At 50.5% G+C, this 143,574-nt stretch overlaps 4 protein-coding genes across 10 annotated transcripts; 2 read left to right on the top strand and 2 right to left on the bottom strand.

Annotated features, from left to right (window-relative positions):
• The first annotated feature begins 1,512 nt into the window (after positions 1-1,512).
• LOC144731815 (peptidyl-tRNA hydrolase 2, mitochondrial-like) lies at positions 1,513-6,774 on the top strand. 3 transcript variants are annotated; one of them, XM_078613079.1, is made up of 2 exons: positions 1,513-1,746; positions 5,493-6,774. In XM_078613079.1, exon 2 carries the CDS (start codon positions 5,494-5,496, stop codon positions 6,031-6,033), a length of 540 nt encoding a protein of 179 aa, XP_078469205.1. In that variant the 5' UTR covers positions 1,513-1,746; position 5,493; the 3' UTR covers positions 6,034-6,774. The 3 variants fall into 3 exon arrangements, with proteins under 3 accessions (XP_078469205.1, XP_078469204.1, XP_078469206.1); XM_078613078.1 differs by lacking the exon at positions 1,513-1,746 and adding an exon at positions 1,753-2,211; XM_078613080.1 differs by lacking the exon at positions 1,513-1,746 and adding an exon at positions 2,224-2,629.
• An 892-nt stretch (positions 6,775-7,666) lies between these two features.
• LOC144731814 (membrane-associated guanylate kinase, WW and PDZ domain-containing protein 1-like) lies at positions 7,667-77,818 on the bottom strand. Of its 4 annotated transcripts, none has more exons than XR_013588011.1 (23): positions 76,974-77,818; positions 48,627-48,743; positions 46,483-46,602; positions 45,719-45,949; positions 44,765-45,053; positions 42,631-42,710; positions 39,998-40,055; positions 39,588-39,649; positions 36,945-37,130; positions 35,394-35,692; positions 32,613-32,886; positions 31,126-31,154; positions 28,729-28,915; positions 27,990-28,084; positions 26,045-26,237; positions 25,197-25,460; positions 24,794-24,985; positions 24,121-24,208; positions 23,703-23,754; positions 21,602-21,745; positions 21,173-21,311; positions 19,531-19,625; positions 15,536-15,624 (listed from the first exon to the last, which is right to left on the bottom strand). XR_013588011.1 is itself a non-coding variant. In XM_078613077.1 (23 exons), the coding sequence occupies exons 1-22, from the start codon at positions 77,317-77,319 to the stop codon at positions 19,585-19,587; spliced, it is 3,486 nt and encodes a 1,161-aa protein (XP_078469203.1). In that variant the 5' UTR covers positions 77,320-77,818; the 3' UTR covers positions 15,540-15,624; positions 19,580-19,584. The 4 variants fall into 4 exon arrangements, 3 of the variants coding, with proteins under 3 accessions (XP_078469201.1, XP_078469203.1, XP_078469202.1); XM_078613077.1 differs by having other exon boundaries at positions 15,540-15,624; positions 19,580-19,625; XM_078613075.1 differs by lacking the exon at positions 19,531-19,625 and having other exon boundaries at positions 7,667-15,624.
• A 21,242-nt stretch (positions 77,819-99,060) lies between these two features.
• LOC144731818 (uncharacterized) lies at positions 99,061-106,767 on the top strand. Its single transcript, XM_078613083.1, has 3 exons — positions 99,061-99,430; positions 101,805-101,981; positions 106,394-106,767. The coding sequence occupies exons 1-3, from the start codon at positions 99,149-99,151 to the stop codon at positions 106,589-106,591; spliced, it is 657 nt and encodes a 218-aa protein (XP_078469209.1). The 5' UTR covers positions 99,061-99,148; the 3' UTR covers positions 106,592-106,767.
• Positions 106,768-113,049: 6,282 nt separating this feature from the next.
• LOC144731816 (S-adenosylhomocysteine hydrolase-like protein 1) lies at positions 113,050-137,527 on the bottom strand. Of its 2 annotated transcripts, none has more exons than XM_078613082.1 (17): positions 137,409-137,527; positions 129,199-129,310; positions 127,654-127,794; positions 126,644-126,744; positions 125,778-125,880; positions 124,915-125,009; positions 122,695-122,801; positions 122,481-122,597; positions 120,389-120,452; positions 119,004-119,092; positions 118,698-118,768; positions 118,371-118,465; positions 118,139-118,237; positions 117,573-117,641; positions 116,820-116,898; positions 116,051-116,171; positions 113,050-113,873 (listed from the first exon to the last, which is right to left on the bottom strand). In XM_078613082.1, the coding sequence occupies exons 1-17, from the start codon at positions 137,478-137,480 to the stop codon at positions 113,867-113,869; spliced, it is 1,542 nt and encodes a 513-aa protein (XP_078469208.1). In that variant the 5' UTR covers positions 137,481-137,527; the 3' UTR covers positions 113,050-113,866. The 2 variants fall into 2 exon arrangements, with proteins under 2 accessions (XP_078469208.1, XP_078469207.1); XM_078613081.1 differs by having other exon boundaries at positions 127,654-127,797.
• Positions 137,528-143,574: the final 6,047 nt, after the last annotated feature.

The raw sequence follows: 143,574 nt of genomic DNA on the forward strand, positions 1-143,574 counted from the left end.
GACACATGGGGAGGCTCCCGTCCAGACACTGCTGCACCAGCCTATGGGGCATGGCAATGCGCCACTGTCAAAAGCCACTCGAGAGGGCCCAGTTTCCCTTTAAATATCGGAGGTGGAACATTCAACATTTTTGGACGACGTGCCATGGAATATCTTAACCACTGGCACATTGCTAACATGAGAATTTTTCTGTTTGCTCATAGTCACTTTAAGATGTTTTCTTGTTTTTGTTTGTTGTGTTTGCACCCGATTCAAGAGCCGAATGGCTCACAGGGCTCTTTCCTAATAAATGAAACCTGAAAAACTGAAACATGCAGTGCAGCTTCATCGTACACTGCTCATTTTATCGTCCTTGGCGGGGGGGGTGATGGTAAGCGATTGGTAATTGGCAATTATAATCTTGATTTTATGAAACGTCTTTAATAACAAAATCTCGAAGCGCTGTACAAACAAAACGATACTCCCGAATTTGAATTGGCTTTTTTGAAGATAATGATTGGGCTGCTTTAACCTCAGAGTTTGGACAACACAGACCATGAACACCGCCCAGACTGTTGGTTAAACGTATATTAACTCAGGGGGGAATAACTTAAGTAGAGGGAAAATGACTTTAGTGCAGTGTTGATGGTTGAGAATGTTTTTGTTACAATGAGTAACTGTTCACAGAAATTTGTACAATTCTTTTTGAGACATTCTTCACGTGAGCAGTAGTGGGAATGTGCCGGGACTCCACGCCGAGACTGCTCCCAACACTGACCACGCGCGCGTAACCAGCATGCCCCAGGCCGGTTGCTTTGGCCACTCTTGACTGTAGGGATCCATACTCTTTGGTTCTTTCGGTAAAGTCACGTAGGTATAAAATAAATTAAATCACGACGTTTCGATCGCAACACAAGCGGTCGTCCTCAGGCGTCACAAAAGAGGCAGACCCCCTCAAATATGACGTCACAAAGCTCTGCCCCCCCCCCCCAAATAAAACATGCTTCAAATCGCTTTAAACTATTGTCATTGTAGTGCGTATTTAATGTGGCGCTGCACTCTGATGTTGTAGGAGAAAACATTTATTAAAAAGTCTATTTAATTAAGTAGAACGTGTTGTCTATATTTATTTAAAGTTGCGCATTTTGATGTGACGTCACATTTCTCACCCCCCCCCCTCGTCACACATCGTCACACATCGTCACAAATGTCTGACCCCCCCAGGTGCGTGACGTCATTTATGGACGGCCCCATAGTGCTGTGTACACGCGTGTGCAGGTTCCTACAAACGAGCCGAGGCACGTGCTGTGTCCGCACCCGCTGCGTCGTCAAGGTGACGAGGCCCCCCCCCACCCGGCCCCCCACCCGGGGCCCCGGGAGCTGCACCGCTGCAAAATGCTACGAGGGGGGGGCCCATCCCCTGCCTGCCCTCGCGTCCAATCAGAGCTCAGCGCGTGCGCGCGCGGCCCCTTGCGAGACGTGACGTCATACAGCACAGTTTGGGATGACGTCTTACCGTTGCGTGACGTGACGTCATTACCGTGCGTGACGTGACGTCACACAGCACACTTTGGGATGACGTCGTTACCGCGCGTGACGTCGTTACCGCGCGTGACGTCGTTACCGCGCGTGACGTCGTTACCGCGCGTGACGTCGTTACCGCGCGTGACGTCGTTACCGCGCGTGACGTCGTTACCGCGCGTACTCGGAGAAGGGCTTGGCTGATGACGTCACCAGGGCGGGTACAGTGAGAGGGAGCGCTGTACAGTGAGTTTCACTGCGTTCCCGTGTTGTTGTTGCGCCGTTGTATAATGTTACACACGCATCTGGCCATTGTTTCAAGCAGGCTTGGCTCTGCCGCTGCTGATGAGACGCTGGATGTCGGTGCAGCCCGTGCTGTGTTCGCGTGGATGTCGAGCGACAGCTCAACTTGTAACGTCGAGGCGGTTTGATGGGCCCCGTGACTGCGTCTGGAGTGACGGGGCGAGTGCATGGCCACTGTGGTGGTGGTGGTGGTGATGATGCCTCCCTGCGTCTGCTTGTTCTGAACCAATGCTGCTGAAGTGATGCGCTCACAGGAGGAAGAGCCGCGTGGCTCATGGGATGTGTAACAATTGCGTGTGTGTATATATATACACGCTGCCAAGCCTGGTGGTGCCCATTCAGACGCTGTCTTTCCGACAGACCTGTTCTTCACCTGAGGACGGCTGCTTGCGTTGTGGCCGAAACGTCGTGAGAATTATTTTATTATGTTTTATTTTTATGATTTTATTATTTCCCTTCTGCGTGACTCTACCGAAAGAACCAATAAGATGAATCCCTGCAATCACGAAAGCTTTAAATCGAAATCTATATATATACTTGTGTTTTAGTCGTGGTTTAGTGGTAATTTATTGAAGGTGGAGGGGTTACCAGCCTTTCGCAGTTGGAGGCAGTCGCCCTCCAACAACAACGGAGGGCGGAGTAGCGACGCTCACAACAACGAGCTGAGCGCCGGGTGGCTAAAGCACAGCGAGTTGGCACAGTAGGGGGCACAGGTAGTGCATCAGCCAGTCATCTCGGTCATCTCAGTCAGTCGATCCGTGGCACCTGCTGGGTCTGCCCCATGACCTACTGCCAACGGGCGTTCGAGACTTCACGTGGCCTCAAGGTGCACATGGCCTGGCACAAGCGTCGTGGTGACGTCACCGCCACTTAGTGGCGAATCGCGGTTGTTGTTATAACCTTTGCGGAATGGCAGCTTGTAGTTACCATGAATTTAATACCCATACCCTATGACAGGCGTCCGGAACGATGAAATGGGAATTATTACTGAAAAACTACGTCGACCAAAGCCAGTTAGGTCACAAGCTGGTCTTTATTGGTTTAATACACAAGGAAAACAGGATAATTAGGCATACCATAGTGAGGTCAGGAACTACTTGAATATAATACACATTCGCATATACTTAGTCAATGATACATGTAATCCCATATATATCGTTAGTGATAGGTATATGTGAAGGTTACATTATTATCAAGCTCTGTGTGTACTTATATGGTGTTAACAAGGGTAACCAAGTCCAGAATCACCACACTGTATCAATGTATACTGCAACTACCACAGTAATACCATCAGAATCACCACACTGTGTCGCTCATCAAACTGCTCGTCTATCTCGTCATTTGACTCTCCGAGTTCAAAGTGAGGTTCTGGATCATCCTGCAGTTTTTGGTTACTGCATGTGTGTAACCTGCATAGATATAATACCTCATACAATGATAATGACAAAAGATATTTAAAAAATCCCTCTGAACATTTCAAGCTACTCCAAGTAGGAAGCAGTATGTAGAATGATGTGGCTTTACCTATTATGAAACGTGAGTTGTCAAACTCGGCATGCAAAATGCCATTTCTGGCATTGTGATGCTCGTAGCAATGAGATTTGAGAGTTCTACACTTGTGTTCCCCCTCTTATTGCCATGACAGCAAAGTCAATAGTCAACAAGACTAAGCGAGACATCTGCTCCAGAGAATAAGCTGGTCAATGATATGCAATTCAACTAGGTTATTTCTTAAAATGCGGAGATAAATTGCGATGAAATATGCAAAAAAACGCTCATTTAAGGTTTGAAGCTTTCGTGACTGTAAGGATTCATATTCTTAGGTTTTTTCGGTAAAGTCACGTAGGTAAAACATTAAAATTAATAAAAGTGAAATAAAATAAAAATGATTTTTATTTTATTTGACTTTTATTAATTTTAATGTTTTACCTACGTGACTTTACCGAAAAAACCTAAGAATATGCTAATTTAAGGCTTTGTTTACTTGGCGAAGTTTGTGTAAAATCGTAAAATATTTGTAAAATATAGTTAGTTTATGATTTTAATGAATTATTACCAATAAAGTTATTGGTAATAATTGTGCGCATGTGTGGTGGGTAATTGTCGGGCGTCATACGCCGGCCACCACTACGGTTAAACATGTACCTCCAGTCAGGGCCCAACAGGGGGCAATAGCGGGTCCGGTCTGTACTCAGTAGGACTTGTGGGTCAGGCAACCTGGGGGTCGGTTAGGAACCAGAGGGGGACACCCCAGGCCCCCGGTGGGGGCTGGGGGATTGCGCAACAATCTAGGTCCTTCCAGAAGGTTCCAGAGACTGGGCGTGGCCAGGGGCGGAGTGACCCTGGGAGCCCCATAAAAGCCGGACCCCAGAGCAGCTAGAGTCGGTCAAGATCATGTATTTATATTTTATTATTTATTTATTAGGTATAGCCCTGTGAGCCATTCGGCTTTTGAATCGGGTGCAACCGCAACAAACAAAAAACATGAACAAGAAAGCATCTTAAAGTGACTATGTGCAAACAGAAAATCCAAGAAAAGACAGCAAATTATTGGGTCAGCGTCAAGCCGAAGACCCAAGAGGTCGCCTGAAGACAGGACCCTATACCCCAAGCTCCGCCGTCCTTCTAAGGGCCGGAGCTCAGTGAGGCCAGTGGTCAGTAGGCTAGGACCCTGAAGAACCCCGGACCCGATGTCCTTCTCAGGGCCGGGTCTGAGTGGGCCAGCGGTCGGTACCGAGGACCTTGGCTGGGTCGGGTCAGCCTCCCCGAGGTCCCGTTAGCCGGAGGGCTGAGAGTGGTTGGTCCCAGTGGCTAGGGCACTTGACCCCGGAGGCCGTGGTACCTCCTTAGGTTGTTGGGTAGAAGGGGGACATTACCCCTTCGTGTTAGAGACCTTGTGTGTTATTGTTAAATACGTGTTGCCTCCTAAGAAGACTCCTTCTCCATACAACCCACTACACATGTTATTTATAGAAGCAAATTATAAAAAATATAAAAAAAATTGACAAACTGAACAAATCGTTTTTTATTTTTGTCTGTAGTACCTGGCCTTAACTAATACTCTTAACAGGTACATTAACAATACATTGATGGTAAAGTTAGCACTTGAGATATCTTGACTGAACAGAAATAATACAGAACCACCAGGATTTGCCTCACCTGCCAGTAAATGATGATGAGCAAACAAGCTGCTAGAAACAGAAGGAAAACAGATAGCACCAATCTATTCCAGACTTAACTAAGTCACTGAAATTGAAGAACAAGCATTAATAAATGCAATAAAATATATTAAATACATGCCTTGGGGACAAACATCCATTTTGGCAATTATTTATTGTCTTAATTAACAGCAGAGGTGTTGGAATGTTTTATTTGTAACGTCCGGGCAAATAGGTGTGATTGTGATAGGTGCAAAAACAGGTTTCCTGCGAGAAAAAATAAACAGCTGCTCATTTGGAAAGGTCATGTATGATTTTACTTCTGTTGGTGTAACAAATAAAATGGCACCATTGAAGTTTTGCCACCTTGGGTGGTACTGATATCTGGTCTGGCCCAAGGACTATTACCCGCTCACTCACTGTGTTCAACTTTATTGCAGTTTTGATAGATCGAGGTTGACCGAGGAGAAATGTGCCCGGGCTCGGTCTGTGGAAAGAGTGACGACCCCAGTGCGTGCTGCTGTTGCACAGGATGGACGTGCTCACATCCCCCGTGACGCTCTCTCTCCTCACCGGCCTCGGGTGCGGATACTGCCTCTGCCTGCTGTTGCGAGGCCGCGGCGCCCGTCCGGGTTCGGCTACGGGGGGCAGCAGCGGGCACCCTTCTGCGGAGGGAGCCCAGGGAGCAGGGGACTCGGCGGAGGTGATGAGCGAGGGCGGGGAGTGGAAGCTCGTGCTGGTCGTGCGCTCCGACCTCAAGATGGGCAAGGGCAAGGTGGCGGCGCAGTGCGCGCACGCGGCCGTCTCGGCGTTCCGCCAGGCGGGCGCGCGCCACGCTGACGCCCTGCGCCATTGGGAGCTGGGCGGTCAGGCCAAAGTGGTGACGCGCGTGCCGGACGAGGTCGGTCTGGCCGAGCTGCTGGCGCACGCGCGCGCCCTGGGCCTCCCCGTGTCGCTGGTGCGCGACGCCGGGCGCACGCAGGTAGCGCCAGGGACGTGCACGGTGCTGGGGGTCGGACCCGGACCCGCCGGCGCTGTCGACCGCGTCACGGGACACCTCAAGCTCTACTGAGCGTCGCCAGGATGGGGGGAGGGAGCAGCGTCTATGTGAATGCGATCGTGCGTGGAGCGGGAGTGTAGCGGTTAGCGCACTGCGTTAAGGACCTGGTGAACCGAGTTAGATTCCCGCTCATAGCCAACATCCGTGACAAATATCTGAACGGGTTTTGAATCTCTAGGTCGACTCGGCCATAAAGGAGTACCTGGTGCAGGTGTCCACACATTAGCACGAGTGCACTAGTCTGCTCGATAACGCTTCCCCATTAGTCAAGGTGATATGGGGGATCTTTTATATTTTGTGGTAGGGGAAAGACCTGCAACCCACGTGTACTTTTTCATGAATTCCTCGTGTGTTCAGGTCTTCTAAAGATAAATCACCGTTTTTGTTAATTGTTTGAATTTTGATTGCCAACTAACCAGGTGATGGCAGTGGCAATGCACATGGCCTGTAATCCAGCACTATGGAGGCAGCGAGGGTTGGTGGATTGCACGACATTTTGCAAAACTCTTCCTGTAGGCATCAAGGAATATGCGGTACAGCAAAATGTGAACAAATATATCTCATCTGTATCGGATGGAGTGTTACCCCCCTCGTGCAGTGCTCGAGTTTACTCTCAAACATTATCATTGACTGGCCAAAACACCTTAATCTATATGCACCTCCATGTTTGCGGATTACGCGGTGTTGTGATATGCAGCTTGGATGAATGACGCAATATTAAAACGCTCATTCTCAGTAATGAGTTTCAGTTAAGAGTGCTTCTCCATCACCAGTCATGGTAATTCGCTGATGAAGGCCTCAAAGCTGCCATCTCTCGTGATCCTGCCATCTAATAACCTGACACCTGCACAAGAACTGGTTTTACTGCTCTATCGCCATGGACCTCCCCTCAAATGCACTCCATTCCTCCATTGCCACTCCGTAAATTTTTGACCACCGGAAATTGCACCTTCTCGCGATGCGTCCTGCCCAAATCCACTTTTGCCAACGGTTTGGAGGATCGCTCCAATAACCTGTGAATGTTCCCCGAATCACGTGTTCCTCTTTTTGTCCCTCAATGTTATTCCAATCGTACATGGATCTTAGTTTTACATTTTTGTTTCATTGTGTTCATTATGTTTTTGATTGATGTCAGCGGGTAGTCTGGCCTCGTTAAAAGCAGCCTTTGTGCACATTGCTCTTATTTTCATTGTCAAGTTTGGATTTACAAAAGTGCAACAGCCTGCGCTGTCTTTTGCCTCATTAATTCATTGTTTTGATTCCGACCAGGTTCAGTCCGCTGTTCTCAGTGCACTCACAATGTTGACTTGAGATTCAAATCAATATTTGAGCGGTGTCCTGCAAAAAAAAAAACCTCTATCCCACATTTGATTTTACATCGTGGCTTCATCAGCGAGGGTGAAATCCACTCTTCGTAATTTTCTTGCATCTCTCCACACTTAGCCCTCCTTGGTATTTTCTGGACATTGGCGCTTTTGTGCATCGTCAAGTTTCTCCAGGATGCTTCCGTTTGCAACATCTGATTTACAAATCGGCGGACCTGCGTTGAGCTGACCCGCCGGCTTCAGCGCAGCACGGGCAGTGCTGGGCCTGTCACTTCCGCGCTGTAAAGCCGCGAAATTAATAAACGAGTGGGGAAATAGCGCGCTGTCCGAGAGTGAAGTTTAATCCGTATACACAAAACTAAACCAGAGCAGACGAGATTGCGCATTTCAAATAATTCATCACTCCGTAAGCTTGGGTCCATGTATACAGAATACACTCGGTAAATAACAGTAAAAATATATTAGGGTGCAAGGCTGTGACCTGTAAGCAGTTTGCAAAAGATGACACTCTACCAATGCAGTCTGCAGGTGGGTCTTGTAAACGGAAAATGTAACAATTGAAGAGAAACCATTTAAACTGTACACGTAATTTTGGTCGCTTTAAAGAAATGTGTCCATAATAACCTGCAATGCCCCCCTCCCCACGCATGTCCAGAGTGATTAGTGTGAATACAGGATGCAAGTTAAATACAAGTTGCGGATGACCCTGGGAAGCCTCGCAGGGCTAGGCAATTATTTATCCGTGTACCAATCGAGACGCGAGCGAATTTTCTTTTTACATGTTTGTGTCGCGAGCACACCAGAGTACCAGGAGAAAACATTTGCATAAAGCAGTGCGATCGTACAGTTCCATGAGACTAAAAGCTGTGCCTACACGAGGGCGCTTCGGAACACCGACTTGATCAGAACGTGCAATGGAATTGCAGGTTCAGTTCCCAACGTGGACTGGAGACAAACGCTTGGCAGCCCTAAAGCAGTTTCTGATGTGACGGGGGAGGACTTAGCGTTTCCAGGGAAGACAGGGAGGGAAGGTCGAAAGGCAGGCTTAGAAATTACCAGGGCTTCCTTACATCAGGGAGGTTCTCTGTCGGGTGGACATTTTGTAGGACTTTTGCTTTAAAAAAAACAAGATTCAACGGGAGATTACTACAAGTGGCATGTCCGAATTCGAGATTGTGGTCGTATAAACATAAAACCACGTGGGTATGGGCAGTGGTGGCGTAAGGGGATGGACTTTGACAGGGCTTTCTAAACCTAAACAAACCCCAGTTAGAATTGGTTTGGTTGAGAGCAATTCCGTTGTGGCCTGGCGCCCTCGTGTAAACACAGCTGCGCGGACCGTGGCACGCCTGTGCTGATTGCCAAAGGCACCTTCTGCTGCTGCTGCCGTTTGCTCGGCGAGGCAGGCGAGTAGGAGCCAGAAGGATGCAGACGCGGCGAGTAAATGCAAGTGAATACAAGTGCAGGTAGAGCCGGTCCCACACACTCCCCCGACCAGACCCCGCACTCGGTGACCTCTAAACGCAGTGGCTCACCGCCTGCCTGCTCAAGATGGGTTAGCAAATTTAAGTTGGAAAACGATGGCTTGGAATAAGAAATCAGTGGTTGTAGCGTTTGCATGGATCACAGCCCCGGTAACACCACTAAGTTGCATTTTGGGTATAACTTTTTAGCATAAAATATTCTTTGTTTATATATTTAGTCAAAATCATCAGAATTTCCATTGTTTCAAATATAAACTTACCAGCTGCCATACAAAACATTAAAAACACTCTTCATTAAACAAATAAACATAACATATTTGGTCTATTCACCTATGAATATAATGAGATTTTTCAAGGAATCCAGTCCTTTTGTAATATATACGTAATCAATATAAGAATTCAACAGTTAGCGTCCCACACCTTGTACCGTTATGGAATAAACTTCGCCAGAGCCTAACGCTGCCATCCTGCACAATAGGACGCCGGATTTCACCACCCCGGGCAGCAGCGCGCACGAGCATTAACCATTCATATAAAGTGTTTGCACATACGATTTTTACCAAAATCCACAATGCGCAGCGCATTCAAGGGCAAGCAGAACAACTTCCTCGTGTGCCTCCCCACAGCACAGGGCCCCCCACCCTATGCCTGGGGCACCACAAATCCACAGCGCCGGTGCCCATGCAGCCCAGAGGACCAGCAGGGTATGGTGGCCCCCACAAGGAGGGAAAATGTCCCGTTGGCCATTTCCCGACGGGGCGCGTGCCACGGTGCTGTGGGTGGTGACCCGCGGGGCCACACGGCGCCGCCCGGCATTGCACAGAAGACGCCCCACCCGCTCGATACAGCGCGCAATCACGTTAACGCCAACTCGTGGCCATGTAAAAATCTCAAGTTCCAAATGTTGTCGTTCACGCCGCACCTTCGTTACATGCATATGCAGTATACAGATAGTATAAACAACGAGTACCATGGTAGGAATAATATACAAGGGACACGAGGATGGAACCTACCTAGGTGTGGACGTGCGGTGGTGTTGGGCTACAGCTGCACGTCACTCGGTGTGCTCCCCTTTGCGTGAGCTGTGCTCAGGACTTCAGCATCACCACCCGCTCACCATACCCCAGTGTTGTCAAGAGAAGCAATCCCACGGTGTTTATGCAGAATATGAAAAAAACTCGAATGAGGAATTCCCTTTGTTGTCTAAATCCGTGTCCATTAAGGGAGCTTTCCGCTTAATACACGCGTCAGCCAGGCCTAGCACTAGGGTTACCACCTTTTTCAGACTGCGTTTCCATTTCCCAGAATGTCCAGGTCAAATCCTGACAGGTGACGACCATACCTAGCAACCCAGTGGCCGCTGCTTTTCCCATTCAGCGTGGAGAAACGATCGGAATGTTGGTGCGAGGGACGGGGTCGGGTAGACGAGTGGAGGTGCAGGAGCGGACCGCGTGGCAAGGAATAAGCGATGCCCTTCGGTTGACCCCATCCTCGTGGCCCTGGCAGCAGCAGCAGCAGAAGCGACACTCAAGGGTTCCGTTGCTTTAGAATCAATATGGTCAACGCAGCAAGTGAATCCACCGAGGTCGCGCATGCACGGGCCACGCATGGTCACGATGCCTGTGGGGGTGGGGAGGTGCGCCCAGGAATGTTCGTGATCTCAAAGCGCGACTTGTGAAATCGGCGTGGCCCGACGCGTGAACGCCACGGTGCCGAGCTCGGCTCTGTAGTTTGCCTCGGCTGGAATCGCACTCCCATACCAGACATTTCCAAGGCAGCACGTCACCTTGTAAAGTGCAATTTTAGTACTCGCCGCATACTGAATGCGCGTTAAGCAACGGGATAGACTCAATAACAAAACTATGCTCGTTGTCTCAAGAGCATGTCCAAGTGCTGCCGTCTCTGCATTTTGGAGCCAAACCACACTCGTGTGTGTGTGTTTACGTACACACACATGCGCGCATGCTTGCAGACATAAAACCGCGCTGGGAAAAAAACAATGCGTCGCAACCGCATCTGAGATCCGAGCCTCGCACTGTGCGGAGAAGACGCGGTCGCGTGGAACGGAGGCCACGGTGCTAGAGAACGGGGAATTGCGCGACCAGAAGGCTTTGCTGGAAAACAAAGGAGGAGGGGGGGGGAATGGCTCGAGTTTTTGAGATAAAGCTTTACACGTTGATTGTCGTCATCACCCCACAAGAGCGGTGCATTCACATCCTTCACAGTGCCACCTTTGGCCACGACTACGCCAATTGTCAAACCTCCAGAGAACTTTGAGAAGGCGCTCTTTCGTCGCCTTCGCCCTCCCTAGCTCGCCGCCCTCGCCCCACAATAGACAACACGTGGGAGCGAGGTGCGATTCCACGAAACGAGAGGCCTGGCGCTCCTATCAAAGCGAGAGGTGCATTTAGAGGACCACGACAACTGCTTGGAATGTGCAATCCCCAGAGCCGAGTCCGAGAGGAGAGCAAACTGCAGCGGACGCTGCGGGGAACCGCGCACGAGTTTGCGAGCGATCGAGCCGGCCAACACTCTGCCAGGGCAGCTCACACCGACCCCGGATCGTCTCACACGGCTCACACAACACTCGAGGAACTCGCCGGACAAAACCTCGCCACCTAAACAGGGGCCAAGTGCAGTGGCTTAACCTAGGATCCAGATGATATACTTTATACACTTTGGAAATAATACAATGAATTCACAAAACCCGGCATCCCTGATCATGTTTGGACATCATTGCTTCTCATCAGCAAGGCTTGGGCCTGAATTGTTAATAATTTTCTTTCCATTCCATACCTCGGTAAGTTATTCAGAAGACGTTGCCTCGTCATCTTTTGCCAAACAATAAATTAGTTGCACAGGTGGTCAAGGGGTGGCGCATTCGCCGCTTTTTGCACAGGTTCCGTTTTGCATCCAGTGGCCGCCCTGGTTATTACTGCTGGTGGAACAACCGTAATAATACGCGCATTCTGCTTATCGATCGACGTCAAAGATCCCGTGTCATCATTCGCAAAGAGTAGGCCATTGTGTGCTGGCGTCAGGGTGAAAAAAAGACACCGCAAATTACTCAATTTGGATCACATGCAGCAATCATGGCCTTACTGGGAGACTAATGCCCCGGGTTACTTGCAATTGAGACTCATCCTGGTCTCTTGGATTCTCAACTGGTTCAACAAAATTAACTTGAAACATGCAGCAGCAGCAACGGATTTCGATATGCGCAGGAGCCTCGCGAATGGCCGAGTGTTAGGGCTCATCACAAGTTCACAGGTGACACCTTGCTGATAAGGATCAGTTCTGTCAAAACTGCGCAAAGGGTTCTGTTTATACAGAGAACTGCTCGGCTAAAGGAATTCATGTTACTTGAGCTATTTAATAAATCCCTTTTAAAATTACTTAAACGTTCGGTGAGCGGCTGGGTGTCCCATTAAATGGGATTGAAAGTCCGGCATCTGCAGCTGACCCCGTGTTCTTGAATGGTTTTTCCAGTTGATGACAATTCTCAGTGGGTGGAGAAAACCTCGCCTGGTTCTTTAATCAGAATTAAGGAGATATCAATTCAAACGTTTAAATCCCCAGTGTGAGTGGGAGCGGATGTCCTCTAAACAGTTTGGTGGAAGGGTAGCAGAGTCCCAAATAAATTAGAAACCAGTCAACTGGTATGAACTTCTTTCGCACCATACGTAGCCAACTGTGCAAATCAGAAGTGCGGCAAACAATGCTATTTGACCGATAATTGTTTATGCCGTAACAATGACCCTCTCAAGGCCAAACGCTGAAATGCAAGGTGCAGTGGGACATTGTACGACGGAGTCCACACAGGAACACGTTTGAGCTCTGTGCAAACGATCGGATAAAATCACGCTGACGCCGTAAGTGAATGGACGCCGTTTGAACGGGCGTGCTGGCCAGAGCAAGCCCACTCCGAGTGCGAGCACCTGTGCCAGTGAACAGGCGATTGAGGTAGCGTGGAGCTGATCGTCGTAAACAGCTGCTGCTGTTGCTTGCACACGCGGACCCCGTGTGACCACGGTTGGCGTAGTGGACACGAGTCCCATTGGTGACCTCCCCAGGGGACACGCGCGTCCACACGTGACGCCGGGAGCGTTGACTGCCGTGCCCGCCACCTGCGTCGCTCGTTAAACCGAGGCCTCGGTCTAGTCAAGCGCCTCACGCGCACTCAGTGCAAATGCTACTATTGTTCATAACCACCGTCTCAGTGCGTGCATTATTTCATAAAAACCATCTCCATACAGAATAGAAACGAATGGGCCAGGCCAGTCCTTTAAAGGAGGCAGCACTTTCTGATAAAATGTCAGAAATGTGCACATGGGCTTGCCCGATGGGCACACGCATACACACGCACGGACATGCACATGCACTTAAGCATAGGATCGCCCGATCCGTCACAACCGCGGTGACGTAGCGTGCGTCGCACACGGAGCTACGCAGACTTCCTCTGGTCCACAATGGTGCCATCCTTCGGGAGTCCGATTGCTCTCACCGCCTCCTGCGTAGAGCGAGGCAAACAGCTCCACTGTACCAGGTGGCATTGCCCAAGGAGGGGGTGAGAGTCTCTTCCTGCCTTCTCTGAATCAGCCAATGACAGTGAGCCAATCCACACGCATCCTGGGCTGCAACTGCCGTACAGAGATTCACATCTGTAAATCAACTTACATCACTTCCCATTGCTTACTGCGTTATTAGTGTGAATCCCTTGAGTTTTAAATCAACTCTGTATTGAGTTAGTTTCCACAAAGCATAGAAAATGTCACGTGCATATTTGCTAAAATTTCTTAGCGACAGGTTTATATTTCCCATCTGCTTATGTGCATTATTAATGTAAAGTAGAACTACATCTCAGAGGAGCTGCTTCTGCTTACTATTATTTTTTATTTTAAGAAAAATTCTACATTTTCTGGGAAGCCCCCCCCCCACCCCTTCCGAAATCCCAGATGGAAGCGACAATCCTCGTCGCGGTCCGGCCGGTGCGCCACGGTTGTGAAGACGGCGACAGAGATCGGCGCCCTGCTGTGCCGACCTCACCGCGCATCGCGCAGGGAGACCATCCCTTGCCTAACTTGGCCACGGGCGTCGCGCACGGAGCACGACACCTCGACACCCGCCGCCGGACGCTGATGAAGAATTCGTGGCGATGACGAGCGGCGAGACGGCCGGGAGCCGTGATGGGGAAGACGCTCACGGACGCGGAGCGCATTTCACCTCCCCCGCGAAAGGCCATGGGACCCTGTGGAATGATTCGAGCGTTCGAGTAAAGGTTGTTGAGGTTGTGATAATTGTGTGACTTCGCCTTCTCATGCAGTATCTGTGAAAACCAGAAACGACTGCTCCCCCCATCACCGCAGATGGCGGGACGCGTGCCGAGTGGGCCACGTGACCGAGAAGACAGCGGAGTCTCGTTTGGGACTCTTGCCGTGTCCCTGAGCCTGCGGCGTCTTGCGACAGAGAGGGTGGACGCAGAGGGGAGCCGGTGGCGTCTTCAGGGGTCTGGGTGGGGAGATGGAGTCAAACTCTAGAGGGAGAGCAGGGATGGTGCAGTCCCCGTGGCAGTCATCAGCAGTGCTGTACCCACAATAAACCGCTTCACTCACACTACTTAGCCCTTGTAGCCACAGCTATCACTTCAACAGAGGCCATGGCGACACAACGCACGGTGACATTCCCCAGACTTGTACAAAAAAAGTTAAATTCTGGTCAGTGGCCACACGCCCTTGGGTCCTCCGTGTCAATGCACGGGCGGGCGGCTGTCGCTGTCTCTGGGCACCACCGCTGCCGAGCGGCGCCGATCGACCTGGCGCCTCACTTCCTGCTCGCTTTCCCACGTGACGATTTCAGCGGAGCCGGGTACTTGTCGGAGGCCGGCACCTTCCAGGGCCCCGGCGCCAGGGTCCTGCGGCCCGTGCCATCGTCGGTCCAGCCCGAGCTCGCGCTGTCCACGCGAGGCCTCGCGTCGCCTCGCTCCGCCGACCCCGGGCCCGGCGGCGACTCAGTCTCTGGGCCGCCCTCCGTCCTCCGTGGATGACGGCCGCCACCGTTGCTCGGCTCCACGCGTTGTGCGGCAGCGTCCAGCGCGTCCGCGGTCTTCTCCCTGGGGGGCCGGAGCTGCTGCTGCTGCTGCTTTCCAACATACTTCACCGACTGGTGGTCGACCTCATCCTGCACGCTCGACTTGCTGGCTACAACGCCGTCTTGCTCCTTGCCCCGAGCGAACCTCAGCCTCTCCTGCTCCCTCTCCATCAACTCTCTCTCCTGCCGCACACTCTCCCGTTCCCGCTCCCGTTCCCGCTCCCGTTCCCGCTCCTTCTCCCGTTCTCTCTCCCGTTCCTTCTCCCGTTCCCGCTCCTTCTCCCGTTCCCTCTCCCGTTCTCTCTCCCGTTCCTTCTCCCGTTCCCTCTCCCGTGCTCTTTCTTTTTCCCGTTCCCTCTCTCTTTCCTTCTCCTTTTCCCTGTCCCTATCCTCCCGTTCCCTCTCCCGCGCACTCTGCTTTTCTCGTTCCTTCTCCCTCTCCTTTTCCCGTTCCCTCTCCTTCTCTCTCTCCTGCTGCCATTCTCTCTCCTGCTGTCTCTCCTCCCACTGTCGCTCTCTCGCCTCGGCCTCCCTCTCCCTGTCTCTCACGCGCTCGCGCGCATGGAGCCGGGCCGCGTGGGGGTCGGCGCCGCGCTCCACGCGGGGGGGCAGCGTGGAGCCGCCGCCAGCGCCGGTGGGGACCGAGGCGGCCGGCGAGCCGAAGGTGGCGCGGCGAGGAGCCGTTGGGCTCCGCGAGGAGTTGGGATCTGCAACACAGAGAGCGGAGACCGTGAGTTCACGAGGCCAAAACTGGCGCCGAAGCGCCACGCAACACGGCCCTACAACCAGGCCCTACGACACGGCACTACCCTACGACACGGCCTACCCTACGACACGGCACTACCCTACAACACGGCACTACCCTACAACACAGCCCAACAATACGGCTCGACCCCACAACAACACAGCCCTAGAACGTGGCTCGACCCTACAACAAAACCCTACAATATGGCCCTACAACACCGTACGGCCCTGACACGGCTTTACGACACAACACTATGACACTACACAACACTACAACACGGCCCTACGAATCAACACAAACCTACGAAATAACCCAATGACACGATTTCACGACATGACTCCTAAACACAATACGAACCTACGACACGACCCTGTGACACAACCTTACAACTGTAATATCTCAACCCAAAACTTGAATCAACTCTATCCAACAATCCAGTGGTGTGATATCAAGGGCATTATTACGACAGACATGACCAACCCACGCTAGACGTGCAGTCATCGCTGGTGGACCGTGCAACGGACCGGTGCCCGGGTGGCACCAAACACTAAAACCGCTGAGTTACGAGAACGGATCGAATGGCGAGTGTGTGACCTACCTACACGCGTCATGTTACGCACACGTGGGACTGCAGCAACTGTGAGGCTCCGGGCCTTGCGCACCACTACGGCTGCACCCGGCAAGCGCAGCTGTAGCGAGGTGGCGCGACACGGAACCGTTTAATGGAGCCCTGGCCGTGCGGAGTCTGGGCGAGGGCGCGCCCTGTGCTGCAATCGTGGTGCCGCGGTGGGGCACACGGGGGTGGGAGCCGTGTGCTGCGATGTACCAAGCGGCACCGACGGCAGCGCTTGGTACAGGGGGTCATTACCCATCCTTCGAACAAAATGTGGTCCCCTGGTAAATAAACGTGGGATTTCCACCGTTGGTTCGGGCGATGAACTCAGGTGAGTTTCACCTGGTTCTCACAATGGTTCAGGAGCCATGATGTGTTTTGACCGATGGATGCCAACACGTTTTGTTGAGCACCCGATCTCGGTGAGATCCATGCCGTGCCACTATCACCGCCCGAATCCCTGTGGGAAACAATCGAACTGCAGCCAACTCTGCCAACAGCTGTCCTCACCGTATATGCCGCTGTGCCTACATAATCAGCACTGGCCATGGTGATGCACGCTTCTACTCCTATGTCGAAGAGGAGATGGAGTGGCGAGCAGTACAGCAAGTTGTGTGCGTGGGGATTTTTTAAGAATCGATGGCTAAATGTGATTCGCAGCACCATCGTGAAAACGAATTTTGAACCAATATCACGCCTTGGCGAGGCTCTACTGTACAGTTTGGATAGACCTGGGCGGACTGAAAACTATTTTCAATTTGCTCTGTGTGTGCACAGGGTATATCTGTGCAAGTGCGTGCTGTGTATGTGTGCTGTATGCGTACTGTGTATGTGTGCTGTATGCGTGCTGTGTATGTGTGCTGTATGCGTGCTGTGTATGCGTGCTGTGTATGCGTGCTGTGTATGCGTGCTGTGTATGTGTGCATGTGTGCTGTATGCGTGCTGTGTACGTGTGCTGTATGCGTGCTGTGTATGTGTGCTGTATGCGTGCTGTGTATGTGTGCTGTATACGTGCTGTGATTGACTGCTGTATGCGTGCTGTGTATGCGTGCTGTGTATGCGTGCTGTGTATGCGTGCTGTATGCGTGCTGTGTATGTGTGCTGTATGCGTACTGTGTATGTGTGCTGTGTATGTGTGCATGTGTGCTGTGTATGTGTGCTGTATGCGTGCTGTGTATGTGTGCTGTATGCGTGCTGTGTATGTGTGCTGTATGCGTGCTCTGTATGTGTGCTGTATGCGTGCTGTGTATGTGTGCTGTATGCGTGCTGTGTATGTGTGCTGTATGTGTGCTGTATGTGTGCTGTGTATGTGTGCTGTATGCGTGCTGTGTGTGTGCTGCATATGTGCGTGCTGTGTATGTGTGCTGTATGCGTGCTGTGTGTGTGCTGCATATGTGCGTACTGTGTGTTTGCATGCTGTGCATGCTGTGTATTCGCATGCTGTGCGTGCTGTGTGTTTGCATGCTGTGCGTGCTGTGTTTGCATGCTGTGCGTGCTGTGTGTTTGCATGCTGTGCGTGCTGTGTTTGCATGCTGTGCGTGCTGTGTGTTTGCATGCTGTGCGTGCTGTGTGTTTGCATGCTGTGCGTGCTGTGTGTTTGCATGCTGTGCGTGCTGTGTGTTTGCATGCTGTGCGTGCTGTGTGTTTGCATGCTGTGCGTGCTGTGTGTTTGCATGCTGTGCGTGCTGTGTGTTTGCATGCTGTGCGTGCTGTGTGTGTGCATGCTGTGCGTGCTGTGCGTGCTGTGTGTTTGCATGCTGTGCGTGCTGTGTGTTTGCATGCTGTGCGTGCTGTGTGTTTGCATGCTGTGCGTGCTGTGTGTTTGCATGCTGTGCGTGCTGTGTGTTTGCATGATGTGCGTGCTGTGTGTTTGCATGCTGTGCGTGCTGTGTGTGTGCATGCTGTGCGTGCTGTGTGTTTGCATGCTGTGCGTGCTGTGTGTTTGCATGCTGTACGTGCTGTGTGTTTGCATGCTGTGCGTGCTGTGTGTTTGCATGCTGTGCGTACTGTGTGTTTGCATGCTGTGCGTGCTGTGTGTTTGCATGCTGTGTGTTTGCATGCTGTGCATGCTGTGTGTTTGCATGCTGTGCGTTTGCATGCTGTGCGTGCTGTATGTGTGCTGTATGTGTGCTGTATGTGTGCTGAATGTGCGTGCTGTGTGTTTGCATGCTGTGCGTGCTGTGTTTGCATGCTGTGCGTGCTGTGTTTGCATGCTGTGCGTGCTGTGTTTGCATGCTGTGCGTGCTGTGTGTTTGCGTGCTGTGCGTGCTATGCCAGGATGGGATTGCTCCTTTACGTGGCTCTGTGAGCACTGGGGAATTCCAACCCCTCTGCTGCCTCCCGTCTCCTTCCTGCCCACACGCACCGCCCACCCCGACCTGGACGTCTCTGCATCTCCAGTGTCTGTGCTGCATGTATGATTGGTCACCTGATAATAGACGCCATGTGACATACACCACAGGGTGGCTTTTGGGTCACGTGGCTATTGGCAGGCCTTTGAAGGGCTCCGTGGAGCACGTGGTCAGCAGGGCTGCAAATGCTGCACTGTTTATATTGGGAGGTCTGTGGCATAGTGAGCAGCACGGGCCAGATGGACTTTCCAGCACCCCAGAAGTCAAGTAATCAATGGGTCCCAAGATACTGCTGTTGAGCTGTTCACTCAGCCATGATACAGGGCCATGGTGAAACGAACCGACTGAGAGGCCCTGTTGTACTGTAATCCATCCTCCCGTGCACTTCTGTCCCTCGCCCAAGCAACAGCCTCGACCTCTCTACACAAAATCCAGGCTGCGTGTGTGTGACCTGCGCAGCGCAGGATCATCACGAGGACCCTCCCTCCGAGCCACACCGTCTCAATTCAACAGGAGCAACTGAGCAGAGCCACCAGAGTTGTGGAGGAGGTGGTGCTGGTGGTGTTGACCATGCAGGAGTGAGCGGGTGATTGGGCTGATAACCAGGTGAGTGGAGACAGCAAGTGAGCGGGTGAGAGAGCTGATGAGCAGACTGTTGAATAGGTGAGTGAACGAATGAGGTTGTGTGTGAGTGCATTAGCAGGAGAACGGATAAGCAAGTGACCGAGTGAGCGAGTGTACAAGCGAGTGAGCAGATGAGCAAGTGAGTGAGCGAGACAGAGGATGAGCAAGTGTGCAAGCTCGCGAGCAGAAGAACGAGTGTGCATGCAAGTGAGCCGTCGAGGCGAGCGGGCGGACGGGCGTGCATTCAAGGAGCTCGCGAGGCTTGCAAACATTTACAAACCGTCTCGCCCAGGGAGGCCCAGAGGAGGAGGGAACAAAGGGGTTCGTACTTGTGTCATTTTTGCAAATACATGAAGAGATGGGAAGGAACCACCCCTGAAGGGAGACAAAGGAGAGCCCAACATTCAGAGTTAGAGAGCGGGGGAGCGAGGGTGCACAGACGCCACGTGGCATCTCTCAACGAGCCCTGATATAAATCTGCGGAAGCGACAACTCCCTAATCGCACGTGGGAACAATGGATTCCTGTCAATAAAGTTTCAGCGCTTCACTTGGAAGGGTGCAACTGGAATCTGGTGTCGAGCACAATACTACAGTCTTTATCGCCAAAACATTCACGCAAATTGCGTCTGAAACGCTGCAGAGTTCCTAATGCGTGCAGTGTTTGCACGCACGCGCAGGAATCTGCAGACCATCAGAATCGGCTCCAACAATTGCCCAAACTCTGTGGTCCGATATGGGATGTTTGGCCCGCACCAGTAATTGGTGTTTATACATGCCGGAGGAAACCGGAAATCCGGCGAAAATCCACGTGTGCGAGACGGGGTAAAAGACTCAATCCCCGTACAGATAGAATTTAATTAACTTGCTGTACTGCCATCATACCCTGGCCAGAAGCCAGGCGATGGCAACCAAATTGTGACATTTTCTGCAATTTGCCAACCATCCCTGCATCCACAGGGCTGGATTACAGATGTGTTGACAGTACAGTATTACTTCCGCAGATTTCTATTCAGCATGCACATTATACCCACACACCAAAGACATTGCACGCTTACACATTTACAAAAATCACTACGGGAATATATTTTACACACAATGCCAAGGTGACGTAAAAGCCTGGAATGTGTCTGAACACCGGTAAAGAGTACACAATCAGGGCACAGAGTTACGGGACCAATCCACAATGCCTTGCAGGCTCAAAAGAGTGACCGTATGTGAACATCAACCTGAACGTTTACCAAGAGCCTAGACCGCGTACCGAGAGCCATAAACGTCAGAAAGTATATAACCTTCTAAACCGCACAGGCAGCAGAAGCTTGGGAAACTGTGTAACAGGGATCTCATTTGCGAGTGGCACCATCTCTCTCCCTCAGCGGTGTTGGGATGACCGCTGCGGACAGTGGAGAGCCTCCTTTGAGTCATCCGATGGGGTGAGGTCTCCTCCTTGGAGGGCGCCGTGGTGCAGCCGCAATTGGTTGCATGGCGAGTTCACCATCCGACGCACAGATGATGGACTCATGCATGCATGGGAGTGACGCGCAAGCGTTCGTGCGTGCAAGAGGCTGCACGATGACCAGTGGACAGAAAGTCGGTTGCTCACTCGTTTATACGGAGCTTTCAGTGTTATACCCTCACGTGTAGCGTTGTGCTAGCGATCCACTTTCTCTACATATGCACAAACTCCCCGAGAGGTCAAACGCGTCCAAGCAGGACAGTCCCGAGCAAGGCTCGGTGGAGCGTTTTCCGCTCCGCTCTTCTCATGTGCTATGCGCGTCTAAATGGGTGCTCGCCGACAGCGCTTACGGCAACAGCAGCAGGGTGGTGAGCACGGGTGAGCGCTGCCGAGCACAGAGTTGTGTGCGGTACGCGTGTACTCATCGCCACCGGAGCGATGCCTGTGGGTGAGGGCGTCCTCGCTAACCGTAGTCCGTGACGGGCGCGCCGCGTCGCTTGAGGAGCAGGTGTACGCGCCGCCCGCTGGCCTTGATGGCGTCGATCGCGCGCTGGTACGTCATGTCCTTGCTGCTCTCCCCGTTGATCTCCATGATGCGGTCCCCCACCTGCGCGGGACACGGGACTCGCGTCAGCCACCGACGTCGTCATCCGGGAGTTACGAGACGCAGAGCGGGACTCGGGGAACTCGATTGCGAGGTGCTACTCACCCCACGGGGGCACGGCGAGACCCGGGGATGTCATGAAAGCAAAGCCAGGGATCGCAGGAGACCATGGACGCGGCATATCAAGAAACCAGGATACCGAGGGCAAAGGTTCTGAAGGACCCGAGGAGATCCATGACCCAGGAGATGCACAATCCGGCAGCCGAGGCAGCTGCATGCACGGGAGGCGTCACCTGTATCTTGCCGCTGCGCATGGCGGGGCTGTCGGGCGCGAGCGACACGATGGTGAGGTCGCGGTTGAACTCGCGGCCCCCGTCCAGCTTCAGCCCAAACCCATAGGGGCCCCGCTCCAGGTCCACCAGATAGTACATGGACACCTGCGGCGGCGGCGAAAAAGGCAAGTGCGGCTGCTGAACGAACACCGAGGTCCGCGTGGCACGCACGAGGGGGAGGGGGGCAGGCCTCGCCTGTCCAGGACGGACAGCGGCGCCCGCAGCACCATCGAGTCTGGCGCTCGAACAAAGTCCACCCAGGGGATTCCCGGGGGCAATGGTGAGGTGCACGGCGGGGTCGTGTGCTGCCACGGGCAGAGCCGACCCCGAGTTACCAGGGTCGTATCACGGTGAGCAAAGCGTCACACAGCAGCAGCAGGCCCATCCGCCCAATGGAAACACACAATGCGTGTGGGTGGTCTGTGTGTGGGGTGAATATATGGTTAAGGTGTAGTTAGTGTGTGGTCCGTGCGTCGTTAGTGTCTTTTCAAGACTCATCTGATACCTAATGTAAAGTGTAGAGGCCAATATGAAGTCAGTCTGGGTGGCACCGTCAGCTGGGTTCAGTGAACCCATATGCTGCAAGGTGCACACCTCTTGGCGCGACTCACAGGGTAGAGCAAATTATTGTGTACTTGATTCATGTATACAGTAAACCCTCGCTATACGCGAGTTATGGATTTGCGAGTTCACATATTTGCGATTTACTAAGTGCACGCTAATTCCCTATTCGCGACCCGCCGGACTCCAATACAGTAAAACCTTGGATTGCGAGTAGCTTGGTCTGCGAGTGTTTTGCAAGACGAGCAAAAAATGTAAGTAAATATTAATTTGATAAACGAGCGAGGCCTTGCAATACGAGTAGTACGTGTTTACGCTTTGTCTGCCGAGCGTCACGTGATCACAACTGATACACGAGTGCTTTGATATACGAGTGCTTTGGATTACAAGCACGTTTCCGGGATGAATTATGCTCGCAATCCAAGGTTTTACTGTATTTGTGAGTGTACGTAGTGCCAGACCGCCGATACCGGGGAGGTACGTGTAGAATGTTGATACATTTGAAACTGTCTGCGAAGATTAGGCACGCACCCTCAGCTGCCCGCTGAGTCCTTAGTCTCACAGTAAGCTATTGTGCATTTTTATTTCATACGTACTTACAGTCGACTCGTTTATACATACTCTTTGGTTCTTTCGGTAAAGTCACGTAGTTAGAAATAAAATCAAACAAATCACGACGTTTCGATCGCAACACAAGCGGTCATCATCAGGCAAAGGAGTCAGCCTCTAAAGGCAAACTGTTTATAAAGGTTTGGGGATGGGCATAGCCCCCCAAGTGTATCAACAGCAGCAGGAGCACGGACGGTGCACAAGTGCCAATGCTATTTATTTCTAACTACGTGACTTTACCGAAAGAACCAGCAGTCACGAAAGCTTCAAATCGTTTATACATTTTGGTATAAACGAGTCGACTGCGAGGTCCATTAAAAAGAACGCGAATACAATCAGGGGAAGTGTTGCTGCTGCACTCCCCAGTGGTAAAACGATAACTGTGTGTTATCAAACACCGGCATCTCCAGAGGAGTCATCCTCCTGAATTCATCACCAGCACCAGCACCACCACCAACCAAATGTAATATTTTAAAAAATATCATTCTTTATTATTTATGTATTGTAGTCATTGTTATTAAACATTTAGCAATTTCCCCTTATGCTCACTCGTACCAGGAACGTAACCCCATTTTTCCCAATGGAACAAGGTTTCTGCAAGGACGATGCATACATTATCAGAGTGTGTTTTTTTTTGCATTCTGACTGCAGGTATTGTGGTTAATGCAAACATGATTCCTCGTAAAAAAAAGTTTCAGTTTTGTTGCCAGAAAAAACGGTAAAAAACCTATTATTAACGTTTCTGCATTCACGAATTCTGCATTCGTGAGGGTTTACTGTACTTGTTAATGTGTACATGTGTGCGTAGATACTGTATGTGGCTATCTTGGTGACATGTGCCGACCCTCTGTGCCCAATGACCTCTCCTCCTCCCCCTCCTTCCCCCCCTCACCTGTGAGGACTTGGGGTCGGGTTTCACGTCCTTCCTGCTGCGCGGGTCAGGCCTGGGACAGCAGTGGCACAGCAGAGGGCATCACGACTCAGCTTGCACGACATTGAAATCTTCTCGTTATTCTCTCGCCGCGCAGAGTTTGCGTTTACTCTGGACGTGCGGGCGTCGGCTCAACTCTGTCACGGTTTGATGTGGGAGGAAAGCAACGTGCATACGAGGGGAGAGAATCCAAATCTTTTCCCAAAGAGGTGAGAAACCGGCTGTGTGCGCTGCCTCTACAAGAAAACCCCATGCTGCCTGTAGGCTCTTGGCAGACGCACCTGTTTATACCCAGACGCGCCGGTTACCCCATCATGCGAGTCACCACGACGTGTCTCGTCGTGTTTGTCATTGTGACGCGTCTCGTCGTGCGAGTTACCCCAGCGTGTCCGTGGAGCGGAAAGCGCTGGACGCATGGCTGCCGGAGAAGTTGTCGTCGTTGTTGATGGGGGAGAGGGCGGCCGAGTCTGTAGGAAACACGGCGGAAGTGAGCATCGCGCTCGCGGCGTGGGAACGTGCTGCGTCCACCGCTGGCTCGGTAGTGGGCGCGAGTGTGGGTGGGCGCGAGTGTAGGTGGGTGCGAGTGTGGGTGGGCGCGAGTGTGAGTGGGCGCGAGTGTAGGTGGGTGCGAGTGTGGGTGGGCGCGAGTGTGGGTGGGCGCGAGTGTAGGTGGGCGCGAGTGTGGGTGGGCGCGAGTGTGAGTGGGCGCGAGTGTAGGTGGGTGCGAGTGTGGGTGGGCGCGAGTGTGGGTGGGCGCGAGTGTAGGTGGGCGCGAGTGTGGGTGGGCGCGAGTGTGAGTGGGCGCGAGTGTAGGTGGGTGCGAGTGTGGGTGGGCGCGAGTGTGGGTGGGCGCGAGCATATCAGTGTGCATGTCGACGAGTGTCTTCGTAAGCTTGATAGTGAGCGTGCGAGCAAGTGTGCGAGCAAGTGTGCGAGCGAGTGTTCGGGAGCGTATTAGCCAGTGTGTTAGTGAGCATGTTAGAATATTAGTTATTGTGTTAGTGAGTGCGGTGAGCGCGGCGAGTGTAGCGGGAGGAGGGGGGGGGTCTTGCCATGGGCAGGCACGATGCGTAGGAGGATGGTGTTGCCCTCGGCCTTGATGAGGCTGACGATCTGGTCGTGGCTCAGGTGGACAATGGGCTGCTTGTTCACCGCCACGATGCGGTCGCCCACTTCCAGCTGGCCCGAGCGTGACGCTGGGCTGCCCTCCACGATGCGGTCGATCTTGTGCGGGACATCCCCATCTGCACGAGGCCCACAATCCCACTCAGCCTCGCGCCACGTGGTCCCACCGAGCCTTTGTCTTTGTTACGTGGCGAGTATGGTTGGCGAGTGTCGGCGCTGTGCTGTGCACATTCCGGTGTGGCGAGTGTGGTGTATATAGTGTGGGTGGTGAGTGTGTTGTATATGGTGTGGTTCGTGAGCGTGTCTGGCGAGCGTGGGTGCAGCCCGTACCCCCGTGAGTGCCGTTGCTCTCTGGGAAGGGCAGCGCTGAGATGAGCACAAATCCGAAGCCCTCGTTGTCCCCGCGGTGCAGAAGGACGTCACGGGTGCCGCCCGTGTAGGCCCCGTCACCCCCGAACGGGGCGCGTGCGTTCCCGGACCCCGACGGGCCACCGGGGAACCCCTCCCGGCCACCGGGGAACCCCTCCCGGCCACCGGGGAACCCCTCCCCGTGCAGCAGCGTCGAAGAGTCGTGCCCCTGCCACTGCTCTCCCTCTGTTGTGGTGGCACGGGGGTCGGGGGTCAGAGGTTAGGGGTCCACATAAATCTCGCGCCCAATTACAATCGAGGTTTTGCCCAATTCGGCAAAATTGTAATGGAACTAAATTAGTTGAAACCCGATTCTCATTATCGAATCACTCCGGCCACTCCTCGCCGCTTGGCATGGGGGTTAAAATCCTCGCACACACTCACCTACAGATTCGCACACAAAGACACCCCAGTATAGCCTTAACAGACTGTTGGGGCAAGTGCTGTAAGCGAGCAACTATGAAGGCCGGAACGGTACACGAGGGGGTGGGTGGCCAGCACCACGCCCGACCACCTTTGTCTCCCCAGTGGCGATGTTTACGCACTGCTCCAGGTACTCATTTGAGGCCGAGTCGACCTAGGGGAGGCCCAGGATCGGTTCAGATAATCGTCACTGGTGTTGGCCGAGGGCCACAATCGAACTTGGGATGCTGGGTTCATAGCGCAGCGCGCTAACCGCTGCGCCACCGCTCGCCACACACACATGTGCTCTCACACGCGCACCCGTGAGCCCCGTGAGCCCCGAGAGCCCCGTGAGGGTGCGGTGATACCTGCGGGCGAGCCCCGACGCCGCACGGTGAGGCTGACGTCGCCCTTCTTGGCCGCCTGCTGCATGAGGCCCAGGACGTGCGTGTGGGACTGGCCCAGCACGGCGACGCCGTCCACGCTCACCAGCTCGTCCCCCGTGCGCAGGCGCCCATCCGCGTCCGCCGAGCCCAGCGGCACGATCGAGCCGATCACAATCTGATGCACGCCATCACCGCCGGTCACAACATCAACACCTTCACTCACCCACTCACTGCACCTTGGATTTCTGTTTGCACTTAGTCACATATTCACTTTAAGATGTTTTTTGTTCATGTTTTAGTTTTTTGTTTGTTGCGGTTGCACCCGATTCAAGAGCCGAATGGCTCACAGGGCTACACCTAATACATGAACTTGAACCCCAAGTCACAACAACAACCTCACTCGCACTCAAAGGCAAAGATCACCCATCCACAGCCTTCACAGACTGAGAGAAAATGCTGTTAGTGAGCACCTATGAAGGCTGGCGTGGCACACGACCGGGTGGGTGGCCAGCACCACGACCAGCTACACTTGTCTCCCTAGATGCGATGTTTACACATTGCAGCAGGTCCTCATTTGAGGCCGAGTCGACCTAGGGGAGGCCCAGGACTGCTGCAGATAATCGCCGGGTTTGTAGCGCAGCACAATAACCACAACACTACCGCTCCTCACACACATATATATATTTGTAGTGACATCGCGGATGTCACTGTGTAATGCCGGCCCAAGAGAGGCACGGTGTGCGATGTATTGACATCGCGGGCACCACGTGTATGTGGGTGCAGTACCGGTCCTAGAGGGGCTCGGTGAGCCCTGGACTGGCAGTGCTGGATGGCACCACGCTCTGCGTGCAGTGCCGACCCCTACAGGGTAGGGTGTGAGAGTGCCGGCCATGGGGTTACTAAGGGCCATGGCACTCTGGTTGACCCCGAAGGCCACGTGACCGGTAAAGTCTACACAGGGCCACCCCAGGTGGGGGCTAGGGGTGGTCGGTCACGTGTCAGGGCCGAGATCCTGCTCGAGGATTCTAGAAGGTGGGCGTGGCCAAGGGCGGAGCCAGCCCCGCCGCAGGGGATAGAAGCCGGATCCCCGAGAGGGACCGGCTGCTGCTGTTCATCCTGAAGAAATCTACATTCTACGTTCTACGTCCTACAGACTCTCCAACACGTGGACCTGGACCCGAGCTGGGGTCCGGTCCGTTGTAGCTACTCCCAGTGTGATTAGTGTAGTTAGCCGGGTGGTCCACCACCATAGGGTGTAGTTAGCATGGTGGTCCACCACCATAGGTTGTTATCCGGTTAAGGGGCAGTTACCCCTTTGTGTAGGTGTTAATAAATGTGTTGCCTCCAAAGAATATGTCTGTGACTCAGTTGAACTCACTACAAATACACATACAAAAGCATACATACAAGGACTCACACACACTCCCCACTTCACGTGCCGCTCCCCACACACATCAACTACAACACTCTCACTCTCCCACTGTCCCACCCACTCGCCACACTGCAGGTCACAACAATTCCCATTCTGCTTTTTCCCTCGCACCGCTCCACGCGATGTTCCCACAGGAGGAGCGATGCGCTCACAGTTCCTTCCCCTCTAGAGGAGCCGGGTGGCGGCGTCTCGAACCAGAAGCAATTTATCCGAGCTCGGGAGACCGATCGCCACAATCAGCATCACGAGTGACCAGTCGCGTCGCGCGACAAACGTGCATCCCAGCATTTTTATGGCCGCTCTGTTAAAGGCAGGGCCTGGTGTGGGCAATAGTGTGCAGATGAACCAGATATTATTTATGTGAGCGAGGATTAAAAAGCACCACACCCGACTGGCTTGCAAAGTTAACTATGTAGTGTCAATGCATCAGGCTGTGTTCGTGGCGGTATGCTGCCAGTGATGGCGCAGTGCCAGTGGTAGTGGCGCGCCACCCACGGGTTCTCCAGGCTCGTTCCCCCCCAGGATGCGGAAGCCGAAGCCGCTCTCGTGCCGCCGCAACAGGATGTCCATCTCCCTGTAGTCGGACGCCGCTGTGGGGAGACACGCGGCACGTGTGAGGCAGCCGGGTGCATGCTGCCCTCGACCCAAAGCCCGCCTGCCCGCCTGCCCGCCTGCCCGCCCGGGGCACTGCCCCACCACCCTGAGAGATGAGAGCTCTGGAGACGCGAACTTCACGTTCGTGGTCAGGTGCACAGGATGGAGAGGTGCACGCCTACGATTCCACTGAGAGGAAGGGTCACACGTGGATCAGCAAGCGAGCCACTACACCGACAGCACATGGCGTGTGTCAGCACGTGGGCTGCCAGCGCACTCCAGTGTTATCAAGTGGTAGGCCAGTCTGTGACTGGGACTGTTTCTTTGGCCATCGCAAAATGACTTTCAGTGGAACCGAAGACCCCTCTGCTGTACACAATACGGTACCCAAAACACGAGATAAACATTCCACGGTATTGCCACTGCTCCCACACAAGACGTCACAAGTCCAACGTTTAGCACCAAACGGCCAACGCAAGAACACGGCCGTCAACGAGACGGGATGGCTCTGCAACGCCGCAGCGATGGTTTAAAAATCCCCGCACTGACGAGTCGGGGGCAATCGGCGCACTCGGAGCCGGTTCGTACGTCCGACGGGGGCGGTGCCGTCGGCCAGGCAGCCTGGCATGGGGACACTGACCCTTGCTGTCGAAGATAGAGCGCGACTCGCGGTACAGACGGTATGCGTCCGGGTGCCGGCTGTCGGGGCTGCTGGAGGGAGTGGGGGAGCCGGAGCGGCCACCGCCGCCACGTGCCAGCCCCTGGTTCACCAGCGATGGGAGCATCACGTCCTGACTCGACTGAGGCACGACGTGCCGCCTCGGGCCCTGAGACACACACATACATACACGTAGGTATAAACACGTGGACACACACACGGATACACACAGACACACATGGATACGCATACACAAATGCACGCACAAAGAAAAATATACCCTGTTAGCGAGCAGCACCTATGAAGGCCGGAACAGCACACGAGGGGGTGGATGACCAGCACCACGCCCGACCGCCTTTGTCTCCCAAGTGGCCATGTTTACACACTGCAGCAGGTACTCATTTGAGGCTGAGTCTACCTAGGGGAAAGCCTAGGATCCATTCAGATAATCGTCACTGGTGTTGGGCGTGAGCAGGAATCGAACTCGGGTTGCTGGGTTTGTAGTGCAGCGTGTTAACGCCACACTACCCCTCCCCACACATACATACAAACAAAGAAACACAATAATGATATACAGGGTGTTTAAAAATGATGGACCAGATTTGAAATCGCTATATCTCTGCAACCACGAACCGCCCATGAATGAAACTCTTACCACTTGAAAGGGCGGGGCATAGAGGGCGGGGCATAGAGAGGGCGGGGCATAGAGAGGAGGGCGGGGCATAGAGAGGAGGGCGGGGCATAGAGAGGGCGGGGCATAGAGAGGAGGGCGGGGCATAGAGAGGGCGGGACAGAGAGGAGGGCGGGGCATAGAGAGGGCGGGGCATAGAGAGGGCGGGGCATAGAGAGGAGGGCGGGGCATAGAGAGGGCGGGACAGAGAGGAGGGCGGGGCATAGAGAGGGCGGGGCATAGAGAGGGCGGGGCATAAAGATTCAAATGATTACCGCTAGATGCCTCTCCCAGCGCACTAACAGCCCCTAACCTCAGTCATCCGCAAGAAAACACTGCCTCAACGTTGGATAGGTCGCACGGGACCCCAAGGCTTGGCGCTACACTCTTGGCCCCTAAGATCCCCAGACATCACACCCTGCGACTTTTTCTTGTGGGGATACGTCAAAGACCCGTGGTGTTTTTGTGCCACCATTAGCGACTAATCTGGATGACCTCAAAAACAGAATCACGGCAGCGGTGACTTCAGTGGAAGAAGACACTTTGAGAGGCGTTTGGGACGAATTCAACTATCGTCTCGATGTTGTCCGTACAGCTGGTGGAGGGCACATAGAGCATTTATTAAATGGTTAGTGAAACTTGATAACTCATTAAACCGTTTTTAACTTTTGTGTAATTGTAACATGTTGCCATCGTGAAATAAACTGCTTTAAAATTGGGTCCATCTCTTTGAACCACCCAATATTTACACACCACACATACAAAGCCAAATATCTCCATATGGCGTACACAGGCTGTTCGGGAAAGTGGTGTTAATGAGCTGTGAATCGCACCCCTACCAACAGATTTGTAGTCCACTAACCGCTGTCACCACTCCACCGGACATAAAAACACACAGACACATACAACACACACATTTAAACACACAGATACATACACATACAACACACACATTAAAACACACAGATACATACACATACAACATACACATTAAACACGCACAGATACATACACATACACCAAAAATACACGCAAATACACAAACACTACTACAAATACAGACACTCATTCCCGACACACAACAAAGACAGATCCCCCATATAGCCTTAACAGACTGTAGGGGGCAAGTGCTGTTAGCGAGCACCTATGAAGGCCGGAACGGTACACGAGGGCGTGGGTGGTCAGCACCACGCCCGACCGCCTTTGTCTCCCCAATTACGATGTTTACACACTGCACCAGGTACTCATTTGAGGCTGAGTCGACCTAGGGGAGGCCCAGGACCGGTTCAGAAAATCGTCACCGATGTTGGCCGTGAGCGGGAATCGAACCCGGGTCGCCGGGTTCATAGCGCAGCGCGCTAACCGCTACACCACCACTCCCCTACATACACACACACACAAACGAGCTGTCGCCTAAATCCAGTAGAGGTCTCCCAAACAAGCGATGCCCGGGCCTCGCCGCACGTGCCGTGTGCTACACAGGGAACACCGTCCCAGCGAGCGCCGGCTCCTACCGAAGCCGAGTCTGCTTAGGGGAGGCCCGGGCTCGGTACAGATGGCAACCGCCACGGGCAACGCGCACGCCCAGGAAGTGAGCGCAGAGGCTTGGCATCATAAACGAGGTTAACGGGGCGAGCGCTACCACCCAGCAGTGCCACGCGATGTTCTCGCAACTCTGCATGAAACGTGCGTAGGCATCGGCTACTCACCGGCTTGGGACTCTTCTGAGGGTAGGAACCTGGAAACAAGAACACACCACAGCTTTCACCACCGGGCGCACAATTCACGCGCTCAGCAGACAACACGAGCCAACGTGCACGCACACACAACCGATGTCAACTTAAAACAGGGTGTAGAGTTAAGACTAAAATTATTTTCTCGTTGCTGCTTCCCAAAAGACAGCGAGACACACCAGCATATTCTTGGTTCTTTACCGAAAGAACCAAGAATATGAATCCCTGCCGTCACGAAAGCTTTAAATCGAAACAAACCAACATGTAGCGCAGTCGGTACGCGTAGATCATCCACGTGTGCTCATCGCTGTTAAGTTCATCGCTGTACTTTGTTATATTTTATTTGCTTTTCTCTGTCATTTTGGTGACCAAGGTCACTCTTGCAAATTAGACTCATCCTGGTCTATATTATTTAATTGTATACCTACGTGACTTTACCGAAAGAACCAAAGAGTATCATCCTGGCTACTCGAGTACTCACCTCGGTTAAACACAACAAAACTTGACACATGACCCAAATAAAATCTCTAACTTCATAAAATCATCAATTCAATTTATAATTGTTTATGATCGATACCAGTTAGACTAACGTGCCTCGTGCCTTTAGGCTCAGAGTATTGCCAAATCGGTACAAACAACATTGTGCAATCGTATCGGGGTGAGTCATTGAATTGCTATGGCCGGGGGGTGGGAATCATTGTATTCCCAAGACGAGAGAGGCCCCTGCACCAAGCCTGCTGCTCTGTGTGTGGTGTTTATCTGTGCGACGTTCACAAGTAGGCGTTAGGCTGGGGTGACACGGAACCACAGTGGGACCCGTGCTATGCCTGGCTGCGTTAACGTCAACACGCTCCACGAGATGCACATTTAAGGCACAGCCAACCTAGAGGAGGCAGTGAAGTGTGTAACTGTCAACGCAGGTTAGACACAGCCAGGCGTTGCTGCTGGTCGCACGATTATCGAATGCATCTCTTGCCAGCCATGATGCCAATGGGTGCGACGATGCGGTTGCATTGATAGGCCACGTAGGGTGACACAGCACAGATAGACACAGCGTAGAGACACAGCGCAGAGAGACACAGCCCAAAGAGACAGCGCAGAGAGACATAGCACACAGAGAGACACAGCAGAGAGGCACAGCATGCCAAGACATAGCGCACAGAGACAGCGCAGAGAGACAGCGCAGATTGACACAGTGCAGAGACACAGCACAGAGTGACACAGCACAGAGAGACATAGCATACAGAGAGACAGCGCAGACAGACAGCATGCCGAGACATAGCACAGAGAGACACAGCAGAGAGGCACAGCATGCCAAATCATAGTACACAGAGACAGCGCAGAGAGACAGCGCAGAGTGACACAGTGCAGAGACACAGCACAGTGCGACACAGCAGAGAGAGACATTGCACACAGAGACACATCGCAGAGCGAGTGCGAAGCCCGGCAGGCCCCGTGCTCACCCCCGCGCTGGATCAGGAAGGTCACGGTGCTGCCAACGTTGAACTCCTTGAGCCTCTGCACGACCTGTGCGTGCTTGGCGCCGTGCAGCCCCTCGCGGTTGATCTCGAGCAGGAGGTCGCCCTCCTTGAGGCCCCGGCAGCGCTGGGCGTCCATAACCTGCCGCACGCGCTGTCCGCTCGGCCCGTCCGCGATGGAGAACCCGAAGCCGCTTGCGCCCTTGGCCACGTGCACGGTGATGAGCTCGGGCTGTGACGTAATCGCCAGGGCCTTGTCCTGTCGGCACACATGCTCGCTGAGCGTCTACGAAGGGCGCCGGCGGACCACGCTGGCGAAAAGGAATCCGCAGAGTCGACGGAGTGGAGATAATTCTTTCGGTAAAGTCACGTAGGTAAAAAATGAAATTAAAATTAATAAAAATAAAATCTTTTTTTAAATTTTTTTATTGATTTTAATTTCATTTTTTATCTACGTGACTTTACCAAAAGAACTAAGAGTATGAATCCTTGTAATCACGATAGCTTCAAATCTAGAATGGAGATAATTCATCGGGACGACGCTGTGAGGCGTGCTGGCGCTGTGCGTTTACTCGCCTGCAGGAGGAACTGATTGGCCTACACCAGAGACAGCTTTCCTTGTAATTTAGTCTCACCAATGTTAGACCATAGATCGTCAAAAGGCGCACGGTAGTTTCAAAGGCAATGAATAAATATTCCTTGCAAAAGGTACCTATTTGGTGTTTGAACATCTTAACACCTGTTTTACTGCCAGAAAGGGTAAAACCAATTCTTATTTTTCACACTTTTGATACTGGCAAAACAGGCCCCATGATACAGCACTAAGTTGTAATGGATGACAGCGTGACGTGTTGGAGCTGAGCAAGGTTACTTAGAGGGGGAGAGCATTCCATCGTAGATATAGCAGTGTTGTGGCCTGAAGTGTGTGGTGCGTGGGTGGGTGAATGGGTGGGCGAGTGTGATGTTGTGATCTGCTGTGTGGATGAGATGGAAACAGTCTGGTGGGTGGAGAACTCAATAATTAAAGTTCGTGGAAATACAATACCCATGGTAGAAGGGAAAGCAGAGTGATAAGGGGCGACTAACCATCTGACTGCAATCACTCAGCCTAATTGGTGGAGAGGAAAGAGCGTACAGTATCTATAACACTGGTCAACAAAAAAAGTATTTTTCTGGCCTGGACTTTTGCAGCTGTTCTAGACTAATTTCAGGGTGCTGATTCCAAATCTGATCTCAGATTTGCTCTATCACATCTCATTTTTATGCTATCGGCATACCACATTTTCATTGATTTTACCCGAAATTAACGCTCTCACTTATGATTGCAAGTTGTTGCGAGTCAGTGACTGCTTTAGTGTTAAAATATGGTGCTGTATTTTTAGGATAGTGTGTTTATAATATTATTTTATGTAGATATCCACATTTATTTAATATTTTTCTTCTGCAGTTTTTATTGAAAATGCAATATTTGATATCTCAAAAACCTGATGTGATAAACAAAAACTGATGCCAGATTTGGAATCAGCACCCCAAAATTACCTTAGAACCGTTGGAATACCTTATGCCAGAAAAAGTGTGTTGACCAGTGTAAGTTGTCATCATTTACATTTGTCGGTAAGAGACAGCAGCCTATGAGATGGCGTGGGGGACTGGGTGAGGATGAACAGCTCTGAGGAATTGTGCAGTCGACCGTGGATCGACATGCACTTTGTATCCCGTCTCGTTATTGGACTTCTCTGGTCGTTGCATCTCATGTGTGTGTTTGCGCGCGCGTGTTCATTGTGTAGTGACATACGACATCACTACTGTGTCGGGACTGTACCAGCGTAGGGACACATGACGTCACTACTGTGTTGGCTCGGTCTGGGTGCTGTAGGCGGGTGTCACGGGGGTCGTGTCAGGCCGTGACACTCTGCGTGAACCCAACAGGACACGTGACCGGACAAAGGGGGGCGAGGGGCCCCAGGGGGGCAGCTTGGGGGTCACGTGGTTGGGGGCCTGGACCTTCTCGAAGGATCGAGAAGGGGGGCGTGGTCTGGGGTAGAGCCGGCCACGCCACGGGAGTTATAAGCGGGGTGTGAACAGGGAGCTGGGCTCTTCAACCCCGGGCTGAAGACACCATCAGCGGTAATCGAGTCTCCGATCGTCTTTTTTTTTATTTAAAGCTTTCGTGACTGCAGGGATTCATATTCTTGGTTCTTTCGGTAAAGTCACGTAGAAGGGAATTTTTTGTTTGTTTTATATTATTTTATTATTTCCCTTCTCCGATTGTCGTCCGTGACCAGGCAGCCCGTCACCTGCCCTGGTCACGTGGTGTAGTATTCCCTGAGTGTTAGTGAGGTGAGGAACGGTGGTCACCACCTTGTGTATAATGTTCACGTTGGTTGTTATGCGTTAATAAATAGTGTTGCCTCCAAGTTGAGTGTGCGCATCAATTGAACCCACTACAGTTGTAACACCAGGACAAAGCTGTCCTCACCGCGATGCTCTCTCTTGGTTCGTTATCCCTCTCCAATTTCTCCGCTGTAATCCTCTCGAGTTGTCTTTCCTCGTTTGCACTGTGAAGCGCTTTGGGTTATCCACCTCGATATTTAAGCCCAATCAGGAGGAAAATCATCGACCCTCAAATGTCGACTTCCTCTGCAGAAGGCAGCTGGTTCTGCGGGACGGTGTCTGCCACGATGGATCGCGAGCACCGGGGCAACAACGCGTGCCAACCCCACGCGATGCAACCCAACGCCCGGCGGCCGCTGTGACCCCGCTCACCTGCGGCAGGTTCATCTTGCCGGGCCGCGTGCCACCGCGGTACTCGGGCGCCGGCACGTAGGAGCGCGCGCTGCGCACGCTCATGGTGCGGCCGCCGTTCACGAACACCGGCTCATCCGTGATGGCCACCGACTTCACGAGGTGCGTGTTGGGGTCGTCGGGGTCGAAGGGCAGCGGGTAGCCGCGGCACAGCTCCAGGTCGATGTGCTGCCCGATTGGGATCGACTTGAAAATCTCGACCACCTGGGCGTGCGTGTGCCCCAGCACACACGTGTCGTTCACCCGCACAATCACGTCTCCTGGAGAGGCGTCAACAACCGGCAGAACAACAACAACAATAGTACGGTATCCTAAACAAAAAGTAAAAAATGAAAAAAAAAATATTAATTTTAATTTCATTTCTTACCTACGTGACTTTACCGAAAAAACTAAGAGTATGAATCCTTGCAGTCACGAAAGCTTCAAATCTAGAATTATCCTATACAAGTCATATATAGTTATAGTGATAGGTTTTTACCCTTTCAACTGGTACAAAAACTGACACCTTTATACAAGGCATCATGTTAGCAATAACCACAACACAAGCAGTCAAAATGCAAACAAAAAGAAACAACTCTGAAAATGATATGTACTGTCCTTGAAGTTGATTGGTCCACACCCGAGACAGCTTTTCTTAGAGCCTAGTCTCCATTGGTGTTGGACCAGATGACGCCAAAAAAATAAACAAGCGACATCTCTCCCTCATAAATCTGTCCCTCTGCATAAACAATATAATTGTAATGAAGATAAAAGTAGATTTTACACTTCAAAATATGTTGTCTGCTTGTCACAAGAGTGTTTGTGCCAGGCTAGGTCTACTTTGAGGCCAGCGCATTAAGTTTGGAAGGCTCTTGCTGCTGGCAGGAGGTCGCGGGACGGACTCGGGTGCCATGGGTTGACCGATTGAGATGACTGGCAGATGTACCACCATCGCACATGTGCTTTAGCTCTCCACACACAGGAACATAGACATGTACTCCGTCACATGCACACAGACAAGATGAATAAACACGCACAAAGATGCAAGGCAGCACACACACACACAAAGACAAAGATCCCCCTTGTAGCCTCTAACAGACTGGTGGGAGAAGTGCTGTTAGCGAGCACCTATTGAGGGAGGATGGCACGGTACATGAGGAAGTGTGTGGCCAGCACCACGCCCGGTCGCCTTTGTCGACCCAGTATTGATGTTTACATACCCCACCCAGTACTCATTTAAGGCTGAGTCAACCTAAGGGAGGCCAATAAGCAATTCAGATATTCGTCACTGATGTGAGCCGAAACTGAACTCGGGTTGCCGGGTTTTAAGGACTCCACCCTCAGGTCACACATGCGCACACACAGATACGCACGCACAAGCACCAACAGACAGGCCGTACGTACACATACAGACGCGCACACACAGACATGCACGCACAGACGCACCCACAGACAGGCTTGTATGCACACACAAGGACACGATGCACACGCAGACGCGCACAGACGCGCACACACATGCGCAGACGCACGCACCGGTCTCCATGAGGCCCTCTGCGGCGGCGGGGCCGCCCGGGATGAGGCTCTTGATCTGCAGGAACTCCTCGGGCTCGTCGCCCCCCACGATGGTGAAGCCGAAGCCGCGTTGACTTTTCTGCAGCCGCGAGCTCAGCGAGGAGCCGCGCAGCTCCGTGGGGTCGCGCGTAAAGAACGGCTTCCCCGCTGCGAGCACGCACACGGTGGCACACGGTGGCAAACACAAAGATCCCCCGTATAGCCTTAACATACTGTAGGGGCAAGTGCTGTTAGCGAGCACCTATGAAGGCCGGAACGGTACACGAGGGGGTGGGTGGCCAGCACCACGCCCGACCGCCTTTGTCTCCCCAGTGGCGATGTTTACACACCGCACCAGGTACTCATTTGAGGCTGAGTCGACCTAGGGGAGGCCCAGGACCGGTTCAGATAATCGTCACTGGTGTTAGCCGTGAGCGGGAATCGAACCCGGGTAGCCAGGTTCATAGCGCAGCGCGCTAACCGCTACACTAGCGCTCCCCACTCATACACGTAGAAGGACAAAGATCCCCCCGTGTAGCCTGAACAGACTGTCGAGGAATGTGTTTTTCGTGAACACCTATGAAGGCCAGCACGGCACACAAGGGGGTGGGAGTGGCCAGCACCATATGCGTCTGCCATTATGGCTGCAGAGTTTGGTAGTCCATGTTGTTTACGTCGTTTATTGTGAAAATTCGGTCACAGTTCCTATGATCACTGTTTCATTGCTTTTATGGCTTTATTTTGGTGATTTTTAAAAAGTTTTTCGGTTTGGCGATGTTTCATATTCTCAGGTTTTTTCGGTAAAGTCACGTAGGTAAAACATTAAAAGTAATGAAAGTAAAATAAAATAAAACAGTACTCTCTTCATTTTTCAGCCTGCATTGGTATAAACATGGGCATTTTCGTTCCTTTGTTCTATCATGTGTATCAGACCTCCCCTCCCCCCTCTCTGTCCATTGTGTTGGCGTGCGCAGCAGCCGCGTCCAAGCCGTCGCCAAATTTTTTGTTGGCTCCCTCCCCCTCCCACCCCCCTCCCTCCCGATACGTTTCCATTCATTGGCTACCACATTCTGATGAACTCCCCCCCCCCTCTCCTCCCCCCCTTCAACTTGCTTATAAGGGATTACATCTTGAATCATTGCTTCACTTGATGCAGCTAATCTGGCTGTGACGGTCCCACCTGATGACGGAGACTTGTGTTGCCTCCGAAACGTCGTGAATTTTATTTTTGTTTTGTTTTATTTTACTTTCATTACTTTTAATGTTTTACCTACGTGACTTTACCGAAAAAACCTGAGAATATGAATCATTGCAGTCACGAAAGCTTCAAATCTAGAATTGGCGATGTTTGTTTGTTGTAGTACAGAGTTAGACTGATGGCCTTAATCTAAGTTGTCTTGTGGTTGTTGTTGTTTTGACTTGCATCCCACTGGGATTTTTGCACACAGTGTTGGTGTACGGTGCTTTTTCTGCAATATTTTGCTGTCTTTTCTTGGATTTTCTGTTTGCACATAGTCACATTAAGATGTTTTCTTGTTTTTGTTTTTTTGTTTGTTGCGGTTGCACCCGATTCAACAGCCGAATGGCTCACAGGGTTATACCTAATAAATGAAACTTGAAAATTGTCTCCCCAATGCTGATGTTTACACAATACACAAGGTACCCATTTTAGATAACTGGGTGAGTTAATTGCCACTGATGTTGGTCTTGGCCAGGAATTGAAATTGGGTGACCTGGATGATCAAGCAGTGTGCAAACCACTGTGCCACCAGTATTTGCCCTAATGACCAACGCCAATGATGGAGCCGAGTGAATCCTGGTCAGTATTGCAAATCATCATCTGATGACAGGGAGCCCCCTCCGGCTCCATAAGCTGGGCTAAACCCACACACGCGGTCCCCGATTCATGCAGCTTGCGGCATCAGACAACGGCGCAAACCCCAGTGACCCTGTTTTGATCAGATCAACAGACGTGGTCTGAACGCAGGCGGAGGTCACGGAGAGGCCACGTGGTTAATCGCCTTAGGCAGGCAGGCGGTCTAATCGACAGTTATCTCCCCAAAACCCTCGGCCCGTGCCAAGCCACAGCATGCCCCCGCTTGCTCTGTGACTGATGGGGCAATTGTGGAGAAAGTGGAGATGTTCCTGTACCTGGGCAGTGTGCTTATGACCAACTCCGGTTAGGCATCTTTTCATCAGCTGCATAACGCTGTGTGGCGGTTGTCTGGCCTATCACCCCACACGAAGCCCTAGGTCTTCTCAGCCACAGTTAAGCTCTCCCTTATCTATGCTTGAGAAACGTGGAACCCTTTAAAGGAACATCTGTGCCAGTTTGAAACGTTCAGGATGGCCTGCCTACAATCCATCCTGGGTTTAACCAGGCTGGATTGTGGGAGCTCACAGATCCTTGAAAGATCTAGACATGGTCCCATCAGTGAGCTCCTCCGAAAGGCGAGGCTGCGTTTGCTGGGTCACGTAGCCTGCATGTACAGCCATCGAATGCCCAAGAACCTTCTGTTTTATTAATAAAGAGGGCTAAACGGGCGAGGCATGTGTTTCTGCATATGTGCGCGTGCATCTGTGCACGTGTCTGTGTGTGTGCTTGTGCTGCGATGCCCTCCATACCTGGTTGAGGTTTCTTCGCCTCTGTCACGGGGTTCTCGTACTGCGTGCACTTGTTGATGTGGCTGTGGAGGGGGTGGCGGTGGCACAGTCAGTGAGGCCCAGGGCGTAAGTGGCATCCCCAGCGATGCGTGATTTAAATGCAAAGTTTCAACATTGGGATGTTTGGCCAATATCAGTTACATTGTATGTGTTTTTAGTTATAGGAGAATACCGGAAAATCCGGAGAAAGCATAGACAGACGTGGGGGAGAATATACACCCTCCACACAGAAAAGTGCCCGAGTCAGGGTTCAAACCCAAAGGCTTTTTGCTGTGAGGCACGAGTGTTACTCCTGTGACATGGGTACAGCAGCTGCTGCTTTGTGATCAGATTCTAACACAGAAGGGTGGTGGTGAGGGTGCAGGGCTCACTCAACGTAGTAGACTCCGTATTCCGGGTCTTCGATCCTTTCCCAACCGTACGGCAGCTCTGAGCCACACACGGACACAACACAAATCGTAGGCGCACGTTAATATTTCTATTTGGAGCAGGTATTCATATAAAGGGCTCCACATTTCATAAACACAGAGAAGGGGGAGCTTCATTGTGGCTGAGAAGAGACAAAGCTTCGTATGGAGCGATAGGGCAGACATTTTTCAGAAGGCGTTACGCATCTGATGAAAAAATGCGCTCGACTGATATGAAGTGAGACCTCCGCTGCCAAAAGAGAGTTGGTCATTAGCACACTACCCAAGTCTATCACTCATTGATTTGGTAGTTGGCACAAAATACGGAGGAAGGTGCTTTGTTTATGTGGGGCTAATGGTAAGGCCCCATCTCTTAATAGTACACTCCAAGTTCAGCAGTAGCATCTCCAACTCCTTCTCACGAGTGAGCAGCAATTATCCGATCATACAACCTAAGCTGGTCGTGAGCACTCTTCCCAGGGAAAATAACTCCAAACAAAGCCATCCCCCGTATAGCCTTTAACAGATTGTTGGAGCAAGTGCTGTTAGCGAGCAGCACTTATGAAGGCCAGCACGGCACACGAGGGGGCGGGTGGCCAACACCACACCAGACCGCCACCATCTACCTAGTGGCAATGTTTGCACATCGCACCAGGTACAGTAATACCCCGGTTAACGTCGGGGATGCATTCCTGAAAGTTGCGACGAATATTGAAATTAGGTCAATCAAAAGGTATTTACAGGGTAGGTGGAGGCCAAGGCTGAGTTGACGGGTACGAGAAAGGACGGACGATGCTGTCAGCGATGCAAGCGTGGATTGAGGCAACGAAAATCAGGTAGTGGTATTAAATGACGACGTATTTGCAAAACGACGTAAAATGGAGGGACATAAATCTTGGTATTACTGCACTCAATTGAGGCCGAGTCGACCTAGGAGAGGTCCAGTACTGGTTCGGATAACTGTCACTGGCCTTGGCCGTGCATAGGAATCGAATTCGGTTCGTCGGGCAGTTAACCGCTGCGCCACCGCTCACTGCTACCAATTCCCCACAATAACTCCATTCCCCCCTCCACGTCGACCCCACCATGAATCAAACAGACAGCAAGAGCAAAGGTTAGCTATTCGTTTTGTGGGGCTGATGAGAAGGCCTCACCTGTGCAGCCCAGGAGAACCACGCGGAGATGAGGAATTCTATAAGGGCTGTTGCCGTTTATTAAAACACTGTTACACTCGACATCCTACGCTCACACCAGTGTACGTGCACTCTCTCACGGTCCTTTGCCCCGGACACTGAATACTATTTGGGTCCTACCCACGGCTACCCTATGGGCTTTCTCACTCGACCGCCCGGAGCGGGGGTTCAGCTAACACCGCTCCACGACGAGGAGAGAAAGACCTTCTTCCAGCCGACCCTTTACTCAACACCTACGGACCCTACCCTCGGCCATCCCCTTGGCTCTCCCACTCGTCCGCCCGGAGCGGGGGTTCAGCCAACACCGCTCCGCGACGAGGAGGGAGAGACCCTCTGCAGCCGATCCTTACCCTGGCTCCCTACGACGACCACGCCTCCGTCACGGGGCCCCCCTTAAGAAGCCTTTGGGCAGCTCCTCCCCCCGGCTCGACTCCGCCCATGTTCCCGAAGGGGCTCTCCAAAGCCCCTGACGTAACCCGTGACGTTACGTCGTTCTTGACTGTCAACCCGCTCCCACCTCCTTCTGCTTGCCCCCTTATAGGTTACTCACAATACTCCTCTACACCTGCATGTGCCAATCTCCAGCCTGGGTTTCTTAATTCCTTATTTGAATGGGAAGCAATCACCAACAACCAGCATAAACAATACAATTTACCAGGAGGAAGCCATCCCTTGACTGCGCCCAGGTATCAATCAGCCTCCTATTATATCCGGACCAAATGTAAATTCCATTGGCACGGCCATGTAATGCGTAACGGACTCCGTGGTGGGACAGAGCACATCTTCGGTGGACACCAGCTTGAAATGAGCACCTTGTGCCGGTTTTCAACGTCAGCACCAGGAAGACCAAAGTACGAGTGTGTTGTTGGTCACGACCCGCGAAGCGTCGTGCCAGCCTTAGTGGGTGCTCACGAGCAGGGGTTTCCCCAATAGTTGATGTGGTTAAAGAGGGTGTGTGTTGGCTTCCGTGTGTGTAGTGCTCGCGAAGAGCACTTACCCATTAGCATGGTTGGCTACATACCGTGCTAAAGTGCAACATATATATATACACTGCCCAAACAGCCTGTTAGAGGCTATATGGAGGATTTGTGTTTGTTTGGGTGTCGTTATCACACTGCACGACGAACCCGGCGACCTGGGTTCAGTTCCGAGCCACAGCAGACATCAGTGACAAGTGATATCTGAACCTGTTCCTGGGCCTCCCTTAGGTTAACTCAGCTGTAGATGACCACCAGGTGCGATGTGTATATTTCTGCATCGGGAAGACAAGAAGCCGGGTGCGGTGCTGGCCATCCACCTCTCACACTCGGTGGCAGCCTATACGGGCACGAGCCTACAACACTTGCCGCAACGGTGTGTTAAGGCTACACGGGGGATCTTTGCCTTTGCGAGTGCAGCCCTCACCATCCTCGGTGCAGTCCTCGGGGGCCTTGAGCTGGGTTTTGAGGCGAGGGTCGAGCCACGTGGTGGTCTTGGTGCTGTGGCTGTGGCGCACACACGCACGTACGCAAACACCCACACGCACGCGCACACGCACCCACACACTCCGTGGAGATTCCCTGCATCCACTTCACACTGTCATTATAGACCAGTGGTTCTTAGCCCTTACTGCATCCTTGCACCCCCCTTTGGTTCTCAACCGTTAAAACATTTATAATGTTAATAAAGACATAGGGTAATTGATTTTTTACCCTTCTATCTGGCAACAAAACTGACACCTTTTAACAAGGAGTCATGTTTGCATAGACCACAATACCTGCAGTCATAATGCAAACAAAAAACACAACTCTGATAATGTGCACTGTCCTTGAAGTTGATTGGTCCACACCCGAGACAGCTTTCCTTAGAGCCTAGTCTCACATGGGTTGGACCAGATGACGCCAAAAGGCGCACAACTCAAATACAATGCACCATCAGAGTATGAGAGCTCGGGGCAAGCATCTACACTATGGGAACCTTATTTGCCAGTAAAAATATGATAATTGGTTTTTTACCCTTCTATCTGGCAACAAAACTGACACCTTTTTACAAGGAGTCATGTTTGCATAGACCACAATACCTGCAGATGACGCCTTTTGGCGTCATCTGGTCCAACCCATGTGAGACTAGGCTCTAAGGAAAGCTGTCTCGGGTCTGGACCAATCAACTTCAAGGACAGTGCACATTATCAGAGTTGTGTTTTTTTTTGCATTATGACTGCAGGTATTGTGGTCTATGCAAACATGATTCCTTGTAAAAAGGTGTCAGTTTTGTTGCCAGATAGAAGGGTAAAAAACCAAAGACATAGGGGTTTGATGGGACGAAGTAGTTGTGCTTACGTGCCCGTGCTTAATTTGTTGTTTCGATGATTTGCCTTGTAAAAAAATATGGCATGTCTCGCACCCCCAGAAAGGGCATCTCGCACGCCCTGGGTGCGTGCACCCCAGGTTAAGAGCCACTGCTATAGAGAATGACATGGATTCTAGATTTGAAGCTTTCGTGACTGCAAGGATTCATACTCTTAGGTTTTTTTCGGTAAAGTCACGTAGGTAAAAAATAAATAATAGAAATAGAAATAATAATAGAAATAAAATAATAATTCACGACATTTTGGAGGCAACACAAGTCTCCGTCATCAGGTGGGACCATCACAGCTAAATTTACTGTAACAATGAATGACATAGACCCTAATATGGTCGCTGTCATAAGCACGGCAATAGACCCTACCATAGTGCCTGCTGTAGTTCCTGCCATAGATACTGCTATCGACAATGTTGACCCTGCTGTATTCTATGCCGTACTCCATGCTGTACCCCCTGCTGTACTCCATGCTGTACCCCCTGCTGTACTCCATGCTGTACCCCCTGCTGTACTCCATGCTGTACCCCCTGCTGTACTCCATGCTGTACCCCCTGCTGTGCTCTATGCTGTACCCCCTGCTGTACTCCATGCTGTACCCCCTGCTGTACTCTATGCTGTACCCCCTGCTGTGCTCTATGCTGTACCCCCTGCCGTACTCTATGCTGTACCCCCTGCTGTACTCCATGCTGTACCCCCTGCTGTACTCCATGCTGTACCCCCTGCTGTACTCCATGCTGTACCCCCTGCTGTACTCCATGCTGTACCCCCTGCTGTACTCCATGCTGTACCCCCTGCTGTACTCTATGCTGTACCCCCTGCTGTGCTCTATGCTGTACCCCCTGCTGTACTCTACGCTGTACCCCCTGCTGTACTCCATGCTGTACCCCCTGCCGTACTCCATGCTGTACCCCCTGCTGTACTCCATGCTGTACCCCCTGCTGTGCTCTATGCTGTACCCCCTGCCGTACTCCATGCTGTACCCCCTGCCGTACTCCATGCTGTACCCCCTGCCGTACTCCATGCTGTACCCCCTGCTGTACTCCATGCTGTACCCCCTGCTGTGCTCTATGCTGTACCCCCTGCTGTACTCCATGCTGTACCCCCTGCCATACTCCATGCTGTACCCCCTGCTGTACTCCATGCTGTACCCCCTGCTGTACTCTATGCTGTACCCCCTGCTGTGCTCGAGGCTGCATACTCGATGTAGTAGACCGTGCCGTCCTCTGTCCGTGTCTTCTCCCAGTTGTCGGGCATGGGGCTGTCGTCATCCTCATCGTCGTCGTCGTCCATCCCCGCGTTCACATGGTGCGCGGGGGGCAAGAGGGCCCCCTCGTCGAGCTCCCCTCCTCTCCTCCTGCTCCTCACGTCGTCACCCTCCTCCTCCTCCTCCTCGTCCTCCTCCTCGTCTGTGCCGCCCCGCGTGTACCGCGCGTGGCTCGCGTGCGGAGGCTGCGGCTGCGATTGCTGCTCGTCGTGCTCGCTCGAGTCTGCAAAACAAAACACGGCACAACGTGCCCTCAGGACAGAGCGCTTCGCAGGGTTCGACGCCGCATCCGGGAGGTGAACGCTACTTCTAGATTTGAAGCTTTCGTGACTGTAAGGATTCATATTCTTAGGTTTTTTTCGGTAAAGCCACGTAGGAAAAAAATTTAAATTAATAAAAGTAGAATACAAATCTGACTGAAGCTTGTGTTGCCTCCGAAACGTCGTGATTTTTATTTTATTTTACTTTTATTAATTTAAATTTTTTACCTACGTCACTTTACCGAAAAAACCTAAGAATATGAACACTACTTCACACGCACGACTTCATCGCCGGCATTCTCTGAGCGTTTGCGTTGCCTGCGTGTTTATTTTGCCTTGGCCACCCCTCTGCCACATAGCAATTGGACGTGGTGGTCATGTGATTCTCCACGAAGATCACGTGGCGTGGCATAGTGGTCACGTGACTCGGCGCTGTGACCACAAGACTAGGCACGGTGGTCACGTGGCCTCGACACACCATAACTCGTCATTGAATAATTACAAAGCTTTAGTGAAGAAACACAACCTACCCTGCTGCCAGTATACCTACCCACCACAAACAACCTCTCTACTGCTTGCGCAACTGCCGGTGTTGCTGCTGCTACTGGCGGTGAGGAGCGGCGAGCACCTGTGAGCACGCTGGCCGTCTCACTGCTGTTGATGGGCGAGTGCGGGTGCTCGCGCGGGGTGCCCGGGCTCGCGCTGCCCGCGGCCCCCGTGCCCACAGGCTCCATGTTGCTCACAGACTTGCTGCGCCTGCGAGCGGTCAGGGAGCCCGGCCTCCACGCGGCCTCTGCGGGGCTCCCGGCGGGGTCCACGCCCGGCTCCTCCGGCGGCATCGGGGTCCCGTAGTAGTTCCCTGCGTGCAGTACACACGCACACACGGTCACACGGCCATACGTACACACGGTCACACGGTGCCACACAGCCACACCACAGGTACACATTGTCACATATACAAACGGCCACACATTCACATAGTCACATGTACACATGGCTACACGTACACACGGCTACACACAGCCACACGACACATACACACGACACACGTACACACAGCCACACGTACACGGTCACAAGTACACTCGGTCACACACAGCCACACCACACGTACACACGTCCACACACAGCCACACCACATGTACACATGACACACACATACACACATGTACACACAGCCACACGTACACACGGTCACACGTACACACAGCCACACGTACACTCGGCCACACACAGCCACACCACATGTACACATGGTCACATGTACACACGTCCACACACAGCCACATCACACGTACACACGGTTACACGGCCACAATTGCACACAGCATGTGTGTGCGCACAGCATGTGTGTGCGCACGTGTGTGTGAGTTAGGCCATGGGCCCTCGCACCCTCGTAGGTGCCGCTCTCGAGCAGCCTGCCCTGGGCCTCGAGCTGGCGGAACTCGTGCACCGAGATGAAGTCGTAGTCGAGGCCCGGGGCCTCCCCATCACGCGGCTCCCGCGTCGTGCCTGCGCACAGCACCGCCACCATCGCCACGGCAGCACGATCATCACAACACCCCGCTTTCCGAAGGCAGGAAACTCCGTACAAGCCACGTCCAGTGTGACGTGGCTGATCATGTCACCAAGCACAATAAGAGGTGTGGGTTTTTGGCACGTACATTTTTTTTTATCTACCTAGACTTTCCCTCTTCCACTCAAACAACGAGCTGAAAACCACTTGTTTTGGTCACGTCCCTAGAACAGTAGTTGCGAGACCACAGTAAAACCCTCTCTATTCGCAAGGGTTGCGTTCTTTAAAACGCTCGTAATGCAGAATTCTCGAATGCAGAAACCTGACTGAGTATGGATTCCTGCAGTCACAAAAGCTTCAAATCAAGATTGCAAAAACCCTGTTCAACAGGAAAAATGGGGTTACGTTCCTGATATGAGTGAACATAGGGGGGAAATGGTAAATGTTGAATAACAATGACTACAACAAATAAATAATTAAGTATAAAGCACACTACAGTAAAACCTTGGATTGCGAGTAACTTGGTCTGCGAGTGTTTTGCAAGACGAGCAAAAAATGTAAGTAAATATTAATTTGATAAACGAGCGAGGCCTTGCAATACGAGTAGTACGTGTTTACGCTTTGTCTGCCGAGCGTCACGTGATCACAACTGATACACGAGTGCTTTGATATACGAGTGCTTTGGATTACAAGCACGTTTCCGGAACAAATTATGCTCGCAATCCAAGGTTTTACTGTATTTTGTATTACTTTTGATGATGATGATGATGATATACCGACGATGGAGGTGGTGGTGAGGATTTCAGGAGGATGACTCCTCGGGAGATGCAGGCATTTGATATGATACACAGTTGTTATCATTTTAGCACTCTGGTGCGCGCTAGCTGCAACACTTTCCCTGACTGCATTCGCTTTCTTTTTATTGGACGTCACAGTCGACTCGTTTAAACCAAAATGTCGGCCTACCACAGATGGAGTCCCACCGGTATCTAGCTTATCTAACACTTTTACCTTTTAACTCAAACGCATCACTTTCATCTATCTTTTCTCAGAAGACACACTTTCCTCTCTCACTGGATGCTTGGGAACCACGATAAAGGGAAATTAACAACCAAATACATATTCAGTAAAAAATGTGAGTTCAGAGCGGGATTACTGCGCGACTGAGAACAAAGTTGGCAGCCGAGGGTCGCATGCCTCATCTTCCCGGAAAGTTTCAAATGTAACAACATTCTGCGCGCACCTCCCCGGTGTAGGTTGCCTGGCACTACGTACACGAGTGAATACTGAAGTCCGGAGGGTCGCAAGTAGGGAATTAGTATGCATTTAGCAACTTGCGAATATGCGAAACTCGCGAATCTAAATCTACAAAATAAAACAATAACATGTTGCGATTTCAATGGAAGAACCATGCGAGGTGGCTGCCAGCGTGGTAACGCAGGCTTAAAATGAAAGGAAAACGACGTTAATGATAATCTACAATGCGTTAGTTAATTGGAGAGCGGTGCTGGGAAGTGGTATGGGGGAGTGTGTGAGGACTGTGGTGCTGTATGGGCAGTGGAGGGAGTGGATGGAATCGAGGGCGGGTCGTCCGTTGGCTGGGCACCATTTACCCCGTCTGTAGGATCGGCTGCCCCACGTAATCATACAAATTTAAATTGCCGAATCTGTGGGCCTTCCCTAACTGTGTGCGGTAGCAGCGAAGACGCGCGACTGCGTGGACTCAGAGCCGTGCACGGAGCCACCTCACACACACACGGGGTGGGGGGTTCACTCACACACGGGGGGGAGGTTCACTCACACAAACACGGGGGGGGGGTTCACTCGCACAAATGGGGGGGTTCACTCACACAAACACGGGGGGGGGGGGGTTCACTCAGGGGGGGGGGTTCACTCACACAAACACACGGGGGGGGGGTTCACTCACACAAACACGGGGGGGGGGGGGGTACACACACACACACAATAGTCACAGAAATGTGTCATACACAGTGGTGGTGGGAGGGTGGGCGAAGCTCACAGGGCACGGTGCGGAGGTAGAGGTTGTCGCGGATCGTCTGCTGCAGGTCGTGGTCCACCGAGCCCTTCTGGAAGCGCTGGTTCAGGTAAAGCTTCAGGTCTTTGTTGATGTCTTTCCCTGCAAGGCACAAGCGAGCCACAATCAGCGCCGAAAGACAGCAATGAATGCCTCCTAAAGTAAAACTCAGTTTTATATAGTGCCATTCACACAAGGCCTCACAGTGCTGAACAACAGATTTACAGGAGAAACCCTTCACATTATCATTCCAATGAGCAACCCCCTCGGCAGTGGGAGCCACACTCACCACTACTCCCTCTTCCCTACCTCCTCTCCCCACTGAGTCCAAAGACTCTTTTTCAGGAGAGTCCTGACAAGGTTTTGCAATAGGGGGTGATGTTGCTGTGTGCGATCCAACTTTTCAGTGATACTGCCTGTGTGTTTCTTTTAGCTCTGGGAGGAAAACCGGAGCACCTTGTAGGAACCCTATGCAGAATAGGGGAAGAACATACATACTTTCGATTTAAAGCTTTCATGACTGCAGGGATTCATCTCCTTGGTTCTTTCGGTAAAGTCACGTAGAAGGGAAGTAATAAAATAAAATAAATATTTTTTATTTTATTATATTATTATGCTATTTTATTATATTATTTTATTATATTATTATATTCTTTTATTATGTTTTATTTTTATTATTCTATTACTTCCCTTCTACGTGACTTTACCGAAAGAACCAAGAAGAAGAACATACATACTGCAGAGGCATGAGTGTTTTGACTATGCTACCTTGCTGGCAATTCACGGCGATGGCCAGGAATTTAACTCAAGTCGTTGAGTTAATAGCGCGCTGCACTTGCCACTGTGCCATTGCAATAGAAAAAGAATTCTAGATTTGAAGCTTTCGTGACTGCAAGGATTCATACTCTTAGTTCTTTCGGTAAAGTCACTTTAAATTAAAATGAATTTAATTTTTTACCTACGTGACTTTACTGAAAGAACTAAATTAATTTTAATTTAATTTTTTACCTACGGTAAAGTCACGTAGGTAAAAAATGAAATTAATTTTAATTTCATTTTTTACCTACGTGACTTTACCGAAAGAACTAAGAGTAATAGAGAAAGAAGCCACTTAGACCACGAGCATTCACCTCAATGGCGATAAGGGTTAAAGGTGTCAGTTTTGTTGCCAGATAAAAGGGTAAAAAATCTATTATCATATTTTGCTACTGGCAAATGAGGTTCCAATGGTGTAAATGCTTACCCCGAGTTATCATACTCTGATAGTGCATTGTCCTTGAGTTGTGCGCCTTTTGGCGTCATCTGGTCCAACACCATGTGAGACTAGGCTCTAAAGAAAGCTGTTTCGGGTGTGGACCAATCAATTTCAAGGACAGTGCATACATTATCAGAGTTGTGTTTTTTGTTTGCATTCCGACTGCAGGTATTGTGGTCAATGCAAACATGACTCCTTGTAACAAAAAGGTGTCAGTTTAGTTGCCAAATAAAAGGGTAAAAAAACAATTATTATATTTTGCTACTGGCAAATGAGGTTCCAATGGGGAATAAGGGTTTTTAAGGCGCCAGGCCCGGCAAGCTAGACTAGGACAATTCATTCGCCAATGCCACAGACAGCCAGGCAAGGCCCCACTCACACAATCCAGCTCCTTCACTGACGAGCACCATGGAAACTACGGGGAGATTACAAACGCATGGGAATGCGATGGAAACCTGGTTCACAGAAACGATAGTCATGAGGTTGCCAAGACGATTGAGAACAGCCAATTGCTAAAAACAAATATTAACTTCAGTGAAGCAAAAGCCTGAAGAGAATTGAGAGCAAACAAAGATATCCAAATTCTTGCTGCTGATGAGGGCCGATCGACTGTTGTGATGCCCCGTGAGGTCAACGATAATAAGATCAAAGATTTTCTTGATGAAGGTACCTGCCTTAAAATTAAACGAGACCCAACCAGCACCTTGGAACGTAAAACAACGGCAATCATTGCCAAGTCATTAATTCCCAAGGAAGAGCAATACCTGATCAAACCCAAGGGCATCAAAACCGCCAAGACTTTATGGGCTACCAAAAATTCACAAACCTGATGTCCCATTAAGAGCCATAGTTAGCACAATAGGCTCTGCCACGTACAAATTAGCACAATACGTAACTAAACAAATACAGCCTTACATCGGTAGGACCTCTTCGTTCATCAAAAACTCTGAACATCTCGTAAATATAATTAAAGATATGAAGCTTAACCCTAATGATGTTCTCGTAAGTATTGATGTAACCTCTCTGTTCACGAGAGTTCCGGTCAACGAGTCAATTAAATTACTCGACACTCTGGTAACGAACAAAGGATTAGCCAAAGACACCCCAAGACGAGCTGAACACCGTCTAAAGAACACCTACTTCTTCTGGCAAGGTGACTTCTATAAACAAAAGGAAGGAGCAGCAATGGGCTCTCCTTTGTCTCCTGTGATAGCGAATTTGTACATGGAAGATTTTTAAACAAAAGCAATAGCTTCGAGCATACTAAAACCATCTGCTTGGTTTAGATTGGTGGATGACACATTGGTGGGCTGGCCACACGGCAAAGATACACCGAACGCATTTCTAAATCATCTCAACTCGCAAAACCCATCCATCCAGTCCACCATGGAAGTGGAAGCTGACAGAAATCTACCATTTCTGGATATTATGCTAAGACGGGGTAGAAATGGTAAAATAACACGCAGCGTTTACCGAAAGAAAACGCATACTGATGCCTATGTGAATGCAGTCACACCATCACCCCGCACAGAAATCTGCTCTTATCAAGACGCTCATTCATCGAGCAAAGAAAGTGTCAGATGGTGAGAGTCGGAGAAGTGAAATTCAACATGTTAAAGCGCTGCAAATTAACGGTTACAATGATGCACAAATCAACAGGACATTGAATATCAAATTAAATAACAAGAGCAGTGAAACTGCCCAAGCAATTGCAGGAGTAACTTATAAACTAGCCAGATGTTTGGAAAAACAAATATCCAAGTCAGATTTGGCATGGTACATAAAATACAAAAGATGCATTACCGAAGCAATCAACAGAAGGTGTGTACAGGATTAACTGCACGTGTGGTAAATGTTATGTTGGGCAAACAGGACGAATGATCAGCACAATACTAAAAGAACAGATAAATATTAGGTTCTCCCAAATACAACTGTCAGCAGTAGCAGAACATGCGTGCCAACAAGGACACTCAATTAATGTTGATCATGTTGAAGTGTTGTGCAAAACTAGCTACTATTGGCCAAGACTAATTAGAGAATATATCGAAATTGAAATAAATAAAAATAACTTTAACCGTTCGGATAGCTATCGCCTTTGTGCTGCATGGAAGCAAATCATCAAATAATACGTTATTTAAATGTGTAGTGACATCGCGGATGTCACTGTGTGGTGCCGGCCCTAGACATGCACGGCCTGCGATGTACTTACATCGCGGACATCACGTGTGTGGCGACATCGTGGATGTCACTGGGTAATGCCGGCTCTAGCGAGGCACGGCGTGCGATGTATTGCCATCGCGGACACCCCGTACATGTGGGTGTAGTACCAGCCCTAGAGGGGGCTCGGTGAGCGCTGATAGAGCGCTGAGTGGCACCACGCTCGGCGTGCAGTGCTGTCCCCTATAGGAAGGGGTGTGAGGGTGCCGGCCATGAATGGGGTTAATGTAGGCCATGGCACTCTGGTTCACCGTGGAAGGCACGTGGCGGGTAAAATCTACACAGGGGCCCCAAGTGGGGGCTAGGGGTGGTCACGTGTCGGGCGAGATCCTGCTAGAGGATTGGAGGTGGTCGTGGCCAAGGGCGGGGACAGCCACGACCCGTGAGGATATAAGCCGGGTCCCCAGAGGGACTGGGGTTCAGCGTTGCTGTTGTCATCCTGAAAATCTACATTCTACGTCCAAGAAGAGTCAGCAACACGTGGACCTGGACCCGAGCTGGGGTCCTGTCCATTGTAGCTACTCCCAGTGTGATTAGTGTAGTTAGCCTGGTGGTCCATCACCATAGGGTGTAGTTAGCCTGGTGGTCCACCACCATAGGCTGTTATCCAGTGAAGGGGCAGTTACCCCTTTGTGTTGGTGTTAATAAATGTGTTGCCTCCAAAGAGTACGTCTGCGACTCAGTTGAATCCACTACAAATGCATGCCTACAAAGGGCAGCGTACTTCAATCGGGGATTACCGTTGGTAGGGCTATCCTAATCAACACAATAGACAGGAAGGACAAGTTCAAAGGGCTCGCATAATGCACATGCATAATGAACGTTGCCTCAGTAATCACCCCCCCCCCCCCATCATTGTGCAAGAGCGCAGAAGCGTGGTCACCACAGCTAAGCCTCTATATAAGGAATAAAACAGTAAGACTTCTCCACAAATCTGGCTGTCGTTTGATGAAGCTAGTTGTAATTACTGGCGAAACGTCGTACTGAAATTTCGATTTAAAGCTTTCGGGACTGCAGGGATTCATCTTCTTTGTTCTTTCGGTAAAGTCACGTATAAGGAAAATAATAAAATAATAAAAATAAAACATAATAAAATAAAATTCTCACGACGTTTCGGCCACAACGCAAGCAGCCGTCCTCAGGTGAAGAACAGGGCTGTCGGAAAGACAGCGTCACCTGAGGACGGCTGCTTGCGTTGTGGCCGAAACGTCGTGAGAATTTTATTTTATTATGTTTTATTTGTATTATTTTATTATTTCCCTTCTACGTGACTTTACCGAAAGAACCAAGAAGACGTCGTACTCAGATTGTAAATGTTGTGGCTTGGCTCTCCAACACACCCGTGTGCTGTACTAGTGACCAATTGCATGTTCTGTTTACGTGACAAACCTTACTAGTTGGCTGTGACGGGTAGTGGTGGGTTTTAACGACACATTTATATATTTACGCGATCTAACCCAAAAACCTCTATAATGAATGTAATAGTGCTCGCGAAAGTCTCCGTGTTAAACCGTGACTATGCATTTCACACATGATAACAAAACACAGCCCACACAAACGCACTCCGCAAATTACTACCGTGCACACAATTTCTATTTAACAAAGTTGCTGAGTACAGGCCTAACGGAACAAAACGTCCAGTGACCAGGAACAAACCGCACTATCAACGTTGCACATCAACACGGGTCAGCGGGAGTTGGAACGAGCGGCATGCAGCACACGTGCAGAGCAAGGCCCTGGAGGGACCAGGTTGTGTTGCCGGAAAGTGGCAGGGCCACATTCCGCACACAGGCCCCACCTGTGAGAACAGCAGCAGCATCATCACTCGGAGGGTCGCGTGGTCGCGTTGGGTCTCACAGCAACGCGGTGACGCCGCCGTACTCCACATAGCAGGATCAACCACACAACACCCCCCCCTGCTCTCTCACCACATTCCTGTCTCTCAGTACACACACCCAGCTCGAGCAATAACCCCATTCTCCGAATACACACTCCACTCAAAACACACCCTGCTCTCTCACCACATTCCTGTCTCATTACCCCCCTCTCCAGAAACCCCTCTTCTAAGACTCACCACGATATACACTCCCGTCTCCCAATACACACACACCACTCTAACCGCCCCACCATTCGCCACTAATTGACCGTGACGTCACCACGGCGCCTGTGCCAGGCTAGGTGCACTTTTAGGCCACGTGAATTGTCGAAGGCTCGCTGACAGGTCTCGGGACAGACCCAGGTGCCATGGGTTGGCTGACTGAGATGCCTGGAAAATGCACCAGCTGTACCCCCCACTGTGCCAACTTGCTGTATTTTAGCCACCCGCGCTCCCCTCGTTGTTGTGAGTGTTGCTCCTCTGTCCTCCGTTGTTGCTGGAGGGCGACTGCCTCCAACTGCCCAGTAGCGTCCTTCACGAGCCTCCTCCACAGAGGCCGATCTTGACACCGCTGGTACCGGTCATCAGCAAGTCCACTCAGCTCCACATCCAAATTGGTTTTCTGTATCGACACAAGCATTGCTTCCCCCCTGTGTTCCATTTGGAATTGATAAAAGCTACCATACATCCTCTACTTGATTACTGTGACATCGTATATAAATCAGCCCCCAGTACTGTACTGAAGAAGCTTGACCGAATTTATCACTCGGCCTTAAGATTTGTGTTAAACTGCCCATATGGGACCCAACCACTGCGATCTCTACATTGGGTCAAACTTAACATCTCTTAATGATCGACGGCGTATGTATTAGATCTTATTTATTCACGATGTCGTTACAACACATCAGCAGACTACCTGCTGGATCTCCTCACTGTTTCAAAGAACAAATTTGACCTAAGGTCTTCGTTCATTTACCAGCTTCACATTCCTTATTGCCGTACAAATACTGGAGGAAGAGCCTTTGTTGTTGATGCCCCCAGGGTCTGGAACGCTATCGCCAATAAACTGCAACTTGGATCATTACCTGAGATCTGCATTCAAAACTGCTCATGAGGACCTGTACACCCTAAGCTGCCACTGCTATGCAGAGTGGCCTGAAATCAAATGTATCGCTCCGGATGTCCGCTGCAAAGTATGATCTTGTGTTTTGATTATAGTGTGCTGATCTTTAAAGGTGTATTGAACATTTTTGATACTTCTGCTGATACTCCTGCTGTTATGGAGTGACACATGCAGCCAGCTATGGCTGCAAAGATGGGTCGTACATGTTATGTATATCGTTTATTGTTAAACTTGAATCACAGTTCCTATGATCCCTGTTACACTGTTTTTATAGCTCTATTTTGGTGATTTCAAAATGTATAGTGAAGCCATGTTTGTTTGTTAAAGTACGGAGTTAGCCTGATAACTTTAATCTAAATTCTTATGGTTTCGATTTAAAGCTTTCGTGACTGCAGGGATTCATATTCTTGGTTCTTTCGGTAAAGTCACGTAGAAGGGAAATATTGTATTATTAATATGTCTTGTGGTTGTTATTGTTTGACTGGCATCCCACTGGGATTTTTGCACACAGCGTTGATATACGGTGCTTTTTCTGGAAAATTTTGCTGGTTTTTCCTGGATGTTTCTGTTGCGCGTAGTCACTTTAAGATGTTCTCCGTTCATGTTTTTGTTTGTTGCGGTTGCACCTGAGTCAAGAGCCGCATGGCTCACAGGGCTATACCGAATAAATGAAACTGAAACTCCCGTATCGCATCAGTCCATCTCTTCTTCAGCCGATGGCATGCCCATTTAGCCCCCTTCTATGCGGCCAAACAGAAGCTGCTTGGGCATGCGGTGGCTGGGCATGCGGGCTACAAAACCCAGCCAATGCAGCCTTGCCTGCAGGAGGAGCTCACTGATGGGAATGTGTACATATCCTTCAAGAATTTGTGAGCTCCTCACACAATCCAGCCTGGTTAAACCCAAGATGGATCGTAGGCATTCCAGCCTGAATGTTTATAACCAGCACAGATGTTCCATTAGAGGGTTTCACGTTTCACAAGCATAGAGAAGGGAAGTCATGACTGTGGCCGAGAAGACCCGAATCTTCGTGCTGAGCAACAGACCGGGTAGCTTCCACACAGTATTGTGCAGCCGATTAAATGATAATGCCACCCGACTGATTTGGAGTGAAACCTCTGCTGTCAAACTGGAGCTGGTTATAAGCACACTGCCCAGGTATGTAAAACTCTCCACTCTCTCCACAACTGCTCCATCAACAGCTGAGGGGGTGGAGTGTTTGGTGGCACAAAATACCCAGGCAGGTGCTTAGTTTTGGTGGGGCTGATGGTTAAGACCCCACCTCTTAGGAGCACACACACTCCAGGTTCAGCAGGAGCGCTTACAACTCCTCCTCCGAGTGAGCAGCAATCACCAATCTAACCACACACCCCACGATTGAACAACATTCCTGTCTCCCAATACACAAAGACAAAGACCCCGTATAGCCTGAAAAGACTGTTGGAACAAATATTAACTGTGAGCCACTATGAAAGCCGGCACACGACTCACGAGGGGGATAGGTGGCTAGCACCACACCCGGCCGCCTTTTTAAATCCTTTATATTAAGTTCACTTGCTTGCGCGCTTACGACCGTGCAAATCTTTCGGTCGTTTTTTAACCCACTTCCCGTGATCCAATCGAGCTGACATTTTGCACACAGACTCGTTGTGCGTGACAATTTATTTTCGTGAAAAATTTTTTAAAAAATTTTCCACTTTTTAGGAAAAAAAAACGTCATATTTAATTTAAAATACCAATGTGATAAAAATGAAACTCTTACTCAAGAAAAACAGAAATGAATAATAAAATAAAACCGATGCCACGCATATAAAGGATTTATAGTGAAAAACTTTGTTTTTACGGGTTAATTTTTATCCCTGATGATGATGATGATGTTCACACATCGCACCAGGTACTCATGTGAGGCTGAGTCGACCAAGGGGAGGCCCAGGACCAGTTCAGATAATCGTCACTGATGTTGGCCGTGAGCAGGAAACGAACCCGGGTCCCCAGGTTCATAGCGCAGCACGCTAATAGCTACACCACCGCTCCCTAATACACACAACGCTACACACCACAACCTATTGCAACTATGAACGTCGTTGTGGAAAACATAAGCAACAAAATGATACGGGCAGAAAATTCACGTAATCTGTCCCTCCACAAACGACCTTCTGGCAGTGCATAATTTCAGCAGCACTGAATCAGTGCAAGCCTGGACAAGTTTCGACATCTGTTTCATCAGCAGCCAGGCGAGCTTGAACTGATACTGGTGGCGAACTGTTGAAACCGGTCACGAGTTGCTGGTATTGAAGCAATGTCGATGAAATGGGCTCACAGAAGGCTGCTTAGCTGATTAAATGTGTAAAAGACTTATGGGACAGATATGGGGAGGTGAATTGTCTGATGTAACCCAAGTCACTCTTGCCAAAGTGGTAATGTGCCATTGCGTCTCAATGAACCTGCATTTCATCTCCTGCTTAAATAAAGGAAGACGCCCACAAATAAGGCAGGTGGCCTACAATCCCTGTGTCCCCTTCCTCCCCCAACTCCCACCCATCTCCCTCTTCAAAACATTGGGAGCAAACCACGAAAACAACACTGGTCAACACACTTTTTCTGGCATAAGGTATTCCAACGGTTTTAAGGTAATTTTGGGGTGCGGATTCCAAATCTGGCATCGGTTTTTGTCTATCACATCAGGTTTTTGAGATATCAAATATTGTATTTTCAATAAAAACTGCAGAAGAAAAATATAAAATAAATGTGGATATCTACATAAAATTATATTATAAACACACTATCCTAAAAATACAGCACCATATTTTAACACTAAAGCAGTCACTGACTCGCAACAACTTGCAATCATAAGTGACAAAGTTAATTTCGGGTAAAATCAATGAAAATGGGGTATGCCGATAGCATAAAAATGAGATGTGATAGAGCAAATCTGAGATCAGATTTGGAATCAGCACCCTGAAAATAGTCTAGAACAGCTGCAAAAGTCCAGGCCAGAAAAAAAAAAATTGTTGACCAGTGCAATTATTGACTGACAACATCAAAGCAGTATCGGCAAGGAGGAGGCCTGTGTCACAGAACTCACCGAGAGAGGGGCAAGGCAAACAGTGATGCGGGGGCCCAATCTATGGCTACCAAATCTAGCACGATGGACTGGAGAAGTGCAAACCCCACGGCTCAGCCCAGATTTCGGTGCTGGGAGCCAGATACTAGCGCCACACTTGACAGCAATCACGTGCTCACACGCACATGGTAGGAAAACCGCACACTACAAAACCACATTCTGTCGCAGTGAATACTATCCCGTGGATATGAGAAAAGTCGACTTATTGCGACAAACTTGAGCATGCACATCCCCTTTAGCCAGTCCACTGCTGGATGAGGGCCTCCCCATGCCGTGGTGCGGGTCATCAAAGGGGTTACTAGACCAGGCACCCCCCCCACCCCCCATGCTGCTCAGTGTGGTAGGATATAAGCGGACATCAGACAGTGGAGCATAGTACAGCACAACAATGGGTTTCTCTGCACTGCCCTCTGCCACCCACAACACAGTCCCAATGGCTTTGAACTCTGACTGCAACCTAAATGCACAAAGGTCAGATTGCCTGATGTTCCAGCACTCACTGATTCACACTGTAACGACTGTAATAGTGCTTCAGTTTAACACGTGGCAGGCTTTCACGACCAATATCATCCATAATAGAGGTGTTTGGGTTAGATCGCGTAAATATATAAATGTGTCGTTAAAAGCCGCCACCACCCGACACAGCCAACTAGTAAGGTTTGTCACGTAAACAGAACGTGGCCAATTCGTCACCAGTACAGCACACCGGTGTGTTGGAGAGCCAAGCCACAACATTTACAAACTGAGTGCGACGTTTCACCAGTAATTATAACCAGCTTCATCCTTCCATGCCATCCACACTCTGGTTGCAGAGAGAGGCTTTGACACGCACAGCTCCACTCTACTCTCAGTGGCTGGCGCTACACCACAGGGACTCACTATAGATCACTGCATAAGAAACGAAACAGTAAGACTTCTCCAGAAATCTGGCTGTCGCCTGATGAAGCTAGTTGTAATTACTGGCGAAACATCGTACTGAAATTTCGATTTAAAGCTTTCGTGACTGCAGGGATTCATCTTCTTGGTTCTTTCGGTAAAGTCACGTAGAAGGGAAATAATAAAATAATAAAAATAAAAAATCATCAAATAAAATTCTCACGACGTTTCGGCCACAACGCAAGCAGCCGTCCTCAGGTGACGCTGTCTTTCCGACAGCCCTGTTCTTCACCTGAGGACGGCTGCTTGCGTTGTGGCCGAAACGTCGTGAGAATTTAATTTTATTATGTTTTATTTTTATTATTTTATTATTTCCCTTCTATGTGACTTTACCGAAAGAACCAAGAAGACGTCGTACTCAGATTGTAAATGTTGTGGCTTGGCTCTCCAACACACCGGTGTGCTGTACTAGTGACGAATTGGCCACGTTCTGTTTACGTGACAACCCTTACTAGTTGGCTGTGTTGGGTGGTGGCGAGTTTTAACGACACATCTATATATTTACGTGCTCTAACCCAAAAACCTCTATTATGGATGTAATAGTGCTGTTTGTTGCTGCCTGTTTGACATTATAGGCCTGTGCTCAGCAATTAAAACTGCGCGACAGTGAGACACAAGTTCAGTGTAGGTTACATCCAGACTCAATGCTCGCTACTGCCCGTGGTCTCCCCCCTGTAGCACGTGACCATTCGCAAGCATGGCCGGGCAAAAACATAGAAATAAATTATGCAACGCTCGTTTGGTTTGTAAACTTTTCCATAACGTGACTTAAAACTGCAACAGTTTGCTTAAAAAGAGCGTGCATTCCTGACCTGAAAAACGGGTTCATCTGCTCCAAGCACGGTCCACCGCCGCCTCGGCTGCGTGGAGCAGAGGTCGCAACCGGGTACCCGATACCCGTACCCTACCCGATACCCGGCTACCCGTACCCGGCCAGGTACGGGTAGCCGTTTGCGACCCTGGTGCGGCCGGGTACGGGTAGACCGTGAGTCACTGGTGAGTAACCGTTTGTCACTCATTTCGGGTAGGGTACAGGTACGGGTAGGGAACGGGTACCCGTACCCGGCCGGCCGGGTACGGGTACAGGTACCCGTTTGCGACCCTGGTGCGCCCGGGTACGGGTAAGGAATCAAAACCCGTTTGTGACCTCTGCCACAGGGTCCCGAATGGTGGCACCGAGATGCCGTGTGCCGTGCAGTGAGGAACCGCGGGGGCCCGAGGGCGGGGATGACACAGAACCACCGCGCAGGCAACATGAAAGTCGAGGGCAGGTCTAGAGGTGCCACATTTTTCACTATAGACCCGAGACGAAATTCTCAGCCAGCCGAGGGAGGTCCAGTCTCAAAACTGTGCAGTATCCTGCAATATCGTTGAACAGAAGACGGGTGCCAGATATAGGTACAAATCAATTCCTGTCACCTGATCACAGATGCTGTTTTCAAGACTGGTGGCAACCCACAACGGGGGACACTGACGTGTCGGTGATGGACGCAGTAAAAGGGTTTGAGCGTGGACTGGAACGACAAGATTCAATGTTGTGGAAAGCACAGAAAACGGAGACAACAGAGCCTCGGCCATTCTACAGATTCGTTTTTAGGAGTGCTAGGCATTGGACATTTTGGTCACTTCCATTGGAAGACATTGAATATGGTCCATAGGAAACCAAACTGTGTTAACAACGCCCACGCATAACAACGAGGAAAACACTTAAACACCCATTTGGTGTGATGCTGATGAACAATAATGCTGATGAACATTCACTGTGCTGCCATTACCCAATCACCTCACAGGCACACCTGGCACATGAACAATTCAAGTCCCACCAATTCCACCTACGATGCGCGTCCATCCCTGGCCCAGCACGCTCGCTGCACATGTGTCGACAAGGAAAGTCAGTGTCCTTTGGCATTGCGGCAAGGGATGACGGCCAGTGGTCTAGTGTAGGGGAACGCACCTGAAATAACGTCCACCACATAGCCGGAGCAATGAAATTACCAATCTATATAATTACAATACCCTCCCCCACTCTTTGCCTCGAATCACTGCACCAGATTGAATTAAATGATGACGTCACCCTGCTGCTGCTCTATTTAATACCAGAAGCAACAGGAGAGCTTCACCATTCTTGCCCGATGAAGCTGATTGTAATTACCAGCGAAACGTCGGACTCAAATTTTAAAATGCTGTTGATTCTCTCTTCAACACACCGGTGGGCTAAAGAAGTGATTTATTTTGTCCTTTGAAAAACGTGACACATTTTTTACTGATTGGCCGTGTCGGGTGGTGGAGGGTTACGACACATTTATAAATAACGCGATCTGACCCAAAAACCTATATTGTGCTAGATGGAATGTTGCACCCCAGGACCGCAAAATGGCAACAGCTTGGGGCGGCTTTAATCCAGCAGTGGATTGACCATTACTCCTGCTGCTGATGATGCTTCTCGATAAGAAAGCAACTCTTTACGGCCATGCAGTTCTACTAGACGGAGAAGTCGGTTTGATTTGGATGCTTCAGTAGAGCCACGGTTTCCACCTCCTCCCATCATCACACAGTCATGAAATAAACACGAGTTTGTTAGACTCAAAGAGCCCTCTTTGGCGCTCACTCATTATGCATGAGATGTCAGCATGGAAATAACAACCACGGTCAAAGGGAGCTACTCCTTCCTAAAACAACGTAAGTCGGCACGCCGAAGACAGCGTTTCCCCTTGCAGCCTGCAGCAGACCGCTGAGGCATGCACTGTTAAAGCGAGCGCCGAGTGTTAGGCCGTGAGGCCCGGACGCTGGGCTATTCATGCGAACTTCCCCGATGCGGCGGTCGCTGCCGTGGGTAGAGGTGGGCCCCGCCGCGCCCTGTGTAGGGGCGTCCGTCCAAGGGAAGCGAGGATGAGGGCGGAGCGGAGGGGGTTGGCATTACATGGGTCATGGTGCACGCACAGGGGTCGTTCCGTGATCTCGGATACAGTAAATGTGTGGGCAATTAATCAGTGCAATCACAAAGTGGATTTTTAGTCGGGCATAGTATGCATCAACAAACACCATAAGTCGGACAGAAATCATTGTGTCCACCCTTCTTGGCCAGGGAGGTACGCTCGTAAAACACCGCAGTGTCAAGAGGCACTCACACAAATGGATATTTTCATCCTCGCTGGGATAGCGAGTGCGTTCCGTTTTGTGTACGTGTCCAACCGCTCACTTATGCCAGAAGGCATTTATTGTCAACAATAATATATAACTTATAAATATATACAGCATTACTACAACTATGTATATTGCAAGGGTAATTTTACATTTTTTTATTGAGGTTCCTTAATTGTGGAACTGCCCACGCCCAGACAAAACGTAGCAGCACGCAACCCTTGCACCTGGCACGATCTTCCAAACGAGCCGACCCTCCCTCTCCCCACGTGGACCCCCTCTCTCTCGCTGCATGAGCCCTCTCCTCCCTCCTCATCATCAGCTGTAGTCACAGGCCATGGCCTTGCCCATGGTCGTCTCCCCACTGGGCATATGGCAAACAGAACACGGCCGGCAGGGTCATCCAGAGACATCCTGGGACATATTCTTGGTTTTTTCGGTAAAGTCACGTAGAAGGGAAATAATAAAATAATAAAAATAAAACATAATAAAATAATTCTCACGACGTTTCGGCCACAACGTTCCGTCCAGTGTCTCCACTGCGCCACCCTGCTGCCCAACCTCAACGTAACCCCAACGTTAAACAGCGTAGGCCAAGTTTCTGCCTGTGGTTCCTTCGTAATGGAATACCCCTTCATAGACACAGTGTAAACATAACTGTGCATGAAGCGAGGTACTTCCTTCTGTGACTGCTGCAGGACAGGGAAGTAGCGTTGTCGTTCATGCAAATTGCATTTCACAATCACTGAAGAGCCACAGACTGGAGCTGTAAGGCAGTCGCCACACGGTAAGCCGGCACCAACAATTGCCCAAACTCTGAGGTCCCCTGTATATTAAGATTAATGAATGTTTATAAATGTGAGGAATCCCACGCACGCGACGGGGAAACACCAGCCCGTACAGAAGGTGCAGATGATATTTACTCTGCACTTTGCCGGCCCGCATTCTCCTGGCGAGTCAGGGTACGGCACCCCCTCAACGCCCACGAGAAGAGAATTTCGCAAGATTTGTGAGACCCACCAACCCTCGCCGCTCCAACGGTGCGGTGCTACAGGCCACATGCAGCATAGCCACCACTGCCACCACGGCTGATGTGGATCGTCATGGTGCGTCGGATGACGTTGACTGCTGAAGTCGTGCAGTCAGGGACTGTTATGCAAGCGGGTGAGAGTCCACCGAGATTAATTGTTGAACACCTGAGTAACCATGGCTACCCCCCCACCAGGCATGGTGCAATTCTATTTTTTTTGCATGTGGGCGATGGTTCGGCTTGAATGGCTTGGCTGCAATGCTGTGACAGGTAATGCTCCATTCTTTGGTGATGTAACCTGAACTCGAGATTATATCGACGCGACGCAGCCGACTTCGTCCAATTCCCTCGTACATTGGCGCATTGCTGTAAAGTGCAGCGACAGCCCTGACAACCGGTTCAGGGAGACCATGCTGACCACTAGGCACTGCTAGGTTAGCTATGTGAAGTAACAATTACCACGTAGAGTCTGGAGTTTTATGTATATACCGGACAACTTTATGCCCAGCACAAACGTTAAAGATTGGCTCGCATTGGAGCATGTGTCACATCAGACTAATCTTTAACACGTAGGATTTCGCGACCAACTTCATCCTAAATATAGGTTTTCATTTTGGGGTTAGATTGCATAAATATAAATGTGTCCTAAAAACCCCCCACCAGCCAATTTGTCAGGTTTGTCACGTAAACAAAACATGCCAATTCGTTACGAGTACAGCACAACAGTGTGTTGGAGAGCAAATCCACAACATTTACAACACATTTATATTGACGAGATCTAACACAACAATATATATTATAGACTTATCTTGATAGGCCTGTAGACCTGCTCAATTGGAGCAAGAGCTGTTAGCGACTGCTTGTTAAGCAGAGGTCGCAAATGGGTTTTGATTCCTTACCCGTACCTGGCCGCACTAGGGTCGCAAATGGGTACCCGGTACCCGTACCCGGCCGGGTACGGGTACCCGGCCGGGTACGGGTACCCGTTCCCTACCCGTACCCTACCCGAAATGAGTGACAAACGGTTACTCACCAGTGATTCACGGTCTACCCGTACCCGGCCGCACCAGGGTCGCAAACGGCTACCCGTACCCGGCTGGGTACGGGTAGCCAGGTATCGGGTAGGGTACGGGTATCGGGTACCCGGTTGCGACCTCTGTTGTTAAGGCCGGCGTGGCACACGAGTCGGCAGTGTGGGCAGGGCCGCGCCCAGCCACCTTTATCCCCCCACTGCTAGCAATGGTTTACAAAGAAACGTGGCGAGGATTGGCAAAGTCTGCTCTGCTCACACAAATAATGGGAAACACCAGGAGGGGGCTCGTCTTTGTCCGTGGCCTCAAGCTAGTGCTGCAGATTCCACATTCTCATGGCGAACGGCTGGCACAATTCAGGAGGGAACGCTTGTAGCTTCCAACAAAGCAGCACACCTGTTGTCAACCCAGAATGCCCCATATGTGCCGACATGATCCCAGAACAAAGGTTACTCTCTGCCTGCCCGCCGTACCTTTCTTCATTATTGACAACTTGCAGATCAGCACACGGCAGATGCCTGCGCAGCGCAACTCACGACCTCCTCTTGATACCAAGATCCAGGATGGTCATGTCTATGCGCCGCTTCTCGGTGGCAGCCCCAACATTCTGGAACGATATCCCTCTGCACATTCGCAGCATCACCTCAATCGCCTCCTTCAAGAGAGACTTAAAAACTCACCTCTACAATCATGCTTTCGAGCGACTCTGAGCTTGGCTCCGCGCCTCTGAGTTGCGCGCGTTATAAATTGCATTATTATTATTAAACCGACCACAACCCCACGACCGGCTCATATCACAGAGCGAGAGCAGAGATTTCAACCGTGAACGTGATGTCGGCAGACACCCAGTTGCACCGACAGGAGAGGTTTTTTGCTGAGCACGTAAAGCCAGACAAAGCCGGTTGAGTGTTCTCATGATGCCACCCAGTGGGATTACTCCAGGAGGCTACACCTTTTGCTGATGAGACTTGAGGGTTCGCTTGTTGAGACAAACGCTACTGGGGAACATCAGTGTGGCAGGGTGCCAGAGGAATTCGATGTACAGTCATACCTCGGTATACGACCGCTTTGGAATACGTCGAATTTGGTATACGTCGTGTTTTGATGAGAAAAAAATGTCTTGGGATACGATGTCTTGTTTGGGATACGAGGTGCTTGCTAGAACTTGTATGGGTCGGGATGAGTCACTGTGTACCCGCGTAGACCCCGTTCACGACTCCTCCCCTTCTTCCCCACCATCCTCGTAGGCTATCAACTTCTCTCAGCAAGGTAAAGTGACGCTAAATTTTATTTGTATAAAATTTTATTTTGATTTTTTTATGCATTTATTTTTATTTACGTATGCATTTTAGTAATACGTGGTGTCTAAATTATTTTATACAACCCCATTAATGTATAATATGCCGTATAAAATATAATTCCTTATACTCTGGAACGGATTATTTCCTTTCCCTTTATTTCTTATGGGAAACATTCGTTTGGTCTACGTCATTTTCGATATAAGTCCGACCTTCTGGAATGAATTAACGACGTATTCCGAGGTACCACTGTATATTATACTTCCTTTAAGCCATTCATTGCTCAAGTAGCGCAGTGGTGCAGTGTTTGGTGCACTCAGCAATCTGGAGTTGATTTATGGCCACGGCTAACATCAGGAGCGAGTGGTATCTGAACCGGTACTGGGCCCTTCCTCTTAATTATTCGACACTGGTGGCAACTATGGTCAGCTCCCACAACCAGACAGCTCCCACAACCAAACGACATGCACAGGCCTTCATCCAGCAGTGAATTTGAAAAGGACCATTCACGATCGTTTACGTAACAAATTCAGTAAACTCGACGATGGGAAAGTGATGTCCCCTCTGCTGGCTCACGGCCGCAGAGGTGAGTGCTGCCCGTGGGATTAGAGAGATGCCCAAGTTAGGCCTTCACCGGTCCTGTCCATCCTCAATCACCCGCGGTGACGCACATACTACGGCGGCCGCCACGGTGAACCCGGCCGCTCGCCCCGTTTGGACGCTGGCACGAGCGCGTTTTTGTTAGAATGTGTCAACAAGCGTTGGTGCCGACTGGACAGCGCCGCCACACGCACAGCCTGCTGGAGCTGCCCTCAAACCGGATCACATTCACCGCATTCCAATGCCCTCAGCAAATACCAGGGCTATCTATCGAAATGGGCCCGGCACTGGCCTGGCACTCATAGCACAGTACACAACACAAGCCCAGCATGAACGATCGGGGGACTGCAGCCTGCACGCTGCTCACTCACGCACACAGTGCACAGCTCCACTGCCGACAAAAACATAAGGACAAGGATACCCCTCCTCTTAAGCCTTTACGACTGTTGGAACAAGTGGGTAGCGAGCGCCTACGAAGGTCGGCATGGCACATGAGGGGGTGGGGGATGGGCCAGCACCACGCCAACTTTGTCTCCCCAGTGGCGATGTTTACACACTGCATTAGGTACTCATTTAAGGCTGAGTAGACCTTGGGGAAGCGCGAGATTGATTCAGATAATCTCCGTTGTTATTGGTCATGAGCAGGAATCGAACTCGGGTCGCCGGATTCAGAGCGCAGCGCACTAACAGCCTGAACACTGCACAATCACACAGTGCAGCCTGCACCCTGCACTCACTCTCACACAGCACTGTCACATGGCTTTTCATTCTCCAAAAATTGCGATTTCTGTCCGAAACGTTAACTTTTGATTATAAATTCATGTTAGGGCTGAGAATTAAAGTACCTGTCAATAATAAAATAAGCTCTTGTCGAAGAGCACGTGCGGATGCACATCACTCACTCACACAATCACAACCAATGGCGGAGCCAGGATTTTCAGGTAGGGGGGGCAACCCCTCCAGCAATGAAAAATAATAGGTGTTGGTAGCAAGGACTCGTCCCTTGCTTTTTATTCGACGCGTGTGCGGCGATGGCGCAACCATCGATCGAGGGTCGAATTCGAACCGCGTTGTGTGATCGGCATCGCGCTCGCTGAAGGTGAATGCCTTCAGGGAAGTCGTGTACTGTATACGCAACTGCGCACAATTATGCGAGTCACTTACAACTGCGTTGCCGTTACTTATTGCCAATTATGGACTCAGACTATTGTCCTATCATCTCATAGAGTCCCTGGCACATAATAATATGCGACACAGTGGCAGTGGGGGTCGTGCACAGACACTGCTGGCAGGCAGCTTCATGTATTTTCTGTCAATTACACAAATTCCCAGTTTAGTCGGAGTGAGCGTCGCTCGTACGAGGCCACAGATGTGCTTGGGTCATTAACGTGCATGATTAGCTGCACGGAATCCTCAACCATTGTCGACCCTCCCTCACCCACAACGCTCCCCGTCTCACCCGGTGGGGCATCGCTCTGATGACTCACCACAGCTCTTCCCAGAAGACCGAGACCAGTGACCGAGCCACCGATCAACGTTATTGAAATTCTTTAAGTAATGTTGTGGAGCAAAGTACGGTCTCCCAGTCTACTGCCTAGAGACTCCATCGCAGACTGGCCTGTCAATCTACTGCCTTGACATCCCGTCAGAGACAGGTCTGCTAGTGTATTGTCTCGAGACCCCGAAGACACTGGTCTGTTAATCTAAAGACAAGGGTCCCACTTCATCCATAATTCCATTAAATGACAGAGAACACTCAAAGAGATCTAGCTGGTTAAATGCGCCGTGTTAGGAAACGCGTGCAGGTTTGTTTCATGTCAAGAAGCACTTGCGAGGAGTAGGCTTCACAGCCGAGTAGCGCGAGTGCCCGGGGAGTTGCGTGCCAACCCGTTCCGCGTGAGGGCCCACGTGCCGAGCGAGGATGGATGCTGGAGTGGAGAGACACTTCAACGAGCCAGTGTCAGCCTCTCCGGGATGAGACTCTGACACTCGGGTGCAATGGCCGTCGACATTACTGGGCACGTGAGGACTCGTGGATCCACAAACTGTTACGAGTCAGGGTCATAGCTTCATTCAAGAATGAATTAATTTCGTCTCGGTCTGTACTTCCTCTCAAAGCCGATATTACTCTGCGTGACTGAGGCTATGAACTCCAAACCATGGACCATGCAAACCAAACTCTGCCCCAAATATACACATGAAGGCGGTGGGTGAGCGCATGAGTGGGTAAGTGGGTGCGTGAGTGGGTGGGTGAGTGGGTGATTGGGAAGGTGAGAAAGTGTGTGGGTAAGTGGGTCAAGTGAGCGAGCGAATTGTTGAGTGGGTGGATGATTAGGTGAATGTATGGGTGAGTGATGAGTTCGAGTGGGTAGGCTGATTAATGGGCCAGTGCGTAAGCGAGTGGGCGAGTGGGTGAATGAGTTTGAGCAAATGAGTGAGTGAGTGGGTGCTTGAATGGGTGCGTGATTATGTGAGTGGGTGAGCAGTGGGTGAGTGTGAGTGGGTGAGTGTGAAGGGGTGAGTGTGAGGGGGTGAGTGTCTGAAATTCACCAGACAATGCCAATTATTTTCTACATCTCTTACAACTGATTCCCCGATAGTTGCTCTAGATAGGCCACCAAACACAGAGGGGACGCACCATTGTCTCATTAGTACTGGCTCCTCTCGTCTGACTCATTTGTACAGTTTCGTTTGCTTCATTAGCCCATGGATCATGAATAACCAATCTCATACGCACGCTCCAATGTGTGTGTTGTGAGCACAGAATTAATGTTGCTGGATAAACCCATGAACTGTTGCCCATCTAGAAACATCGACAGCCATTTCTACGAGGCACTGTATTTGCAGTGTAGCGGGAAGCAAACGGCACAAACTAAAACCATCACTATCTGGACAGAACCAAGCAAGCTCGGCAGGGTCAATTCCTTCTCTGTTGTTGAGAAAACGTGAACGGCAGATGCGGCCCAAGAGGTGTTGCATGCCACATCCGGCCTTGTAACACACTTTGTCATGCGCATAGCACGTAGCGAACACCTCGTGACCAGGTAAACTCACATAGGTGCATCTGGGTTGTTATACAACGCAGAAGGAAGGAATATATATATCGGATGTGGCCATTGCTCAGGTATGTCGCGCTGCTCAGGTGTGACAGGAAAATCAGGTTTATCTAAAAATACCCGACACACTCTGGCTGAGAGAACCACAGTCACGCGCTGGTATTTTGTGGTTCCAGATGAGAACGTGCACGTCAAACCCCAGCAGCAGCAGCCACGTGGTGAAAGGCGACCCATGTCGCACGGGAAGAGTCGTCTAATATTAAACGGCGACGCGGGTGATGATGTCAGCGGTGATTCCTGTTAGGCCGGTTCACACCTAAGCAACATTGCTTCGGCGAGTTTAAAGAATTATTAATTATTATTCCACCTGCATTGCCCAGAAAAGTATCGACTATTCTCAATACTCTTTTCAAGAGAGTCCTGCCAAGTTTCACAGTAGGGGGCGATGTTGCTATGCGTAATCCTCATTGAGTAATTTGCAGGTAACTTTTCCAGCCTTATTGGGATGTTTGGCCAATACTGGTTACAATGTACGTTCATTAAACTATGAGGGTACCAGAGAACCCAGAGGAGGAAACCCATGCAGGACAGGGGGAGAACATAACTCCACACAGATAGAGACCCGAGTCGGGAATCGAACCCAGGTGCTTGTTGTTGTGAGACGCGAGTGTTGACACTGTGCGCCACACTGTCGAGTCGAATTCATCGCTCGCTTAATCATAAGCAACAATCTCCTCTAGCGCTATTGAATCGAGATGAGTGTGAGCACACTTCACTCATTGATGCCTCTAGCCATGTGACTGTTTCATCTCATCCACACTGTGGTCATCCACCACCACACTGCAGATCACAACAACACACTCACTCACTCGCTTACCCACTCACCACATTGCAGGTCATAACACTTCTTCGCTTGCTGCGTCTTCCCTCGCATCGTTTAACTTTGGAATTCCTTCCCATCGTCTCTTTTCCCCGAAGCTTTCATAATAACCTTGCTCAATTCAATAAACGTGTCACACTCTTCGCCTATTACAACTTTGATCATGCTGATTGTAACTGGCCAAGTGAGACTTCAGATCTTTAAGCCTGTGCTCAGCAAATGGGTAAAAACGGACCTTGAGTGAACTTAGCCATGCAGACACAAAAAGGTCCCCCCCAATGTGACCCAAAATGTACCCAGCGGTGTCCATGGCAATACGTTTATCCATCTCCTTGTCACCCAGCAGCTTTCATCCCGACAGCTGGGGCGAGACAGCACTCACTGCAACCCCACTCAGCCTCTGTCCTCGTTATCACAGCTGCGTATCTCAGCAGCGGCTATCGGCCCCACAAGACAACACAACAAGCAATGCCTTCCATTGATAAGGCGCTAAATCGTGTAACGAAACGTCTTCAAACGCCGCACAATGGGCGAATTGGACACCGACCAGGAAAAAGGGAAACCTGGGAAGGGTGGAAAGCATGGAGATAGGTATCAAGTATAAACATCGATGCTGGAAGTGAAGAGGTGGAGGGGCTTCGATTTAAAGCTTTCGTGACTGCAGGGATTCATCTTCTTGGTTCTTTCGGTAAAGTCACGTAGAAGGGAAATAATAAAATAATAAAAATAAAACATAATTAAATAATTCTCACGACGTTTCCGCCACAACGCAAGCAGCCGTCCTCAGGTGAAGACCAGGTCTGTCGGGGAGACAGCGTCTTCAGACACTGTCTCCCCGTTGTGGCCGAAACGTCGTGAGAATTACCTTATTATGTTATATTTTTATTATTTTATTATTTCCCTTCTACGTGACTTTACCGAAAGAACCAAGAAGAGGTGGAGGGGCGTTGTGGAGTTGGGAGTTCCAGAGGGCGGTGGCAGAGTTCCTGAAAAAGCGGCCACCATGAGGCCCGAAGCGGGCAAAGGGCACGGAGGAGGCCAGAGTGGGCCCTGCGAAGAGGGCGCGCAAGTAAGCGGGCGGGTTTGTATGTTTGGAGCAAGTCACTCGTTAACATATGTCGTGACGGAACTGCAAGACCTGACCATGGCCATCCGGTGCTCGCCAAGCTGCATTGGCTTCCGGTTGCCAAATAAATACATTAGAAGGTCGCACTCATTACACACAAACTGATTGCCACAAAAAAACCTCAGTACCTTGCTGATCTCGTCAAGGAACATAAAGTATCATGTGAACTCCGGTCATCCTCTCAGTGGCTTTTGGCTTGCCATCGAACAAAGACGCTCACTGCATCTTGTGCTTTCATATGCACTTCTGTGGCCGTCTGGAACGCTCTTCTTTCCGATATTAGAAAGTCACTGGAGCTATGCACTTTTAAATCTACAGTGAAAACTAATTTCTTTAAAAAAAATGCCTTTTCCGTTTAGCTTGTCCTTCCCCCGCACCTCCGATTAGCACGGTTGTCTACGTCCTGTGCGAAAGAAGTTGAACATCATACATACTCAGTTGGAGAGGTTAGGGGGGCAAGACTACGGAGGGACGGGTAAACTAGGAATCACTCCTGGCATTACTTCAATAGGCCTATGTCCAACACCGGCGCTCCTATATGCTCCTTACAAAGTAGTCGCCCACAACCTCAGAAGACAGCTTATGTTAAGTAACGTGAGAAGGCAAATAACATTGAAAAAACACTCGGTGCAGTCATGGGTGACTAATTTTACACTTACTACGCTTGTAAACCAGGTTTAATCATTGTTGGTTTTCTGAATATCAATCCATGACCTCAACAATGTCAAAATAATTAAGCAGACAATAACACACCTTCCCACATTTCTCTCTCCACGTAAAAAAATGTATATTTTTAAACATCCCATGAGCCACATGGCCTTCTGGGGGTAGATATGTTTTCGTAGCACTGGTTTAATACTTACAAACTCTGGACCGGTTTTGACATTTGGCGTCTCATCAGCAGTCAGCCTTGCTTTAAAAAATACTGTGAATAGTGGCAGACGTTTATCGGCAAAGGCCATCTGTGTTAGATACGGGGCACTTTCACCATACCTGGCACTTTTACCAATAACTTTTGAATCACCCGGCCACACTCACGATTCTGTCTCCAATCAAACGCAATTTACAGTAATCCAATAATGAGATGGTGGGCGTGCCACACGGAGCCAAGTGCCACAACGAGGCGATGGGAGTTTTGGCTTAAACTCCTGGCGTGGCTCAAGCCTGATACTATGATGGGCGAAACCGGTACCGCTGGTTCCTGATTGAATCGTGGGCAGGATTCACACGCATTTTGGTGTCATCATCGTCAAAATAACTGCAGTCAACTAAGAGATCGTACTGATCGTTACTGCGGGTGTAATAACCGTAATAATAACACTGGTCACACTTTTTCTGACATAAGGTATTCCAACGATTTTAAGGTAATTTTGGGGTGCTGATTCCAAATCTGGCATCAGTTTTTGTCTATCACATCAGGTTTTTGAGATATAAAATATTGCATTTTCAATAAAAACTTCAGAAGAAAAATATGAAATAAATGTGGATATCTACATAAAATGATATTATAAACACACTATCCTAAAAATACAGCACCATATTTTAACACTAAAACAGTCACTGACTCGCAACAACTTGCAATCATAAGTGACAGAGTTAATTTCGGGTAAAATCGATGAAAATGGGGTATGCCGATAGCATAAAAATTAGATGTTATAGAGAAAATCTGAGATCAGATTTGGAATCAGCACCCTGAAATTAGTCTAAAATAGCTGCAAAAGTCCAGGCCAGAAAAATATGTTTTTTTTGTTGACCAGTGTAATCCATGCCATCCACTTTACTCAGAGTGGACGGTAACGATCCCCAGACGTCAGTCACAAAAGTAGCCCATCGTGTGCCTGTGTCAGGGTCAAATTTGTGATCAATTCCGAATAATTATCTTCAAATTACTCAATTGGGATTATACACAAAGCAATCATCTAATAATAGATGGGAAAAGGGCAGCGTAGAAAAAATATACCGTTTTGTGGATATTGTGTTTGGGCGAATGTGAACGTCAGTGGTCAGCGTTAAATTTGAGGTGGTTAGTCAGGGCACAGGTCTAAGAGACAGAGTGAGTGTAAAGCTGGGGTCGTAAATATGAGGTACAGTAAAGGAGTAGGGGTTTGTGTCATTGACCAGTGCAATGTTGCCGCAACATTGTTGCTAACAGCACTGTGTTGTTCCTGTTGCGCCGCATATTTGGGTGTGCGGTAACACTGGGAGAAATATGTTGTTTGGTGATGGTGCTGCATTAGCAGTGGTGCACAAGCAACACAAGTTCAAAACATTGCGTCAATAACAGTGGTGTTAAAGCCAGTGTTTTTTGTCGAATGTGCTGGGTTTTTTGGGGAGAATGTCAGTTGCACGTGCATTGGCAACATAACTTTATTTGCAGAAGTTTGCACGTTCAAAGGCGCTGTGGATTGGCTGGACGAGGGCACGTAACTCATCAAAGTTCAACATGGCAGATTTATTTGTATTATAGCCTAGGGGTCGTGATCAATCTGCCTTTATGTAATATATGCACCTCATTTATCTGAACTGCTTTACATGATTGCACCCTTATACAAAGTAGGCACATGCCATTTTTGTAACTTTCCGACCCGTCCCTATTGGACATCTGTGAAAAAAAGCTTCATAGCTCATCGGATTCCTCGGGGATAAATAAACATTCTGATTCTGCTGAGTGCGGGTGAGCTCCCAGGGCTGGGCATTCAGGCAAGGGGGGATGTTGATGCCAGCACTCTGGCCTCTATAGCCCGAGCTGAATCAACCATTAAAGACTAGGAATGTGACCGAATCCATTTTATTCGTTCTCTTTGTAAACTTGTGTCCCCCCCCCACCACCACAGTTTTGCACCACGAGACGATTAAATTCATTCAGATGCACCGTACAACATCGTGGTGGAGAACTGCCCGCAGATGCGGATATCAGAGAGCTTCCACTGAGATCGCCTTCAAGTCACCTCTGGTCCACGAAGTTGGGGGTAGCACTTTCGGGCACAAATTAATCGCCATGGGCTCAGTAACGTGCAACTGCCTTGCACATGAGAAACAACCGAGTTGCAGGGTTTACATCGAACATTTGAATAAAGCCAGAAAGTCAGATTACAACGCGCGAATTTTGCTCAAGGCTTGTGTTGGGGTTTGGGCTCAGAATAGATGCTGTTGGACAGGAGGCATGGGGAAGACGGAAGCTTGTGTTGCCTCCGAAACGTCGTGATTTTTATTTTATTTTACTTTTATTAATTTTAATTTTTTACCTACGTGACTTTACCGAAAAAACCTAAGAATATGGGGAATGGTTGTTAGCATGAACAGAACCATCGCCGTGTTGGTCATCGGGTTGCGTGGTCATACTTCGCCGTGCTGGTAGATGCAGCACTGTGCAGAGAACAGTCCCAGAACCGGCTCACACCTCACTTCGCAACTTACGTCAGCCGTGGCCGAGAATCAAACGCAGATCGCTAAGATCATTGCGCAGTGAATTAGCGACTGCGTCTCCACTCTCCACCCAGCAGTGTTGTTATAAGGGTCAAGGTCATGGGTTACGGGAGGTGGGGTCACTGTTTGGGGTATAGGGTCGGTGTCATGGGTATAGCATGAGTGTTACGGGTACAGTTGTAATCTTAAGAGTAGAGTGTTTGGGGTATTCGCATGTGAGAGGCAGTGTTTATGTTAGGGGTTTAGGGTGAATGTCTGGTGTTTCGGGTTGGTGTTTAGGGTATTGGGTGGTGTTAGGAGTAGAGGATTCGGGTTTAGGTGGTAAAGGTTTCGTTGTAGGGGCGTGGTTGTGTGTGTGGGGTTATGCTTTGGAACTATGTGGTGTTACAGCCGTGGTGTTAGAGACTCAGTGTTAGACTTGCTGCGTTAGAGCAATGGTGCGAAACTATCAACATTCGACTCGTCGTGTGATGTTGGATGGTGTTAAAATCAGTATTAGTCTCACAGTGTTGGACCCAGGGCACTAGAGGCTGTGTTAGTCTCACAGTGTTAGACCCAGGGCACTAGAGACTGTGTTAGTCTCACAGTGTTGGACCCAGGGCACTAGAGACTGTGTTAGTCTCGCAGTGTTGGACCCAGGGCACTAGAGGCTGTGTTAGTCTCACAGTGTTGGACCCAGGGCACTAGAGGCTGTGTTAGTCTCACAGTGTTGGACCCATGGCGCTAGAGACTGTGTTAGTCTCACAGTGTTGGACCCAGGGCACTAGAGACTGTGTTAGTCTCACAGTGTTGGACCCAGGGCGCTAGAGACTGTGTTAGTCTCACAGTGTTGGACCCAGGGCGCTAGAGACTGTGTTAGTCTCACAGTGTTGGACCCAGGGCGCTAGAGACTGTGTTAGTCTCACAGTGTTGGACCCATGGCGCTAGAGACTGTGTTAGTCTCACAGTGTTGGACCCAGGGCACTAGAGACTGTGTTAGTCTCACAGTGTTGGACCCAGGGCGCTAGAGACTGTGTTAGTCTCACAGTGTTGGACCCAGGGCGCTAGAGACTGTGTTAGTCTCACAGTGTTGGACCCAGGGCGCTAGAGACTGTGTTAGTCTCACAGTGTTGGACCCAGGGCGCTAGAGACTGTGTTCGTCTCACAGTGTTGGACCCATGGCGCTAGAGACTGTGTTAGTCTCACAGTGTTGGACCCATGGCGCTAGAGACTGTGTTAGTCTCACAGTGTTGGACCCAGGGCGCTAGAGACTGTGTTAGTCTCACAGTGTTGGACCCAGTGCGCTAGAGGCTGTGTTAGTCTCACAGTGTTGGACCCAGGGCGCTAGAGACTGTGTTAGTCTCACAGTGTTGGACCCAGGGCGCTAGAGACTGTGTTAGTCTCACAGTGTTGGACCCAGGGCGCTAGAGGCTGTGTTAGTCTCACAGTGTTGGACCCAGGGCGCTAGAGGCTGTGTTTGTCTCACAGTGTTGGACCCAGGGCGCTAGGGACTGTGTTAGTCTCACAGTGTTAGACCCAGGGCGCTAGAGACTGTGTTAATCTCACAGTGTGAGACCCAGGGCGCTAGAGACTGTGTTAGTCTCACAGTGTTGGACCCAGGGCGCTAGAGACTGTGTTAGTCTCACAGTGTTGGACCCAGGGCGCTAGAGGCTGTGTTAGTCTCACAGTGTTAGACCCAGGGCGCTAGAGACTGTGTTAGTCTCACAGTGTTAGACCCATGGCGCTAGAGACTGTGTTAGTCTCACAGTGTTAGACCCAGGGCGCTAGAGACTGTGTTAGTCTCACAGTGTTAGACCCATGGCGCTAGAGACTGTGTTAGTCTCACAGTGTTAGACCCAGGGCGCTAGAGACTGTGTTAGTCTCACAGTGTTGGACCCAGGGCGCTAGAGGCTGTGTTAGTCTCACAGTGTTAGACCCAGGGCGCTAGAGACTGTGTTAGTCTCACAGTGTTAGACCCATGGCGCTAGAGACTGTGTTAGTCTCACAGTGTTAGACCCAGGGCGCTAGAGACTGTGTTAGTCTCACAGTGTTAGACCCATGGCGCTAGAGACTGTGTTAGTCTCACAGTGTTAGACCCATGGCGCTAGAGACTGTGTTAGTCTCACAGTGTTAGACCCAGGGCGCTAGAGGCTGTGTTAGTCTCACAGTGTTAGACCCAGGGCGCTAGAGACTGTGTTAGTCTCACAGTGTTAGACCCAGGGCGATAGACTCACCGGGCTTCACGACCTTCACCCGCACCGGCTGCTGCTGCTGCTGCTGCTCCTGCTGCTGCTGCAGCACCAGCAGCAGCAGGGCCCGCGCGTCGTGCAGGATGAACCCGGCCACGGGGGTCGCGTCCACCTCGAGGACGACGTCCCCGGGGCACAGCTGCTGCTCCCCCCCGCTGCTGCTGCTGCTGCACCGCTCGGGACCCGGGGCCCACGCGGCCACGCACACGAAGAGGCCCCTCTCGGCGCCGCCGCTGAGCTCCAGGCCCAGGGTCCCCGCGGGGCCCGGCCACAGGGCCACGTCCCGAACTCGCGTGGCCCACGCAGCGCGTCTTCTCGCCGCCTTCGCCATCGCTGGGGCAGCCTCCCTCCCTCTCTCTCTCAACAACGACCCCGACAGCAGCAGCAACAACAGCAGTAGTAGCAGCAGTCCCTCTCACGCACTGCTAGCGGTGGCGAGCTCGAATCAACGCATTGTGGGACACCCCCTCCGTTCACCCGCAGGCCTCCATCTCCCCGTGTCCCTCCCTCGGTGTCTCTGTCTCTCACCTTGCGTCCACCCCTCCTCCTCCCACGGTGTCCCCCCCGTGTGTGTCCGTGTCACTGTGTCACTCTCGGTCTCTCTCTCTCTCTCTCTCCCTCCCCGTGTTTGTCGGGTTTAATCCTCTTCTCTCGTCGATCTCACGGCGCTCACAATCCTCTCCGCGGTCGTGGCGGATAAATTCAAGATCCGTTGGGTGGGGAGGCGGTGATGTTGCTGATGGTGATGATGTTGCTGATGATGATGATGGGGGAAGGAGGAGAGCGAAGCGGAAAGGGCAGAGGCTGCACTTTGCCCGCTGTTCGCAGCTCCGCCCTTCCCTCTCAAGCCCATCGCTCCCTCCGTCTCCTCCACTCTCACGCCTCCCTCTGGACAATCTTACCCATTGCATCTCTCACCCATTGCATCTCTCACCCAGTGCATCTCTCACCCATTGCATCTCTCACCCAGTGCATCTCACCCATTGCATCTCTCACCCATTGCATCTCTCACCCATTGCATCTCTCACCCAGTGCATCTCTCACCCATTGCATCTCTCACCCATTGCATCTCTCACCCAGTGCATCTCTCACCCATTGCATCTCTCACCCAGTGCATCTCTCACCCAGTGCATCTCTCACCCATTGCATCTCTCACCCATTGCATCTCACCCATTGCATCTCTCACCCAGTGCATCTCTCACCCAGTGCATCTCTCACCCATTGCATCTCTCACCCAGTGCATCTCTCACCCAGTGCATCTCTCACCCATTGCATCTCTCACCCAGTGCATCTCTCACCCATTGCATCTCTCACCCATTGCATCTCTCACCCAGTGCATCTCACCCATTGCATCTCTCACCCATTGCATCTCTCACCCATTGCATCTCTCACCCAGTGCATCTCTCACCCATTGCATCTCTCACCCATTGCATCTCTCACCCAGTGCATCTCTCACCCATTGCATCTCTCACCCAGTGCATCTCTCACCCAGTGCATCTCTCACCCATTGCATCTCTCACCCATTGCATCTCACCCATTGCATCTCTCACCCAGTGCATCTCTCACCCAGTGCATCTCTCACCCATTGCATCTCTCACCCAGTGCATCTCTCACCCAGTGCATCTCTCACCCATTGCATCTCTCACCCATTGCATCTCTCACCCATTGCATCTCTCACCCATTGCGTATCTCACCCATTGCGTCTCTCACCCATTGCGTCTCTCACCCATTGCGTCTCTCACCCATTGCATCTCTCACCCATTACATCTCTCACTCATTGCATCTCTCACCCAGTGCATCTCTCACCCATTGCATCTCTCACCCAGTGCATCTCTCACCCATTGCATCTCTCACTCATTGCATCTCTCACCCAGTGCATCTCTCACTCATTGCATCTCTCACCCATTGCATCTCTCACCCATCGCATCTCTCACCCAGTGCATCTCTCACCCAGTACATCTCTCACCCATTTCATATCTCACCCATTGCATCTCTCACCCATTGCATCTCTCACCCATTGCATCTCTCACTCATTGCATCTCTCACCCATTGCATCTCTCACCCATCGCATCTCTCACCCAGTGCATCTCTCACCCATTGTATCTCTCACCCAGTGCATATCTCACCCATTGCATCTGTCACTCATTGCTACTCACAAATCACACGTCTCACGTATTGAAAAACAATCCGGAGTTGAGGTCTGGCACGGTACACCAAGACCGTAATTATCAAACATATTGGGGGGAGGACACCCCCCCCCCATATTCAAATATGCTCAAAATGCCCCCCCCCCCAATATATTGCTATAAAAAAAGATTTCTGTTTATATGATTGTGGTTATGGTTGTACTTTATTAATCCAGAATCTCTGCCATTATATACAATGAAACAAGAAACGGTAAAAAAAAAAGAAAACCAGAGCAATGTAATACAATACACTATTAGACATTATTGTTAAAAATAAATAAAAAGTCAATCCTATGTGTTAGTGAATTTTCTTATATTTTAAGCAGGAAATGAGTTTTCAAATTTAGAACATTTTCTGGGGGGGGGGGGGGGGGGGGCAGACCCCCTGGAAAATTTGGTCCCCCCCAATGTTGACTTCATGGCTACGGCCTTGCGGTACACAGAATATACAACTCTTGCCTGGTACGAAGGAATAACTTTACCCAAATAATATGAGTTGAACGGATTGTTTGTTCCGGTGTTAATCATGAGATGTTGCTGCCCAGACTAACGACAATAGCAGACACGCACATTCGCCTGCTATTCGTAATGTTGATTCTTCTATGCAAAGCAAACAACTATTGGCCAAGACATTAACGGTGAGAAAAATAAAAAAAAATCAACAGAGTTGATGGGTTTGGCCTGAGTGCAGCGTGAAAACGCATAATTCAGACACCACGTGACCACATGCATAAGTCTTGACTTAAAGCTTAAAAGTCACGTAGATAGGTACAAATTAATAAAACATAATAAATATAAAGTCAAGATTTAACCGCTTCTACGGGGAGGGTTTCCACTTAACTATAAGATCTTTCAACAAACTTCGAGACAGGAAGTCTCATCTGATCGAGTCAGTCACATTTCTGAAAAGATGCCGCGACTCTAAGATAATACCGACCGCCTTTACACTTACATCTGCTGCTGTCACATCTCCTAATGCTAAACGAATCTTGTTAAGGGCAGGCTTTGCCCTGATCTCAGAGAGAATTAGATTGCTCCGAATTGAACAAGACCATGTGGATAAGATACTCTTGAAATCACACTTAACATTGACAGAAAAAATGTGTACATCTGATTGGGAACATGTAAATAACATGACAGCTTCGTCAGCCGCTACAATGTCAGCTAAATGTAAAGATAACCTGATTTCCAAGTTCAACCTCCATTCCAAGAAGAAGCCAGATCAACACATTAAAAAGTTAGACGTTGTTATTAATCTGAGTCATAATCCAATTTCGGACGGCCTAAAATCGTTTTTGGCTAAAGGGTTGAACTTTGAAGTCACCCCTAAACAAATCCCAGTGGATGATATAATTGCCCATGTCGATGTAGCCCTTAAGGGGTTGGGACACATCGCTGCAGACGTAGCAAAATCGGAAATCTCAGCAATCCTCAAAAACGCCAAGACACCAATCAGCAACATCAGTAAGGATGAATGTTTTGAACTATCTCAATTAAAAAAAAAGGGATGACATTGTTATCCTCTCAGCCGACAAGGGCAATGCCACGGTCATCATGGACAAAACCACATACAATAACAACATTCAAGACCTACTTAATGATGGTAGCTACACACAAATTAAAAGAGATCCCACCAACAGCCTCGTCACAAAAACCAACAACATCATCACTGATTCAGCTTCATTAATTGACATCTCACTATATCCAGGTGATTTTCTCGGTAGTTTCTTTTTTCACCAAAGTTCCTGTGCCGACACCATTGCAATCAACAAGGATGGAATGCTGATGTACCGGCCCTGGTTAGACACTGCCTCACCAATACATACTTCACCTGGAATGGAACATTTTACAAACAAGTTGAAGGCACCCCAATGGGTTCTCCCTTATCTCCGGTTGTAGCCAATGTTTTCATGACAAATTTGAGACAGACGCCATCCAGGCATCTACATGACTTTACCGAAAGACTCAAAATATATAACCTGGATAAGTGTTTTATATTCATTGTGACTAACAGCATGAATTAGAGTTGTTTTGGTACAGTTGAAATCCACTGGGCAATAAATGCACATTTTCGATGGGAACCCGGGGTTCCAAAAACCTGCAGGTTACAGCAAAACATGAAAATGATCCAAAAACAAACTGTACACTGGAAAGTTCCAAATGGCAAGGTCGTACAATCAGCACACAGACTACCCATACAAAGCTCGTAGAAATCTGAGGTTATTCCAGAGATTAGCAGCCGTGACACGGAAATCATTTAAACCAAGGTTGGATCTCACATCGTGGAGGACTTTGAGCAGGAACAGGGAGGAACTTCTAACGATTGAGGAGTTTACCTGGAGGATCAAATCATCGGGAAGATATTTAGCAGACTTACGTCGTAACACTTTGATGAGGAAGATAGCCCAATGCCGTTCCATGCGTAGATTAAGTTGGGGCTGATTAGAGTTTAAGTAAAGTTCATAATGATGAGTTCTGCATGGGACAATGAGGGTGAAACGGAGTAGGACAATGGAACCAATCTGTCTCCAGAGCTGAGCCCACACGAAGCCTGTAAATGGCATCACAATAGTCGAAGATGGGGAGTCTAGTGGCTCTAACAATATCCAATCGCAGTCGGGTTGGAATGCAAAGCAAATTATTTGTGTATAGGAAGCCAATCTTCATCTTGAATTTGTCTTGCACATATGATCTATATGTGCAGCAAAAGATAGCTTGTGATCGAGGATGACGCCTCGATAGTTCACGTAATGTATTATAATCCAACATCTAGTACAATAAACTATGGCTAACTTGTTTCACCTCGTACGTACTGGATATTGTATATACTTTAGATTTCCGTCAGTGGCGGCTCCTGCAAAATCTCTCAGGGGGGGCAAATGTCTGGATGATTGATAAGGATTAGGTCCACCCATGCAATGGATAAATTAACAGCTTAAGCATGTAAAGGCAACTTCACTTCTTTAATATTAATGAAAAATAAAGTGACTTACAATACATCTTGTTTGTTTCTATACTCACTATTAAAACAAACCACTCAAGTTTATTTTATTAAAGATTCCACTAGGTGGCGACAATTTATATTATTGGATGAAACGTGCTTACGTATGATGACGTAAGCACGTATGATGACGTAAGCACGTTAGGGCGAGCCCTCCCGGAAGCCATAGAGAATGCATTGCAGCGCCCCCGTTCGAAAAAAAACATCAATGAATGTAAGTCTATGGGACCACTCGGGGCGATTCTCAGCTGGAGGGAAATCGCCCAAAAAGAGGCGGTACTCCACAGAACGTAGCATGACGCTGATTGGACTATATCCAGAGGCACAGTGACGGCTAGCGTGACTCTGTGGTTGAATGACATTGGTGGTGCGTCGCCCAATCGCCCTAATGAAGAAACCGCCCCTGATTTCCGTATATAACATAATTTATTGTAAACTAGCGGGAAGTACCCGGCGTTGCCCGGGTCAAACAAATATTCCAAACCTACTCTTAAAAATCTAACAGCAGTGCATACTGACTGTGGTGGTACCTGCTATGATTATAGCAGTGCATACCGACTGTGGTGGTATCTGCTGCTATCACTACAATAGTACATGCTGACTCTATAGCAGTATTTTTCGACTCTATAGCACAAAGTACTCACCTGACAGAGTGGTGTGGTGAGGCCTAGTCCCGTGCAGAACCTCCGGCCTCGCCTAGATTGTCCAGCCGGCCGAGGTGGCACCTTGGCAGGCTGGGGCTGAGATGCTAGCCCTGACCACACCCCCCCCAGCCATGATCTACCCGGCCGCTCTGCAGTAATATCTACGGTCTATAGTGGTAGCATCTACTGACTGTATAGTAGTAACTGCACGCATCGGGGTGGGGGGGACATCACACAGTGAAGAATTTACCTGATCGTTTAGTATATTTTAATAGCATTTTTAACGCGAAAGAAAATGTCCCCCTCAGTCCCACCGAAGGCGTGCGACTTGGCATGGGCCGTCCCCTCCAACAATGGCATGTGAGGTGGTACGGTCGTGCACGCGTCATGAATAAATAAAAAGAAAGCACACAAAAATCGCTAATTAAACTAATTAAAAGTTGACGGATGTAAAAAAGGAATAGCGCTTGCTCACATCGCAAGCGCACAAACACAAACAAACTCACACAAACCCACACACAAACCCCACCACAAACCCACAGACAAATTTTTACTTTTATATATATAGAAGAAGATTAAATTAACACGTAGGCTTTAAAAAAATTGTAAGTACTCAAAAATTGTAAATATTGTGGTTTCACGCTTCAACACACCGGTGGGCTAAAGCAGTGAACTATTTGTCTTTTGTCAACGTGACACTTTTTTGCTGATTGGCCGTGTCGGGTGGTGGAGGGTTACGACACATTTATAAATAACGCGATCTCACCCAAAAACGTTGATTATGAAGAGGATTAAATAATATCCTTCATATGAATATATTGACCTGACAAGAATCAAACTTTGCACCCTTATGTGCACGTTGATGACATCACTGCCCATATTTAAGGGCCAAGACTGGAGCACATTGTCACAATTCTGGCCACTGCCCGATGATGCTGGTTGTGACCATCAGCGAAACGACCGATACCCGATTGTTAAGGGCTGTGACATTGCTCGCCATCACCACACCGGTGGTGCTGCTGATGCTGGAATGAATTGCCACGTTTGTTGATCACGTGACAACTTTACATATTGGCTGTGACACACATTTTACTTACGCGATCTGACACAAAAATGTATTATGAATTTTATTGGTTGCGAAAGCCCACGTGTTCAATGTATTGTTGTGTTATCCAGTGAGTCGAGTAATCGAACCGTATATAATTCGGCGCACACACGTAGCACAGCACCGCAGGTATCCGTGTCGCCCTCTGGTGGATACACGTAGCACGGCACCGCACGACACATAGCACGGCACAACACGGATCCGTGTCGCCCTCTGGTGACCACACGTATGTATGTACGTGTATGTATGTTGAACTTATTTCGCACCGTACGTTGGCAACCGTGCTAATCGGAGGTGCGGGGGGAAACAACTAAACACAAAAAGCAGTTATACAAAAATCAGTTTTCAATGTAGATTTAAAGTGCATAGCTCCATTGGCTTCCTCATATCGCAAGAGCATTCCAGACGGCCGCAGAAGCGCATCTGAAAGCGCGCAATGCAGTAACCGTCTTTCTTTGATGGTTAGCCAAAAGCCGCTGCGAGGATGACCGGAGTTTGCGTGATGGTTTATGCACCACACGCTGCACTATAGCAGCGGCTACTGGGAAGATACGGCGTTGGATAGTTCCTGAAGCTGCTTGGGGCCGTTCATAAATGACGTCACGCACCTAAGGGGAGGGGGGGGGTGAGACATTTGTGACGATGTGTGACGAGGAGGGGGGGAGGGTTGAGAAATGTGACATCACATCAAAATGCGCAACTTTAAATAAATACAGACAACACGTTCTACTTAATTAAACAGACTTTCCAATAAATGTTTTCTCCTACAACATCAGAGTGCAGCGCCACATTAAACGCGCACTACAATGACAATAGTTTAAAGCGATTTGAAGCATGTTTTATTTTCAAAATGGAAATATGTTTTGGGGGGGGGGGGGCAGAGCTTTGTGACGTCATATTTGAGGGCGGGTCTGACTTTTTGTGACGCCGTGTGACGAAGGAGGGGGGGGGGGGCAAAAATCGTCAAAAATCGTGTGACGTCATTTATGGACGGCCCCCTTCACGCTGAATTATATTCAGTGTAATAGACCTCCATGCACAATGTTCACATGGTGAGTGGCCGTGGTGTAGTGGTGAGCGCCCTGGATTCAATCTCCAGCGGAAAACAATAGCGCAAGATTCTCAAATCCCTCTGCCACGGCAGGAGAAATGGGTTCACCCCATATTCTTAGGTTATTTCGGTAAAGTCACGTAGGTAAAAATAAAAACAAATAATAGAAATAAGAATAGAAATATAATAATAATACTGGTTCACCCCAGTTGGACTTATGACCAGGAGGTCGCGTGTGGTTGCGCGGGGTCAGTATGGGTAAGCACACAACTTACAACACCTGTTGTCAACGTGGCAGAGTACCCAAATAGGTTCCAGAGTTCTGCTTGAAGCGTCAGCACCTTCAACGTTTACAGCGCGGCTCTGTGTTGGTCCAGGGACGAGCGGGTGGGGTGGAAGCTGGCAATTTAAAGCGCCGCATGGACCATGGACCATGTTTTTAATGACGATGTCGTGAAGATTCTTATCGGTGTCGGGATCAGGAATTTCAGCAGAGATGATGTCGTCGATTTGATTTGTTTTGAGTCCATTCATCAACCAAGTCAAAATATGTGCATGTGGAAAACCTATCTTTTGCCACTCGATGGAATGAAGACAATATTTAACCGAGCTCAAAACTTCGCCTTTGATGAGAACATTCATGAATTTGATGAGCTTCTTCTGGAAAATTCTTGCCACCAAATCATATCGGTCCGTTTTTGATTGGCCGTTAATAAAATTATCTTCCATCTCTTTGCCATTGTGAGCGCCTCAACCCACCACAGTCACAGCACACGTCTGCCGACCGACCCTTGCAGCACTCTCCGATACAGTGATACAATGTCAGACATTGTATCACTGTATCACATTGAATGTCATACAGTACGTACATCGCCAAAATCAGCCATTGTCAATCCTCCTTCCAAGATGCAACAAACGCACTCAGCACCTGCGTACGAACCGAGCCACTCTCTCGCACTCAATATTCCTACGATATCACCCAGGAATGTCCTTAACGCTCGTGACGTCACTCCACATCGACCAGCCCCCCTCATTAATATTCATGAGCAGGTGACGTCCTCCAAATGGACACCCCCCACCCCCACCCCCTCTCATTCATAATCATGAGCCGGTGACGTAACTCCACATCTAACAGCCCCCCTCATTAATAATCATAAGGTGACGTACTTCAAATGGACCCCCCCCCCCCATTCATAATAATTAGCGGCTGACGTCACTCCACATGGGGGGCCGAGGCGCCTCCTCCTCCCTCCTCAGCGTCAACTTACAACCCTCACTACAAAGGCAGAACCCTCACGTCACGTGATCTCCGTAACGCTGTTGAGACATGGAAGTAAAAAGGACGTCATGATGAACAAGGGATTATAACCTTAAAATGAAATAGGTCTGTGTCACCGCGCCCTTACAAATTGTACACGAATGGATGCAATGAATATCATGTCACGGTCTGCTTTTCGCTTGCAAGTTTCAGAGTTACTGCCATACACCCGTCCTTGGACGGGCAAAAGGCTAGTATACAATAACGGACGTCCACCACTGTGTGACGGTCACACTCTCCCTCCCACATAAATATCCCCCATATAGCGTTTAACTGTTGGGTCAAGCGCTGTTAGCGAGCACTTATGAAGGCTGGAACGGCACATGAGGGGGTGGGTGGCCAGCACCACACGCGGCCGCATTTGTATCCCTAGTTGCGAAGTTTACACAGGTACTCATTTGAGGCTGAGTCGACCTATGGGAGGCCCAGGACCAGTCCAGATAATTGTCACTGGTATTGGCCATGAGCGGGAAAGAACTCGGGTGGTCGGTCGGGTTCGTAGTGCAACACGCTAACCGCTACACTACCACTTAGCCCTCGGCAAGGTAAGGTAAAAGTTAAACGGTAAAAAAAACAAGACAAACTTTACCCTACCTTTTACCTTACCACAATACAATCGCTCTACCCTACCTTTTACCCTTTAGCAGGTAAGGTAAAAGGTAAACGATAAAAAGCAACGAGCCTACCTTTACCCTACCTTTGACCCTTATCCCATACAAATTACCCGATTACAGGGAAATTACTGGGGTACAACACATGAAAAAGGTTTATAACGATAAATGCTAGGTAGAGCACTTTATTCATATAGAATACTCTCGAATCGGGCTTTGAGGCTGTCGACGACACCGTCCTCCATAACCTCCTCGTCCCAGTCGTCTTGGTCGATGGCGATCTCATCAACAACCTGATCAAGTTCGTCATTGCCATCGTCCTCGGACGAACGACAGGCAATAAGATCCTGCGCCGCTCCAGCCCAGTTAGACGGAACCTTCAGGAAGCCGGCCGTGATCCACGAGCGCAAGCACATGGACTGGATGAAGAGCGTCGTTGACAGCGACTGGCGAATGCACGTGAACTCCCGCCCGGCTCCGCTATTCGCGCGTTCACAGGGAGTTGACGTCGCCGGCGCTCCCAAGTAGTCGCAGGCCATCTTGTAGTGGGCAGGGAGCAGCTCTTTGCGGAGAGACCACCACTGCATTACATCAATGAAGGCGGTCATGACACCCATGCTCAGAAAACGATCGACTTCATCGCCGTCGTCAATAGAATTGTCGACGTTGCTGAACAGGGTGCTGAACAGCGACCGCTCCTCCATATGGGCAGCGACTGCCGTCGGCGGGATCGTGAGCACGTCCAAGTAGCGATGCTGCAGGACAGAGCGGATTGTGGCCTTCAGTATAGCCAGTTTGTCTTGGTCTGTCGTTTTCGGCAGCTGTGGATTCAAGTAGGATGCCACAATGGCGGGTTCCTGAACCAGGAGGTCGCGGTACCGCACCAGCTCGGCCTTCATCCCCGTCGCAGTCAAGGACTCATCGATCGCTCTAAGGGCGGATTCACCGTGATCGCAATGACGGATCAGGTGATCCATCGTCACCGGCACGAGATCCAATGTAGACTTGTGATCCGCCGACTACGAGGTCATGACCTGGCGCGGCATTCGCAGGAATGCTATCACGCCCTCGATGTTTGCCCACTGCAGTTCAGAGAAAGCACCGACGCCGATCACATCCTGGAAGCGCGCCATGATAATGTCCAATGGGACACGCTTCTTGATGGCGTCGTCGCCCATGTCAAACGTCGAATGCCACCTGGTCGGCGAGTTCTGGTGCGTCGGCTCCTTGCTGGCGAGCTTGGCGATCTCAGCCTCGCGGCGGTACGACTGCCGAACGACCTTGCTGCACCTGATATTGACGAGCGCCTTGCGCAATTCGGCATTTGTTGACTTGATCAGTTTTAGAACTTGGACGACACCGATCTGGACGGAATGATCCGCGCAGCGAATATGGTGGCAAGCCCGCAACTGCTCACATGTCCTTTGCATTGCACTCTCATGCCTTTGGATTGCACTTTCATGCTCTCGTGTCCTTTGGATTGCACTCTCATACTCACATGCCCTTTGGATTGCACCCGTTGGGTTGCACTCCCTCGTCGAGGAGGCCGCTCTCCTCCTTTTCTACAGTTACATACTAATTTATCACATTAACATCATGCTAATCTCTCACATTAACATAGCCACTTCCGTGCCCTCGTTGAGGAGGCCGCTTTCCTATCTTACAGTTACATACTCATTTCTAACATTAACATCACTAGCCCCAGCCACTTCTTTATGACCCTTGGGCTACACTCATTTCAAACCTTTTAAAACAGTCTGCCTCAGCAGCAGACCATGCCTTCCCACCTGATGACGGACGCTTGTGTTGCGATCAAAACGTCGTGATTTTTTTTATTTTATACCTACGTGACTTTACCGAAAGAACCAAAGAGCATGGATTTCTGCAGTCACGAAAGCTTCAAATCAACACTGTAGTTCCAAGGCACTTCTGCAGATTTCTAAATTCTCAACCCTGCACGCTCAGGGGCATAAAAAGGAAGTCCCGAGCGCTGATCCGGGCTGTCTTCTGGAATCAACCCGCCGTGCTACGTCTCCTCGATCTTCGGTCTTCGGTTGTCACGTTCGGCATCGTGGGTCAGTTAGTACGTAACTGACTTGACCCGGCTATGTAGTTGCCTATTGTGGTTTAGTCGCTAGTAGAAGTTAGCTACCACCAATATCTTTATCCCGTACGTTTATGTAGTTACCCTGTCGGGGTGTTGTAATAAACGTGTTGCCTCCAAGTTCCAGTGTGTGTCTCCATGGAAGCCACTACACTATTGTAGTGTTCTTCACGGAGGCACACACTTGACTTGGAGGCAACAAGTTTATTACACAGCCCCAACAGGGCGAACTACATGGAGCGCGAGCAATATGCACGTGCCTGTTACTATTTCAGTATGTCACCAATATAATGTTTGTAGACCCCTTCATTTCATATCCTCGCCTTCCATACTCCAGGTAACTTATCTCACTATGTGTATAAAGATATTTAAACTCGCTGGTCTCGTCATGAAACTGCAATGAAAAAGCATCAGGGGAGGCAGCTATCGCATCTGCCTCACTGAGGGGGGGACGTGTCTAACACGCCCCCTCTGAGGCCACGCCCCCTCCGTGAGACCACGCCCCCCTCAGTGTGTGAATCTGGCTCTGATACTAGACAGTGCCTCCCCAGCCATTGACCTCACCGCACGTCACTGCACTATACATATTGAAAGGGGAGTCGGACAAGGTGACACGCTTTCACCCAGGTTATTCACAGCGATATTATATGTTTTCCAAATACTGAACTGAAGAAACTAAAGCACGAATATAAATCGACATAACATTCACCATTTCGGATTGGACAATGACATAAGTGTAATGACGCCGACAGATGCTGTACTTGGAACCTTTTTCTTTATTAGACACAGCACCAACACCAGGCCCCGCTTCTTGCTTGACTCTTAAAGCTCCGACTACCTTCCCCGAATGTCACCTCCCCTTGTGCTCTCCCCTTCTCTCACTCCACTCCTTTCAGCCAATCCTCGTCCTTCTCCCTCAACGGTTGTCAACCGTTGTCTCAATTCTCAACCTTCGTTTCCCGCCTTTTTCAGTTTGAAGCTCTCCGCAAATCCCCTTAAACATTGCCTCCTGACCGATCACTATGGAGGCCTCTCTGCAACAATCGGAGGCCTTGGCCTACTTCCTGATAGTCAGTTAGCCTGCACGTGTGCTTCGGGTGAACGGTCTAGAATTTCTGTTACCCCCCCACCCCCAATTAAAAAACGAGCCGTCCCGGCTAATACCGGGAAGGAATGACCGACCTGACAGACCACGGGAAGCAAAGGGGAATTTCACCTACCAGGACTTGGTGACATCATTCCAAATATTTCTGCATCGAACTATGTAGACATAAACAATACATGAAACGAACAATGTGTGGTGTGAATTATTTTTTGGAGTGCAGATTATACACCTCCCACAGGAGGATTGTGGGAACAATGGGGTGCAGTGGTCTGCTGCGTCGTCCAGGACAGTGCCAGCGCTATCGTGCACGTCTTGCGCAGATCCTCATTGCCATAGCGACATTCTTTGCAGGGTCCTGCGACGAGGCGTCCTGGATCACACTTGGTTCTGTGGGCGGCACAGGGTCATGTACGGGTGATCTGGGTCCAGCAGGCGGCCGCAGTGGCTTGACGGACACCCCAGACTCCGGCGGAACAGGGCATGGGGATGAGTTGCATGGATGAAGATGAAGATTTGGCATTAGCGTGATTGGTGAACATATGAAAGGTGACGTCCTGACTATGTGTACACATTGTGGTCACCTTACCTCAACTATTTCGACTGCCATGGTCGATGTAACTTAGGGGATGTACGCAATGGGACCTGTGGGCAATGTAGCCACGCCTTGTCTCCAGCTGTCCAGGGAAGTGTATGATCCCGTTGCATTTTATTTAAAATTTTAGCTCATCGGGGTGGTGTACCTGTCCTGGTGGCCGGTGGCATGGCCCTTGCCGGATCAGTCGGCCGCGTCCATTACGGACGCATTCCATCACGGGTATGTTTTGGATAAAGGGGCCCTGAACGTCTCCTTCCAGATCAGGGCCGAAATGTTTCTTCTAAATTATTAAAGGAGGTGTGCGACTCCCTGGGGACTAAAAAGATCCGAACGTCGCCCTACCATCCCCAGATTGACGGGATGGTAAAGCGCTTGCACAGGTCTCTCACGTCCATGCTGTGCCAACAGGTCAACGAGGCGCAGTCCAATTGAGATTTACACATTCCGGGTGTTCTCGTTGCGTACAGAATGGCTCCTTCATAATCAACGTTTTTGGGTTTAGATCGCGTTATTTATAAATGTGTCGTAACCCTCCACCACCCGACACGGCCAATCAGTAAAAAAGTGTCACGTTGACAAAAGACAAATAGTTCACTGCTTTAGCCCACCGGTGTGTTGAAGCGTGAAACCACATTTACAATTTGAGTACGACGTTTCGCTGGTAATTGCAAATTGTAAATGTTGTGGTTTCACGCATCAACACACCGGTGGGCTAAAGCAGTGAACTATTTGTCTTTTGTCAACGTGACACTTGTTTACTGATTGGCCGTGTCGGGTGGTGGAGGGTTACGACACATTTATAAATAACGCGATCTAAACCCCAAAACGTTGATTATGAATAATATTGGTCGTGAAAGCCTACGTGTTAAACTAGTAAAATATTGGTCGCGAAAGCCTACGTGTCAGAATGGCTCCTCACGCCTCAACCGGGTTCTCTCCTTTTTTCCTCATGTACGGGAAGGAATGCAACCCCCCCATGGAGGCTCAGTTGGACATGGAGCCGGGCAAAAAGAAGGTTGCTGTGCCATGCCCATGCATCTTACCCGCTGTTGTATATATTGTCTTGAAAAATGATAAAAATTATGAAAATAAAATTTAAAATAAAAATGTGTAATTTTATTAAATTATGCTAATTGTTGGAATTATGCAAATTAGGCTCGGCTTCGTTGTCTAGGGGTGCATTACCAATCGTGATAATACAATGATTCTCGCTTTGACCTTTACTGATTATGTTTTAGTGTGTTTATGTCAGGTCTCAAAATTCAGATCTCACCGCAGGATACATTTCTTATAATTAAGATTATTTTGCACGAACTTAGGAAAAAAACACTCAGACTCTTCTGTGTTAAGCAACTTTAATATCTAAAAACACTCTAATATGCGAACACTTATGCTCAGACACAGTACTCCTGGAGATGCCCTACTCATTGATCCGTACAATTAACTCTCAATGGTTACGTTTGTTAAAACTGAGCAACAGAACAATCAGCTTATTTCTCAGAGTAGAGCAACCATACACGGCGATAGGAAAAGTCCTAAAAAAAAGACAATATTCATATGAACAATGATAAAGAAACATGTGCCCAAGGCAAAGTAGACATCAATGAATTCATTGGTAAGATTATGTAATTAAGAAATGTCCCGCAACAATATTGTATGTGCGAGTGTATGTTTAGCAAACAGATGCATATCATCTTCTTGGTTCTTTCGGTAATGTTACGTAGAAGGGAAATAATAAAATAATACAAATTAAACAATAAAATAATTCTCACAACGCAAGCAGCCGTCCTCAGGTGAAGAACAGGTCTGTCGGAAAGACAGCTTCTGAATGAACACCACAAGGCTTGGCAGCGTATATTTAAGCTGGGTTGGAGGGGGAGGAGAGCCTTGACAAAATAATTTGCATATCAAGAAGAATTTAGCATAATTATGGGAAATGCAGATATGGAATTAGTCACTACTTGTGGAATGCGTACACAAGTAGTGACTAATCCCATATCTGCATTTCCCATAAATATGCTAAATTCCTCTTGATATGCAAATTCATACACAAGTAGTGACTAATCCCATATCTGCATTTCCCATAAATATGCTAAATTCCTCTTGATATGCAAATTCTATGGATCAAGGTATATTGTTACGTGTCAGGCTCTTGATCCGGCCCTCAACTATCTTTTGCCTGTGGGTTGCGATTTAACGGAGCACTCTCACGAAATAGTAGTTGTACCAGTTTTCCCTCGAAGGCTTCACTTTGATCGGAGCACAATCGGAACAATTATCACTCTATGATCGTAAGTGTTGGCCGTACACCGCGACCTTGCCACCGGGAATAGTAATGGTACAGCACTCTTGCCCATGTTGCATTGTAATACTGCAAGTACCAGTCTTGGCTGACAGCCTCTCTCAATAACGAAAACAAAAATAATTAAAAGAAAAACTCTCCGTGATGCGTGGCTTCTGCCGATGCAGAGCTTCCTTTCAGTTTGCCTGTTACGGGGGCAATTCCCGGATTCTGCTACTCGCAAAGCTGGCTTGCATGTTTTGGCTCCTTCATTATATTCGAAAATCTCCCACCTCGGCTCGTCTGCTCACAAAGGACCGAAATTCCTCTAGATTTCACTCTCAGCTGTTTGTCCGGTGTACTTGTTTGTGTCTGTGTCTGTCTGTTCTAATTTATTGAAGTAATTTCCTAGATCACATCAAGGCCTGGCACCTCTCTCTCTTCCTCCAGCCATCCAGCCATCTGTGGAAAACAGATGCTTTCAAATGCCCCTAAGTGTGTTTTACTAGTTTTCAACTTTCTGCAATAATTTATCTGAAAGGGGGGGGGGGTTCCTTTTTTGGCCTTTTTTTTGGAGTCCGTTTGGAATTTCCCGCAGAATATCATTAGCCCCCCCTGCACCGGGGTTTTTTATAATCAAATTTTATGACCTCCCCAGCTGCCTTTGTGTGGCGAGGCAGGAGACAGCGGGGGGTGAGTGGTGACACCCCCCTCCGCGCCCCCGCGCTACATTCTAATTAAACTTAAAAAATAAAATAGGCTAAATCATTCTTAATATACATTTTCGGAAAGCGATTGACGGAAGCATGGGAGGCATCTCGGGGGAATTCAAAAAAAGGACAGGCCGCAAATGAAAAACTTGTGGGGCTCCGGGGATCCGAAAACCCATGGAAACCTGGGGACAAGGCATGGCTGCATTGCCTCCAGATGCCCTTGGGCACGTCCCCTAAATTGCATAAGCCATGGCAGGGCCCGGTTGAAGTGATTGAGGTCAGGAGGCCGCAGTGCGTACGAATCCAGGTCGGCCGCAGGCGTTGGTATGTGCACCCGTCACGGCTGAAACCCTATTTCCCGCCTTGCGGGGTTGTTTCATCCCCTGAAGGCTGGGTGTCTGATGTATCTGATGAGCCCGGACGTACGGTCACGGAGGTTGCGCCTCAGCGAGACTCTATTCTTCCACCCACAGAATCCCAACGCCTGACACCCATGGAACCACCAGTGGCGTCGTCCATGGATGGGCCAGGGGTGATGGAACGACCGCCACCTGTTCCTTCTTCCCCTTCATCTTCTTCCCGGGAGGGGCCGCGCCCGTTAGGCCATTTACAAGTTGTCCCCGAGGTCCCCAGGGAACCTGTTCTTGTCCCGCCTGTGGCCCGGCGATGAGGACCCGCTCCAAGACTGTTCGGTTTAAATAACCCACCCCTTCCCGTTGTCCTAATTATTCCAATGCCGTCTAGTGGGTAGTCACAGACGCGAGTCGGGCTGTGGCTGTCGGTTGAACTTAGGTCCTTCCTGTGCTCGCGGGCTGCGGCACGCTGACGGGTGTTGGATGCTGTTATATCCTTAGTGGCCGGGTTATTGCTGTGCATTCGCGATTTTTACTTTTGAGGTTATTTATTGTTCTCGTTAAGTTCAACTCACGGGAGGGATGACAGTTGTTTTGTTGTGTTCGTTATCCTGCTGCGCAAGGTATGGAGGTCAGCCAGGGCGGCTGTTTTTTTTTTCACGGGGGGGGGGGGGGGGGCTGATGTAGTGACATGGAATGTGTCACTATGGCGCATAACACTGGTTGCTGGCAGAGGTAGATTAGCAGGTGTAGTAGCCCTGTCTGCCAGCAGGAGGTCATGAGCCGGGGAAAAGGGACTTGAGGCAAGGGGGGCAGAGCGGACGTGAGGCAAGGGAGATAAGGGGGACATGTGGTAAAGCAGTGGAACATTCTAGTGAGTTCTAGAGGGGGGGCGTGGCCGAAGGCGGAGTGGGGTCACGCGAGGTGGATAACAAGGGGGCCCCGAGCGAAGTTTTGGGGCTGTTGTTGGAGTGGAACCGTCAAGCTGTTGGAGTCTTCGTCACCGCCTTCACCTTCTCGGCGTTGTAAGTTAGGCAGCCTGTTAGCTGTCCTGACCCTAAATGTAGTTAACCCTTGTGCCTGTGAAGGCTGTAATAAATAGAGTGCCTCCTACAATTAGTGTCTCCGAGTGATTCACTCCACAAACAAGACTTGACAAACTAGACAGCACAAACGAGGCGGACAATACAATCTAGACAATACAAAATGAGACAGACCAAACAGCACAGAGATACGAGACATTATAACTAAACATAAAATATCAATACCTGAGGCTCATAAAGCCAGGTTATGGCAGCCCACGTGCTATAATTGACAGGATTTGACATGTCAGCGTTTACCAAGTCAACCACCCTATTCTCCTCTCCTACAAGTGTTACACTTGTGGATATATGATGCTAGACCCTGACCCAAACCTTGAACCCAACAACTCTATGGCTGCCATACATTAATAACTACCGCTGGGGCTCGTGCCGATGACACTGGCTGCAGTTTCCCCCCCACATGGAGGCTTATTTGGCCAAGTTGCTTGAATGCATGCACGCACAACTCAGCCCCTTGCCTCTTCAATGTGTTCATTCAGGACCACAATCCCAGACGGACCACAGCACTACATACGGTGAAAAAGACTCACATGGTGCTGACTTTCCGTGGATGCCTCAAACACCTAAAATTCCATTGCATAAAAAAATATCCCTGGTGACTCTTCTGTCTAATTCACAATGTGATGCCGGGCTGTCAATCCTCATTGATTCTGTAATGTTGACGATAGATTTTTATTTTTAAAGGAATTGTCAGAACAAACGTTAGTGGCCAGAAACATTTTTGTTTATATTGATGGATTGTTTGCGACTTTTTTCTGTCATGTGTTTTTTTTCTATGATTTTTATTTTCTTCATCGTTGTACTTTGTTTTTATTTCATTGCTGTTGTCGTTTTACTGACCCTGTAAAACCACCCGGTCTTTTGAGTTCTCACCTTGTTAAACTAATGAATTGTAACTTGAATGCTGCAGCTGTTTTCAACCACAGTAATTCATACCAAGTTGCTCTATAACGTACGCATCTCAGAATAGCTGCAATACTGCGATACCACGATATATCGAAGATATAACGTTGGTTGACACCATTGGAACCTCATTTGCCAGTAAAAAATATGATAATTGTTTTGTTACCCTTTTATCTGGCAACAAAACTGACACCTTTTTTTACAAGGAGTCATGTTTGCATAGACCACAATACCTGCAGCCATAATGCAAACAAAAAACATAACTCTGATAATATATGCACTGTCCTTGAAGTTGATTGGTCCACATCCGAGACAGCTTTCCTTAGAGCCTAGTCGCACATGGGTTGGACCAGATGACGCCAAAAGGCGCACAACTCAAAGACAATGCACCATCAGAGTATGAGAGCTCGGGGTAAGCATTTACACCATTGGAACCTCATTTGCCAGTAAAAAATATGATTATTGTTTTTTTACCCTTCTATCTGGCAACAAAACTGACACCTTTTTTTGTTTGCATTATGGCTGCAGGTATTGTGATCTATGCAAACATGACTCCTTGTAAAAAAAAGGTGTCAGTTTTGTTGCCAGATAGAAGGGTAAAAAAATAATTATCATAACGTTGGTTGAGTTCAGTTCTCTCTTTGTTTCATCAATCACACACGCGCGATAAGAGGCAAATGGCTCTGCAGTTCTTCAAGTTTGTTGTATCACTCTTTCTCACGATTGAGGCATCATTCGGGCATTGATGTACGTATTTCATTTCCGTGTAAAGATCTCGTGAACACATCTTCTAATCATTTACACTATGAGACATCTCCTTTACCAGTGGCAAAATATAGTAGTAGGTTGTTACCCTTTCAACTGGTACAGAAACTGACACCTTTATACAAGGGATCATGTTTGCAATAACCGCAACACAAGCAGTCAAAATGCAAACAAAAAGAAACAACTCTGATAATGATAATGATATGCATTGTCCTCCATTGGTGTTGGACCAGATGACGCCAAAAGGCGTACAACTCAAAAACAGCGCACTATCAGAGTATTGAGAGCTCGGGGTAAGCATTTACACGATAAGACCTCCTTTACCAGTGGCAAAATATAGTTGTACGCCTTTTGGCGTCATCTGGTCCAACACCAATGGAGACTAGGCTCTAAAAAAAGCTGTCTAGGGTGTGGACCAATCAACTTAAAGGACAATGCATATCATTATCATAATCAGAGTTGTTTCTTTTTGTTTGCATTTTGACTGCTTGTGTTGCGGTTATTGCAAAAATGATCCCTTGTATAAAGGTGTCAGTTTTTGTACCAGTTGAAAGGGTAACAACCTATTACTACATCTCGTAATGTTGTTTGAGCAGTTGGTAGCGCTCCTCTGGTAATGTCCAGTTATACCACCTGGTTCAGCAGCATTCCCTTGTTTCGTGCTTTGAAGCGCAGAGTTGACTTTTTAAAGTGTGACATCTGGAATGTTTTCCTTACATTGTATCTGAGAGAAAGTATGTTCCTGGGCTACGTGCAGTATTTTGCTTTGTGCAATATTTTTTTATACAAATATCTGCATATAATTCCTCCAATCATTTTGAGATTTTATGTATATCATGAGCTATGCTTCTGTCTTTCGAAGAGCTATCGTTCTGAATGGCCAATTCAGCAATTAAAGTTTGGCTGTACACTATGGGAACCTCATTTGCCAGTAAAAATATGATAATTGGTTATTTACCCTTCTAGATAGAAGGGTAAAGAACCAATTATCAAATTTTGGCTGCTTTAATGTTCCTTATACGTTTTTGACCATCTTCAATTACCTATAAATTGTGTTCTATTTATTTTCTCGTTGTTTTCCTCATCGTTTTCGGGCATAAGAATGAGAATATGAATCAGAAAACATAACTCAAATGATCGAAGACATCCGAACAAGCAATGGGGGCATGAAATTAGAAACAAGGAAGTTGCTGATCAGCAGTTCAGAAATGGTAGTTCTTTGCGAGACAGACGGGGGCATAGATTATCACGAAAATAGAATCTTAAATTTAATGGAGTAATTTTAAGAAGGTACCATGACCTCGTAATGTTATTGGGTCGTATATAATCGTAAATTCCATCTCACAAAGCCTTGAGACCAAGGGACCGCGGTCTGGATTAACTAAAAACTTTACAACGCCACTAAGAACTTTATACAGCCCTGGTTTAGAGCCATACTTTGGAGGTGGCTACACAATTAAACTACAGGCCTCACCACCTCGCCATTGCCTCCTTCCTTCTGCCAAAATTCCAGCTGTTGCATATCCCACATCTGACCTCCAAAGACAACTCTTTCTGCCTGTAGGGTTGAAATTAGCATTGTAGAGCCTGGAAAATATATCAATTTTATTGGAGCTGATTATACAGATGCTACTGCTGATGCTGGATTATTACAGCAGAAACCATCATCAGGCATAGTCTTTGAACTGCTGAATGAACGCCTCCCCAATCAGCCACCATCTCCCTTGTACCAGCGATGTCATAATTCACAGAGTACCTGCACATGAGCTGATTTCACCGCACCCATATTTTATGTGCTATGTCCTCTGGGGCATACGTGTAACTAAAACCATTTTATTTTATTTATGATGCTTGGTATTCGTGCGATTGACAGAGCGTGACGCACACGCGACACTAAACGTGAGAATGTACTGAATAATCACTAACCGAATACACGGGGAAACCGCCAAACATAAGGGTCCGGCTCCAACTCTTTCCTCTGTTGGCTCCACCACCAGCTGCACCAGCAGCAAACGCATCAGCAATATCAGCATCAGCAGTAGCATCCGTATAATCAGCATCAAATCCACAGCAAAAAATATTATCAGCAGCAGCAATACAGTCATCAGCATTGGCTGGACCCCACCTCATCCTCCTCCTGTTCATTCTCTAACACCACATCCAATATATTTTACTACCTCCTCCACAACCGCCAATACATTCTCTCACCTCCACCTCCTCTATGACCGTCTTCGCCCCTTCCTCATACATCACCACCAGCTCCTCCATCATCAAGAGCAGCAAGACCTCACCACCACCTCGGTTGCCACGAACCACGGCGTGATGGCCACGACCACCACCACCACCACCACCTCACTGCCCTCGCAGCTCAGCGTGTGGGGCCGTGCGTTCACACATCCAACTCTGGTGCCGCTCGTGATGGCGCTGGGAGCGGTGCTACCGACGGTGGCGGCGCAGCTGCTGTTCACAAGCGTCACGGAATGTCCCTGCATATACAGCGTCGTGTTCACCACGGTGGCGCTCACGGGGCCCACGCTGCCGTTCTCGTTCTGGTCCTCGGCTCTGCTGCGCCGCCTATGCCGGACCCAGAACAGGGACGAGAAGGTGACGAGACTGGGTGGCTGTGTGGAGGTGCTTTAGACGAGGGGCTAGGGCTGTGTGGAGGTGCTTTAGACGAGGGGCTAGGGCTGGGTGGAGGTGCTTTAGACGAGGGGCTAGGGCTGTGTGGAGGTGCTGTAGTCAAGGACTAGGGCTGTGTGGAGGTGCTTTAGACGAGGGGCTAGGGCTGTGTGGAGGTGCTGTAGTCAGGGACTAGGGCTGGGTGGAGGTGCTTTAGACGAGGGGCTAGGGCTGTGTGGAGGTGCTGTAGTCAAGGACTAGGGCTGGGTGGAGGTGCTGTAGACAGGGACTAGGGCTGGGTGGAGGTGCTGTGGTCAAGGGTCTAGGGCTGGGTGGAGGTGCTGTGGGCAAGGGTCTAGGGCTGGGTGGAGGTGCTGTAGTCAAGGACTAGGGCTGTGTGGAGGTGCTTTAGACGAGGGGCTAGGGCTGGGTGGAGGTACTGTAGTCAAGGACTAGGGCTGGGTGGAGGTGTTGTAGTCAAGGACTAGGGCTGGGTGTAGGTGCTGTAGTCAGGGACTAGGGCTGGGTGGAGGTGCTGTAGTCAAGGACTAGGGCTGGGTGGAGGTGTTGTAGTCAGGGACTAGGGCTGGGTGGAGGTGCTGTAGACGAGGGGCTAGGGCTGTGTGGAGGTGCTGTAGTCAGGGACTAGGGCTGGGTGGAGGTGCTGTAGACAGGGACTAGGGCTGGGTGGAGGTGCTGTAGACAGGGACTAGGGCTGGGTGGAGGTGCTGTAGTCAAGGACTAGGGCTGGGTGGAGGTGTTGTAGTCAAGGACTAGGGCTGGGTGGAGGTGTTGTAGTCAAGGACTAGGGCTGGGTGGAGGTGCTGTAGACAGGGACTAGGGCTGGGTGGAGGTGCTGTAGTCAGGGACTAGGGCTGGGTGGAGGTGCTGTAGTCAAGGACTAGGGCTGGGTGGAGGTGCTGTAGTCAAGGACTAGGGCTGGGTGGAGGTGTTGTAGTCAAGGACTAGGGCTGGGTGGAGGTGTTGTAGTCAAGGACTAGGGCTGGGTGGAGGTGCTGTAGTCAAGGACTAGGGCTGGGTGGAGGTGTTGTAGTCAGGGACTAGGGCTGGGTGGAGGTGTTGTGGTCAAGGACTAGGGCTGGGTGGAGGTGCTGTAGACAGGGGCTGGGTGGAGGTGCTGTGGTCAAGGACTAGGGCTGGGTGGAGGTGCTGTAGTCAGGGACTAGGGCTGGGTGGAGGTGCTGTAGACAGGGGCTGGGTGGAGGTGCTGTGGTCAAGGACTAGGGCTGGGTGGAGGTGTTGTAGTCAAGGACTAGGGCTGGGTGGAGGTGCTGTAGTCAAGGACTAGGGCTGGGTGGAGGTGCTGTAGTCAATGACTAGGGCTGTGTGGAGGTGCTGTAGTCAGGGACTAGGGCTGGGTGGAGGTGCTGTAGTCAATGACTAGGGCTGTGTGGAGGTGCTGTAGTCAGGGACTAGGGCTGGGTGGAGGTGCTGTAGTCAAGGACTAGGGCTGGGTGGAGGTGTTGTAGTCAAGGACTAGGGCTGGGTGGAGGTGCTGTAGTCAGGGACTAGGGCTGGGTGGAGGTGCTGTGGTCAAGGACTAGGGCTGGGTGGAGGTGCTGTAGTCAGGGACTAGGGCTGGGTGGAGGTGCTGTAGTCAAGGACTAGGGCTGGGTGGAGGTGCTGTAGTCAGGGACTAGGGCTGGGTGGAGGTGCTGTAGTCAGGGACTAGGGCTGGGTGGAGGTGCTGTAGTCAAGGACTAGGGCTGGGTGGAGGTGCTGTAGTCAGGGACTAGGGCTGGGTGGAGGTGCTGTAGTCAAGGACTAGGGCTGGGTGGAGGTGCTGTAGTCAGGGACTAGGGCTGGGTGGAGGTGCTGTAGTCAGGGACTAGGGCTGGGTGGAGGTGCTGTGGTCAAGGACTAGGGCTGGGTGGAGGTGCTGTAGTCAGGGACTAGGGCTGGGTGGAGGTGCTGTAGTCAGGGACTAGGGCTGGGTGGAGGTGCTGTAGTCAGGGACTAGGGCTGGGTGGAGGTGCTGTAGTCAGGGACTAGGGCTGGGTGGAGGTGCTGTAGTCAGGGACTAGGGCTGGGTGGAGGTGCTGTAGTCAGGGACTAGGGCTGGGTGGAGGTGCTGTAGTCAGGGACTAGGGCTGGGTGGAGGTGCTGTAGTCAGGGACTAGGGCTGGGTGGAGGTGCTGTAGTCAGGGACTAGGGCTGGGTGGAGGTGCTGTAGTCAGGGACTAGGGCTGGGTGGAGGTGCTGTAGTCAGGGACTAGGGCTGGGTGGAGGTGCTGTAGTCAGGGACTAGGGCTGGGTGGAGGTGCTGTAGTCGAGGACTAGGGCTGGGTGGAGGTGCTGTTGTCAAGGGGACGCTAATTGGGTGACTGTTGTGCTGAAGGTGGCGAGTATGAGGGGGGTCTCCCTCTTGACGGCCGCCAGCCTCACGTGGACCGTGACGGCGCTGTTCAACCAGGAGATCCTGTGCTGCATGATGACTTCTGGCGGCATTAGCAATGAACGTTGCATGACGACGCCCGATCCCGTGATCATAGAGTACTGCACATCCGTCTCCACGGTGAGTTCCCTCTCCCAGTTTTTGCTCGATAAGCTTCAAGATCGATGATCCAGCACTGACACATTCGATCCATTCATTCGCTTGCGCAACGTTGGTCGGTAGCCTCCTCGTCACTCTTCCGTTGCTAGTATCATGCTTACTGTTCCCGTGATCACGTAAATATAAATGCGTCGTTAAACCCGGTACCACCTGACACAGCCAATTAGTTACGGTTTGTCACGTAAACAAAACATGTCAATTTGTTACGAGTGTAGTGACTTGTAGCGTGTGGGCCGACACACACATACGCGTGACGTCACTACGCGGGGGAGCGTCACGACCACGCGGGTCCACACAACAACAACCGCCATTCGCCACTAAGTGGCGGTGACGTCACCACGACGCTTGTGCCAGGCCATGTGCACCTTGAGGCCACGTGAAGTGTCGAACGCCCGCTGGCAGGAGGTCACGGGGCAGACCCAGGTGCCACGGGTCGACTGAGTGAGATGACTGGCTAATGCACCACCTGTGCCCTCTACTGTGCCAACTTGCTGTGTTTTAGCCACCCAGGGCTCCGCTCGTTGTTGTGAGCGTCGCTCCTCCGCCCTCTGTTGTTGTTGGAGGGCGACTGCCTCCAACTGCCCAGTAGCGTCCTTCACGAGCTTCCTCCACTGAGGCTGATCTTGACACCGCTGGTACCAGTCATCGGCAAGTCCACTCAGCTCCACGTCCTCCTGTACCACATCACTCCATCTCTTCTCTAGCCCGTGCCGCGCCCGTTAAGCCCCCTCTATCCGGCCGAACAAAGCTGTTTAGGCATGCGGTGGCTGGGCATACGGGCTACATGACCCAGCCAAACGCAGCCTTGCCCGCCAGAGGAGCTCACCGATGAGACTTTGCCCAGATTTTTTAAGGATTTGTGAGCTCACATAATCCAACCTGGTTAAACCCAGGATGGATCGTAGGCAGGCCAGCCTAAATGTTTCTAACCGGCGAAGATGCTACATTAGGGGGGTCCACGTTTCGCAAGCGTAGAGAAGGGAGGGAATGACCGCGGCCGAGAAGACCACATACACACACACACATGACGTCATCACGTCGAATGACGTTATGGCCGGTTCGGGGGGTCTGGAGGCTGTGGGTCAGTACCGCGGGGATTGTGTGAGGCCCTGTCACTCTGGATGAACCCGGCTGGACACGTGACCGGATCAAGGTGCTGGCCGGGGGGCCCGGGGGCACCTTCGGGGCCACATGGACAGAGGAAGAGCCTTCTCGAGAGTTCTCGAAGGTGGGCGTGCCCGGGGTGTGGCCCGGACACGCCGAGGCGCATATAAGCGGCCTCCGCACCGGGTTCGGGGCTGCTTGAGTCCGGGATGAAGATGCCTCTTGGCCACGCTATCCGAATCAGTGTCAGTGTTAGCGAGTGACAGTGTGTGTTAGCGACGATAGGTCGGTGGTCACCACTCTATGTTAAGAGTTACCCGTTGTCAGTTTAACACGTAGGCTTTCGCGACCAATTCTGGCGAATTGCCCGATGATGCTGGATGCAATTACCAGCGAAACGTCGTACTCAAATTGTAAATGTTGTGGCTTCAACACACCGGTGGGCTAAAGCAGTGAACTATTTGTCTTTTGTCAACGTGACACATTTTTACTGATTGGCCGTGTCGGGTGGTGGAGGGTTACGACACATTTATAAATAACGCGATCTAAACCCAAAAACGTTGATTATGAGTTACCCGTTGTGTTAACAATAAATAATGTTGCCTCCCATGTTCAGTGTGTGCGCCACTATCGAACCATTACACTAGTACAGCACACCGGTGTGTTGAAGAGTAAATGCACAACATTTACAATTTGAGTCCTACGTTTCGCCAGTAATTACAACTAGCATCATCAGGTCACAGCCAAGCCTGACCTTCATTACATCTTTACTCTATTGACCTGGTCAAGGCCTTTGATACCATTTATAGGCCAGGGCTCTGGGTTATTTTTCGTGCTTTTGAGGTCGCCGACCCTCTGCTCACAATCATTCAGGACCTTCATCATGGTAGGCAGGTCAGGGTAAAGCTGCATAGCCTGGAGTCGGTGTCATTTCCTGTTCACCTTATGGCGCCATATGGATGTCCTCTGGCCCCTACACAATTGAACATTTTGACCACTTAGTTCGAGAAGCTTTCCATTGGTGTGTAGTAAGAATTTCTATCTGGTACAATATAATGAGAGGCTAATATTGAATGCTGATATCATAAATCCTGCTCACTCTAAGGAGTTGGAGTCTCTGTTGCTGAACCTGTAGCGTGCCACTTAGAGTTGGGGCCTTGCCTTCAGCCCTACCACAACAAATCATCTGTCTGGGAATATTGTGCCATCAAACACTGCTTGCCTGTAAATCCCCATGAATAAAGGGGCAGTTATGGAGATAGTGGGGGCGTTCCCATACCGGGACTGTGTACGTGTAATGACAGTAAAGTCAGCCTGCAGTGCGAATGGACTAGTGGCCACCAGAGGTAATGACAGGGGAGTCAGCTTGCAGTACGAATGGACTGGTGGCTACGGGAATGATCGAGAATAGGAGCGTGGCCAGGTGACATAAGAGGACGGTAGAGTCTGCTGGTACAGTGAGCGTCTAGAACCAGCGAGAAGGTTCGGGAATGAGGGTGTGGCCTCGGACCGTGTATTACGGGAGATGCGCGGGAGACTCGGGGCTGTTGCAGTGGGGTCTCTGCCTGTTCGAGTGTGAGCACGTGGTGCCTTAATAAAATAACCATCTCAAGACAAGTGCGTCCAAGTCGTCATTACATACGTATGACCATCTCCTGTTTGGTAGCAGAGGTTTCACTTCGAATCGGTCGAGCTGCATCATGCGGCGTGGAAGCTACCTATTCTATCGTTTAATTTGAAGATTAGCCACAGTCATGCGATCCCCTCTCTATACTTGTGAACCATGGACCCCTTTAAACGAACATCATTGTTAGCTTTAAACAGTCAGGCTTGTCTGCCTATGATCCAACCTAGATTTAAGCGGACTGAATTGTGTCAGCAGCTCACATAACCTTGAAACATCTGGACAGAGTAAATTGCTTCATCAAGGTGAGGCTGCATTGGCTGGGTCATGGAGCCCAGCCATCGCATGCTCAAGCAGCTTCTGTTTGGTGGGATAGAGGGGAGTGAACGGGCACAGCGACATCGCTGGATGACATCGCTGGATGACATCACTGGATGACATCGCTGTATGTCGCTGTATGCGTGGCCAACCTGGCCACGACACGCCACACATTGCTCTGTCATCACGGACAACACCGAAGGCGGATACAGAACTGGCCTTAGCGGAGTTCGATGAGCACGGACTGCCAGCCACCAGTGGCACCCTGCGCTGGGTGTAATGCCAGCCCTGGAGGATAGGGTGCAAGGGGGGTGCCGGCTTCGGGAACAGGGTTCCACGGGGCCACGGAACTCTGGTTGACCCCGGACGACACGTGACTGGGGGCGTCTACCCGAGGACCCCCAAAAGGAGGGCTGGGGGGACCACGTGTCCAGTAGGGACTCTTCTCGATAGTTCGGGAAGGGGGTCGTGGCCAGGGGCGGAGCGAGCCCCGCCACGGGGGATAAAAGCGAGTCTGCCAGTGGGATCTGCTGCTATTGTTGTCTTCATGAAGAAGCCTACATTCTACGCCGGAAGAGGAGTCTCCAACCCATGGACTTGGACCCGAGTTGGGGTCCGGTCCGTTGTAGCTAGCGCAGAGTGTTAGAGTAGCTAGCCTGGTGGACCACCAACATAGGTTATCTGGTAAAGGGGCAGTTACCCCTTTGTGTTAGTAGTGTGGTGTAAAGTTAATATAAGGGTTACCTCCAATAGAAAGCCTGAGTCTCCATCTGTACCCACTACACATGCTATAAAATAGATTGTCTGATGTGGTATCGCAGCATGTGGAGCTGCTTGGGCTTGCTGATGATTGGGACCAATTGTGCCAAGATTGGCCTCGAAGTATTTGGTGCGGTGTGGAAATATCACGACTGGGGAGACAAAGGCGGCCAGGCGTAGTGCTGACCACCCACACCCTCGTGTACCGTGCTGACCTTCATAGATGCACACCACCAGCACTTACCCCAACAGTTTGTTAAGGCTAGACGGTAGATCGTTATCTTTGTAGATATGGTGAGCAGTAGTGCAGCAGTTAGCGCTGCACTATGAACCCGGTGACTAGTTCGAATATCAGAACCGGTCCTGGTCCTCCCCTAGGTCGACTCAACCTAAAATGAGTATCTGTTCCGGTGTGTAAACACCGCCACTTGAGAGACAAAAGGCAGTCGGATGTGGTGCTGGCCACCCTCGTGCGCCGTGCTGACCTTCATCGGTGTTTACTAACAAATGTTCCCCAGCAGCCTGTGTGGACTTCACCAGGGATATTTTTGTGTCTGTGCGGCTACAGATCTCTGGAGCAGTAATCATGGTGATTTCCATAATTATCGTTTACGTCCTCCTCCTGGCCTCTGGCTGCTTCAAGGACAAGAACGTCCAGGACCAGGATGGGACCTCTAACATGATTGCCTACAACATGACGTCAATGCCCGGGCCTACAGAAAGGCCCCACCACACACCCAATCTTCCTTCCAACGAACACTTTTGAAGGCCCTGCACAACAGCAGAATGTGGGCCAAACGCAGCCCACGAGATCGTTATTTCGTAGAATCACTCAGGAGTCAATTCACTAAGTCAGTTCTCCCAACGTTGTGATTATACTTAGCATTTTAATTGTGTTTAGTGATTTGTTGTACTTGCAATGCGAATACATATTTAACATTTTATTGGTTCTTTCGGTAAAGTCACATAGATAGAAAATAAAAATAAAATAAAAAATAATAAAATAAAAATTACATTTTAAATAAAAATACATTTAAAAGAATAAAAGCAAAAAACCCACGACGTTTCCATCGCAACACAAGCAGTCTTCATCAGGCGGAGAGAAAAGAGGGGGAAAGCCTCCAAACGCAACTGCTTATAAGGGTTTCCAAAGTGAGTGGGCGGGCAACGAGAGCTGGGAGGAGTAAGGGGTGCACGGCGCAAACAGCATGGGTGGGGCAGCCAGTCAGCCAGTGGCAGAGGTGGGACAAAGTCATTGTTATGCAAGTCCAAGTCGAGTCGCAAGTCATCAAATTCATGACTCGAGTCTGACTCGAGTCCAAGTCACATGACTCGAGTCCACATCTCATAGGTGGGACAAAGTCATTGTTATGCAAGTCCAAGTCGAGTCGCAAGTCATCAAATTCATGACTCGAGTCTGACTCGAGTCCAAGTCACATGACTCGAGTCCACACCTCTGGCCAGTGGTAATGTAGGAGTAGACAATGGGGGTGTTGGGAGGAGGGATGTGTGACGTAGGTCAACCAGTGCTAATGTAGGAGTAGGCCTCGGCAAGGTAAGGTAAAAGTTAAAAGGTAAAAACAACGAGCCTACCTTTACCCTACCTTTAACCTTACCACAATACAATCGCTCTACCCTACCTTTTACCCTTTAGCAGGTAAAATAAAAGGTGAAAGGTAAAAAGCAACGAGCCTACCTTCACCCTACCTTTTACCCTTACCCCATAAAAATTACCCGATTACAGGGTAATTACACATGAACAAGGTTTATAACGGTAAATGCTAGGTAGAGCGCTTTAATCATAGAATACTCTCGATGATTCCAATTCTACACGCTTGTTGTTATTGTTGTCATTGTTGTTGTCATTGTTGTCGTTGTTGTTGTTGTCGTTGTTGTATCCTCAAATCTTGTAACTCAATTTTTACCCACTTCCTAATGTGGTATCGACTGCAAACTTGGTATACTTATGTCATACTGATGACAATACTATATTCTATCATAAAAATATATATTTTTAAACATGTTTTACGTGTTATGTTTCGGCTTGGGTCTAATTGTTCACGCTCAACCGACGTTGGCTATAATTGGCCACGGCCCCTTACGTTGTGGCAAGTTTCGGGCCACTTCCTGGAGTCGTGGAGTTCTGCCATTACTTGTACATTTAATAAAAGCGTGTTTTTAAAAAAAGTTTTTTGTTTATTATTACTTATTAAATGGAGGCCACGGACTGCGCCACGGAGCTTTTAGCGGTAAACAAGGTACCGTATTTAGCGGGTAATACTTCGCGCTTCCTTTACCCTACCGGGTAATTCTTTCGAGCTACCTTTACCCTACCCTTTACCTTACCCCTTGGCATGTCGACACCTTTACCCTTTACCTTGACCATTTTCCCCGGTAAAAAGAGTAAATTACCTTACCTTGCCGAGGCCTATGTAGGAGTAGACAATGTGTAGTTAGAATATCCATTCGCCTTGAAAGCCTGGTGTACGTGTTTGAGTTCACTGGTCAGGTGTTCATGGTCGGAGATACATTGAGTTGTGTGGTGTAGCGTTTTGATGAAGCAGACATGCCATACATAGCAGGGGTCACCAAAAAGATTTCCAAAATCATGAGCAAGCAGAAGATCCAGGTTCGATTTAACACAGTACATAAAATTCATGACCCCATTAATGAAGGATGTGATCCCTGACATGCATTACCCCGGTGTCTACAAACTAAGCTGTGTCTGCGGCAGTAGTTACATTGGAGAAACCAAGCGACATGTCTCGGACTGTGTTCGTGAAGATAAGGCAGATCTGAAACACGGTAGGACCAATACCTTGGCCGTGGCTGATCATTGTTTTAATGCGGTGGGCTCACACGAAATGTATTTCTCCAAGACGAAGGTACTTTGCAAGCCTACTGGCTATCAACAAAGACTCGTTCATGAAGCCATCCATATTTATAGACACAGACACAATTTCAACCGAGATGGGTACAAACTGAGCAATCATTGGAAGGACGTTATTAACCAGTTTAAATCATAACTGGCTGTGATGTTTTTGCGCCATCGTCTTGGACACCGCTCTCCAATCTTACATTAATATGCTAATCTCTCACATTAACATAGCCACCTCCGCACGCTCATCGTGGAGGTCGCTCTCCGATCTTACATTAACATGCTAATCTCTCACATTAACATAGCCACTTTCGCGCCCTCGTTGTGGACGTCACCCTCTGATCTTACATTAACATGTTAATTTCTCACATTAACATCACTAGCCCCGCCCACTTATTTTATGACCCTTGGGCTATACCCATTTTAAACCTTTAAAAACAGTCTGCCTCAGCAGCTATCTTACTCTTTTTTCCTCCTGATGACAATGTTGTTGTGATCGAAACGTCGGAGTATTTTTATTATTTTCAACCTATCTACGTGACTCTACCGAAAGACCCAAATAATATGAATTCCTGCAGTCACGAAAGTCAAGATATGAGCCAAGAATGTCTGTGTGCAACGCTCGTGACGTCACTCCACGTCGACCAACCCCCCTCATTAATAATCATGAACAGGTTACAGCCTCCAAATGGACACCCCCCCTCCATTCATAATAATTAGCGGCTGACGTCACTCCACATGGGGGGCCAAGGCGCCTTCTCCCCCCTCGGCGTCAACTTACAACCCTCACTACAAAGGCGGAACCCTCACGTCACGCGATCTCTGTAACGCTGAGACATCAAAGTAAAAAGGACGTCATGATGAACAAGGGATTATAACCTTAAAATGTAATGGGTCTGTGTCACCGCGCCCTTACAAATTGCACACGCTTTAATGCAATGAATATCACGTCGCGGTCTGATTTTCGCTTGCAAGTTTCAGATTTACTGCAATACACCCATCCTTGGACGGGCAAAAGGCAAGTTTGTGATCAAATGAATAAGCAGACAACATGCTCATGTGGTGTGTAAAACGTGTTTTATGTGTATATCAGGGATCAAGTGGGAGGCGTGCGTTATTTGCCGTGACTTTCTCTACAATGCTATAATTTTTGTAAAAAATAAAATTAGCGTCGAGCTAGTACCCATTTATCGAGGGGGGCCATTGCCTATAAACATGTCAGTTCACCAATAGGGTCACGGCAAGCCGGACAGCTGGCAAGACACTGAATATCAAACCTCGTCCAGAGTTTTGCTTGTGCTGAACCAATGCAACTTTAGTTATATGCTTTCCAGAATGCCGTATGGTTGACGAGTGGAGGGACAGATGTGCGAGATTTGTCTGCAGCTTATTTTAATAAAATGTTCGTGGCAAATGATGCCCTGGACACCCATCCAGGAGAAATATTTTACTTTGAAATTACGCAACCCTGGGCAACAGCCCAGTGCAATACACGGGTGCATACCTGTCAACCCCTTATCAGTGCCTACCTTATTACGGACCAATTCAGACCTTATTGGTCACCCCGTGCCCTCATAAATTTCAACGTTCATCCGACAAAGTCCCATCACAAGGGAGAAACAAAAACAGACAAACAAATTTAGCCCGTATTTAAACGGCTGTACACCGTATGAACCTGAAAACTCCTGTAGAAGAATACAGGTAAACCTTAAAGGTATGCGGGTGAGAGTTTACGATCTCACTCGGACTCCCATACTTACTTTGACTTGCGATGTGTTTTCATTTACGTTGGAGTCGTATGCCAATCGTAGCCTGCCAGACATACAAATCGCCACGAGGGTTTCGCGCACTGGCCAACGGAGTTTTCGGATCCGACGGAAACAGGATTCGAGGAAATGACGGTAGTCTGTCACTTGGCGCGTTAAATAGCGTTTTTATTCAATCTCATCGGACATACAGCACGAAGAATTTACCTTGAGAAAAAAAGAAATCACATTTATCAAAGCTCCGTAATGAAAAAGCATGAATCTTATTACGTCATCATCTTTATTACGGTATCATATTGTTACGATTAAAACTACATTTGACTACCGCGGCCATGCACGTGCTCCCGCGTGTCTCATTGACCAACCCAGACCAGGCCAGGACCACATCGGCCCAGTCCGACCAAGCCTACACAAATGACCCTCGCAACATCCTCAAGGACGTAGTGTGAACCTGCTGCAATAACCGTGGAGAAGCACACTGCTGCCACCAAATCATGATTGGTTTGAGAACCCAAGGTGCGTGGGTAATGGGTCGATACTATTGATGTTACTCAGGCGAGGAGTATGGCTCTCGGGTGCCTTTTTGGGGTTGTACCGCGTTGTGTGAAACACTTGAATTGTTCCTGAAGAAGCTTCCAGCACATGGAGGAAAGCATCGGACATTGTGCCGAACAACACATGGTACAACCCGAAAACATAGAGAAATATCTTTAATTTACTCAGGAAAGCCTCGCCGAGTCTCGTTTTTCAAGAAGGTCCTGCATTTTGTGACGTTTGGCAAATTCATTTTAAAGCAGTTTTTATTTTTCGATTTTTATTTTATGTTTAATTTTTATTATTTTATTATTTCCCTTCTACGTGACTTTACCGAAAGAACCAAGAAGATGAAAGCAGTTTTTCTTCATGTGGAATGAAGCTTGAGAACACGGACAAAACCCACGGCACGCACACGAGGCGGTAACACTCAAAAGGTCCGCACAGACGGATTCAAAAACCCACTTGCTGTCCTGCCACCTCTAGTATCATCACCTACTTGCGGACCAGCAAATTTGGGAGTTTCACAATCTCTTTGCGATCCACCACCCCTCCCCGCTAAAGATCCGGATCACAGGCGTACACGTGCAATTGGGATATTAACGGGCACGCCGTGATGGATGGTGCATGGGAAAAATGAGCTGGTTGGGTGCTTCAAATGTCAAGAGCACTGCACCGGCCCTGCTGTGATCCTTGGTTCCAATCCGTGTTTCAGCCACTGCCTGTGATCAAACCGGGTTCTCAAGTGTGAGCGAATTGATGGTCCCAGGCCAGTCACCAATGACTGAACAAATAAACCGTCAAGATAAATTTGTTTCTGTGATAAATTTGGTTAGAATACCAGCTCTATGAATTGTAAAATATCAGTTTGCCTGCCATGCGACGAACCTCACTCTCACATTCATAACTAGTGGAGGGGTCGCTGCCCTCCACTGTATGGGTTAGGGGTCACGTGATGTGATCTCAGAGGTAGCTCCGTGGTATCCGCGTTTACGGATTGTTCATCTCACATGAAGCGTAGCAATCCTCTGCAAAACATCTGAATGGCTTATTTACAATTCTGTTACAAAGTTGGAGAAATTTATTTTAAAATGGCTGCGATAAAGCTTTGGACCAATTACATAACCATACTTGTAAGGAACCGCTGCACCAAACATCACGAGTTGCCGGCACTCACTTTTAGGAGGAGCTTGCTTCATGGTTTTGGCATAAATCCCTCCCTTCCCTTGCCTTTTCAAATTCCTTACTTGATTTAAGATCTCCTGTTTCTTCCATGTGTGGTAATCAAACCCCGTGAGAGTCATTCCTATATTTCTGTGTTACTTGCTGCCATTGTTACTTAAATGGTGCACGACTTGAATGTTATTTTCCTCGAATGTGTTTCCTACTTAGTGTGATTCATTTACTATAACTTCATGTCAATAAGATCCTGCACGGGTGATTGTCGTTAAATAGCTTAAAGATGAATATTTCCTACCCGCATCAACAAATAAAATCAATCGACGGTCTGCAGCAGTGTCCTTGACAACAAGTAGCAGTGTTTGGCATCACCCAGCATGCTCTGCGTCCTCCTACGCGAGGTCACCGGCAGGGTCACGAGGTTAGCGACACGGGTGTTACAATGGCACCGCCCATTGTCCACAAACATCCTAATTCAAGGTTTGCGTTAGGCGAGCACCGATGGGTTCACGAGGTCATGGGCGCCATACTGATAGGATAGAGAGCACCGGCGCAGGCCCAAGCGTCTCATCGCGAGCTCCCCGCCACGCCGACTTACGGCCGCACGGCGTCTCCGCCCCACCCACCCGCCCAGCTCTGATATGTCGTTATCGCCATCATCGTAGTCGTTGTTAATGCTGGGGCCATTGCTGCTGCAGATATGATTTGCGGAAATGGGGTTGGGGGGCCGGGGGGCATGCGTGCATGCGTGCATGCGTGTGCGAGTGTTACATATTCATTCTGTGTACACCTGTGTGTGCACTTAATAGCTTTTTTTTCCTCGCCTCCCAAGCCCACAAGAGACAAAAAAAAAGCCAAGACAAAAAATGAAGACGTTGAGATTTGTATCGAACATCGAAATTCTTTTCTACCTCATTTACTACACCCATCACGACTGAAATGCTACGAGGAGTACAGTGATCAACACCGGCAGTGCTAAACACGTCAGCGGTTTTTATTTTAGTCTTAGGTCCGGTCAACGGCAATCTGTGGAGTTTTAATCGAGCCTCAGTCTGCGGATTTCATCGAGTCGTCCTCTGCGTGTGATCAACAAAGCAGTCAAAAATGTAGTCCACTGGTTTATGGGCCTCTTGAGTGAGTCTATGGACTATTTGGACTCTTACTCACACAAGCGACCCATAGACTTACGCAGAGACCCAGAGACCCACATGGAGTTTCATAAAGTCTTCAGAGTCCGTGAGTTTCATTATTCGTCCTATTGGTTGAGTGACTAAAGCAGTCACACATTTGGTCACACGCTCCGAATTGTTCAATGTCCGAGTGAGGGGCGCGCGATTCCTACCCCCTCACTACTGTCAGCTCGGGCAATCAGTGAACTCGATAAATCTTTGTTTACAGCAAATTAGCATCTCTTGGTCTTCCTCAGTGGACTGCCGTCTCTAATAGCGCCACTAAATTATCTCGATCTGCGTCTTCGCTCAGGCTCGCTAATTCCGTCGCGTCGTGCGTTCCGCTCGCTGGCTGGGGCGACATTCGCAGTCACCGTCGACTAAAATGAAAGACGCCGATTTCGTTTCCGAGATTACCACTGCCGGGCTACGTACGGTGGGCACGGGGAGGGGATGAGAGCTTGGTCAGGTGGTGCTCATCCTCCCAGCGCCCCGCCAGCTGGCCCGGCCAGGGGCTAGTACCTAAACACACGCACGCACACGCATACACATGCATGGACGCGCACGCACGCACGCACACCAGCAGCCTGGTGTTAGCAATCATCATCCATTAGCAGCAGTAGCAATGATCTACTGGATGAAGGCCTCCCATATCTGTCATCCCCACCTCGCCGTCACGCAAGGCCACGAGGGTGACCAACCAAAGGGGGCAAAAGCCGCAAGAAGCATTTTAATAATTAAAGGGTTTGCAGTTTTCTAGACAACAACCATTTGTGCATGTGGTATTCGTGCCATTCATACAGCGCAAGGCTGTCACGAAAAGGCAGGGTACAGTGTGCCAGTAGTGGGCGATGATGCCGTGTGGTCTGACCTAAGTAATTAGGTTAAGGAGTAATATTTTGCCAATTTAGCAAATTTGATCCGTGACGCTGGAATGCAACGTTCTTCTCATTTTGAACGTCACCGGATCTCCAACGTCCACGGCGAGCAAACCGAACGGCGGCGCACATTAATTTACGGCTAACATGCACGCACACCGCAGTATTGACCAGGCCAGCCTTTCGGATTGGAACCGAGAAGCTCTGCAACAAGGGGCACTGCCCCAAAAAGGAATCAGCGCGACGGAGTGCACCCATGGAGAGTATCGCTCGCGCACACGCGAGCAACAACAGCAGCAGCAGCAGCAACAACGACGAGGGTGACCAGCGGCAGGGTCATTGGCAGACAGCTCGTCGCTACTCGGTGGTGGTGGCAGGAAGCCTCGAACTCGGATTAGACCGCCTTACACCGCCGCGACAAATCACTTACACTCGCACACGGGCCTCCGGCTTAGCCCCGTGGTCCCGGATCAGACTCGACTGACTGGAATGCGGCTGTGGGTGACTTGGCACGCCGACTTGGCACTGGGTTGGTTATGCGCGTCGCACGGACGACATGTGACTGCGTGGTTGCCCTAACCACAGCCGCCCTCGTCGTTGCCCAACTCTTAACGCTTCCTGTAACTGATGAGGGACCCAAAGTGAAACCCGGGTGTGTGTGTGTTTGTATATGGAGAGTGTTGGCGAAGTGCCTAGTACACTGCTCTACGAACTTGGTAACCCGAATTCGACTAACATCTGTGACAAATACTTTCACCGGTCCGGGCCCTCTCTAGGTCGACTCAGCTTAAAATGATTAACTGGTGCCGTGTATAAACATCAGGACTGGAGTGGCAAAGATGACCGGGCGTGATGCTAACCACACCACCCTCTTGTACGCCATGTTGGCCTTCATTGGTGCTCGCTAACAGCACTTGACCAACAGCCTGTTTGAGGCTACACGGGGGATCCATGTGTAATTATATTGCGTTTATATAGCAGCTGCACAATTTGCAAAACACAAAGTTGTATAAAGATGTTTTCAGCCGATAAATGTGTGTTTTACACGTGACAAGAAACCTAGAGAAACCCCACACGTGCGAGGGAGCAGCATTAGATACCGTACAGCTGGAACAGATGGAGATTGGTCCCCACTTTGCTGTACAGCATTCTCCAGGCAAGCCAGGGTATAGCTCCTCGTTAACGCTCACGGGAACGTTTGGCAACATCAATGAGATCCACAAACCCTCGCTGTATGTATGTTGAACTTCTTTCGCACTCACCATTGGAACCTCATTTGCCAGTAAAAAATATAATTGTTTTTTTACCCTTCTATCTGGCAACAAAACTGACACCTTTTTTACAAGGAGTCATGTTTGCATAGACCACAATACCTGCAGTCATAATGCAAACAAAAAACATAACTCTGATAATGTATGCACTGTCCTTGAAGTTGATTGCGCCTTTTGGCGTCATCTGGTCCAACCCATGTGAGACTAGGCTCTAAGGAAAGCTGTCTCGGGTGTGGACCAATCAACTTCAAGGACAGTGCATACATTAGCAGAGTTGTGTTTTTTTTGCATTATGACTGCAGGTATTGTGGTCTATGCAAACATGATTCCTTGTAAAAAAAGGTGTCAGTTTTGTTGCCAGATAGAAGGGTAAAAAAACAATTATCATATTCTTTCGCACTGTTCGCAGCCAACGGTGCTAATTGGAGGTGCGATTAGCACATGTGGAGGCTGCTGTCTCCGAAGCACTGGATTGCGGGCGGCCACGTGCAGCAGCGTGGCTATCACCACCACCGCCTCCTGGCTGACTGTGGGTGTGCGTGGCACGTGCCTGTAGTAGTTGGGCTTGAAGGGTCCGTTCTTGTTGATGCCCAGGTACTTGGCCTGCTCGTCCGTCAGCTCTGTCAGGTGCGCGTCGAACGTCGGCAGGTGCAGACTCGCCACGTACTCATCTGTGCACAAAGACAAAGATCCCCCATGTAGCCTCAACGGAACCATTGGGGCAACCGCTGTTCGTGAGTAGCGCCTATGAAGGTCGGCACGGCACACGAGGGTGTCGGTGGCCGGCACCATGCCCAGCTGTCTATGTTTACACATCGCACCAGGTACTCATTTGAAGCTGAGCCGACCTAGGCGAGGCCCAGGACTGGTTCTGATAATTGTCTGGTGTCGGCCATGAGCGGGAATCGAACTTGGGTCTCCGGGCACCAGATTCAAAGTGCAGCACACTAACTGCTGTGCCACCGCTCATCTGTGTACACACATACGCGCATGCAATAATTTGAAATGCATGGAGATGCACGCATCTATTTACACACACGACTGTACAGTGACACACATGCGACATGTGTACAGCTGAGCAAGTAGGATCGTGTGTAAATAAGTGGGTGAGATCAGGTGAATGGATGAGCAGGTGAGGGTGAGCAGTTTCGCAAGTGAGCCATTGAGTGGGCGAGCGAGAAACTGGGCGGGTAAGCAGGCGGGTGGGGAAGCAGTTCGGCAAGTGACCAAGTGACAGGTGAGCGAGTTGGTGAGCAGTTGAGTGGCTGGCCGAGCAAGTAAGCGAGTGGAAGCAAGCGGACATCTCTGGCGCACGTTACCCATTTTCTTGGGCAGCAGGTAGACGTCCTGCTTGTAGCGGCCCTCCGGGGCGTTGTACAGCTCAATCAGTGCCAGGGCCTGCCGGGGTGGTGACAGCAGTGAAGGGGTGGGAGAAGCGGGGGGGGGTCAGTGTGGAGAAAGGGAAGGATTTAGCACAGGTGGAGAGGTCGCCGTTCAACAGCCGACTCGTGTCTATCGCCGGAGTTAATGTACAAGGCCGCGGCACTGACCTATGATCTGATGGTCAGGAGGAGAGGGTCAATGATGCTCCTGCTGTTGTGGAGTGACTCATGCAGCCAGCTATGGCTGCAGGGTTTGGTGGTACATGTTGTTTATGTCGTTGTGAAAATTCGGTCACAGTTCCTATGATCACTGTTACATTGCTTTTATGGCCTTATTTTGGTGATTCGAAAACGTGTTTTGGTTTGGCCATGTTTGTTTGTTGTAGTACGGAGTTAGACTGATGGCCTTAATCTAAGTTGTCTTGTGGTTGTTGTTGTTTGACTTGCATCCCACTGGGATTTTTGCACACAGCGTTGGTGTATGGTGCTTTTTGTGGAATATTTTGCTGTCTTTTCCTGGATTTTCTTTTTGCACTTAGTCACATAGTCACTTTAAGATGTTTTCTTGTTCATGTTTTTGTTTCATGTTTTTTGTTGTTGCGGTTGCACCTGATTCAAGAGCCGAATGGCTCACAGGGCTATACCTAATAAATGAAACTGAATGGCACGTAAAGGACATCGAAAGCGTACCTGCGTGGTGGCGGTGATGGACAACACGAAGGACGGGACGCTGGAGCAGCTGAGATTAAGCAGGCGACCCTGAGAGCGACATGAATACGTTATCCAGCATCCCCCACACCACCCAGCATCCTCCACACAACAAACACAGTCGAGCAAGTGCCTGTGCATGTGGTACGGCGTGGCATGGTGCGATTGCTGTGTGGCTGTATGGTTTGATGTTGTGGTGTGGCTGGTGGTGTTGGTCGGTTCTCGGTGTGTATGCGAGTGTGTGTGGTGAGAGCGGTGTTCCTGTGCGGTGCACAAGTGCAGTGTCTGATGATCACAACGACGAGCAGACCGCCGGGCAGCTGAATTGCAGCAAGTTGGCACGGTGGGGGGAGCACACAGTTGGTGCACCTGCGAGCCATCTCAGTCAGTCAATCCATGGCACCTGAGTGTCCCGTGACCTCCTGCCAGCAGCGGGCCTTCCGACAATTCACGCGATGGCCTCAAAGTGCACCGAGCCTGGCACAAGCGCAGTAGTGAGGTCACCGCCACTTAGCGGGGAACGGTGGTTGCTACGTTTAGTGACGCACCTCGGCCAGCAGCAGGATGCGCTTCCCGTCGGGCCAGATGATGTGGTCGACCTGCGAGCGCACCCGCTCCCACGTGAGGTCTGGCGTGCGCAGACTCGCCTGGGGGGGTGGGGCGGGAGGGGACGGGGGGGGAGGGGACACACGATGATTCAACACACACCAGCGAGCGTGAACAAGAGAGTGTGACCGAGCGAGTGAACGAGCGAGTGAGTGAGCAACCGGGTGTGCTCACCACGTCGATCTCCGTGTTGGAGTGGCCCATGTTGCACACGATGCAGCCATTCTTCAGCCGGTCCAGGTGTTCGCGTGTCACCACGTTCTTGTTGCCTGCGGCGCCAGCGATGTTAACAATCACTCACGTGGCCCCCACCCTCCCTGTGCCCCGATGCCCCCCCACCCAAGTGCTGTGGTGACGTCACCCCCACTTCATAGAGAATGCGATTGTAAATGTTGTAGGTGACTGTGAGCAATTGTGGGCGAGTGTGAGCGAGCGTGTGTGGGCAAGTGTACGACAGTCTGAGCGAGCGAGCGTGAGCGAGCGTAGGAGAGAGTGCGTTACCCGTGCAGGTGATGACGATGTCCACCTGTCGGATCACCTCACTCAGCTTCACCACCCGGAAGCCGTCCATGCTGCAAGAGAGGGACGGCACGCGGTGAGTGTGTGTGTGTGCGACTGTGTGCCGGTGTGTGTACGCGCGAATATTTGAGCGAGTGAAAAAAATAGTTTCCGAGTGTGCAGGTGTGTAAGCGAGTGTGTGCGAGCGAGTGTGTGCGAGCGAGTGTGTGCCAGTGAGTGTGTGTCAGCGAGTGTGTCAGCGACTGCGTGCCAGCGAGTGCGAGCCAGTGTGCGAGTGTGTAAATGCACCAGGCTTGGAGGGCGCAAATCGGGTCGACCTCGGTGACATAGACCACGGCGCCCATGCCCTTCAGGGCGGCGCAGCACCCTTTACCCACCTACACAAAGACAACAAAAACAAAGATCCCACCCCCCCCGTATAGCCTTAACAGACTGTTGGGGCAAGTGCTGTTAGCGAGCACCTACGAAGGCTGGCACGGCACATGAGGGGGTGGGTGGCCACCACCACGCCTGACCGCCTTTGTGTCCCCAGTGCTGATGTTTACGCAACAAACCGGGTACTCATTTAACGTCGAGTCGACCTAGGAGAGGCCCAGGACCGGTTCGGATATTCGCCACTCGTGTTGACCGTGGGCACGAATCAAACTTGGGTCACACAGGTTCATAGCCCAGTGCCAAGCATTACCAAATCGCTCCCCGATACACATGCACACACATGCACACACATACGTACACACGCAACAAAGCGACATGCAAATGTGAAAACAAACACGCACACACTGAGAAACCTACACACACGCCACACACGCCGAGTGTCCAAATCAAATCCAAGTGATTCCTGCTCAAATGAGCATTGATGCAGTGCTTTTCTCCTGTTCACAGCCATGAGCCAATGGTGGAAATTCCTCATTCCTATGGCAGGGGCGAGTCTACCCAAAAGGCCAACCCATTGTTGACCTCTCCACAAAGTGCTCGTTTTATCAACCCAGGGAAGGATGATGAGTCAACCCCTAAACATAAATAAGATTTCTAAACGATGAGAAAAACTCATCGTATACAGAGGCACTCGGCGGCCTATGTACATTATGCAAAAACGTTGAGCATTTCCTGAAGAACTGCACCGTGCTCTTGTCTTACCCAGGATGTAACCTCGCAAACCTCTCGACCGTGAGCCACTCGCCCGGCTCTTGTGCTGATCCGCCGCCTCTCTGGATGGATAAAGCATCCTCGTTTCGTTTTGTTTCTTAGAAGATTACTTCCCAGGATTTTTTGGGTGGCCACCGAGTGGGGCTCAGAGGTCAGAGACGCTAAGTCGGCACCGCGGAGAACCAAAGTTCCATCCGCGTTTCAGCCACAGCCTGGATTTGAACCGGGTTCTAAAGTGTAGTGAGTTGACGGCCTCAACCAGGTCATCACGACACCACATTCATGTCAGCTTTGAGAATTAAAATATCAGTTTAAGAGTCATGATATGAACATGGCTATCTGTGGTAGGGCAGATGGAGAAATAGTGCCCCTTGCTATATGGGCCAGAGGTCAATTGAAGGACTCCCTGAGGTAGCTCTGTGATATCCGCTTCCACGGGCCATTCTCTAATACAAAGGGCTGCGCTGATCTGCGCAATTTGGCGATTCGTCTCACAAGGTGACACCAGGACACGCGACTCCGCTCACCTCCCCGTAGCCACACACCACCACCTGCTTTCCTCCAAACATGATGTCCGTCGTTCTCTTGAGCCTGGGGGCAACAAGGGCACACGGAACTCACAGCTCACAGCTCACAGTGGTATGATGGGCGAGTCTGTGGGTCTCTCTGCGAGTCTGTGGGTCTCTCTGTGAGTCTGTGGGTCTCTCTGTGAGTCTCTGTGCGAGTCTGTGGGTCTCTCTGCGAGTCCCTGTGCGAGTCTGTGTGTCTCTGTGCGAATCTGTGGGTCTCTCTGCGAGTCCCTGTGTGAGTCTGTGGGTCTCTGTGTGTCTCTGTGTGAGTCTGTGGGCCTCTCTGTGAGTCTGTGAATCTCTCTGTGAGTCTGTGGCTCTCTCTGCGAGTCCCTGTGCGAGTCTGTGTGTCTATGTGTGAGTCTGTGTGTCTCTGTGTGAGTATGTGTGTCTCTGTGTGAGTCTGTGTGTCCCTGTGTGAGTCTGTACGTCCCTATGTGAGTCTGTGAGTCTCTGAATGAGTCTGTGTGTCCCTGTGTGAGTCTGTGTGTCCCTGTGTGAGTCTGTGTGTCCCTCTGTGAGTCTGTGAGTCTCTGAATGAGTCTGTGTGTCCCTGTGTGAGTCTGTGTGTCTCTGTGTGAGTCTGTGGGTCTCTCTGTGAGTCTGTGGGTTTCTCTGCGAGTCTCTGTGTGAGTATATGTGTCTCTGTGTGAGTCTGTGTGTCCCTGTGTGAGTCTGTGTGTCCCTGTGTGAGTCTGTGTGTCCCTGTGTGAGTCTGTGTGTCCCTGTGTGAGTCTGTGTGTCCCTGTGTGAGTCTGTGTGTCCCTCTGTGAGTCTGTGAGTCTCTGAATGAGTCTGTGTGTCCCTGTGTGAGTCTGTGTGTCCCTGTGTGAGTCTGTGTGTCCCTGTGTGAGTCTGTGTGTCTCTGTGTGAGTCTGTGTGTCTCTGTGTGAGTATGTGTGTCTCTGTGTGAGTCTGTGTGTCCCTGTGTGAGTCTGTATGTCCCTATGTGAGTCTGTGTGTCTCTGTGTGAGTCTGTGGGTCTCTCTGTGAGTCTGTGGGTTTCTCTGCGAGTCTCTGTGTGAGCATATGTGTCTCTGTGTGAGTCTGTGTGTCCCTGTGTGAGTCTGTGTGTCCCTGTGTGAGTTTGTGTGTCCCTGTGTGAGTCTGTGTGTCCCTGTGTGAGTCTGTGTGTCCCTGTGTGAGTCTGTGAGTCTCTGTGTGAGTCTGTGTGTCCCTGTGTGAGTCTGTGTGTCCCTGTGTGAGTCTGTGTGTCCCTGTGTGAGTCTGTGTGTCCCTGTGTGAGTCTGTGTCCCTGTGTGAGTCTGTGTGTCCGTGTGTGAGTCTGTGTGTCCCTGTGTGAGTCTGTGAGTCTCTGAATGAGTCTGTGTGTCTCTGTGTGAGTCTGTGTGTCTCTGTGTGAGTCTGTGTGTCCCTGTGTGAGTCTGTGTCCCTGTGTGAGTCTGTGTGTCCCTGTGCGAGTCTGTGTGTCTCTGTGTGAGTCTGTGTGTCTCTGTGTGAGTCTGTGTGTCTCTGTGTGAGTCTGTATGTCCCTGTGTGAGTCTGTGTGTTCCTGTGTGAGTCTGTGAGTCCCTGTGTGAGTCTGTGGGTCTCTCTGTGAGTCTATGGGTCTTTGTGCAAGCCTGTGAGTCTTTGTGCGAGTCTATGGGTCGTATTCTATTATTTATTTTATTTTATTTCTACGTGACTTTACTGAAAGAACCAAAGAGTAATTCCTACAGTCACGAAAGCTTCAAATCAAGTTTGAACCACCTCTACGGGGAGGATTTCCACACAACTCACACTGAACTTCAAATTTAGCGATCTTTGGAAGAACGTAATCAACCAGGTAAAGTGTTAACTGTTGTGTTAGCCGACTCTCTGTGTTGCATTGCATTACATTTCTAAGTTAACTAGGTTTGTTTACTCAATCATTCATACTTGATGACGGTTGCTTGTGTTGGAATCGAAACGTCGTATTCTATTATTTATTTTACCGAAAGAACCAAGGGGTAGAGTCTATAGGTGTTCATGTGTAACCCTGTGCATCTCCGCGAGTCTTAGGTGTTCATCGGTGCATGTGATGCTAGGCAGGTGCGCTTGGGCCTACCCGTCCAGGATGGACTCGCGGCAGCTGTAGAGGTTGTCAAACTTCTGCTTGGTCACCGAGTCGTTGACGTTCATGGCCGGAACGCACAGCTTCCCGCCCTTGGACAGCTGGTACAGCCTGCGCACGCACAGCCGCGCACACACACACGCGTAGGTGTGTGGGCGTGCGTGGGTGTGTGGGCGTGCATGGGCGTGCGTGGGCGTGCGAGGCGTACCGGTGCACGCCCGTGACGCTCTCCTCCACGATGCCCTTCACCTTCTTGAACGTGTCCGGGTACTTCTTGTACATCCAGTGCGTGAGATCCCCCCCATCATCCAGGATCTGGGGGAATGGGTGCACGAGGGGTCGGGGAAGGCATCAACCACGATGTCAGAGCAAGTAATTTCCAGTGTGAGTGTAAATATGCAACAGTGTGCATATGTGTAGGAGAGTGATCATGTGAGTGTGCTAATGACAGGGTGACACCTGCTGGCCGGAAAGGGAATCACGGGTATGGGCACGGTTAAGTACCAACCAATCAGAGAAGGAGGTGTATCTGGGGCAAGGTAACAGTTGGAGTTAGCCGAGATACTCCGGGAACCTGCTCGAAGGTTCCACGAGAGGGCATGGCCGGAGGCGGGGCCTAGCCACGCCTGGGGGGATATAAGGGGGAGCGGACCCGGGGCTCCTGGGTCCTGGCTGCGTCGCTGCTCGCCGACATCTCTCTCAGTCGACCGGCCACGTGGAAGATCTCCTGCGTGGTTTCCATTGCCGTCATCGTCACGCCGCCAGCCAGCGGCGTAGCCGAGTGAGGGCGATGGGACCACACCGAGTGATCGGCTGTGTGTCGAGTGAGGGCGATGGGACCACACTGAGTGATCGGCTGTGTGTGTAGCCAGTAGAAGTGTTAATACCTAGAGTTATACTCAGTGTGAGGAAGAACAAGTGTTGGGCTGTGTTGTGCCCAGTGTGAGTAATAAAGAAGAAGTACTCTCTACACGACGTGTCGTGGAAGTCGCTCATTACAAGTGTGTAGTAGTGACATCGGGGATGTCACTGTATGGTGCCGGCCTGGAAGGGTCGTGCCATTCGATGTGTCTCCATCGTGGACAGCACCGTGTGGGTGGCTGTGTGTAGCACCAGCCCTAGCGGGGCTTGGCGAGCACTGGGAGAGTGCGGGCACCACGCACAGCGTGTGGTGGGGGCTCCCCCGAGGGAGAGGGGGTGAGTGTCAGCCCAGGGGCAGGGTTGCCCCGGGCCGTGGCACTCTGGTTGACCCCGTAGACACGTGATCCAAAATTTCCACACAGGGGGCCCCAAGTAGGGGGACTAGGGGGTGATAACGTGTCCGGAGGGAGCTCTTGAGAAGGATCGAGAGGGAACGAGAATGTTCGGGAAGGCGGACGGGGCCGAGGGCAGAGCGGCCCCCACCGGAGAGGGATATAAGTCGGGTCCCTGAGAGGGACCGGGGTCGCTGCATTCTACAAACTCGAAGCTCAACATCTACAAGCGGGAAGCTCAACATCTACAAGCGGGAAGCTCTACGTCTCAAGCTGAAGCTCTCTGTCCTACGAGGCAACCACGGGGTCGGAGACCCGAGTGAGAGATCGACCCTTTGGAGCAGTAACTCGCTGTAGTCTGGTAAAGGGGCAGTTACCCCTGTGTGTTACGGTGTTACGGTGTTACAAGTAAAAGTGTTGCCTCTAAAAGGAACGACGTCTGCAACTCAGTTGGACCCACTACAAGTGTTTTAGAAGTGAGTGCATGTATGAGCGAGTGAGTGTGTGAGCAAGTGAGTGTGTGAGCAAGTGAGTGTGTGAATGATTGAGTGAGCGATTTAGTGGGTGAGTGAGTGTGTGTATGAGCGAGTGAGTGTGTGAGCAAGTGAGTGCGTGAGCAAGTGAGTGTGTGAGCAAGTGAGTGTGTGAATGATCGAGTGAGCGATTTAGTGGGTGAGTGAGTGTGTGTATGAGCGAGCGAACTAGTGCATGAGCGAGTGAGTGTATGAGCGAGTGAGTGTGTGAGCAAGTGAGTGTGTGAATGATCGAGTGAGTGATTTAGTGGGTGAGTGTGTGTATGAGCGAGCGAGCTAGTGCATGAGCGAGTGAGTGTATGAGTGAGTGAGTGAGTGTGTCAGCAAGTGAGTGTGTGAATGAGCGAGTGAGTGATTTAGTGGGTTAGTGAGTGTATGAGCGAGTGAGTGTGTGAGCAAGTGAGTGTGTGAATAAGCGAGTGAGTGATTTTGTGGGTGAATGTGTGTATGAGCGAGCGAGCAAGTGCGTGAGCGAGTGAGTGTATGAGTAAGTGAGTGTGTCAGCAAGTGAGCGTGTGTAAATGAGCGAGTGAGTAATTAAGTGAGTGAGTGAGTGCATGAGTGAGTGTGTGAGCAAGTGAGTGTGTGAATAAGCGAGTGAGTGATCTAGTGGGTGAGTGAGTGTGTGAGCGTGCACGGCACCATGTTGGGCTGCCAGCCCTCGCGGGTGAGGCAGCGGTTGATGCACCACCAGAAGTCGTCCTCAGACTCACCCTTCCATGCAAACACCGGGAACCCTGCGCTCACACAGCACACACGAACAGAAATATCCCCCGTATAACCTTAGCGGACTGTTGGGCCAAGTACTGTTAGCGAACACCTATGAAGGTCGGCACGGCATACAAGGGGGTAGGTGGCCAGCACCACGCCGGGCCCCTTTTGTCTTCCTAGTGGTAATGTTTACACACCACACCAGGTACTCATTTGAGGCTGAGTTGACCTAGGGGAAGCCTAGGACCAGTTCAAAGAATCGTCACTGGTGTTGGCCGTGAGTGGGAATTGAACACAGATTGCCGGGTTCATAGCGCAGCGTGCTAACCGCTACACTATCACTCCCCACACACAGCACACACAGCGCCGTTGTGTAGCGCACACGCCATTTATTAATTAATGTTATTATGATTCCGATTGTTTACCCAGGAAGGCTACACTGAGTCTAGGACATCCTGCAAAGCTTTCGCAGTAGGGGGGGCAACATTGATGCTGCCGTATGCGATCCCGATGGAGTGATTTGCTGGGAAATTTATTTCGCAATGGTATGTTTAGCCAATACTAGTTACAGCTAGAAGGAGAGTTAATGTTTCGTTCGTGCAGCGGGAGAGAGTTGCAGATGACAGGAGCAGCCGCGCAGCCACAGTGTGCGGCGCGAGAAGTGTGAGTGATGTGCGTGTGTGCACAGTGACCGCTCTGTGAGTGTGTGTACCGAATAAGTGGGCGTGCGTGCGATCGTGTGACTGTGTAAACAAGCCCACCACCCTCATTCTACTCCCCACCCCCACACTCACCGGCCTCTGCAAGCGCTGCGGCCACCTCGTTCTGTGTGGAGTAGATGTTGCACGCGGCCCAGCGGCACTGAGCCCCCAACGCCGTCAGAGTCTCGATCAGCACCTGCACACGGGGACGCAGGGACAAGGTGACGACACGGGGTCACGGAACACACACACACAGAGTACCGGGGACACGGAGAGCCACGTACGTGGAGACATGGGTTTACAGGGGATGCGGAGACGTGAGGGACACGGGGTCATGGGACCGTGGAGACGCGAGTGACGTGGGGACACAGGGTCGTGGGAAAGTGGAGACACGGGGACGTGGAGACACGGGGACGTGGAGAGACGGGGGCACTGTCCCACACGCTCTTCAACACACACTCAAATACCCACACACACCCACCAATATCCCCCCCCTGCCTCTGAAAAGCTCCACAAATATAGCCTACATAGACTGATAGAGCAAGTGCTGTAATTGAGCACCTATGAACGCCAGCATAACACACAAGGGGGTGGGTGGCTATACCTCCTGCACCAGGTTATCATTTCAGGCCGAGTAGACCTACAGGAGGCTTAGGACAGGTTCATATATTCACCACTGATGTGAGCCATGGTCGGGAATCAAACTCGTGCCCACGTGTACCTGTGTGTGTGTACCTGTGTGTGTGTACCTGTGTGTGTACCTGTTTGTGTATGTGTGTAGCCGTGGCCTTAACGTGCACATAGCCTGGCACAAGCGCCATGGTGCAGTCTCCGCTACTTAGTGGCGAATAGCGGTTGTTGTTGTGCCCGTGCCCGTGCCCATGTGTGTACCCACTTGTACGTGCCCGAGCGTGCGTGTACCCGTGCATGTGTGCCCATGTGCGTGTGTGTGCCCATACTGCGGACTGGGCGGTGATGTGAGTGCAGCCAACGACGCGGGCGCCTGCAAGCGGCTTGTCTCCCTGCGCACGCTTCCGCAGCGCCATCAGCGCCGGCATCTCTACACACAGATACACATGTATACACACGTATACACACGTATACACACGCATGCATACACAAAGACAAATATCCCCCCTAAAGCCATAATCGAGTGTTGGGCCAAGTTCTTTTTGCGAGCACCTATGAAGGACAGCACGGTACATACAAGTGAGATGACCAGCACCACACCTTGCCCCCTTTGTCTCCCCAGTGCTGATGTTTACTACACACCGCACGAGTTACTCATTTAAGGTCATTAAAGGCCAAATGCTAGGTGAGGCACAAGACCGGTTCCGATGTCCGCCACTGACATTGGGTGTGAGCAGGAACCTCGGGTCACCGGGTTCGTAGAGCAGTGCACTAATCACTGTCCCACCGGTCCCCCCCACAAAGACGAGGGTGCCGGTTGCGAGTTGAGATTATTCAGGTCTGGGGTTGTGCAATCACGATTCTGGGTTCATGGGTCATGGGTTCATGATCTTGGGTTCACGAGTCGTGTGTTTATGATCATGGGTTCAACAGTCGTGTGTTGTGGTTCCCCACGTCCCCACGTCATCGTCCCCACGTCGTGCAATCATTGTCGTCAACTGGTTTGCAGTCTTATCACATCATCAGCAGCAGCCAGGAGGTGATGCTACGTGGAGGCGGTGGCGATAGTTGTGGTTGTGGAGGTGGCTGCTGGGTTCTGTGTGGCAGCGGTGCTGCTGTGTGGTGATGGTGGTGCTAATGAGTGGATGGTGATGGCGGTGGTGCTGGGTGCGGTGCTGGGTGGCGGTGCTGATGTGTGGTGATGGTGGTGCTAATGAGTGGATGGTGATGGCGGTGGTGCTGGATGGCGGTGCTGCTATGTGATGGTGGTGCTAATGAGTGGATGGTGCTGGGTGCGGTGCTGGGTGGCGGTGATGTTAGCGTGGTCGCGTCTCCGCACCTTGCTCCGCAATCTCGATCTCGCGCCGCCCGAACTCCGCCTGCTTCACGTTCTTGACGCAGAAGTCACTTCCTCCCCGCGAGTTGAGTTGATTCTTCTCCCGCGGAGACACCTCATCGTCAGAGCTCTCCGAGTACGACGCTGCTACAATACACACGCGCACTCGTGTCACCTCGTCAGCCTCTACGCACACACACCAACACCCGCCATTCGTCACCAAGGGACAGTGACGTCGCCAAGGCGCCTGTGCGAGGCGCACTTTGAGGCCACGTGAAGTGTCAAAGGCTCACTGACAGGAGATCACGGGACAGATCCAGGTGGGTTAGCTGGCTGAGATGACTGGTAGATGCACCAGCTGTATCCCCTACTGTGCCAACTTGCTACATATTAGCCGCTTGGCGCTCCGCTCGTTGTTGTGAGTGTCGCTCCTCTGCCCTGAGTTGTTGTTGGAGGATGACTGCTTCCATCTGCCCAGTAGCGTCCTTCATGAGCCTCCTCGACAGAGGCCGATCTTGACACCACTGGTACGAGTCTTCAGCAAGTCCACTCAGCTCCACATCCTCCCATACCACATCAGTCCATCTCTCCCCAAGCCCATGTCGTGCCCATTTAGCTCCCTATATGCGGCCAAACAGAAGCTGCTTAGGCATGCGGTGGATGGGCATGCGGGCTACATGACCCAGCCTGCCGGAGGAGCTCACTGATGGGAATGTGTCCAGATCTTTGAAGGATTTGTGAGCTCCTTGCACAATCCAGCCTGGTTAAACGCAGGATGGTTCGTAGACAGGCCCAGCATGAATGTTTCTAACCGGTGCAAATGTTCCACCAGAGGGATCCACGTTTCACAAGCAAAGAGAAGGGAGGGCATGAATGTGGCTAAGAAGACCCGAAGCTTCGTGCGGAGCGACAGACAAGGTAGCTTCCGCACAGCTTTACGCAGCCGATGAAAAGATAATGCCGCCCGACTGATTCGGAGTGAGACCTCTGCTGTCAAACAGGAGCTGGTCATAAACACACTGCCCAGGTATGGGAAACTCCACTCTCTCCACAACTGCTCCATCACCAATCGGGAGCTGAGGGGGCGGAGTGTTTGATGGCACAAAATACCCAGGCTGATGGTAAGACCCCTACAAACACACACACACTTGTACATACACACAGACGAAAATCTCCCATATAGCCTTTACAGGCTGTTGGGGCAAGTCTTGTTAGCGAGTAGCACCTATTTAGGCCAGCATAGCACATAATGGGGTGGAGTGGCCAGCACCACGCCCGGCCGCCTTTTGTCTCCCTCCCAGTACTGATGTTTATGTATCTCAAGAGGTACTCATTGAAGGATGAGTTGACCTAGGAAAGGCCCAGTACCGGTTTGGATATCAAACTTGGATCGCCGAACTCGCAATACAGAGCGCCAACCGCTACACTACCGCTCCCCACACACACACTCATACACACGCACGCCCCACCTCACCAGCCTGATCCCCCAAATCCTGATCTCTATCCCTCAGTGACTCCCCACCGCTCCCCACCCTTTGCACGTCGTACCCGAGCTGTAGCTGTCGGTGGAGGACTGCGAGATGGAACGAGAGAGCGAGCGTCGTCCAGTCTTGACGGGACGACGCTGGAACTCCAGCTGCTGGTCAGCAAACTGGATTTGCTGTGTGAGCCATGAGAGATTGGAGGGGGGGGTGGGGGGCGAGGGTGGTTTAATAGGTCATTCAGGGTCAGCCCCCCTCTTGCCCCCGATTAAGGCAACCCAGGCCAAACAACTGGTCTCACGGCCATTATCATTGGCCTGGTGGTGGTAGCGATGTTGTTGATAGAGGGTGGATGTGGGTGCCGGGTAGTGGCAGGTGGTGGAGTTAGGTGGTGGGAGGTTGGTGGTGGTGCGGGAGTTAGTGGTGGTGGCAGTGCTAGGTGGTGCTGGTTGGTGCGGAGTAGTGCTGGGTGTATGTTGAACTTCTTTTGCACCATATGTAGCCAAACACGCTAATCGGAGGTGCGGGGGAAGGACAACAAACTAAAAACAAAAAGGAGTAAATGTGTTTTCAATCTAGATTTAAAAGTCCATAGCTCCAGGTGCTTCCTAATATCAGAAGGAAGACCGTTCCAGACGGCCACAGAAGTGCATTTGAAAGTGTGGTTGGTGGTGCTGGTCCGGTGATGATGGTGGTTGTATTGGTGGTGGCAGTGATGGTGGCGGTGATGGTGGTTGGCGGTGATGGTGGGTGGTGGTGGTGTCGGTACTGGGTGGTGGTGGTGGTTGGTGATGGTGGAGGGTGCAGGGTGGTGGTGGATGTTGGTGGCGGTGCTGAGTGGTGGTGGCGGTTCTGGGTGATGACCGTGGCGATGTTTCGGATTATTTATTCCTGTGAGTGGGGGAAGCAGCACATTCTGTTCTGAGGAGAGAGGGTGGTCGGCATGGGAACCGGGTGTGGGGGTCGTGAAGATTAAACAGCACATACGTATGCATCCACACACACACTCCCCCACACACCGCACACACCCACACGCACCCACCTACAAAGACAAAGAGCTCCCTGTAGACCGTCTGTCAAAGTGGTTAAACAGTGTTAGCGGGAACCTTTGAAGGACAGCACAGCACACAAGAGATTGGGGTGGCCAGCACTAAAAATCGACCTAGGGTAGTCCCAGGACCGGTTTAGATATTCTTCACCCACGTTGGTGGCCGTGGGCGGGAATCGAATTTGCGTCGCCGGGATCGTAGCGCAGTGCGCCAACCGCTGCACCACCACTCCACCGTATGGAGCGTATGCGCACAAACAGACTTCGGAAACCTTGCCAAGGTGCGCACTGCGGGTCTGGCACCCCCCCCACGCACTGTACTGTTACACCTTCCATCATGCCCAGTGCAAAGTCGCAGGCGGGTTCATTTAACACTCAGAAGGACCCCAAATGTCAGCTGGGATTGCGGTGTACCCCACAGGAACCCTGTCACTGATGTCGGCGTGCGCCAGGGGTTACGCAACGTCCATGGGGCTTGAGTGAGCGGCGGAGGACAAAGCGAGCGGAACCGTACAGCTCCCCCACGCCATCTCCAGCCTCTCTCTCCCTGACATTTACCCAAGCCACGGTCACCGTCAAGGATGACAGTTGTCCCACCTTTCAACATACAAACAATCCGAGTCAATCGGCTGATCACGTGTGGTTAGGTAAAGTGCGGGTACTCCGACACCTCTTCCCAGACATCTGCTCAGCGTGGAAGGGCAGGCAAAATGCCATGCAGAGGGGCTTTCTCGAACTCCCTCGAAGTGGAGATCTTGGGTGGGTGAATGGGTGTATCTGCAATTCAGCAACTCTCAGACAAATCAACAGAAAGGCTAAGTCACTGACAGGTGAATCTCCATTAGTTGCTCTTCATAGGCCATATGCAAGAGGAACTGGAGAGTGACATTGTATCGGGTCTTCCTAAGGCCTCACGGAACGGGAGCGGACGTACAAATAACGGAAGTGACACTCGGGGGATCGGTTGGGAACGGGATTAATAGCTTCTAAAAGAGCCACAGGATAGAGCGAGCTCGCTCACGCGCCTGAGGCTCGAGGATTGTTGGTAGCAAACTAAATGGCTGGATTCTAGAGTTGAAGCTTTCGTGACTGCAAGGATTCATACTCTAAGTTCTTTCGGTGAAGTCACATAGGTAAAAAATGAAATTAAAATTAATAAAAATAAAATAATAAAAATCACGACGTTTCGGAGGCAACACAAGTCTCCGTCATCAGGTGGGACCATCACAGCCAGATTCACTTGATACAGCAAATCTAGCTGTGACGGTCCCACCTGATGACGGAGACTTGTGTTGCCTCCGAAACGTCGTGATTTTTTTTAATTTTATTTTTATAAATTTTAATTTCATTTTTTACCTACGTGACTTTACCGAAAGAACTAAGAGTATAAATGGCTGGAGTCGGGCTGCGGGATTCTGGACTCTGATCGCCGCGGCGAGATGCGCCTCTTCACAAAGCGCAGCGCTCGGTGAACACGAAGTGGCCCAGCAGTGGCGCACTCACTGCTCATGGCAGAGGTTTGCGGTTGAAATTCGGTAGGGCTGCCCTGGTTGTAACCGCGGTGCGTAACAGCATCAATCGTACAAATGCTGCATGCCGTCTGCGTCAAAGTGGACGTTACAGATCCCCGTGAATTTGAAACTAGTAGGAGGCCATTGTGTGCCGGCGTTACAGTCCCAAGTTTTAGACCGAAAAATTACTAAATATGGGTTCCACGTAGAAACAGCACTCCCTCCTGGCAAACTCCAGATGCAGGGACATGGGCTGACTGGCATCACGCACAGCCCTTTTGTCAATCCACTGCTGCTCGAGGGCATTCCCGTGAAGTGCGCGGTGTGGTGGTGGTTGATTTGGCCATACTTCACCACACTGATTTGTGTGGCTTGGCGAATTTGGGGAGCATAGACATGGGAGCAAAGCAAGTACCAGACAGCAATGGATGTTTTTCTGCACTGCCCTCTGCTGCCCACTAAATAGCACAGGCCCCTGGTGGCCTATTGCAAACCTGTGCGTGCATTCCGGTCGCCCATCCACGGGCTAACCGGCCTTCTCCCCGCTTAACTTCTGAGAAGTGACAAGACCGGGCACATTCCAGGTAATTTGGTTTATGGGTGGAACATTCAAATAAAGTTGCCAAATGTAAAACTTTCCATGCAAGGCACGACTTATCAAAACAACCCAACAAAGTCAAAGGGGCGGCAGGGTGGCGGTGCGGTGGTGACGCTCACGCCTCACAGCAAGAATTTCCTGGCTTCAATTCCCAATTCAGGTGCCTCTCTTTGTGTGGTGTTTGTTCGTTCTCCCCTTGGTCTGCAGTGTGGGTGAGCGAGTGAGTGGGAGTCAGCGTGTGTGAATGAGTGCAGTTGGTACGTTCTCCCACTGATCTGCAGAGTGTGAGTGGGTGAATGAGTGGAAGTCAGCGTGTGTGAATGAGTGCAGTTGGTACGTTCTCCCACTGATCTGCAGTGTGGGTGAGCGAGTGAGTGGGAGTCAGCGTGTGTGAATGAGTGCAGTTTGTACGTTCTCCCACTGGTCTGCAGAGTGTGAGTGGGTGAATGAGTGCAGTTGGTACGTTCTCCCACTGATCTCCAGAGTGTGAGTGGGTGAATGAGTGGAAGTCACGTGTGTGAATGAGTGCAGTTTGTACGTTCTCCCAATGGTCTGCAGAGTGTGAGTGGGTGAATGAGTGGGAGTCAGCGTGTGTGAATGAGTGCAGTCTGTACGTTCTCCCACTGGTCTGCATAGATTTCCTGGGGTTCTCCAGTTTTCATCCATAGCATTAATATCCCAGTGTAACCGATATTGGTCATACATCCCAAAGGAAAACAATTACGCAGCAAATCACTCAATTGGGATCACGCACGGCAGAGTCATTGATAATTATTCAAGTAATCCATCCTCTGTGTATCATTTTACCCATCGCTATTCGTTTTTCTCAGTCATTCTGTTGTTTACGTATGATTGAGTTCATGTACAAGTGAGTTCATGTAGGAGTGAGTTTACGGTCGAGTGAGTTCATGTCGGAGTGAGTTTACATGCGATTGTTTTATTTATCCCTCGATGCAACTTCCTCTGTCATTTTCTGCTGACTCCAGCTTGGGGCTAGACACCTTTGTAGATAAAAAAAACAGCTTCACGGCTCATCTGGGTTCTTCCAGATCTAATATCTACTAAATAATCAGACAGCCAGCCCAGCCATAGCCAGCCCAGCCCCTACCCTCTCTTTGTGCCCCTCAACAAGGCACTGTTGCCTGCAACGTCAGCCTCGCGATTAACACTGTCTGCTAACTTAACTTCAACGAAACTGTTATGAGGCAGTGTTAACACGAAGGCATTCGCGTTAACATAAATATGTATTACTGAAGCCATCAACAGAAGGTTTGTAGTGGATCTAATGATCCTTTGGCACGTGATATGTTGGTCAGACACCACAAATATATTAAATACTCCTAAACACAACTGTCGGCTTGCCAACAAGGACACTCAATTGATTTTGATAACGTTGAGGTTATGTGCGAAACTTGTTACTACTGGCCAAGACTAATTAGAGAGTCTATTAAAATCGACAGAAATACTTTTTTACCGTTCTAATAGCGACAGACTTAGTGCTGCTTGGAAGCGTATTATCAAGTAATACACTATTCAACTGCATGCCTATACAGGGTAGGGGCCCAAAAACGTCAGAATGTACATACATAATGGACCTACATAATGTACATAAATGATGGACATTATGTTGATTAACTGTGAATAACCCAACCAATAATAGATATCCATTGTCATTTATATGAATATATATTAACCCCCCCCCTTACCCCTGGTCTTCACAAGTGATGACATCACATGTATCCCTCTATTTAAGACCGAAACATTAGGATTCTCCACAACTATGGCTGTCGCCTGATGAGGCTAGTTGTAATTACCGGTGAAACGTCGTACTTGAATTGTAAATGTTGTGGGTTTACTCGCCACCACTCCGGTGTGTTGAACTAGTAATCAATCGGCATGTTTAGTTTACGTGACAAACCTTACTAATTTGCTGCGTCGGGTGGTAACGGGGTTAACGACACATTTATATTTACGCGATCAAACCCAAACAAAACCTCTATTACTAAGGCAGTGTGAATGGCGAGCGTTGCGAGGTCTGGATAAGCGTGCTGTTTTACAAAACTGCCGACCCCGTCCCTCTGTTTGTTGAATTGTTATCACAGGGAGCGAGAGCGCGTGATTCACACATCACCAATCTGAGCAAGCACTGGGGCCCCCATCTCACTATCTCCCACAGAGACGTCAAGTTTCATTCCTGTGCCACTCCAAAAAATAAAGACCCACCCACCCCCCCCCCAATGTAGCCTTGAACAGCCTGTTGGGGCAAGTGCTGTTAGCAGGCACCTTATGAATGCCAGCACTGCGCACGGGAGGGTGGGTGACCATAACCAAGCCCGGCCGCCTTTGTCTCCCCAATGCTGATGTTTACAAACCACATCAGGTACTCATTTGAGGCTGAGTCGACCGAGAGGAGGCCCAGGATCGGTTACAATAATCGTCACTGATATTGGGCTGTTAGCGGGAATCTAATTCAGGTCACTGGGTTCGTAGTGCAGCGCGCTAACCGCTACAACAGCTGCCATTCACCACAAAGTGGTGGAGACGTCACCACAGCGCTTGTGCCAGGCTATGTGCACTTTAAGGCCACGTGAAGTGTCGAACGCCCGCTGGAAGGTCATGGGACAGGCCCAGGTGCCATGGGTCGACTGACTGAGACGACTGGCCGATGCACCACCTGTGCCCCCTACTGTGCCATTTTTCTGTGTTCTAGCCACCCGGCGGACCGCTCCACACAGTCAGACACAGTCAAACACGCACACACACAACATGAAACATACACACACAACCGCTCACAATAACCCAGGTACACACCGGGGCGTCGCAGTGGCGAATTTTTTACTCCCACGCCTGGTATGCGCAGGTTGTGGTTTCGGTCCCGACCTTGATGCGTGTATATTTGGAGTTTGGTGGATTTTTCACCGGGTCCTCCGGTTTTTCCCTCCACATTAGAAGCATGTGTTTAGAGTAGTTGGCTGTTTTAAATTTCCACATGATAAGCCACTTCGTTGAGTTATCATTTTTGACCAGGTCGCTTCTGAAAAAGAGCTGCCGAGCTCAGTGAGTCTTACCGAGTAAAATAAAATAAAAATGTTCAGTTTAGTTTCACTGACAAATTCCCCATGTGCCGCCGACACAAAGTGTGGGCAATTGCTGTTAGTCAGCATGATAAACACTGCTGCAGATACTCCTTTAAGGCCGAGCCGACCTACAGGAAGCCAAGAATGACATTGGCAATGACCTGGAATCAATATTTGGCAGTGCACTAATCATTATGCCACCGCTCCTCACGTGGAAGAAACACACTTCGACAAATACTCCCGTGCACACACACACACCTTGCACAAACACACGCTCCTCAGACACGCACACACACCTCAGACACTCTCACGTCCACATTGCATACACACACACACAACTCCACACGAGGGGGTGGGTGGCCAACATCACGCCCGGCCGCCTTTCTCTCCCCAGTGGCGATGTTTACACATCGCACCAGGTACTCATTTGAGACTGAGTCGACCTAGGGGAGGCCCAGGACCGGTTCAGATAATCGTCACTGGGTGTTGGCCGTGAGCGGGAATCGAACCCGGGTTGCCAGGTTCGTAGCGCAGCGCGCTAACCGCCACACCACCGCTCCCCACACGCACCTGCACACACACACACATGAACTATTACACACACACATTCTTGGTTCTTTCGGTAAAGTCACGAAAGAATCAAGAATATGAATCCCTGCAGTCACGAAAGTTTTAAATCAAAATTTATTACACACACACAAAGATCCCCCGTACAGCCTCTCACACACACACACGCCCCCACTCACCCACATTGATAACCCTCCAACACGCACACACACTCGCACGTACGCACGAACCTTGACTATCTCGCACACACCTCGCCACACACACACACAACGCCCATTCACCACTCAGTGATGGTGACGTCACTACGGCGCATGTGCCAGGCTAGGTGTACCTTGAGGTGCAAGGTGCACCGACCTCACATACGCACCTACACTAATACAGCACTCTCCCACACACACGCAAGGCCGGCACGGCACACGAGGGAGTGGGTGTCCAACACCACGACCGGCCGCCTTTGTCTCCCCCAATGCTGAAGTTGACACACCGCACCAGGTACTCATTTAAGGCCGAGTCTACCTAGTGGAGGCCCAGGATTGTGCCCCCAGCGGGCGCACATTCATACACGCCGCGACACACACACACACACCGACACACACAACGCGCACACACTGACACACACAAAACGCACACAACACGAACACACAACGCGCAAACACAACACGCACAACGCGCACACACTGACACACACACACTGACACACACCGACACACACAACGCGCGCACACCGACACACAGACACACACCGACACACAGACACACAACGCGCACATACTGACACACACACCGACACACACACACAAGACGCACACACCAACACACACAAGGCGCACACACTGACACACACAAAACGCACACAACACGAACACACAACGTGCACACACTGACACACACAACGAGCAAACACCGACACACACAACGCGCACACACTGACACACACACTGACACACACAACGCGCACACACTAACACACACAAGACGCACACAACACGAACACACAACGCGCACACACGACACACACACTGACACACACACCGACACACACACTGACACACAACGCGCACACACAACGACACACACAACGACACACACTGACACACACACTGACACACACAACGACACACACAACGACACACACACTGACACACACACCGACACACTGACACACCGACACACACACACTGACACACACCGCGCACACACCGACACACACATTGACACACACTGACACACACACACTGAGACACACAACGACACACACAACGCACACACGACACACATAACGCACACACACCGACACACAACGCATGCACTGACACACATTTGACTCCTGCAGTCAGGACAAAAGCGCGACACCGGTAGGGATACGAATACCACCACCACCAACCACCATCACCACCACCACCACGACGACGACACTATCATCCCTCGTGCGAGCGAGTCCACCCCTCTCCACCGTCGCTGCCTCTCGCCGCTCACCTTGCGAACCTTCACTTCGCTCTTGGCCTGCGCGCTGGCGGGAGCCTCCTTCTCCACGCTGTTGTCCGCCATCGCTGTGCCTCGGTGGAGGAGATGGGTGGGGGGGGACTGTGGAGGAAGGAGGGGGCGGGGCTTGGGAGGGGCGTGGCCGGATAGGATGGGCGTGGCCTGTGTGGATGGGCGGGGCCTCGGGGGATGAGAGGGGGCGTGGCCTGTTGGGATGGGCGGGGCCTCAGGGGGATGAGGGAGGAGCGTGGCCTGTGAGGATGGGCGGGGCCTCGGGGGATGAGAGGGAGGGGCGTGGTCTGTGGGGATGGGCGGGGTCTCGGGGGGATGAGAGGGAGGGGCGTGGCCTGTGGGGATGGGCGGGGCCTCCGGGGGATGAGAGAGGGGCGTGGCCTGTGGGGATGGGCGGGGCCTCGGCCGGCTGAGAGGGAGGGGCGGGGCCTCGGGGGCTGAGAGAAAGGGGCGGGGCCAGCGGAGCTTGCGCAGAAGGGCGGAGCTTAACGATGTTTCGTGCGGGGCAAAGTTCCAAGTTCATGAGCTATAGACACACAAGGGCCGTTGCCCGAAACGTCGCCTGTTATATTTTTATATACATGTTTTGTTTCCTATTAAAGGCACCACGGTATTAGGGGCCGTCCATAAATGACGTCACGCGATTTTGGACGATTTTTGACCCCCCCCCCTTCGTTACACGGCGTCACAAAAAGTCAGACCCCCCCCCCCTCAAATATGACGTCACAAAGCTCTGCCCCCCCCCAAAAAAAGAAAACATGCTTCAAATCGCTTTAAACTATTGTCCTTGTAGTGCGTATTAAATGTGGCGCTGTACTTTGACACTACCATTTATTAAAAATATAAAACATGTATTAGAAAGTCTATTTAATTAAGTAGAACGTGTTGTCTATATTTATTTAAATTTGCACATTTTCACGTGACGTCACATTTCTCACCCCCCCCCCCCCCCTTTCGTCACACATCGTCACACATCGTCACAAATGTCTGACCCCCCCCCCCCTCTAGGTGCGTGACGTCATTTATGGACGGCCCCTTAGTGACGAATGTGTCATTGCTTTTGTTCTCTATGAATTGTGCTGGTGCACCAAAGCCAACGCAGCAGCATTGTGACTAAATCATGTACAAAGACAAAGATCCCCCGTATAGGCTTTACAGACTGTTGGGGCAAGTGCTGTTAGCGAACACCTATGAAGGCCGGAACGGCACACGGAGGGGATGGCCAGCACCGCGTCCAACCGCCTTTGTCTCTAGTGACGATGTTACACACCACATACTAATTTGAGGCTGAGTCGACTTAGGGGAGGTCCAGACCGGTTTACATAATCGTCACTGGTGTTGACCATGAGCAGGAATCGAACTCCGGTCGTCGGGTTCGTAGTGCAGTGCGCTAGCCGCTGCACTACCGCTCCCCTGTCCTGTAACGTGTACACAGTCATTCTTCGGCTTACGTCGGAGATGCGTTCCTGAAAGGTGCGACGACGAATATCGAAACGACGTAAATCAAAGCGATTTACAGCGGTAGATGGAGGCGAACGCTGAGACGACGGATACGAGAATGGACGGAAGATGATGTCATCGACGTAAGTGTGGGTTTGATGCGACGCAAATCAGGTCGTGGTATTCATTAAGTGACGACGTATTTGCGAAACGACGTAAAAGGGGGAGACGTAAATCGGGGTATGAAAGTATATGGTTGACTATTGCACTCACATATAGTAAACAGACGCGGATATACGATGTCAAAAGCAATTGCGGGTGAAGCTATCACAAACAATCGCTTGCCCTGCATAACATTGTCACCTAGATTGGAGCGTTAACCACAGGGACACGTGTGCACCGATGGGATTCCATTCAGGTGCTTGGGCATTCACGAATAATGCACGAGAGCCACGCGAGTTGAGCTAAGCGAGGTGCAGCCATCGCCTGTCACAGACAAGGGCGAAAACGTGCTTGAGGAGGGCCTTAAAATAAACACATTCCTGTGGAGGGAGCTGGTAAGAACGTTGGGTTGCTCGGTCAATGGCCAGGGTCAACGGCGGCGTGGTGTATTCCGCAAATATACCCGACTGCGAGGGCGGGCACAAGCCGGCGTGAGTAGGTTACACGTTGAGTTTTATAAGGGCACCACGGGGTGACGAGCCCCTCCCCACCCAGCCCCACCCCTCCCACCCCCCACCCAGCCCCACCCTCCCCACCCAGCCCCTCCCCACCCAGCCCCTCCCCACCCTCCCCTCCCCACCCAGCCCCTCCCTCCTCACCCAGCCCCTCCCTGCACGACGGACGGACACAATAATCCCCTGTGGGCTGGTGTAACCAGAGGTTCCTACCAGTATAAAAAAACAAATCTTATAGACGACATGTCGGGCAATGACCCTTATTAATAGCCCCATAATTCGAACCCATACATTGGACTGCATTTGCTCACGTTATCTGCCAGTTAATGATCTACTTTAGGCCATCTCGATAGCTGACGAGATACTGAACGTCGGAACCGGTTCCGAGTTTTTGCTTTTGCTGAACCAATGCTGATTAAATGTCGCACTTGCAGGAGGAAGGCCGTTTGGTTGACTGCATGTGTAGAACAACATGTCTGTGTTAATGTGGAGTGACAGGAAAATAATTGTCTGCTGATGATTGTGCGTCATTTAATCATCATTGACCAATCGTGACGTCGCATCCACGGACTGCCATGGTCAATCTACTGCTAGATAAAGGCCTCCGCGAGCCTTCGCCATCTCTCACAACCCTACCACGTAACGATCCACCTAGCACATCCTTGCACGCGAGCTCATTTTCATCGCTCCTTCTCCTCGCACTCATTTCATCGACCTCGCGTACAGACCCGACGTGCGGCCATGATGGACAACACGTGTTTGCTGACGTCACACGGCCATTGAGCGTGACGAATCACCGCTCAGCCGGTCCCTGCTAAGGTCGTGGCCACGCTGCCATCATCATCAGCAGCATTGGTCGATCCACAGCTGGATGCTTAGAGGGATATCAGCGTAAATACCATTTGCCCTCAAATTCACATGGGTGACGTCATCAAAGGGAGGGAGTGGCGTTGCGGCAGTTCGGCGAGGCGAGTTCGGCTAAGGGGCCGTCCATAAATGACGTCACGCACCTAGGGGGGGGGGTCAGACATTTGTGACGAGGGGGGGGGGGGTTGAGAAATGTGACGTCACATCAAAATGCGCAACTTTCAATAAATATAGAATTGTTATAACAACACTCCAACAACATCAGAGTGCAACGCCACATTAATTACGCACTACAATGATAATAGTGTAGTGGTGATACGCGCTGGGTGTGTATGTCGTGTGCCAGCGCGTGTGTACGGGTGTGTGTGTGGTGACGCGCGCTGACGGGGAGGAGCAGGCGTCAGTGCGCGGGTGGGGGTAGTGCTGCTGATTGGCTGTGTGCCGGTGACGCGCCCAGAGGGAGTGATCGGGTAGCAGCGCGGGGTGATTGGTTGGGGAGTGGAAACACGCGCTGAGCGGAACCGGATCGTGGGGATAGAGCGTGGGGATTGGGTAACTGAGGAGCGGTGCCGACGTTGAGGTCCGCATCCGCTCCGTCTCCCGGGAAGAAGGGGTATATAAGGTGATGCACAGAGGAGCAGGGGGCAGAAGTGGAACCATCTAAGAATGAAGAGGAAGGTGCAGAGATAGAGCCCGGAGAGGAGAGTAATGGAGAGTAGAAGCTGAGTGATGTATAGTGTGTAGCCAGCGAGATAGAACGGTCTACACGAGCTGAGTAATGTATAGTGTGTAGCCAGCGAGATAGAACGGTCTACACGAGCTGAGTAATGTATAGTGTGTAGCCAGCGAGATAGAACGGTCTACACGAGCTGAGTAATGTGTAGTGTGTAGCCAGCGAGAGAGAACGGTCTGCACGAGCCGAGTATGCATACGGTGTAGCCAGCGAGAGAGGAAGGTCTGCACGAGCCGAGTATGCATACGGTGTAGCCAGCGAGAGAGGTGCAAAGTCTACACGAGGCGAGTGGAGAGTGTAGCCGAGGCGCGGAGTCTACACGAGGCACAGAGAGCCGGCAGCACAGAATCCTGAGTCAAGAGAAGTGCAGTGTGAAGAAGAGAGGCCACGCGTTGTATTGTTACAAGTCAAGATTTAATAAAAGAAGTGTGTTCCCGTCAAGGAGTTTCCTGCCGTCATTTTCCAATACTTCATCTGGCGTCAGAAGTGAAACGGGCTTCCAAGTATGGAGACGAGGAAGACCCGTAGGACCCACGGGATTGACCGCGAGGAAGACCTGGACGACTCGGAGCCGCTGGTGGCGGGGGGTGAGGAAGAGGACTTGCCCACGCTGCAGGGTCCGTCGACGGCGCCGGCCGAGCGACCGGGGACAGACGCCGGGCTTCGTGAGGCGCACTCCCGACTGGCGGAGCTGCTGCTCGCCGCCGCGTCCATCTTGGCGGAGATCAGCTCGTCGGGAGGAGCGGGGACGGTGGGGGACATTTTACAAGGTCGCCCCGCAGATTCCCGCCAAAACGAATGGGGGATTCCCGCCATTGCGCCTGGGCCTACTTTTGGCGGGAACGGCGAGCGCCACGTGGTGGTGGGTTCCCAAGCGCGCGCATCGACGTCATCAGCGCGCGAGGGGGTCCGCCATCTTACGTCTGCTGCTGGAGCCGCCATCTTAGACACCGACGGACAGGCGGAGAGGAACCACGAGGCGGATGACTTCATTTTTCAGCAGCGCCTGCCCACGTTGTCAGCCTTCAAGGCGGAAGGCGGAGACTGGGGCCAATTTCAGCGAAGGTTTTTGGCGCATCAAGAGATGTCAGCGTGGTCCGATGCTACAGCGCTGCGGGCATTGCCCGCCATGCTGGACGACGATGCGCTCGCGGCCTTCAGGGCTGCACGGAAGTCGGACCGCTCCACGCTGAAGGATGCGCTGGGTTTGTTGGCCAGGGTCTACGGGCCTCCCTCTACATGCCGCCATCAGTTCTACGCAAGACGGAAAGCGGCCACGGAGACCGCGCTGGCCTATCGCACGGCGTTGCTGGCTCTTGCTGATGCTGCGTTCCCTCGGATGGACGAGGAGGGCCAAGACGCGATGGTTTTGGAGCAGCTGCTCAAGTTGGCGCAGGACCTGGGGGTCCCTATCAACACAGCTGACGACATTGATATTTCTTCTTTGAGAGTCGCCACGAGTATTCAAGCGCACGAGGCCCTACAACGGAAGCAAGGCGTTGGTTGCAACGCTGCTGTCGTCGCAGCCCCGGGGTTGGTGGTCGCCGAACCCCAAGTCGTCAGCCCACGAGAGGAGGCGTTCGCCACGGGACGACCAGGGGACTGGAGGCCGGGGGCCCGGTCGCCTCTGCGATCGGGCCGAAAGTCGGAGCAACCAAGATCTACTCCGACCCTCGTCACGTGCTATAACTGCGGCCTCCGGGGCCACGTGGCGTCCGGGTGCCGCGCTCCGCGGCAGCGCGCCATGGGAGCTCGGCTGGACGACGACCGAGAGCCCAAGTCATCTCTACAATCCCCGGCAAGTCGCGGCACCTCACACGCTCGGCCTGTTTATTCGGCACACAGGGGACGCCGCGTTGCGGCGGAGGAGGGCCGGTTAAGGTTCGGGGATTCGGTTCGGCGAGGGGGGTTCGGCCGGGACCAGGGAGACATTGAATGGGCGGAATTGGGGCATAGAATTGTGGCTGCTTCGGCGGGTTCGTCCGTTGTTACGGGATCTATTGATGGGGTTGAGATTAGGGTGTTAGTGGACACGGGGGCATCGGCAACTATTATATCGGACCTCATTTATAATATTCTTCCAGTCCAATGTCGTCCGCTGCTTCCAGTTGATGTGCCATTTTACGCCGCTAATGGGGGATCGTTGGGCATTATCGGTCAGGTTAGGGCGTCCATTTGCATTGGAGATATCAAATTATCGGGACCCGTTTTCGTTTCGTCTTCTTTGGCAGTTCCGTGTCTTTTGGGCACTGACTTTTTGGCTAAAATGCCCATTAAAATTCTTATCGATCAACGATGCATTGAACTGCCATCGGGTCGCCGGATTTCATTTTTGACGGGCCCTACTGACATTCGGACGGCGTGCGCTACGATACAAGCGGTGGCGACGCAGACAGTGCAAGTGCCCCCGGGTTCACAGATGTTGATTCCC

Source organism: Lampetra planeri, chromosome 40 (genome assembly GCF_965212315.1).
Source record: "Lampetra planeri chromosome 40, kcLamPlan1.2.h2, whole genome shotgun sequence".
Classification (NCBI taxonomy): domain Eukaryota; kingdom Metazoa; phylum Chordata; class Hyperoartia; order Petromyzontiformes; family Petromyzontidae; genus Lampetra; species Lampetra planeri.

Excerpts from the sequence above, each read along its gene's own strand:
- LOC144731815 (XM_078613078.1), top strand. The coding sequence starts at position 2,078 with ATGGGATGTGTAACAATTGCGTGTGTGTATATATATACACGCTGCCAA. Across the intron at positions 2,212-5,492 it reads TGCGTTGTGGCCGAAACGTC|GATGGACGTGCTCACATCCC; the intron begins GTGAGAATTATT and ends GCTGTTGCACAG.
- LOC144731814 (XM_078613075.1), bottom strand. The coding sequence starts at position 77,319 with ATGGCGAAGGCGGCGAGAAGACGCGCTGCGTGGGCCACGCGAGTTCGG. Across the intron at positions 31,155-32,612 it reads CTTCCTGATCCAGCGCGGGG|GTTCCTACCCTCAGAAGAGT; the intron begins GTGAGCACGGGG and ends TCTTGTTTCCAG. Across the intron at positions 21,746-23,702 it reads CCGACCCCAAGTCCTCACAG|GTGTCCATGTACTATCTGGT; the intron begins GTGAGGGGGGGA and ends CCGCCGCCGCAG.
- LOC144731818 (XM_078613083.1), top strand. The coding sequence starts at position 99,149 with ATGGCCACGACCACCACCACCACCACCACCTCACTGCCCTCGCAGCTC. Across the intron at positions 99,431-101,804 it reads CCCAGAACAGGGACGAGAAG|GTGGCGAGTATGAGGGGGGT; the intron begins GTGACGAGACTG and ends GTTGTGCTGAAG. Across the intron at positions 101,982-106,393 it reads ACTGCACATCCGTCTCCACG|ATCTCTGGAGCAGTAATCAT; the intron begins GTGAGTTCCCTC and ends GTGCGGCTACAG.
- LOC144731816 (XM_078613081.1), bottom strand. The coding sequence starts at position 137,480 with ATGGCGGACAACAGCGTGGAGAAGGAGGCTCCCGCCAGCGCGCAGGCC. Across the intron at positions 118,466-118,697 it reads CATCGTCATCACCTGCACGG|GCAACAAGAACGTGGTGACA; the intron begins GTAACGCACTCT and ends CTGGCGCCGCAG. Across the intron at positions 116,172-116,819 it reads CCTGCTGCCCAAGAAAATGG|ATGAGTACGTGGCGAGTCTG; the intron begins GTAACGTGCGCC and ends CTTTGTGCACAG.